Source organism: Stegodyphus dumicola, chromosome 6, assembly GCF_044657685.1.
Source record: "Stegodyphus dumicola isolate Sdum_Otavi_A_Nest chromosome 6, ASM4465768v1".
NCBI lineage: Eukaryota > Metazoa > Arthropoda > Arachnida > Araneae > Eresidae > Stegodyphus > Stegodyphus dumicola.
In genome coordinates, this window is record NC_140773.1 from 47,567,287 (window position 1) to 47,698,023 (window position 130,737).

Consider the following 130,737-nt stretch of genomic DNA (forward strand, 5'->3'; position numbering starts at 1 on the left):
TCCACAGGTGTTTCTTTTTTCCACTTTTTTCTTGGTGAAGTACGTGAGTAGAAGGAGTTGAAAAGACAAAATCCAAAATAAATTGCAAATTATGGCAAATTGCAAAATTGCAAATTATTTCGTATATTTGAATATGAAAGTGGTACGCAGTAAAACTCATGTTTCGAAATATAGTGGAATGATGTTTTGTGAATGATAATATATGGCAGCCATGAAGCCATGAAAGTCTCACTGATTTCATTTAATTTGATTTCATAAATATATTAATATGAAAAAGTGACAACACAGAAGGCTTCCCTACCATACAAAAACTGAATCGTTGCCACAAAATATTAGAGCCCTGTATTATATTTAAAGAAATTAAATAATGAGGAATCTGTATAAATACACTGCTAGCCATTAAAATTGTAACACTGAAGGAAAGCAAATACAAAAAAGATATTTATTACACGTAAACAGTATGGCATGAAGACAAAATGATTACATTTTTAAGCATTTTGGAAGTTTACAGAGGTGAGGTACGAAATTAATAAAAAAAGCTGCCACCCCTGGCAGCTAAAACAGCCCTTTCCCCGTTAAGCATGGAGTAAAACTGGACTTGGATGACTGAAATGGGCAAATCTCCCATGCCGTTTCAAGTTTATGACACACTTTATCAACTGTATTAGCTAGAGAGGGATGGCGGGCCAGTCTCTCAGCAACCTATGATCAGATGGTTTCAACAGGTGATTGAGCTGGTGACCGTGCAGGTCAGGGAAGCAGTTGAATACCCTGTGTATCGAGGAAGGTCTGAACACGACTTGCAACATGTGGTCTTGTATTATCTTGTTGGAATATGGAGTTTGGGGGTCTCGAAGACAGAACGCAACCTCTGGACGTAAGATGTCAGAAATGTACCTATATGCGTTCAAATTACCGTTGATCCGAACTAGAGATGTGCGTGTCGTGTACACAATGGCTGCCTAAAATAAATTATGTTACGCGGAGAAAAAAAAAAAAAAAAATAAAAAAAAAAAAAAAAAAAAAAAAGAGATTACTACTCGTATAACGGTAATATTATTTCAGCTCATGGTGAACTATAAATAAGAAAGCATACAGAAGCATTCAAATGTTAATTTTTGTTGAAATGTTTCTTGTGGGCTATTAGAATGAAAGGATCTTCTTGCTTAGCTGAAACGATCAATAATAAATGAAATAAAAGATGATAATACACAAACATAGTAGGTCAACTGGGTTAGCAAGATAAAAAAATATTTACATATAGTAGTTGTACTTATTGTAGAAGCAGTAGTTGCAGTCTATTTTAACAACAGGTAAAACGTCCAGTATATAACAGCAAAAGTTGTAAATGCCAACGGGAACAATTTTCGGCATAAGTTGTCCAAAGTACGTTCTTTGACTTTCATTTTGTTATTCTGTAAGCGATGTTCGATTTCCTTGAGCGGTTTACGAAACAGGAGGCGACTGGATAATTCTGTACTCGAAGTTCTTATCCCATTCAGATTTTCTCCAACTTTCACCATAGGTATATCTGACCGCTGAGGGCATACAAATGTGTGCTGTAAGGAAACATTTTTTATTAATATATATTCGCAATTTAATTACTTTCGCTGAAAATATTTCTAATTATATTTTCCATTTATACAATATGTAAAATAAACATGACGTTACTCTAAAATTGTGCAATGTTATTTGGGAAAGCAATTTCTCAGCATGAAATTGCACTGAAAGAGTAATTATGCACATGACATACACTATAAGAAAAAATAACCACATAATAGATGTTAGAAATGTTCACCATCTGCCCATTTCCGATCTCAAAATGTTTCTTCATGCTTGTTTCAATTTTTCAAGCGATTGCTGAGAAGATATTGAAGTCAAATTCCTCTCCATATTCTGCCTCAGTATACTGCATGTTCAAAGATCGTTCTTGTGCACCTTTTTTTGAAGTAATCACAGAAATAAAAGTCCGGTGGTGGGGAAGATAATTCGCATTATATGGACTGCCACAATCCTCAAAAAACGGTACCAAAGATTTCATAGGACAGAAGCATAGTTCCATTTATTGTGTGCACTGTTGCACCATCATTCTGCCGCCCAACGTATAATAACAATGAGATATGCTGAATAATGTCTTGACAACAATTTGCTTCCAAAGATTTTTCACGTAATCGCGAGAAAGGTCTAAATGTTTATGATCATCATCACGACAAGAATTTCGAATAAAGAAGACGAAATAAAAACTGATAACTTATTTTGTATATTTAGGAACATGATCTTAAACTTCATTTTGCAATTAAAGAAATAATATTTTTTGAGGTTACGTTTTATGACAGTTGTTTGATCCCGATCCAAAGGTTACTAATGGTATGCGTGTACTGATATTGATGCAAACAGTCTTTCATTGCGGATTGCGTAACTCTAAAAACAGTTTATCACAAAAAAAAAAAAAAAAAAAGCTACGTCCCCCAATTTTTAAATCTGTAGACCTTTTCAATGTGTACAATACTTAGTACATTATTTTGATAAATCTCGTAGGGTTCAGCCTGCGTTTGCAATGTAAGCGGAAAAAATGTAATTATTTACGACATCACATTAGAAACCTAAAAAATAACAGTATTTCTCCACTATTTAATGGATGTTATTATACATATAAACCTTCTTCTTCAATCACTCTATCTATTAAAAAAACCACATCAAAATCCGTTGCGTAGTTTTAAAGATTTAACATACATAGGGATATAAGGACAGAGAAAGCGACTTTGTTTTATACTATGTAGTGATGATTAAATTACTAATTATTAAAAATTAAATTATTAAAAATTAAATTATTAAAAATTAAATTATTAAAAATTAAGCAAATCTTAAACACTTATTTCCTCGAAAAAATTCCAGAAAGGATTAAGCATGATTTAAATCGCAATAATAAATGTAGGCGTTTATCTTTGTTGTTGCGAAGTTTCGTTTATCTATATTGGCAACAAATTCACTACTCAGCTGTTTCAAATGTAAACAATCAATGGCCGCCATCAAAATAGGCTTAGCGGCACTTCAACAACTTTTAAATTGTTGATAATTCTAAAAATATTCCATACAGATTTACTAAAGGCATAAAACCCTTAACCGGAAGATAAAAACAACATAATTCAATCATTTTTAAAGAAAAAAATGTACAATTTACAAACATATAAGAGTAAAGAAACTGAGATCACTAAGCCGGGTAACAGAGTGGATATACTTATAAATATATTTATATTGTACGTTTGGCGCAGCCGATTGAAACCAAAATACGAGGTGCACATCTACATGTATTAGCAGTCCTATATACAAAATTTCAACGTTCTGAGGCTACTCGTTTTTGAGTTATGCGAGATACGTACGTACGTTCGTACGCACGTACATACATACGTTCGTACAGACGCCACAAAAAATTCTCTTCGGAATTCATTTTAAAGCAGTTTCTTTGGAGGAAAAGAGTCTTTTATTCCGTCCTTACGTACAGATATCACGCAAAAACATCGTTAAATTGCATTCGAAAGCGGTCAAAGAGGATATTTGTGTCCTGGTTTCAAACAGGCGAAATAAGCTCCCCTTTTCTTCAATGTTTCCCTTTTCGTCTCCAGTGATATCTCGGCAGCCTTAAAGCATTCTGAGGTATTATGAAACTACTTATTACAAAATAAACAATGTTTGCCATTTTTATCAGCTCTTTGCTTTTCATTAGATACAATACAAGCTGCATTGAAAATTTTTTCTTTCGTTTTAAATTTTTCATATTGATCATTCGCAAACCCTGATCTAGCAAGTTGTAACCGCTCTTCGCTTTCGACTTCCAAACGAAGAAATTCTAATAAATTTTCTAACATGTTCATCTTGTCTTTATTTTCTACACGGTTATGTGTGCGTTTCCACTCCTTGATAAGAACTTCTGGTAGAACTGATTCTACTAAAGGATATAACATTTCTTCCTATTTTTCAGACGTTACCCCTAAAGTGTCTAATGCTCGCATCTGAGTCTCCAATTTATCATACAGGACCCGCAAAGTAAAATTTTCACCGCTTTTCTCTTGTGTTAAAACTATATTTAAAAGTTTAAAAAACATAAATTTGAATAAATGAATCTTTAGCAAAACGAGATTTCAGTTGTTCAATAGCATTATAATAATTTTCGCCAAATGGTGGAAAACTTGCAACTAAATCTCTGGCCGATGAACCTTCTTCAGTTGCTTGTAAAAGATACTGAAATTTGTCATCTGCATCAATGCTATCATCATCAGGAATTTTTTTAAATTGTCCCCAGAATCCTAGCCAGTTTTTAATATTACCATCAAAACGTTTAAATTCTAACTTAGGAAGACGGAAATTTCGCTTAATTTCATTTACTACACTGGAAATATCGTCCTTTCTTTTCTTTCTTGATAACATTAAATCAACTTTCGTTTTGATAGCAAACCACTGATTTAGATAGCTTTCCGTTAAATTCACATCCTTAGAAAATTCATCTTCATTAAAATTTTCCATTTTTAGCCACGTTACTTTAACTCTTTCATCTAACTGAAATAATCTGTCAGCTTTATCATTAAAAATATTAAATACAAATATCAAATCAATCTTACTTACTGCTTCATCTTTTAGAACAGTTTCCACTTCTTTCAAAGAAGTTGTGAAATATCGCCGTAATTGTGTTCTTTCCCGTTTTAAATTATCTACAGTCCTGCTGCACGGACGCCAGTATTTTAAAGGATTCGAAAATAACTATGGATTTAATATGAAAAAACACTTTAATTGTAGATATTTGCAAAATTTAGAAGCAGTTATTCTTACAAACAACGATAAAGCTTAATTTTAAAACATAATACTTATACAGAGTTGAGTTGTAGCTGGCATTACTCAAACACATTATGATACCGTTCTGTAGAGCTAAAGTCATAAGGCATAAACGCAGAGGACGTTGTAAGAAAGCCAAGCTCGAACTTAAGTTACGTATTGAAGCATATTCATCTCGTTTTCAACTAGACCGGAAACCTAGTATTATTCGGCTAGATTCCTGAACCTCGAATGAGTCGCCTTCACTGGATCACAGTTGAGTTGTAGGCGAAACCATCGGGGAGAAAAGTGCAAAGTGAGAACATCTTACACAAAACATCATGGGAGAATAGAACACAGAGAGACAAGCAATCTGATATTTAAATGCAATCTTTTAAAGTCCGAAAAACATATTTCTGCGGTGTCATCGCCATGCGATGATTTGTAGATGCTTTATTTTTTACCACGACATTTTCTATGACTACGTTTTTAAAACTGAGATGATTTTGAATCGCTTTATTTTCGATGACGATGCTTTAGAACTGCTATTACTTTCTACTTGCTTTCTTTTCTCCCACGATGTTTTGTACGATAATATTTTCGCCTTGCCTTGTTTTCTTCGTGACGTTTCCATCTGCGATGTTTCGGCAAACAGCTTGCAATTGATCTACGGAAATTGTGAGACATTTAACCAACTGCGAAATTCTGAAATTTTACACAATTTTCTTTTATTAAAGAAAAAACTTTGTTTACCTGTTTATATGCGAAATATGTCTGGTAGGCAAAAGCATATTCCAGAAGAGATCCGAAGACTGTAATGAGACAAGCAAACAGCCATATATCCATGGCAGTCATGTAGCTAATAGGCGGCAGTCCGTTATGTGCTTGGACTACTTGCGTTGCAAGAGTAAGAAGTGACGTCACTCCTAGGGTTATTCTGGCTGGCACAGCTGCAACATCCAACCAGAAAGATATCCAAGACAGAAAAACCACCAGCATGCTAGGAACATAAACATTGAGCAAACTTCCTGAAATTCTCCTTACAAACGTAAAGTTAGCATACAGATATGTGAAGTTACCTGAAAAGAGAAATGAAATCGAAATTTTATATGGTATAGACTCTTACGAATTAGTCTACTGGATGTATACTTGCAAAAATGACGGAAGTAAAAATGGCGATCTTAGTAAAATTGTGAGTATAATTTAAGACGATCGCAGCTGGACACAGAAGAGCAAATGACGAGGCAAAGTGAAGATGAACAATTTAATAAGTGGAGGCTCTTGAATTCAAGTATCAGGTTTCACTAAAAATGACAGTACTAATACTCGTAATATGCATAGCTTTTTAAAGGACACTGTTAATTACTGATCAGCTTAAAAACTTAAAAATACTAATGTAAGGAAGGCTGACGACAGCCAAACAGCCGCACGGTTAAACCAATTTAGAATTCAAGAGACTCCACTTATTGTATTATTTACCTTCGATTATCTTTGTCTCTTCACTTCTCCTTCTGTGTCTCAGTATGTATGCACTCTCTAAATTTTAATAAATTCTCTTACTTAGAGACTTACAAAGGTAACATATATGTTTAAAAAAATCAGAAATTTTCCCTTTTACAAAGCTAAGAATTAACACTCTTCCCAGAATGTGTGTGATGAGAAAGTAAAACAAATGAAGCTGATCTGAAAGTAAAATGAAAAGAAAAAAAAAAAAAAAAGAAATGAACGGACAAAAGTTTCAAATGGACATAATAAGTTATTAGTATTTAACTCTAATCTGATAACTTAAATTGGATAATTTTAAGTTATCAGATTTTAGGGTTCTATTTAGTCTTACTAACAGTTATTTTGATTTGTAAACCTTTCCTGAATTCTCTTATTTTCCCTCGCATTTCCTCGCGAGGATGGAAATGAAGTTAGTATATCATTGGTCTAGGTTTCTGAGTCAGCCTGTTAGATTAGATTGAATTCTGTAGTCTAGTACTACATTTTTACCTTTTGAATGCATTGTTACAGTATCATTGAAGTTCTCACCGGCAAGTGGTCGGCGTTATTATGTATGCACGTAAATCCGTGAATTCGTTAAACAGTTTGTGATACATAACAGGTCTTTTACAACTTTTCCCTCTTACGTTCAACTTCACGCCGCGCATTCGCAAGGTACAAACCTTAAGTAGATCCAGTTGCCATTTTATGATTGTAAAACATAATAGATCTCACAATGTGAGATTGCTAGTAAGCCCAGAAGTAGTCTTTTGGGTTTAAGAACGAAGGCGAGAAAGCTCTTAATACTTTTGATTTTCCTCATATTTCGAAACTATCAAACGAAAGTTTAAAAACAGTATGGAAACCAAATCACAGAGTTAAGGCTTTTAATATTAACTCGTGTAATTTTTTTTGACTTATTAATTGATTGTTATAAATGAATGCAAACATTACTTTTACAAATCCAAAGGCTGAATTTGCTATTAGAGCTTAAGTAACAAAAACTAAAAAATGAGAGAAAAAAAAAAAGCTTAGAAGAATCCATCACTCATTCTAAGAACCTTCTTAGAATGATGTTCTGTTATACAAGCTATCATATGGCCTATCAGCATTTTGGCTGAAATGAATGATGATCTATGAGCTAGCTTAATTATGCCGATTCATAGGCTGATTTTGCTGTTAGAGCTTAAATAACAAAAATTACAAAACAAACAAACTGGGGGGGGGGGAAAGCTTAGAAGAATCCATCATTCTAAGAATATCGTTCTCAGAATCCTCTTAGAATGATGATCTGTTATACAAGCTATCATATGGCCTATCAGTATTTTGGCTGAAATGAATGAAGGTTTATGAGATATAGCTTAATTATAGCTATTAATATTTTAGCTGAAAGCTGTGAAAAATCTACATTCAAAAACTGACTTAAAAAAGGAAATTAGAAAAAAAAGGAAGTGCGATTATTTTGATTAAACAAACGTGTTTTAACCTGCAATCCATTCTTCCTTCGTTTTGTATGATGTTGGCGGCAACAGCTCGTATTTTAGAGGTTGAATATTATTCGTGAGCAGTATGCTTTGTCCACTTTTTCTGTGCAGTTCCTCTTTTTCTTCAGACCAATGTAGTTCCACTATATGATCAGGATTTGACACTGAAAGAAGGCATACAAAATTAGATACACGTTAGATGCAACAATAAATCTGTTTAACCATTCCGAGCAACATAATGTGCAGCATAGTTTCTTTTAATTATCAATAAAGTGCGCCATAAATCTGTTTAACCATTCCGAGCAACATAATGTTCAATACAGTTTCTTTTAATTATCAGTAAACTATCATGACCAATTCCGAACAGTATAATGTTCTTTACAGTTTCTTTTAATTATCAAGAAAGTGCCATGGTATCAATAAAATGCTCCCCCCCCATAAATCTATTTAACCATTCCGAGCTTCATAATGTTCAGTACAGTTTCTTTTAATTATCAATAAAATATTATGACCATTCCGAACATTATAATGTTCAGTACAGTTTCTTTTAATTATCAATAAAGTGCCATGGTACAAGGTATGGCTCTGAACTTCACCCCTCTTTTATTAATCTGGGTAATCTCTTACTGTTTCAGGCGAATTTACATTCGATGTTTATACGTCTAGCATTCTAGTAGTTCCACAAATTAAAGATGACTCAATAAATACAAAGCTAAAAAAATAACTGAAACAATTATAGATAACTACCAGTAGTACTATAGTAATTACTTGTTATACAACTGAAAATAGAGACAACAAAAATGTTTCTGAAACTTTCATGAGTACATATAACTGGGTCGAATATAGTAGTCACTCATCTCAAGGTAATAACAAATTTCTGATTCTTAATCTTTGAAAGTACAAAGTTTAACAAATACTTTTCCAAAGGGTGTATTTACCTACTCTAAATTTTATTTTCAAACCAAATAACCGGTTACAGAGCAATTAAAATGTTCCTCAAAAACGTCATCTTAGTCAAAAGCTAAATGCTACTGTAAATAAAATTTTAATCTCATTACGTTTTTCTTTTATTCTCATTTAATTAGTATATCTTTGGAGCGATAAATGTGATACCGAAAATTCTGAAGAAGAAAAACCGAATAAAATAAATTCATTAGTTCAGTGTAAAGCATTAAAAATGAAGGAATGTTATAATAAAATAGAATTAGAATTATTTCTATTAAATAACACTCATAGATTTGTCACATTTTTTTCCTCGTCTTATTGCCTGTGGTCTTCTTAGAAGATCACTGGGTGGTCAAGAAGAAGAAAGTGTCAAAATAATCGAAAGAGGGTTGAACGGTTTTCTAAAAAAACTATAAAATAGTGGAAGACGCTTACGGAAGTGACCAACTTATTAGTGTTACTCAGCTGAAATTTTATTTTTAATTTCTTCCAGCATTCTACTTAATAGTCTAATAAAATATTGAAATTTTATTTTTCTTAAACAATTGTAATTATGTGGAGATATCTAAAACTGGTTCATTTCTAAGGAAAGTATTCTACAGAAGATTTAAAAAAATTCTTTAGAAAATTCAATTTTTCTTGGCATTAGTCGTCATGTCTTAGTTTCTAATAAGTTTAAAGGAGTCTTATCGAAAGGGATTCAATTTTGTTTCTCATCTGTTTCATTCCTTATCTTTTTAAAATTGTGATTTATGTTAACGTCTTAATTACCTTTAAAAGCGTTACATTTGAGTTAGCTTAGTTGCAACCACCTAAAGTAAATTCAGTCATTAGAATGCAATTATACTAAGGAGCAGTAGCAGAGCATATCTATCTTATTTTGTATGTATCGAATTAAATTATACTTGATGTAAGTAATTAGGACATAAGTTTTGTTTGCTGTCAGTCAGATCTGAAACTACTTTGTGTAATATCAGGTTAAATAATTTATAAAATATAAAGACATACAAACTTGCGAAGTAATAAATCTCTACGACAGGCCAAATGTACTATTTACAAAAAATGTTAAGCATTTAAATAAAAAAGAATCGGAAATCTTCAACTGAAACATATCCACAAAAATGATCCGACTGAGTAAAGAATCAACGCTGATAATAAATTGAACATTGATATAAATGAATACCTACAAATCTCAAATGAGTATTTCCAAAATAAATAATATTCTTGTTTGCTATTCATAAAACTCCATTGTTCATGACACTTGAAAAAAATTATCTTTCTTCAATGAAAAATGCAATGTTGGTCATCTGCGCAACATCTGATTAATTTTCAAAAAATATCTGATGTGCAAACAACATAAGTTCCTTGTGAAATCATACACACTTTTTGCTGCAATTCACTTAAACTTATTTCCCCGTATTTCATTAGAGATATACTTCTCATTCAATCAATTCAGCTCTCATTTCGCGGTAAGACAAAAATGTATAAAAACTCAAAATATCTTCATTAAACAGTGTTGCGAAACGCCCAGATGGGGTGAGATAGCTTCCTCATAGAGCAGGGTTAGGGTTGCCACATTTGGCGCGAAATCGCCCATTTGGCCCTATTTGGCGACAAAATTAGCGATATGCCATAGACCGAGCAAGATCATTCTAAAACTCTCTCTCTCTCTCTCTATATATATATATATATATATATGTTTTGCCTGTACGCGAAGTAGGAGTATTTTGAATTCAGTTAGTGTCTTCAGTTCGGAGATCAGCTTGAAAGCGATCGCGTGAGTCGGGAGCAGTACTTTAGTGCTTTGCCGTGAAGTTGTCTTCACCGTTATAGCCTGAAGGCTGTGTAGCTGATTCTTTCAGCGTGTTTGTCGTAGTTTTTCGACGACCGCAAACGTGTCTTTGGAAGTTCTGTGTACTATTGGCGAATAAATTGTGCTTTGATTCTTCAAGTGTTATCATCAGTTACTCCGAATCTCGTAGACTCGTAGAACGTTCCAATATTATTCACAATGTATTTCACAATCAATATTGTGAAATACAGAGAAACCTAAACACCAAATACGGTTAAAAACAGTTAACAAAACATTTTTACAATTAAAATTAAAGTTTCGACCAGAAATTTTAAGATACAGCTCAAGTTTAGTTTCAGAATAGAAAAAAAAAACAAGAGTGTCGATCGTCATAAAACACTCTGAAAAAATTTATTATAGTTGCTTTATATATAATTTTCTGCAGATTTCAATACATAATGCTCGTTTTCTTATACCCTTTTGAAATATCAAGTAAACAAAAACTCCGTCTATTGCTCATAAAAAGCAGTGAACTCATAACAAGTTCGAAAGTACAAAATAAACGCTTACAAAAATTTAATTAAGGAGTTATTTTCTGACTTTTTTTCTTTATTTACGGTTAATTGTAGTTCAAACATGAATACTTACAAAACGCAATTTTGAGAAAACAATGCTGAGTATCCATTGGATAATGGTGAAAATTCATCTGACAACTGATTACAAGACTGAATCTGGAATGGAAAAGAATGCTTATATTGTTACAGTTGAAGCAAAAACCTGTTTCATGAAATAACAAGTTTTATGAATGTCAGCATGCTTAGCCTACTGTTATAAGGAACTGTGTACTAAACAGATATTGTGGATGTTAAAGTTTGCTGCACTCTACAGAAACACACTTAAAGTGTGTTTCTGTAGAGGATTCCCAATGAAATTTCTCTAGAATCTTAGAATATCAAGAAATCCTAGGCATCTTGAGAAAATGCTAGCGGTTCTGCAAGCTTGTGACTGAAAACTGAGGCAGCTCTGCAGTGAGGAACTAAGGGAAAATTAAACTAATTTTTAGTTTAAGTTATTTAGGGACAAAGAAAGTGCTACTTTATCCACATTATGTTTACTTACTTTGCATAGTTTATTTAACACTTCCTTGTTAAAACGGCTTGTGCATAGGTTTTTTTGTGACATTATAAATATCTACGTTATAGATATTGGGCAATTAAGTTTGCCAATTTCGACGCGACAGGAGCTCTAAAACTCTTTTAATTGTAATGTATTATATGAATGTGCTGCAACTCTCCTGGCCAATAATAATCGGCCTCATGGTTAACCCAACACACCCAAGACAGATTAAAACAAAAATGAAGTCAAAAACATGAAACCAAAATTCCCAGTATTATTCTGTTGCCATATATAAAGTTAATCAAATCCTTTGCAAGTCTAAGCTCTTTCCTTCGGAAATAGAATTCCTTTATGCTTCCATGTTTTTTCCTAACTTATCGCAATAATACGAATGACGAAATGTCGTACATTGCCTTCAGCACTACAAAAACTACAAAGACTATTATTTTGCAAATTAAATCTTATCAGGTACGTCGGGCAAAACTCTTTAAATATCCTATTGTCCAAAGTACTGATTTAGAAGTTTAATTTTAGACGTTATTTTTGTTGTTTTTCTTTTCTTGTCAATGTTTTTAATCTCTACGTTTAAATGTTGACTGATGTAGGAAATACCCTGCACATTAACTTCAGAGCACAATGAATAACATCTTCAAAGAAAAACTTTTAAATTTATGTAATTTTAGTGACTTTAAGTATAAATTAAGAAATAAATTTTAAAATTATCTTAGCCATATGTTTCTAAAATAAATTTGTGAGGAGCCTAAAATATTGTATGAGGATATTACCATAAATCTTTAAAGAAGAACAGAAGTGATAATACATAAAATGACGTATATAAGAACGTGCATTCAACTCATTTAAACTTTTCTGGTAATTTCGGTTTAAAACTGATCATTGTTAATAAGATTCTCAGCCCCACTATTTTAATTTTAGTTGCATATAACCAATCTGTAAAACATTTATTTAAACATTTCATTACATTTTACTATAACGGTGTGCATCATTAAAATTCGTTTGCATATATATTTTATTTCACAGATATGTTTGCATTTTTAGTTTTTAACCACCTCCATGCTATTCAATTATCAGCACATTCGACAGCACATCTTGATGTTGAGCAGAAAACAACAAAGATTTAAACTGTATTTACTAAGCCCTTTCTATAGGGACACATATTGGGGAGGGGGAGGCAAGCAATAATAAAATAAAAAATGAAGGGAACTGGGGGTTAAATTCAATTTGATTTCTGCTTATGTAAAAATTCATAGGTTTAGGATCCAGGAGAAAGAACCATTGAAATTTGTTGAAATGTTTCTTTATCATCAAAACAAGTATGTGTGCAAACTTTCAAGGCTGAAAAGAAGTGAGTCAAAAATTGTTTTCGGTATTTTACTCAGATAAATAAACAAACAAACAAAAAAAAAAAGAACTACTTAAACTTGTGAAAGCCTTTGTTATAAAAACCATGAATTTTCTTCTTAAAAATGGCTGTCTGCCAGATTGAATTTTTACAAGCTGTATAATACAGATGATTAGTTACTTAGAATCTAGGCGCACTTAATTTCGAAGCCAATTTGATATTTGGAACACATAAAATTGTTTCCGCAAAATTTCATATAACTTTCCGATACTTTTCTAGAATCTAAATTACCTGCTCATGCAGGTAATTCTTTCAAAATTCATTTTTTTATTTCCTCACATTTTTCTACTTTTCCACCTTGACAGAAATAAATATGTTAATACTACCAGAACGAGAAGGCACATACGATAAATTTCAATAAAACTACCAGAAATTTCAGTAAAACTTCTACATTAAGTTGATCAATAACATTTTTGCATTTGAATGCGTAATGTTCCATTATGTTAATCTAACCAGTTATTATGATTTAGATCTTCACTGTCACTTCTTCTTTTTGTTTCCCTACCAGAACGCAAAATTAGGTTAAGAGTGTTTAAGCTGAAGTTTTTGGATTTTAAGACAGAGCCAGTTTCGGCCTCTCGAGGCCACTTTGCTAAGTGTCTGCTAGCTCTGATAAGATTATATTATTCAGCTTGCATTATTGTTGCCGACATTTTCTATTGGTAATTTTATGTCGATTTATCTTGTTTAGTTAATGACTTTTAAGTCTAATCCAGTCCTTCCTAACTCCTTCCTAAAATTCTATTAGCTTAATTATTCAATTCCTTCACTATTTTTGCAGGTAGATGGCTTTTTCATTCCCTTTAGAGTATAAATATGACTCTTGCGCCCTCTGCTTTCCAATCTTGCAGATTTCTTTGTTCCTGATGAAGAGGGACATGTACTTGCTTGCCTTCGAAATCGATTGATTTCTTGAATAATCTACCCCAAACAAAGGTTGCTGCCTTTTAATTTTGTGTTTCACTTTGGCGTGTTTCTCTTCAGTTTTGAAAAAGAACAAGACCTATGTGACAAAGTATTGAAAATCCTGCAACCTAATCTGGCCATAATTTCTTCCAGGCCAAATTCATGGTTCTATACTTCACTTGCTCCCAAGCTGTATTAATGAGATTAAGCAACAAAAATATTAAAATGATATTTTCAGAAGAAGTATCAATTATGTGGCATAGATTATTTCAAAACACCTTTGAAAATATAATGCTGCCAATTTGAGTGTTCCTAACTCTAGACATTGTTCGTCATCCAAGGCGAGTTTTATTCAGATAACTGTTTTGTGAAATGGAGCATTCGTGATACCAAGTTCTACTGTATCGTGAACTCTCATTTTTTTTCACTTTGTAGGGTTTCCCTTAGTTTGCATAGCAAATTATTTTAAGTTTGGTATCTGTTCTGAACCTCTCATTTTCCCTTTGCATTTCCTCCCCAGGATGAAAGTTAAAGTTAAGTGAAGAGAGTATAAAAACAGACGAAATTTGAAGAGTATTCATAGCGTGATTTCGCTAGCCAGCGTACGTTATTATTTTGTTCTTGCTGAACAAAATAAGTGCTGAGTTGCTGATACTCCTTTTGGCCATTTTAATAAGTCTATCGCCGGGTAGGTTGTTGAGTCAGCCTAGTTAGCCTTAAACTAAATTGTTAGTCAAGCACTACAACTCATCTTTGAAGTTATTGTTATACTATTCTCAAGTTCGCACCGGAGATAGTTGGTGTTATTGTAAGCAAGAAGTACATGCATTTGTGTTGTTTGTGTTGTGTTTGTTTGACGAATAATGTTTGTTTCACCCTTCTTCTGTACTAGTATTATTTACGCCCGTGCGAGAAGTCGCCAGGTTTCCGTAAAATATAATTAACTGTATGACAGCTAAGAAGGTTAAATCTTACATAACTTCAGTCTGTGTTTTAAGGATATGTTTCATATATGTGGAATTATTTAAAGGCTTCAGGAGTATCATTTATTCTATAAGGCTTATCCGCATAGAATTCGCGGTTTTGCTGCCAGTCTTGGGTCCTCGGCAATTAGTTTAAAGATTAATCTGTAAGTACTCTGTGCTAGAGAACATATAAAGCGCTATCAAGGGATGGAGGGAGAAGTAAAAAATGATATTTCCATTAAAAGTTACCCATATAATCAATAATTTTACGCTTATTTCATATGACTTAATTATTCAAGATGTAATCCTGCAAAAAACGGCTAAATCGCAGAATAGGCTGCATCAGTCGATGCTGTGTTTACTTCTCTTATGCTTGGACACGCCTTTTTATGACGTAATATTGGTTACGCCTCTTCTTAAAAACAAGTTATAAGTATGCTATAGCTTCGTATTTAAAGAAAACTTAAATTATATTTTAACTGAGTTGAAATGGTAGGTTTATAATGTTCTGCGCGAGATTTTTTAAATTATAAATCTACTTTTGTGTGTTGTGTGGTAGTGTTAGCATTTAATGCAACGAATTATCTCTCACAAATGTATTATTAAGATACCAAACGATCCTTAGCAAACGATTAAAAATATTGAATGCATGAAATTAAAAATTATAACCGTAACTTCTGAAAATACAGAAAAGCATTCTTTTGCTTAAAGAATGTTTTGGTTATTGATGAGTGTGTCTAAATCGGTGCTTACTTCAGAATGGACGAGTATCTGAATCTGGATTTTTTTAATCAGTTGGAGCGAAGAGGCAAAAAGAGCGCGCGCTAGTGAGTGGTGTATGGAGAAAAGTTTGATTGCAATATCGTATAAGTGCCCAATTTGTGGAACAAATATGAAACTAGTAGAGAGACGGTTTTGAGACGTATAGACGATTTTGAGTGGTGCACAATGCCGAGTTTGTGCAATTCTGGGATGTTTTTTAAGTGAAAATAGATCGATGTGCACATGGGCAAAGCCAATGCGGTGCGCGATCCCGAGTTTGTGCAATTCTGGGATGATTTTTAAGTGAAAATAGATCGATGTGCACATGGGCAAAGCCAGTGTGGTGCGCAATGCCGAGGTTGTGCAATTCTGGGATGTTTTTTTAAGTGAAAATAGATCGATGTGCACATGGTCAAAGTCAATGTGTTGCGCAATGCTGAGTTTGAGCAATTTTCTGATTTTTCTTTAAGTGAAAATAGATGGATGAACACATGGACACCGAGTTTGTGGAATTCTTTGATGTTTTTCGAGCGAATACTGATCGTTGTGTAGAAGAGAAAACGAGGTTGTGTGTGATGCCGAGCAGTAATGTAACTTTATTTATGTGCAATGTTTAACATATCGTTAGTGTATTTTAAATTTGTATTGTTGTTTTAATTGTGAATTATATTTAAGACGTCATTTTTCATTTAAATTGTATTTTTAATTTTTTGGCTTTGATATGTTTATAACGCTTTCCGGCTTACGACATATATCGATAGCCCGACGATCTACTCAATAGTAGCAAAATTGTTAACTTTAACTCTTGAAGTAACGTTTACCTCATATTTTAATACGTAGTGTTTGGTATCGTAATTGCACTTGATAATATGAGTTCATTGATAATATGTGTGCGCGTGCGTATGTGAAACATTGCTTAGTGTTCCAAGTTTGTAGTATTTATTTTATTATATTATTTTCTTTCATTCTGAGAAATTAGATTTTTTTATTTATTAATGCGTAGAATTCTAGCATGCCTACACAGAATATGGCGTGATTTAGGAATTTTAGAAACTGATATGAAAGCTGTGTAATGATGTTCATATGCAATAAAAAATATTCTTCTTTTTTTATTAATGTAAAGTTTAAAATTTTTAGAAATAATGAAAATTGTCTAATTATTGGTATGTAAGGAATTATGTCGTTACGTAGCAAGAAGGTAATTTGTAAAAATGATAAAATTGAAACGCAATATAAATTTAAATTAAAAAAATATTTTATTTGTATAAATAAAAAAAATTAATTAAAAAAATAATAATAATTTAATAAAAATCTTTGAAAATAATGAAGCTCTACAAGTATTAGAGACTGCGACGTTGTTTATCGTTTTAATAATTGGTAGAATTCGCTCACTGTATCATGGTAATTTTAAATATAAACAATTTATTATACTTATTATCAGTAACGCCTAAGGTTAAATGTTATAAATGTAAATTAAAAGTAAAGAATTTGATATTAATTTACAATAATAAACAATTTATTATTGTTATTTTTAAGAGAATATAGAAAGTACACCTAGTGTAAATGCGAGACTGCATTGTGACGTCATAAGCTTAGTCCCATCCATTTATGGACGTCACGCAGCTCCTCCTACTGAACTTTGTTGATGCAGCCTATTCTGCGCTTTTACCAAAAACACATAAATCTAAAGGCATAAATCTAAACGCACGGAGAGAAGCATCGAATCGAAAGTTTAATTTTTGGCCAACGCACCAAATGAGCTATAATGGCGCGGCGCATCTTCGAAGTTCTACGATAATTCTTTTTACGACTAGCAGCATCTAAAATTTTACAAATAGTAGATTAGTGATAATTCTATTTTAAAAATACCCAATCTAGTTTAAAAACGAATTAATTCGAATATAACAAATTCTATAATCTAACCAAACATCTCACCAGCAGCATTCAAATTGCATCAAAGAAATTGAAAGTGTGTTCTATTGCACACTGTTGCCACTTTTTTTACATTAGCACGCTTCTGCTACCTTTCGCGTTGCCATTCAACAAGTAGAGAACCACTTATTGTTTTTTTACATTAGCACGCTTCTGCTACCTTTCGCGTTGCCATTCAACAAGTAGAGAAAAATGCCTATTCGTACCAGAACGATACTTGAAGGGAAAAAAGATCGTACTAATAAGAATTCATATGGGACACTGATGTAGTAATAGTTAAAACAAATTTCGTATACAAATTTTTTCTGATCTAAATTTAACTCAATATCCGAATTTTAAAGTATTATAATTATAAAAGATTTGAAATTGGTTCGACATGAAGTCCTGAAATTTTTTTCTTATGACTTACTATCAGTCTCAAAAAGTAGTGTTTACGAAGCTATTTGGATAACTACAGAATAGATCATAAAATAGGATGTGATATAATAATAAAAGGAAGAGTTCACCTGTGTGTATCTCAGAGCGTAGAAATGAAAATACCTAGATCTACGTTATTTATCTTAAGCATTGTCCAGGGCATTCCCATATTTAATGAGGTTTTTAAAATTAGATTTATATTTTTTTGTATATGTTTTTATATATCGAAAAAATATTTTACAGAATTTTCGTCCATAGCATTGCCTAACAACCCAAAATAAGTATCACAGAATTTCCCTCATTGCAACACTAGATAAACTAAAAACCGGTTTTTAGATAATTAAATTAAATAATTTTTGTGAAAGAATATTCTAAAAGAGGAAAGCATTACCTGGGTGATTTTCTAAAGTTTTCCTTTAATACATCATGTTACCATTTCTCAGCACCGACATTTCCGTTAGAAGTTTTCCTTCTTCGAATATCACGTGATCCCCTACCCTTTCCATTTTTCGATTATTTGTCTATCCAACGTCGGGGGTTTTAAAACTGTTTAACTTTTCAGATAATTTATTTTCCCCGCGAAAGCTTTGTAAAATTTTTAATATACATCCAAATTGCATTTTGTTTCTAGCCGAAAGGGGCTATTAGTTTCGAAATGGGATTTTGTGTCGAATCACTATAAATGTTTCATTTCACTTTTCATTCGAGTCTGTTGCCATTCGGCAAAATGCAAGATATTTGTCTTTCAAATTTAATCTATCTTTTGTTGACTAATAAATTGAGCTATTTTAGAGCAAATGATGCGGTTTTTATGAATATTTATTTCTTACTTTTGAATCAGATTTATTTAAATAATAAAAACGCATTTAATTCACAATCTATATTATTAAATATGTTCAGTATTTTTATAGAATGACGTTATGAAGTTTTAGTTGCCCAGAAGGACTATTAATTTCGTTTTGGCATTTTGCGTCGATTTACTACAAGCGTTGCAGACTTTACCTCTAGGCGCTGAAATGGCGAAGGAATAGAACCGCTATTTCTCAATTTGTTTCTTAATACTACATATTAAAAAAAATGAAGAAAAAATCATTCAGTTAATATCGTTTCATCATTCCTGTTTAAAAGATAACGAAGAGTTTGTTCTATAATCTGTGACAAGTTTCGTACTCGATGCGTTTTTAAATGTTGAAAATTTAAAATGAGAAACGTTAAACAGTTGAAAAAAATCGAGCGATTTTTGAAAATTCGTGGAAAAATTATAAATGTTGTTAAAATTTTGATACAAATTTCATTTAATTCCCCCCCTGTTTTATCCGAAGTTGAGAACATTAAATTCCTGAGGTTTTTAGGTTGCTCGTTAAACGAAAATATGTGAAAAATCAAAATCGAATTTTGAAAGAAACTACAAAGATGTCATCTGCAAACAGTGTATGTACAAACTCGACAGTAGGTTAAAAATACGAGTAAAAATAGGAGTAAAAATAGGTTAAAAATAATAGTAGGTATAGGAAATATGTTAAAAAACGGTGACAAACGTTTGACTTTGCGACAAGCATCTTAAGTAACTAAATAAAAGCTGATAACAAAGAGTTCGAGGAAAATTGAAGCTGAAAAAAACCATAACTTTTGACTAGTATAGCAGAATATTTTAGAGTGGATTTCCGTTTGCCAAAGCAAATAGTCACTCCTGTTAACAACGCCGTCAAATATTATTGATTACAGTATTTTCATTACGTAAAAGGATTAGTTTAGTATATAATATATTGGTACAGATATTACAGTTCCCTAATTATAAATCGATAACTTCAATGTATAAATTTCAGGTGTATTTAAATAGCTAAGAGACAAATTCTTTTGATAAGCCTATTACTGTAATAAAATGTTTCGTACAATAAGCCCTTTTATAAAACCCTCTGCTCAAACACTTTTTTTGATTTCCTTTCTGAAAAGCAAGTCATCTTTTTATATACAATAAAAAAGACACATAAGCTAAGCCTTTTTCTAAGACTTCTTCTCAAATACTTTTTCTATCTTTTCATATAAAATGAAAAAGACTCAGTTGAGCTCGGAATCTAAAAGGTAATTAGTATAAATTTGTTCCTATATGGTTATTTAGTGTCACATTTCTCAACTTGTTTACCTGGATGACCTCAGTAAGACGCTTTCTCTGAGAACTCGCAGATGCTTGTTGGGCAAAGAAAGATCGAACAGATGACCTGATTTTGCATTGTCGAATACCAAGTCTGGTGTCCAGATGTAGTTCGAAAGAACGACAGGAAACACAACGTTTCCCTCTTTGTTTCCAAGAAAAATACTCAGGTTCAGACGTTTGTCCTCCCATACTTCTGATAAATAGCTTTGAATGCTGAACTCCTGTAAATTTATTCAAGAACTGTAAAACTAATTTTATTAAGTCACGCCATTTTTAGATACTTTTAAATACACTGCTCCAAACAATTAGGGGATATTATGATTTTAGTTATAAACAACGGATGAGGAAATGTTTTGGTGACTGAAATATGATGTACAAGTCTTGTAAGATATGAGAAAAGAAAAGAAGTAATGAACAAGGAATAATTAAATTTTATTGATGATATTTGTCAGTAAATAAAAAATGTCAATTTGTGTATATTATACAAATAAACAACATAAGGGAAAACAAATATAAGGGATATGATTCCCCCTGACAGAAAGCAATGACGTACAACAAGGGATATTTCTACAAAAGACAGCTTTCGAACAGCTGAATTTTTTCTGGGAGAGGTGATAAGCGACTAGCAACCCTTCTCTCTAGAATGTCCCAAACATGTTCGCGAATTCATTTGAAGGATTCCTTCCTCGAAAAGGAAATTGTCCATTAGCTGAACATAATATGGCTTGACATCCATGAGTATGAATTCATCCCCGATTGCTGCAGCGTTAAAGGCTACAATAGGCCTGAGGATCCCATCTGTATATCGTTGAGCCATTAGTGTTCCATTTCTGATAATGTGTAAGTTGGTGCGGTCATTAACAGAAATACCGCCTCAGACTATTACTCCGCCTCCGCCAAATCGGAAACTTTCATGTAAAATTGCAAGACTGTTCCGCGTACAATGTTCTAACCAGATGAGAAACATCCTATTGTCAGGTTGTACACTTAAGCGGAACTCGTCTGTGAAGAGCACGGTGCTCCTGTCATCACTCCCCTATTTGAAAGGCTATTGTGCTCACCTTCTGCAAGAGTACGGTGGTCCTGTGTCTATGAAACATAACCCATAGGTCTGTGATCATACAAACTCACATGGTTAAGTCGGTTTCAAACAGTTTTTCCGTCAAAGCTCTGATACCAGTAGCTCTCTGAAGGTGCTGTTGAAAGAAAGTGGAGTTCGTAGTGTGGTCTCTTCTGGCAGTTAGTGTGAAATACCGAGCTTCTCTTTGTGTTGCTGCAGGGTGCAGGCATACCACCTTTTTTCAATGTTCGACGAGCATTTCCAATTTCTAAAAGCCAACTCCATAATCTAGAAATGAGAGTTTGAGATGCTCCTAATGTTCTGCTACGACGGATTGCGGTTGATCCGCCTTTAAGCGACCGATGGCTCCCAGGTTACCAATTCAGCTAAGTCATCTTGCTAAAACATCGTATTCACTGATAAAAAACATTCAATTTTACTCTCTTCCTATAGAAAGAATGCTGCAGGTCGCTTTGCACTCCTTATCTAGAACGCGTAGTTTTCAACGTCAGAGACAAAATTTTCATATTCCCAACTTTGTAAACATTATAATTTTTCTTTTTAGCCTCTTCTATTTCATTTTGTTAAAAAAGGTGTTAATTAAACTAGTTATTTCCTACAAAACTCCCAATATCCCCTAACTGTTTTGAGCAGTGTACTTTAGCATGTTAATTTAGATTCATAACTCAACGTTTTTTGTTAAGTAGTTAATAAATAGTAAAATAAAATAACTTATCCAAGATGCATATCATAAAATTATTGAAAAGACTCATTTCTGCTGGAGATAAAATTACTTTTTAGTTGTAAATTAATTATAATTTCTTAAATGTACTTGTACGATAATATTTCTTTCTTCCCACCCTGACATTCATATTATTGAGTTCTTAAGGGTTCGTAATAGATTGAATGCACACAGTTCCGATGATAGGTTAATAAAATTTATTTATCAAAAGAAACGCTTCAGAGCTGTGGAACTTTCCACAAAAATATTGGTACTGCTCTTCGTAGTATCACAGAGCAGAATCAGTAGTTACTCTTCAAACTACTAGGAATGTGAAACACAACAGAATGCAAAGCGCATCTGAAAGGAGAAGCTCCCCAAAAGTCGCTCTGAGCTAACAATTACAACAGTTACACAGAACTGATACTGTCTCCAATTTTATATAGTCTTAACCCGGTAGCCAAGATATATCTAGTACTTTCTGCTTCTCGAAATTGCTGGAAGGTATATGAGGCCCAGTTACAGTTAAAATTAATATAGTAATCAATTACAGTTATTCATTTACAATACTTAATTACAGTTATTCAGTTACAATAATTCTTTAACAAAATGTCTTTTGTGATGAGTTCAATGTAAGCATTTCTGTAACAAATTTTGCTGAGATAATTCCATAAATACATGTTTAATTATGTTCGCTGGCTTCTTTGAGCGTTCTTTGAACATAAACTATTCACTACCTCTTGGGGCTGACAGGGCAATGATTATGCATCAGTTGCTTTATATCTGAATGGCGGTGGAACATTTATGCATTGGCTCAGCAACAACAAATGACGTCTGTGTATTTTGCAGATTATTGACATTTGCTGTGAACTGCAATCTTATTGAAATTTTACAGCTTATCAATAATGGGGTTAGTTAATTGCCGCGATTTCTTTCAAGGCCCACAGTCGACATGCATCTCACAATGCGATCAATATATTAAAATTTGATTATTTACATTTCAAAATCATTATTTTTATTTCAAAACGTTACAGAAAATGTAGTTTCGTAATAATTTCTAACGCCTTTCTAGCTCTTTAAAAGGTAACTTTCTGGGATTTAAATGCTCACTTCCAGTTCTTCCCTTTTTTTTTAAATCTTTACCACCTTCTCTTCTAATCTTTTGTCTAGTTCTTAAGTACAGAAATAAATAAAAGTTTATTAAGCTACAAAATTTTCTTTATCAAACAAAGCATTAAAATAAAAAGTGATTTTTTACCCTAAAACTTGGCCATTTCTACATGTATGAAACTTCAGCATCGGATATTAAATATATAGCAAAGAAATCTAACGGATATTATATAAACTACTAACGGTTTCCTTTTACTGAAGAAAATATTTGGCAATGGAGAAGGAACTGACTTCTGGGTATCAGAGAAATATATTTGGCTGGGAAAGCTAAAAGAATACCAATTCCATTTGCAGCACCAATTTGTGCGAATCTGGGTTTGAGCAGTCATTGTGCTAAAAAAAGGAAATGGTAAACTAATATAAAATGGACCCTAAATGTAGTTGTGTACAGTCATAAAATTATTGAAATTGATTGAAAATAATATTGAAATATTGAAAATATTGAAATAAAACATTGAAATTTATTGAAATTAATTGAATTGATTTGAAAAAGATAGGCAAAATAATCAAATTCATTTATATAACTAACTCTGATTTATTTACACAATGATAAGATTTTTCAAATTTTATACTGATTGGATACTTTTACACGAGTCGTTTTGAATTTGAAATGATTGCTTCATTGATTTTTAACTTCATTAGTCTGACCGCACAATCTATGCACTACAACTGTTAAGAATGCATAGTTCTGGCTTTGGGCACCACTGAAATATTCTTATGTATGGAAGGCGTTCAGCTATTTTAGTCCCTAATTAAAAAAAATTGCTTGAGGAAAGAATTTCGTTTGCAAATAAGATATCAAATAAGATTCATATATACTGCATATTCATATCATTCAAATATCATTGCAAATAAGGTTCATAGACAGGTAAAAGTGTTTTTTGATCAGATTTCAAAATACGTACCATGAGACCTTCGTCTATCCTGTCAACATCCATAACGTGCATCTGAAAATAGACATGAGCTGCTTTTCCTGAAATGAAAGAAATTTCAAATTTCAATCATGAAATTAATTTCTTTGGAAAATAAATAGCACTTTAAATTTCCTACAAGCAGTAGTTTTAATAGTTGTTTACGTTCCTGTGTTAGAATGGCGCCGAACTAGATGATGTAGTTTCGATTTTAAATATCCTTAATAAATTCAACCACTCTCGGTCTATTTAAACCAAACTGAATACATTTAATAATAAAACATTATACGTAAACATTTAGTAATAATTCAGCAATACAGGTAAGCATTAAAATAAGATTTACAACCGTTACAGGTCAGCTACGCTTTTAGCGACCGAATTCTATGAACGATAAATCTCAAAAGCGTGTTGCCAACGCAGAGCAACGAAAAGGTGGAAATTAATTCGATAGGCGTGGAAGTAAACAGTAGTAATACTAAAGTTGTAGTTGTAATGTATAGTAATAGAAGTAGTTGCATTATTTCAGTCAAAGCATTTTTGGGTCAACGGTTGACTGAGAAGAAATGCTTTATTTCAATATAGAAGCAATGAAAATTAAGAACGGCACTCGTAAACATTCAATTGAAAATACTTGTGACTTTTGATGAATGTTTGCTTACTCTTAAGTACATCCCTTAGACAATATCAGACAAAATTCCCAAGATCTAGGCATTACTGCTAACGAGTTTTACGATAGCTAGAAATTTGCCTAATAGCTTATGCAGCAACTGAATTTAGTTATTGAAGATTTGGCAAAACCGCTATTATCAAAATAACTTTTAAAGCTATCCCTATTAAAATTGCAAGTTTTAAAATTAATTTAGTATTCTTAAATTAAGTTTTCACCTTATGTAAGGTATCAAATGAAAGAGTAAAATTATTACATTATCATTTAGCTTAAATTCTATGACAATACACAGCCATGGTATAGCATTATTTTGCTTGATATTCTTGCTAGTGCTGACCTGGTGATTATTTTCATTTTGCTTACGACTATTAATATAAAGATTATATGATTATCATTATTCTTAAAGGTATCAGGGATAACTTTACATTAATATTACAGTATTATAGCAGAGTTAATCACAAATTAAAACACATGGGATGGTAAGATAATTTACAGGCCTGATAAAATTTCTGGGACATGTTCGTGACAATGTACTTACTATCTTTTTACTTATTATTTCAACCTCTACAATATTAAAAAAATCTGATGTGTACACCACATGACTTCCTTGTACGGAATATTAAATTATACGTAATTTTCCTGCGTTTCATTTAAACATTTAAACATATTGAATTAATAATTAACGAATTTTGACTACTTCGTCGATAGCGCATAAACCGCAATAGAATAAATGCACTCTTTAATAATTCTTCTTTGGCGTATTTTTATATATGTATTTACTATAGCGACACTTCTGCGCTACTTAACAACATTACATCTCATTCATTTTATAACTCAGAGGGCACAAAAATTATATCATCCGAAGAATTACCAGATGTTCTATTCAAACACTATAATAAATCTAAAACGATGTATAAAAGAAATTAAACAAATAAAAAAGAAACAGTTTTTTTAGTGATCTGTTCAGTCAGATTCAATCAGATATTTATAGAATGTATTTTAAGTTACCTTACATAATCTAAAAACCTTAAAAATAGATATTTCTGTAATTACAAAGAAGGTTCTTCCATATTTAATAAGATGAGTAACGGAATCGTGTTTTGTAGCGCAGATATTTGCCTTTGGAAAAATGGAGGTCATGTACAGCATTATTTATATACATGCACAAGCAAGAGAAGATAAATATAAGTTTGAGATAAATTTATACAAGCAAAATTCGGAGCAAAATAAACAAAGATTAAAATATGTTTTAATAAATAATTCTTCTTTTGCGTATTTTTATTATGACACATTTATTTCTATTCTGTGTATTTTTTTATTTTTATTCTGTGTATTTTTCTACGTATCTTTATGAGTTTATTTAACATTTCCAGTTAAAAAGTAAACTGCGTGATATCAGAAATATTTAAACCAAACTCCTCTGATTTTTCTACATCACGCTTCATAGCAGTATAATGCGCTGCCATGAGCACCCGTTTCAGTCATGCTACAGCCTTAATCGGAATGCCATTTTTCATCTTTTTCACAAGGAGAAACGTGATTATGAATGACTGCAGCAAGAATTAGGGGCCCTGCCATCCAACCCCCGGTACTCAGACCCTTATTCCCGTTTCTGTCCGTTCCATCAATCATTGCATTAGTATGCAAACTTCTGGTTCTAGAAATGGAGGGGAAGGATGATGCAAAAGGTTCCTTCTACGTACTCAGTTCAGCGGAACTACATAAGCTCAGTCATGTCTAGGAATATCTTGCCATTCAAGGTAACACGACACTGTACTATTATTTTTCAAGAATTCTTTACATAGAGTAGAACGATTCTGTGAATTGATTTCAACTTTTTGACGTATATGAACTGTTACCAAAATAATCTATAATAATAAAAGCAAGTGTAATGTGTCTGTCTGTCTGTCTGTCTGACCGAGCTCTCCAGCCAAATCTATCGCACGCAGGGACCTGGAATTTTTTATACGGAAGCACAAAGGGGCTGGCCACCAGACCTCGAAGCCCGATTTTCGATTTTTGAATTAGAAAAATTTAAAAAAAATTATTTATAATTAATTAATCACGGTTTTTTTGACTCACTGATATTATTATTTGTTTTCAAATAACGTTCGATTGTAACAATTGATTTCTTTATTCTAGCGTTAGTTTGCTGTTTTGACGATACATTAAATCGATTAATTACAATTCATTTCTTTTTTGTAGCTTATTATTTATAATTAATTAATCACGGTTTTTTTGACTCACTGATATTATTATTTGTTTTCAAATAACGTTCGATTGTAACAATTGATTTCTTTATTCTAGCGTTAGTTTGCTGTTTTGATGATACATTAAATCGATTAATTACAATTCATTTCTTTTTTGTAGCTTGTGGGGGGGGGAAGAGAGAGAGACAGTCTACATGTCCTACACTACTATTCCTGCGCTATTCACTTATCTGCATTTTCTAAATGCATGGGCAACGCCGGGCGGGTACAGCTAGTGTATAAATATATTGAAGCATGAATAACTGATCTGTTTTATTTATTTAATGCCTTTTATTTATTTTCGAACCCAATACCAGATTATCCATACCTTTCACAGTTGGCGCTTCATACTTGTTGTAATCAGGTGGGAAAACTCCGGAATACATTTTCCTGCAAAAAAAGATGAAACTCCATTATTGTAAGTTACAAGCCTGTTAAATTTTGAGCAGCAGTATATAATGCGCAGAGGCTAATGAATTTTCACATAGATATTGAGAATTTTGTTAATTTTTCAAAGTACTGCTAAACTTAGTTTAATAGAATCAACAAATAAGCTTCGTTTTTTCATCATATGAAAGGCGACTACGGAGAAATACTCTTTATATAATCAAGCTATTTTATTTGCTTCCCATATCACAGATGGTAACTAATAATAATCAACTGATGTGAATGTAATTCATGTCAGTTTTAATTATACCTTTAATTAATATATTACGTTTAAAATGAATTGTCAAATTTTCTATAATGAAATTTTACTTGTGCTTGGGCTTTGTGTGTGTGTTACTTATGCTTTTATTATTCTTTATAAACATTTATTAATTGTAATATATGTAAACATGTCAAAAATTATATAAGAGCCTAAGCCTGCAAATCACTAAGAGGGAAAGATTTCTTCACTTACAAATTTAAATAAAAGTAGTTAAATGATTTTGAAAATTACTGAATCGTCCTCTTAATTGAATTTGAAGTCAGGACATTGCACTTGAACTGGCTCATTTACATTTCGAAAATATATGGAAGGGATTCGGCTAGTCTGCTATTATCGGGACCTGATTCAGAAATGTATGTATGTCTGCATGCACTTGTGTATGGATGCAAGTATTCATACATACATGTAAAACAATATGTATAAACAAAATCAGTGGCGCAACAGCCCTAGTGGGCTAAGGCCTGCAGTGCCCGATATCTGCTTTCTTGACCGTGGGCCCGGGATGCACGAGCATATGCCTTGGACAAGTGGTCAGTTTGTCGCAGAACTCCCGGTGTTTAGTACCAAAGCGAACATGGTACTAATTTTATCGACCCACTCAAGGGATGGAGGGCTAAGTCGACCTTGCCAGATTGCCAGCCCGGGGGTCAAACCCTGGACCTGTGGCGTTGCTGGGCAACGCACTAGCCACTGTGCCACCGGACTTCCAAAACAATATGTGTACGTATTACATATTGTTATTACACATTGTATTACATATTGTTATTACACACGTATGCACATACACTGGTGTGAAAAAATTAAGGACGAAGTCGAAAAGTTAGCATATCAGCTGAACGAAGAGGCAGAGCGGACAGAAAGACCAATCAGGAGATTAAGTAAGGTGATGTACGGTAGCACATGCGCAGATATGCAGGTAGACGTAATGGGGGAGTGTCTGGGTAGTATAAAGCATGTTGTCGGTGTAAGATCAGTATTTCTGGCAAAGAGATTGCACGCCGTATAGCAGTTAAAATCACACCGAGTTGCTGCCTCAGCGAGAAATGGCGAATAATCAAACACTCAAAAACATTTGGAAATCGATTGAATATTTTTCCTTTCATGAAAATTATGAATTAAATCTATTTTTCATAGAAAATTAAAAGAAAAGATTTAAAACAAAAGAGAGATAAAAAAAACCATCCTCATTATATAAAATGAAATAAGAAATAATAAAAAAAGAAATTTAGAAAAGAAATGAGTTTTTGTATTCCATGCTTAATACATACTATTTAGTGGGTTAGGAAAATTTTCTCATAATAAAAAGACACATATCAATTTTTAAATAACCTCTTCCGTCAATATCTATCTTCTGTTTGCACAATGGGTTCAAAAAGAAGGAAAGAGTCTTTTAGTTGAGCTTTGAAACATTTTAATAAAAGCTAAAGCAAACCAATATTACCAAAAACATATTCAACATTAAAAGAATAATACACTCTGCAACATTTTCTGATCGCACTTTTCGAAATTTGATTCGTAATCACAGGCTAATAATAAGGGAAAAATACGTTTTATACATACACATTTTACTTATTTACACCTCAGCTTCGATTATGTTGTGTTTTCCTAAATGATACATGGTCGTTCGAAACTCTGAACATATTCGATCCACAACATTAGCATATGGTAAATAGAGGTCTATAGGATGGAAACGTGTAGTTCAGAATTGAAATAAAGCGCTTTGAATATCGAAGCAGCTTAAATCAATGAATAACTGCATTAGATTTTTTTAGAAAAGTTAGAAACATTTCTGATTTGTTTACTGTTATTCAAGTTATGCGTGCCAGCTCCAGATTACCTTAAATTGCTGCATTATTGCATTTGCAGAGGTAAACTTATCAGTTTTCACAAGATATCAATAACTGCAGGGAGAAAGAAATATTAGGGAAATTCGTATTAAAGCTCTGTAAAACAAAATTTCACTGCATCTGTATATGCTTCATAAATTAAAATTCTATTTCAATATTTATTAAAAAGTACTGTTAAAAGAAGCTGAGATTTTAAAAGCTGTTCTGAAAATTCATCTTATTAAAAAATCTTGGTGCTTTGGAAACTAAACCCAAAGCTTGGTGTTAAGCAAATTATACACCTTTTTTTGGTGCCCTTCATTTAAACTTTTATTTGCTCGAATTTCGTTAGAGATATATTTCTCGTTTAATCAAATCAGTTCTCTCTTAGCGGCAAAGCAAAAACACATAAAACCTCAAAATATCTTCATAAAATCTGTAAAATACAGAAAAGCCTAAAATACCAAATACAGTTAAAAAACCAATTTTTCTCAACAAAAATGGAGGTGTACGACTAGATGTTATCGTTTTATTATGCAAGGTATACATACGACATAGGTACAGATGTCATGAAAAAAATCCCTTCTGAATCAATTTTAAATTTATATTACAATCTGTTTTGGAAAAAGGATTCCTTTATTCCGTTCATGCGAATATATGTCACGCAAAGAAAACATTCAAATGGATACGAGAACGGTCAAAATGCATATTTTGAAATTATTTTATTATTTGTCAAAATTCATATTTGAAATTTAATACCCGATATTTTTCGCGATTACAATATCCTTTCCTTCGTATAAAAATGTTCAAAAAACTACATCGATTTGATCGTGCAGCTCTGAAAATATGCAAAGTCATCTAATCTCACAGAATTTTTTTAAAAAAAAGTTCCTCTTCTTCCTACACACAGAGCAACAAACTAAGTTAATTTCAAATAGCTACTCTATTAGTACGAAGGAAATGAACGAGGCAATTTAATTTAACCTTGAAGAAGAAGAGGAATTATCAGGAACATCACGGAGTAAAAAAAAAAAAAAAAAAAAAAAAAAAAAATGGTTGTCAAAAAAAGTGGTTGCATATAATTACCGTGCTATTCATGCCTTTGGGACAACGTAGCAAAAAGTGTCTGAAGGATTTTTAAAAAGTGTTCGAGAAAAAATCGGGAAGAGAATAAAACGTAATTAAACAACTTTCGATTGACAGAGGGGAAAATAGGTCATCTCACTGTCACTGAACATAATGCGGGTATTTTCCTGGATTCCTTAGCTGCGTCGCAAGTGCATGCCTTGCTCCCTTTAAGAAGTACTGCACAAGGTACCCCTCTCGTTAAGAACTTAGTCTTCAAATACTTTGCAATAATCATTTACAAGTAAATGCTTAAAATTATCCACTTCTTAGAGTTAATGAAATATATGTATTTACAGCTTCATCAGTCTCATTTTCGGAATGAAAAGGACGGCGAAGTAAATTGTTTTAGATTAGAAAATACTCAAAAGTCACGTCAAACAAGAACGAGAGAATGGGGCGGATGATCTACCACTCTGATATGCTTTTGTTAAAGCAATTCGACTGTTAGTCTTGAGGAAGCATGACTGTTCTCTAGCCCTCTATGACTTTAATTTCTGTACTTCTGAAGAAAACGGAGTACATTACTTTTCTCATTGTTCCTTGTCTTTTCACCACCATTGTTTGTTAGGAAAGCCATCTTGAAAGACTCATACTTTAGTTTCTTGATGTGTTGGGCCTCGAAAAAACGGTAGAATGTTTCATAACCAGTAATGATTTTAGAAATAATGCGGTTCATCATTATGTAATTTTATTCTTTACTGATTCTGTCATGCTCCGCGTCTTGATGTCCTGTTAATTTACAGGGGACAAACTGATTTTTTTATATGAATAGTTTTAAATATGGCTTCATCCGATTCTAAGTTTCTTCTGTATTATTTAGTAGGTACAGCGATTGTCACTGATTAACATCTTTGAGTAACATTTTTCGTAAGGCCGACACATTTTCTGGGACTACAGAAGAGAATTTTCCTATATGATCTTCGTCCAGAACAGAATTTCGGCCTGTACGAAATTTTATAAATCATCCGAATACAATAGTACGAGATGGAGCTTCATTTTTATCTTCTAATGGTGGACGTTGAAGGCATTCATTTTGATTTAGTCCCACTTTAAAATCATAGAAATTCAAAGTGCGATAAAGCTGTCATGTTAGTTTCATTCTCTTTTCTTCCAAATTTTATTCTACGATAGACAAATTGCAATTATTGTCCCAAATTATTGTCTACGGATGTAAATGAATTCAAATTTACATATCTAAGGAATGATTGTTTTGATTGCGTATTGTCGGCCCGTCTCGAAAATTTCATCATAAGTTATGATTTTAGATGTTACTTACCTATCAAATTATTGCTCATGAAACAGTTTGTGGCAGTTTTGCATTAACATGTTTTCTATCTGATTGCCTATGAAGTAGACGTCCTGATTTACTTTGTTACAAAATAATCCTCCTATAGAAACTTCACGAAGAGAAGTTTTAAGGATTCGTAAAATGTCTTGCGAAAAGCCTCCTTGGCAAACATAAATCAGGGGACTGTTGTGTATTGATCAGAACATACTTTTTAATTAACATACCCTCCAATTTCATTAACTTTAGATGCGATACGAGCATAAAGGCTCATTACCTAGATTCACTTGGATCGCTTTTCATAAAACTTAATAATTTCATCAGGGCTTTAAAATTATTTAAGACAGCTATCAAGGAAATCCAGGTACCTATATGATGGCAGGTTCCTATCAATAAGTATAATATAAAGAAGTTATTATGCGACTAACATTTGATTACTTGAGACGAGAATGAATTGTGGGATAATGTTAGATTTTAGAATACATGAAAATTTTAATTTCAGCAATATGTGATTATTTAATGTTACTTATTGTTTACTGCGTAATCAGAGCATCGATATGAAATGTTCCTTATTTTCATCAAATGTATAAAAATTTTAAATTTTTAAAATTGTATTTATCTGCCAATTACAAAGTTGATATTTTAAAAATTAATACACATTTATATTAATATGCATGATAATATAAGCATCATATTATATAATATACATTTTAATGCATTATATTATTAATATCCATGACATCAATATTTATATTTCATAGCTATGTGATGAACTCAATCGGCGTATAAAGTGGCTATATTATGGTCCACCAGTGGCAGAGCTGTAAGATCGCTGAACACTGGTAAACGCTAAGCCGAGTTCAAGTCTTGACGACGGTCTAGCTGTATGAGAATTTGTGTGGATTTCTTCGTAAGTAACGTGAATACAAATCAATTTCCTCTTAAAAAGTCCTCCTGTAAGGTACACCTCTCCTTAGGCAGATAGCTGTAATGTGCTCAAAAATGATCTTACTATTTACTGTGGAGCAAAATGATCTAACCTATGACTATGTAGACTAATGGAGTAAAGTTGATGCCAGATTTGAAATGGGTCTGTTACAGGTGTTACGTAATTAGTCATTGGGTCCATTTCACGTGCTGCGGGTGACAACCACCTGTCGTAGTCTCTGTTAAAAGTGGTGTCGCGGGTGACGGGTTTGGATCGCAAGCGAATGGAACACTGACACATTCATCAATAAATCGAGATTCAATGTGAACAGTGATGACAACAGTGTAAGTGTGTGGAGATACCGTGGTGAACACCTCAATCTTGCCTTCGTTTTTTAGTGGCACACAAGCACTCAAAGCTAGCGTGATGTTATTAGGTACTGCCGCATATGACAACTGATCATCTCTAATATTAATTCTACGATACCATAAAAGCCCAGCGGTGCATTCGTGACTTCCGACTTCCTTCAGCAACATGAGTTGACAGGGTTCTTAGGAAGCATTTTTCAACAAGACAATGCTCGATTACTTCATGCTAATGATCGATACTAATGTTTTACGCCGGCCTTTGTTATAAATAGTAAATTGCAATTCATCGTATCATTTACAACGCTAAAAATCCATTAATCACATTATCTATATCCTCAATGTCTTAATCTATGCGCACATGCAACACATTAAAGTAATTTATGTTTATAGCGTAGAATTTATATGTGTAACAGGAAAATCAGTGTAAAATGTTTAAATAACAGTGTAAAATTTTAGTGTAATATATTTATATAAATGTGACAGTGCAGACATCTGTGTAAAATAGACGTTATTGTACTAATGTATCCTCAGTTTTTAAACATATGTGCTCATAAAATGCGCAGAGTTGTTTAATGTCTATAGAATAAACACTACAGTAGAATCTGTATGTGTATCAGAGTAGCATCGGAGTGTAAATGTTTAATTATTTGAGTATAATATTTACGTAAAAGTTGCAGTGTAAGCATTAGTGTAAAATTATTGTATCAGTGTATCCTCAGTGTCTAAAGTCATGTGCACAAAAATGCACCAGAGCAATTTTTATTTATATATGTGGATCAATATAGAATTTGTGTGCATTTCAGGGTAAAATAAGTTTAAAATGTTTAAATAGTGATGTAAAATATCAGCGTAAATGCTTATGCGTACAGAACAATGTACGCAACAGTGTTAGACTTTAACACATAAATCTCAAAACTAAAGTGTCGATAAAATGTTGGGAAATATATGTTTAAATATGCGCATCAGCGTAGAAATTTTCTGTGCATCATAGTAAGTTCAGTATAAAATGTTTAAATATGATTTTAAAATCTATGTAACATGATTATATATATGAAACGACATACGCATGAGTGTAAAATAGATGTTTTGTATTCATGTGTTCTCAATGTCTAAACCTATGTGCGCATAAAACGTACCAGGGCAATTTATGTTTATAAATGTACAACAATGAAGAATTTACATGTCCCAGAGTGGTGGGAGAAAGACTAGACCACCACAATTGAAATTTAAGTGTAATCGTATCAAATTTGGTGAAAATATGCAATATCTAGAAGTTATTATTGATAGCAAATTAAATAATTTTCCGGAACATTTTAAACATATACATTGAATCACAGATAACATTTAAAAGGTTATAAGTATAATTTTAGTGCTGATACTTTGAATAGAAAGAATTCCACCCTGAGAGAGATATTTAAAAATGTGGTCATCCCTAAAAATATCACATAGTGTTGGAGCTTGGGGCTGCCAGGCAGAGGAGGTTCTTAGGATTAGAATGAAATAGGAACACCCTGCAGAGAGGCTAGATGCTTGCCATTACAAGAGCCTTCAGAACCGTTTCGACGGAAGTTTCCTGCGTCCTTGCGGGTGTTCCGCCCCTCTCGATTTTATACAAATTATACTACAAAAAGTTTCTATTAGCTAATAAAATTATTATAAATACTGAAATTGGGCAAAAAGTGTTCACGAGTAAGATCTTTCAACAAGAGAATGAGGATACACCCAATGACACGATTTGGATTATTTTATGATCTCAATTTTCCTTATGGTGGCGAAATAGGCGTTTTTACAGATGGTTCTGGAATTGATGGGGAAGTGGGTAGCGATGTGGTAATTTATTTTCATGGAGTAGACATAGACAATGTGAGAATAAAACTTAAACCAAGGAATTCGGTTTAGCGAGCAGAATTATACGCATTGACAAAGGCTTTGAATTGGATTAATAAACAATTAACAGTTCGATGTTTTGTAAATATTTATACTGATGTCCTATCTGCGCTTCAGGCACCAACCAGATCATAAAAATCGACTGATTAATGAAATAAAAGACTTGTTTAAAATGGCTGAAAGAAAACATTGTTCAATTACACTTGGTAAAAGGACACAGTGGAATTGTCTGAAATAAAAAGGCATATACCCTTGCTAAAATAGCGGCACTTAGGGATGGGACCGATAATTTTAATATCCAAGATTCAAGAAAAAAGACCATTGCTGATATGGAAAACTGGTCTTATACAAAATGAAGTTTTTGCTGGGAGTCGTCTAATAAAACAAAAGAGTTAATGAAAAATATAAAGTTAAACAAGCAGATGAATATTATAAATAATATTGATATAAATCAGGTACTGACTAATCAGGGGCGTTTCCCGGCTTATTTTAATCGTTTCCATCTACGGAATAATGATAAATGCTTAATTTGTCGATGAATGTGCGTTTACTCGGAGTGCAAGAGAGAACTATAGAAAGAATTTTAAGGACAATTTTAAAAGGAACTATTCAAATTTGAAAGATTTTGCAGAGACAATAATGAAGATTATAATTATGAACAAAGATAGAATTGGAATTCGGCACTAAGACTCAGATTTTGGACTTTATATGTTTGTTTTTTTTCTGGCCAGTCCCACTTTTTGATGAGGTTCGGAGCTGTGCCCTTATAATGATAATGATAATGATAATGTCACAGAGTAAAATCAGTATGAAATATTAGTGTAAAATGTTTAAATATCAGTGCAAAATTTTCAAATAGCAGTGTACAGTATCAGTATAACAGCATTATCAGTGTAAAAACATCTTGTATCTTGCATGAAACTACTGTCTTATACCTTGCCCCTAGACAGTCGAAAGTTCCTGTTAAACTTCCGCCACACTCCTGGGTCGCCAGGGAGTTCTTGTGTTGTACAGTTGCGATTTCCGGATGATACCCGAATAGTTGTAGCAAATCGCTCGGGTGTCCGGACCCGCTCTCACTTGTCATTTTTCACCTCAAAATATGTCTCCGGAACAATGTATTCCGTCATGCGCAATGATCACGATTCCAGTGCAGTGCACCGCAGACATGTATCTGAAGCAGAGATACATTTATCTGTGTAGACGGACTGGATACTTGTTCGGCGATATGTCTTCTTGTGTAGACGGGGTTTAACACATTTGCATGACATACTGTGACTTCGAGAAAAGATTTTAATTGTCAGTCTAGGAATTTTTTAGGTTTTGTACAGTTTAGCAGAATAATCAAACAGACAGAAAACTTTTCGCCGTCTTTTGATGATTAATATTTGAAAAAAATTGCATTTTTAAGGGATACAACTTCACCTCTGCGCACCTCGCTGGCTACTCCCATGGCTAGCATACTTTATTGAATAATCATACAAATGCAAAATATGTGTCTAAATATGCTAGACTCTTAGATTATAATTTATGCAAGCTTCTTTCTAAAACTATCAAAGAAATTTAACAAAGTTAGATTAGTTCATGAATGTGTTAAATAAACAAATTGTTTCTTTAAAGAAATATCATTGTATTAGATATAATAGAAGCTTTCTAAATGCATATCCAATGTAGCTTTAGAATTAACTGAAATGCTAACGTAGTATAGGCGAAGAAATTTAAGTTCTTAACGTGATAGAGATTTTACTGCTTTTTCCCCGTCCACACAATTTATATAACATTTTAGCACTACGGGTATCAAAAACTAAGTCATCTTCAGAAGTACATGAAAAAGGTTAAGAGGCGAACACCATAGACGCATTGAAACGAAACAATAAATGTAATTCAGTTGTTTTAAAGGGTAAGAGAAAAAATAAATCAGAATATGAAACTAAAAAATATTGTGCATTTTGTCAAAAGAACAATCAATGTCCGAAGTAAATGTCAGTTGCTTAAAATGCAACGCTATTTCTTCGAAAGCAGATGCAAATAAAATCAAATTAGACAAACAATACACATAATCATAAAAAGTAAGGCATGTCATAAAATAAACACTTGAGCAATGTAAAACGTGAATTTTAAGTAAAGATAGTACATGACTTCAAGAATCCACCGGAATTGAAAATTCGCGTGCTCAATTTAATTAATGAGTTCTAAAAGTGAAGCATATGTACAAATCAAACACACAAGAATGGATTATCGACTCTGTAGCTTCAGTTCATATGACTGGCGACACAAAATTCTTTCCTCAAACAAATAAGGAAATAAACAGACAGTAACTGTCGCCGATGGAATAAAACAAATATCACTTAGTATTATTGGAAAAAGGCTATTTTGAGCTTATGTTAAAGAAAAGGAAGGGAAAAAATATTCTGTGTGTATCAGAACAAGACGGCAACATACTTTTATATCAATATTGCACGAACAAAGGTTGTATTGTTAAATCTGCTAGTACGTATATTATTAAAAAGAATAATGCATTTATAGCCCACGGAAATGCTAAAGAAGGCTTTTACAGACTAACTGGAAATCTAAAATGGTGTACAATAAAGTTGCCAGACTAACTCCTTTGATCAAAAATTACACTAATTATCTGAGTTTGAACATTACCTTTTTCGAAATAGTCACCATGCGCAGCGATTCATAGATTTTGGCGTTATTGCTATGCTGGAATGCGGCACGAGCTGCATTTTGCGTAAGCGAATCCACAACTTTTACGTAAGCGTTTGCATATCATTTTGCAAAAGCGAGTCCATAACCTTTCGCGATTCACGCTGGATCTCTTCATCATTAGTGATCCTGAACGTGAAAGAAGAATTATCCTTAGCACGATCACGGAGACCCTGGTACAATATTCCCTCCGTTTAGTATAGACAGGGGTTGGGGACAAACCTGGTAGTGTCACGCTGCATGGTCGATTTCAACGTTAATATTGTCTGCACTCACCGTTTCGAAACACCATTGTCCTCAATGTCGTTTATCGCCCTCCGATGATCGACGTGCTCAAGTTTTTGAATTCTGTGTACATTTTTACATTTTCGGAGAGACTGTACCGACCATTAAGCATTTTATTTTGGAGCAAGAGACATGAAAAATATGCACTGGTCTCATCAGATTTGGACTGCGGTCCTTCCGATTGCTAGCCAGCTGTGTTTCCAATGTTACCATATGAAAGTATACTATAAGAATTGACAAAATGTCTTGGAATGTGGTTCATTAACTTCATAGGACGTTCTTTCGCTTTTGAAGCCTGTGTCTCACTCGAAATGCTGCAAACAATTCTTTGCCTCATTCTCATAGGCTTACTGAAGCATGGGCAATGTCTATAGCCGATTTATCCAGTTTAACTAAAATTTGATGCTGTGTGGCTCATTGTTCCACGTTTTTGCCCAAGATGGAACAGGAGACTACCAAATACACGTCATTATGAAATCCCATCTTTAGCACCCTGTATTAACAATGATATCTCTTGTCACGTAGTGTTTTTCAAGATAGAAGGGCAGCTGCAAGCTCAGTCCTCTGTTATTATGTACTAGCCCGGTAAAGAGCTAATTCAGGAAGTTTTTGAATATAGCCATGTAAATAAAAAGTCCTTCTCTGCATATGCAGCATCGTGTTCTTATATAAACTGTTAAATGATGATGATCTAAAATGATTTCAAAAGTTGGACTACAGAGGCATAGCAACTACGAGTAAAACACTAAAAGAACATAATTGTGCTGATGGAGTAAAACTCAACAATTACACTCACAAATCAAAATGTTTGATATTTATAAGGCTTGATTAAATGAAAAATAAATAATAACACGAAAGCATCTTTTAGCTGTAAAAATTCCTTTATATTAAGCATACACAGACGCGCGTGAACGAATGAAATTTGACAGTTTAAGAGAGAAAAGATATTTTGTGCCATCTGTTACTGATAGTTATTCGCGTTATTATGAAAGACGTTTTACAGCTTAACAAAACTAAGTAATTAATATAGTCAAAGACTTTGCATTTAAGACAAATAAATTTAAAATGAAAATCAAATTTTAAAGTTTTCTGCTATTAGCACAAAATAATGCTGTGAATCCACTAAAATTTACTTAAGGACACATAGTATTTTTCATCAAGTATAAATCCCTTAATCATCATCATCAAACAGTGTAACAAAGAAGAAAAATCCTTTTTTCATTTGAAATGTTCTAACAAATTGAAAATTTCCAGAGTTTTGAGAAGCAGCAGCAGATAATGCTGCATATTTTAAAAAGAGGTTACCAAGCAAAACTGATGAGAAAATACTATATTAATTATAGAATGATATGAAATCTAGTCATTTACAGCTTTCATAGCTACTGACTAGATATCATCCGTCACGAATATTTACTGAAACCTAAGGATGAGATAACTTGTCCTCAGCAATATTTATTTTCATATTGTTGCGTGCGTACGGGTTCGTTACGAAATGAATACACAAGTCCGATGAAAAATGAACAAAAATTTATTATTATCACAACAAATATGCTTAAATTTCCTAAAATATTCGTGCAGTTTTACAATATCTCACAGTAGTTATCTTTTAACTACTCAAACGTTCAAGAGAACGTAATTCAAAACAGCTAAAGAAAGCTAATCCGCGAATTCGCTACAGTCAACAACAGCAGTTTTCTAAACAACAACAAATTAAGTAACTCACAACAAACTTTCAAGTTATAAGTTACACTTATGCCGAGATTATTAAGCATTCTGCTTGATGTGTTCCGGTTGTCATCAGATGTTTGCTCTTTGAGCGCTAAAAAGAGAATAAGTTCGAAGTGTGAGTCCAGAAGGGCAGGAGCTAATGGCGAAAGGGCGTGACCAGTTGTCACGTGGGCTGCAAGCTGACTTATCATTGGTTACGAGTCTTCTGAGAAATACCTCTCTAAAATTGCAATTAAATACAGTACAAAACATATATGAAAGTGGAAATAGTGAAATTAATTTCAAAAATCAGTCTTCTAAATTATTTACGTATGCGTATTAGTCCAAGCTCGTCAGGAGATAAACACAAATCACGGGAAGAAGATCCCGTAAGTCACATGGGTGGTCACCCACCCAAGCTGAGGCTCAGACGCTTGCTCAATATCGTGATCAATACAAAATTGTTGGAATTCACCAATTCAATTATGGAGGCCATTGGCGTTCCAGAAAACAAAACGGATAGTTGTCAGCTGTCTGGTGTAATTATCCATGAATTTGGAAGTCCGGATTTCGTTCCTGATGTTTAGTTGAGTTTTCATCAATTAATTTCTTGCACAGAAAAGGAATTCCAGATTCCTTAATGAAGGTGACCAACATTACAACAAACTGAGAGGTTTTCATTCTTTTATAAGATTTTAAAATCGCGCGCGAGAATTTTCTAGTACTTTCTCGAAATCAAAAAGAGATATTTATTACATGTTAAAATGCACGCGCTTTTGTGTTTTCAATTTTCCGGCTTAGCTTTCTTTTAATATTCGTCACGCGCTGCACTGCGCGGGAAATAAAACCATTTAATTTACAAGTCTATTAACATTAGCCGTTTAAATACCAAATTCGTAACAATATCATTGTGAGTTTTTTTCACTTTTCATATTATTAGATGAAATAAAATATCGCAGACTACAATATAGATATTGACACAGCAGAAGAAAATAATTCAATTTTTTCTAGTGCAGAGAGGGAAAATAAAACTGATGATATTCCAGTAGTTTCCGCATCCAAAAACAAAAGCCTTGACTTAAATTAAATACAGTGAAACGAATTTAAAATCTTCTTGATAGCCGTTCGTTAACTGAAACTATTTTTCGGATAGGAATTAATACAAAATAGGTTAATTCTTTTTCTGGATGATATATGAATTCTTACTTAAATTTTGCAACAGTACTTTGTGCACAAATTCATAAATCAGAACCAATGGAAATGATTAAATATAAATAAATGACAATGATCACAATATTAAACAAATAGAAGAGACTAAATTTTATTGCATTTGCAGGAAGGAAAAATGATGGCATAAGTAGAAAATTATGAGGAAGATGTTACAGTCTAAATAAGAAAAATTATCAAGTTCCATAAAAATATCAAGTAATTGTCTTTAAAGAGTATTTTTTATCCTTTCGTTTTCTTTAAGAGCTAGTTGATTCTGCATGAGACTCAGTGCGCTTCTTTCTAGTACTTAAAATTTATCCAATGACATGTGTTGCCTTCTTTTTAGAATGTTTGTTAAGGAAGATATGGCATACTCTCTGAAAATGTTTTTGCTTCAACTTGCTACTTCTTAATTAGGATGGTATCGTTATGCGAAAACTTTACATTTTACACAGATTTCGCCGATCAGAGAAAATAGGATGACTTTCTTCCTTCCTCTTCCTTTGAAAGCATGTCTTTCCCAACCGCCTTTTGTTCCTGCTTCTGAAACTGTGATATTCTTTCTTGTTGAATTCATTATTTCGTGTTGGAACATTCTTTCAGTTACTAGAAAATCCTTTTCATAGTCCTCTAGTAAATTCACCGTGTAAGGATTTTAAGTTTTACTAACGATTATTTTATTTTAAAACTTTGCTATCCTCTCTTATTTTTAATTTCCGGCCAGAATAAGCGAGAGTAGAAATCTTATGTTTTAATGAGTAAGAAACTGTAAACAAAAATGAAAGAAAAGATGCACTACTTTCGATGCTTATTTTCTTACATCATAAATCGTACGATAATTTACAAATGCATGGACATTTTCTGAAAACAGTATTTTCAAGTATTGCAGTAACTAACTACAACAACACAGAAATCTATCTACTATGATTCTGACCAAATTCAAGAGAAATTCTCTAGCTATCAAAATATGCACATCAAAATCTGCATCATATGCAATACCCTGCTTCAAATAAATCACAACTTGGATAAATCTAGCTATTAAAATTGTTACAATATAAAGGCTGTATGCAGCAAAGGAAATGTACTATATGTTGCGATATGCAAATGATTAACATTTCAGAGTATGCGGGCAAAGTAGGCATGAATAACGTTATTCGCATTAAATGGAAAGATTGCGCAACAGAAATTTTATTTGAAAATCGCATTTGAAGGTTGTTTGTTTAAGTAAAGATATCGTGTAAATAGGCGAAACTCTTGCCAGTACATGTTTGAATTCGACTGCAATAAGATCTTGGATTATCCAGACTGCTGTTAATCGTTCTGCGACACTGCTGTTTGTGTTGGTAGGGAGTCTATGACTGGCAGGGGAAAATACAGATTCGGTAGGTCCACTGGGTACTAGGGAGAGATACCTCGTTGTCTTTTTAAACGAATCCCGATTCTGCGTATGCCATCATGGTAGATGTTCAAGTGTATGAAGGTATCGAGGACAGCGAACGTTGCCAGCTTGCATTCGTTATCATCATACGGGCCCAGCCTTTGGCGTACTGGTATGGTGCGATTGGGTTCACAACCTGGTCACCTCTTGTTCTCATAGGCGGTAATGTGGAGAACCGCGGTTACATTTCTGACATGTTAAAGCCTGTGGCTGTGCCCTATTTTTGAGGATTGCGAGATGAAGATAATACATGACCGCGCATTGCCCATACTATCCTGACCTTCCTCGCTCCGTCAGGTGTTCATCTGTTAACCTATTCTGCACATCGTGCACACCGAACCACCAGAAAATTGAACTATGTCTTCCTTCCAGTACACTGTATATGTACAATAAATAGGATTCGGATATTTGTTTTCCTTCCTGGTGTAGCAATTTTCTATTGTAACTCTGCATTCTTACTTACTTCACGGTGAACATGTTGTTTGTTTCTGTTTACATTTCTCTTATATTTAAATCGAAATCAATGTGAAACAGAAGGTTAATCATTGGCCACTTGGTTTATTTTTAAGATTGAACCTTCTTAAGCTTACTCTTAAGAGGTGATATAACAATGCTCTTATATTCCGGATTACGGAAAGTTAAATTACAAACTGCTACGAAAAGGAAAGAACTCGCAAATACTCGTATTATGACATATTTTCCTGTCGTTAGTCTACGCATTTTCTCTTTCTTCGTTGTAATTCTATGTTGACGCCGCGCGGATGGTATAGTGATTAGCGGAGCCGGCTGCGATACCAAACGGCTCGGGTTCGAATTCCGGAGAAGGCATGTTGTAACTGTTTGTCCCTTCAGAGGAAGCGAAGGTCGCTCACCTGTTAGGTGCCCCCATAATAAAGTAAACATCGCTTCTGACCTTAAAAGGGACCAACGTATATGTAACTTGTGCCCGCTATTGGAAAAAAAAAAAAAAAAAAGTTTTCTGTTAGCAGTTTTGTTTGACGCTGTTGTTTTTCGATAATAATTTTTCCATCGCTTTACAATAAAGAAATTTTTTTTTTTTCGTCTGAAATAGTTGGGAGTTAATTTTAACTAACATGTGTTGCTGGAGAAGAAGGCAAATAAATTATTCTTGTAATGGAATGTCTAATGTTTAAAATTCAATCCGAAATGTCAGCGATTCAAAGATAACGTGCTACCACTTGCCAAAAGGTTATACATTTGTGATCAAATCGAAGTGAATAACGAATTCATACAGTTAAAAGAAATGTGTTATCATAGATCGAAATGAAATATTTTTAACTTCGACGCACCAATGTATTGTTCTTCTGCTGGGCTTAAGATATTTAATTTTTTCCCCAAATATAATACATCTGCTATTTATGAACAAATAAAACGATTGAAAAGGAATGAACCAGAATCTTCGTCTCTGTCAATCGGTATCTAGTCCCGTGAAATTAGACTAGCAGAATTCATTAAAATTATTATATACGTTTCCTTTTTTTTTTAACAGCTATTTTATACATGGCTAGGCGCGCAAGCATCTAGTGTAGGGATTTTCAACCAGAGTACAGTTTCTTAGCTTAAGGAGGAATGAGGTCAGTCTTTTATTTACCTGTCAAATAGTTAGTTTTAGTTAGTTAAATACTCAGGAACACGAAGAGCTACTTTTATTCAACTTTTGGTATTCATCGAAATTTTCTGTACTTTTTCGTTTAATTTGTAAAACACAGTTTCATGCAAAATCAGTTTGCCTCGTAAATGTGCGACAAGGACAAGGATGCGATTGAGAATTTGAAAATGATTTTGCATTAAGGAGACATGTTTTTATTACTAAAAATATATTTAAAAAAAACCTTTATACGCTTCATCATCTTTGTTAGGATCTCTGTTATTCATTAATCCATCGACCGCTATCAGGGTTCTGACAGTTTTATAAGCAGGCATCGTGAAGATTGTTGCCGTAGAGTATATTCCGCAACTCCCGTATAAATTTGGTGTGCATTTTCATTATGCAGAAAAGATTCTAAGTTCTGTTCTTAGATCGATGAACCATGGACTGCATGATTACAATCCATATCAGTGGTCGCCAAACTTATGAAGCTTCTGAGCTACTGTACAGTTTTTAAATCCTACTGTGAGCTACCAACAAAAAAAAAAAAAAAAAAAAAAAAAAAAAAAAAAAAAACTACCAACTTAAAGAAAAGTCTTAGATTTGTTTATTGCGTATAAACTTATATTTCTAGTAAATATGAAATTAATTTTAATTAAAATATATGGAACAAAAGGAAACTGAAATTAAATTGTACATAAGAAAGAAATTGAAGTGTAGTTAGTAATAAATAACAAATGTAATGACAGATTTTTTATCAGACTTATTAATTTTAATGAGAAGGATGGAACTCCTTTTTGTCATCAACAAGATTTTAGTGTTGTGACACTAGGTAGTGACTGCCATTCGAATAAAGTTGCCCAAGCATTTATCAGTGAGTCTGTTTCTGTACTTATTTTCAATAAATTTCATACTGGAAAAAGAAACCTCACACAGATATGTAGAGCTTAATATTGCCTTTACTTTGAGACAAATCTGGACCAAAATTGGGTATTTTTCTTTAGGAACAAGATGCCAAATGTCTTCAGAGCTGGAAGAAAGCTGTTTTACACATAAACCATCTCGAAAATCAATCGGTACCAACTCCACTGCTCTTATTGAAAATCAAAATGCTTCTTAACAAAAGTAGAGAACTCTTCAACATTAATCTCTATAAAAGACGATTTGACAAACAATTGAAATCCTTTTGAAATAAGCGTTTGTTGAATTTACTACTTTATTACGAATTGATACACTTGTATAGCACAGTAAATACACACATTTGTTCTTTACCTGTGTAAAGAAGTATTCGGTTTCCCATTCCCAATGAAAGTAATAAATTCTTTGCTCTTTTGCTTGAACACTCCATCGTTAGAACAGATCTATCTTGGTACCAATGCGTAAATCAAACTATCCAAGTTAGCAAATCTCTAATGTACACACGAAAAATATAACGTGCACAGCCTCACTCGTATACAATCAACTATGAGGCTAAGAAGGCAGTTGTTGTCGTCAGCGTCAGCTCAGTATAGGAATCTAGGTTAGCCAACCGGAGCGTTAACGCGATTTACCAAAAATGTCTCTGTGAGTTACTAGTAGCTCGCTATCGACAGTTTAGTGATCAGTGATTCATATACTGCTTTTAAAAATTTGCTCTTTTAAACAGTTTGATTGATTCGACAACGAAATAATGAGAGATGGCTTTACTGTTTGCTACGATTTCAACTATAATTAGACTCTCATGTTCTGTCGCATTATTTAGACCTGTTCTGTTGCATTATTTTACTGTAATCTAAGTGCCGTTCTTTAATAAACATTTGAGCTTAATTTTAAGACTTAAATAACGTCTATTTACGCAAGCAATATATTGTTAAAATTAGTGAAAATAAATAAAACATAGGCTTTATTTTTCTCTCAAATTTTTCGATTTGCTACCCTACTTTAATCCAACAGGTAAATTCCAATGCCTCCCAAGAACAATACGCAATTTGGGTTCACAATACTTGGGAGACAGTATTTCGGATACCGTATCCTTCTTCTTCTGCTATCAGCCACATAAGAAGGCTTTCTTTCAGACCATAAAATTTTAGGTACATTCGTATCATTGCCCCTCGTTCTGTGACACGTTAACATCCAGCTAGCAGCTGGAAGGAAGATTCGTTGTTGAACTTCCGACGAAAGCATAGACGATTGTTTTTTTAGTCCAAAGGGATTTCAGTCCCGAAGGACTATTGCTTTCGTTTTGGCATTTTGCGTCGGACTCATAAACGTCGGTTCACTTTTCAAACTGTTGCCACAAAATGTTAGAGTCCTGCATTATATTTGAAGAAATTAAATAATGAAAAATCTGCATAAATGATTGTCTATTTCTCGCATTGTGATAAAACAATGGTACATAGAGCCATCGAATTTTGAATGACGAAATCCTACTGCGAATATGGGCATCTGAAATCCCAAATTTGGAATTTGTTTTATTATAGATTTTATATTTTGTAAAACTTTAACGAATTTTTGATTTACAAACTCAATGCTTTAAAAGCGAGAAATGGCAACGTTATATAGAAAAAAAATACTTTTATCTCCAGCTCGCGAGACTGTGTATATCGGAAATTCTAAAGATATGCTTAATTTAACATTATTTTGCGATATTGCTCTTGAACTGAATTTTATGGTTTAAGTGCAAAGAACATGATATTTAATAAATAAAGGTAACACTCAAAACGTTAAAAAAACGCCCCTTTGGACGTAATTTAAAATCTGAAAAATTTCAGTTTTTTTTTTTTTTTTTTTTTTTTTTGGTTGTTGTTGTTGTTTCCTGGTTTAAAACATTCTAATGGTCTGTACAGTAGTGCTGAACAAAAATATAGTGGACAACAATTCCGGTTCCCGACGAAAATATAGTGGCAAAAACGTCACAAAGAAAAAAATGTTCGAAAGTAAAACATGGCCGTACAAAAAACATCGTGGGAAAAAAGAAAGCAAGGAGAAAACATGGCAGTTCTCAATTATAAATCAGGTATAAAATAAAGAAAAGTAAAAACTTCGCTAATGTAAAGCATAGTCGTATATAATATCGTGATAATAAATAACGCACAAATCATGACATGATTATAGCACCACATACGTATTTTTTCAGACTGCAAAAGATTTAAATGTATGTTCAGCACTGATTTGTAAGTGCAAGAAGAAAAAACGAATGTTTTTACCTCTATATTTTATATTTCTGAATTAACTCGTAAATTTTTACTGAGAACGTCAGAAGGCAAGTCAAGTATACTACATAGTTTAAAGTTCTATCAACAGTTGTATCTAACTTTAATTTCTACATACTTTCAGACTTTGATCGCTTAAGTCTTGGTTTTTCAGCAAAAATTTATTAGTGTATTCAAAATTAGAAAATGTTAGAAATAAAAATACTTGCAATAATATCATCCCACGATGATTCATAGATGCTTATTTTTGGCCACGTTATTTTGTACCACGATGATTTGAAGCTGCCAAGTTCTGAATAACTTTATTTTCTGAGATCGCGTTTTATACAATCATATTTTAGAACTAAAATGCTTTCTCCTTGCTTTCTTTTCCCTGACGATGTTGTGTACGGAGATGTTTCGCTTTGGGTTGCTTTGTCTCCGGCGTTTCCGTCCGCAATGTGTTCGGCGGAGATCATAAATTCGTTACCACTTGGATTTGGTCGGTTGAGTGTCGTGCCTGTCATTAGTTACCCTTTAAATGGAGCAGGATTGAGTGAGCATTAACTTCGTGTAGAAGAAGATGATCAGAAGTATCTAAATCCTATAAACTTCTAATCCCTATAGAGATCCGGCAGTCAACTACTATAGAGATCCGGCAGTTCAGAAATGTCACTCAAATGACTGTCAGAAATTTCAACGAACACCCTATTTACTATCTGGCTAGTGATTAATTCTTAAGCGATAATTTAGTTCAATAAAATTATTCGTCAAGCAATGTGTAGAACCGTATCTGTAAGTGTTAAGTGAATGCTTACAAATATGTAAAATACATATAACATAAACATATTAAGTACACTTACAAATACATATTAAGTGAAATTTCACTCTGAGTTAAATCAAAGGAATCTAAAATCAATAAATTTGCTATTTCAAGATATATTTTAAGGATATAGTGTTAAACGAGAATGGCTATAAAAGCATATAATTTCACAATTATTCATTGTTTTAAATTTTTAAGCGTAATATTAAAGCAAAATTAAAATTACATATTTGTCTAATTTGCTTTCAGAACCATTATTCGATGCACTCATATAAATTTATACACACGAAAAGTAATTTCCAGTTACTCGAATCTATCTAAAGTTATTACTTAAGGAATATTTAAAATATTATTTTATTATTAGAATAATTCTTTAAAACTATTTTAAATAAATTTTAATAGTAATAAAAGATAAAAAGAGAAAGAAAAATTCCCGAGTAGGTCATACTTTAAATCCATGTTCACTAATTGACTTCTGATTGTAGGGATCATAAGAAAAAGCGCAGTTGATATCTGAAACATGTATTCCATGGTTAATGGCTATTAACTGCCTTTTCTTCCCTTTGAGAGTGGATGCCATATTTAACCTGTAATTTTTTTTTTCTCCCCGTAATTTTAGGCTCTGTGCGGGTTGCAGACGCTTCACGTATCCTAGCAACTTTGAATAAATGTCGCCTCTTTTATAAAACTATTCGAAGCTCCTCCTTCTTCTATGCTAACTGCCAATAAATGTCAGTTTCGTTTCTAAAAAACAGCATTTTCGAACACACGTCAGGTTCTTCTCTATTTTTTTAATAATATCGGAAAACTCTTCACATATCGTGCTGATGAAGCATTATTTAATGAATAATCGATCAGTATTCTTGTTGTTTGTCAAAGAGTTAGGTCTAACTTTCGAAAAGCGAAATTCTGATCATTTCCAGGCATTTATCCCATCCCTCCTCTTTCAAGTATTAAGTTGATAATGACTACTTAGAAGAATAATTTACTTGACTCTGAAAAACATTGTTTTTACAGACTACGTGTAAGCGTATTTACAACAGGAGACTGTTTCAGATAAATTTTTGTGTTCAAATAAATGATATCTTTGTACAGTTGTAATCGCGGATTTCATAATTACGTTGATAATGATATACAACTATTCAAATATAACGTATAATTTCTAACTTACTTCAAATGAACTAATTTAAGTGATTATTATTATTATTTTGATGCGGTTTGTTGTGCCGTTGGAAAAATACTTCGCTTTTAGTATTTTTTTAAAAATTGTTTAACATAAAAATTATATGCAATATACACTGAAGTGACAAAAGTCATGGGATAACAATATGCAAATATACAGATGGCAGTAGTATCGCGTAGAAAATGTATAAATGCGAAGTGCTTTGGCAGGGCTTTCATTTGTGTTCAAGTTATTCTTGTGAAGAGAATTTGACATGATTATGGCCGCACGACGAGAATTAACAGACAGCACGCGGAATGGAAGTTGGAGCTAGACGCATGAGTCATTCCATTTCGAATATCGTAGGGGAATTCAACATTCCGAGATCCACAGTGTCAAGAGTGTGCCGAGAGTATCTAATTTCAGGCATAACATCCCACCATGGACAGCGCAGTGGCCGACCACCTGCACTTAACGACCGAGACCAGCGACGTCTGCGTAGAGTTGTCAATGTTCACAGACAAGCAACACTGCGTCGAATAACCGCAAAAATCAACGTAGGACGTACGAGGGACGTGTCCGATAGGACAGTGCGGCGAAATTTGTCTTCCTTGGGCTATGCCAGCAGAAGACCGACTCGAGCGCCTTTACTGACAGCACGACATCGCCTGCAGAGACTCTCGTGGGCTCGTGAGCATATCGGTTGGTCCCTAAACGAATGGAAAACCGTGTCTTGGTCAGATGAGTCACGATTTCAGTTGGTAAGAGCTGATGGTAGGGTTCGAGTGTGGCGCAGACCCTACGAAGCCATGGACCCAAGTTGTCAACAAGGCACTGTTCAAGCTGGTGGTGGTTCCATATTGGTCTGGGCTGTTTTTACATGGCCTGGACTCGATCCTCTGGTGCAAGTGAACCGATCATTGACTGGAAATGGATACCTTCAGCTACTTGGAGATCACTTACAGCCATTCATGGACTAAACAACGATGGGATTTTTATGGATGACAATGCGCCATGTCACCGGGCCACAATTGTTCGCGATTGGTTAGAAGAACATTCTGGACAATTCCAGCGAATGATCTGGCCACTAGATCACCCGACATGAATCCCATCGAACATTTATGGGACATCATCGAGAGGTCAGTTCGTGTCCAAAACCCTGCACCGTCAACACTTTCACAATTATGGACGTCTATAGAGGCAGCATGGCTCAATATGCCTGCAGGGGACTTCCAACGACTTGTTGAGTCCATGCCGCGTCGAGTTGCTGCAATTCGCCGGGCAAAAGGAGGACCGACAAAATATTAGGAGGTATCCCATGACTTTTGTCATTTCAGTGTATTCTATGTCCTAAAAGTCCCTGTTCGGCCTTTTGTTGTTTGAAACAGCTGATCGCAGGTTCATACTTTGTAGTACAAAAACCTGTTAATGTTAAATACCATGTTAAATGTTAAATACCATGTTAAATGTTAAATACCATGTTAAATGTTAAATACCATGTTCTGGTATCTCTAAATTTTAAAACAAATATTTATTCTGTAACAGTTACTTTTTTATACTGTTCCTCCATCCCTATAGTTAAGAGTTTATGCTTATTCTGAAAAATAAAACAGTAAAGCGTTGTATAATATAAATATAGTTTGTTGTTTGGCTTACATACAACAAACTATATTTATATTATACAACAAACTACATTATATCTACGATATTTAAAGTTTGAGATTGTGCTTTCTGAAAAGACAAAGGTTATATACAAACTGAAGGGGATTATGTTTAAATTTGTACGCAATTAAAAAAGAGATATACTCACTCCTTTTTATGAAAACTTCAACATCATGAAAAAATCATGCAAATAAACTGAAGTTTACAAAAAATGCAGAGCAGAGTATAATATGCAAATGATTATAATTTCAGAATAATAGCGCATGCATAGGCTGATTACCTAACTCTAAATTGTTATGTTAGCCGTATAAATTTAAATACTTACTTTTTTAACAAAAATTTATTAGTTCATTCAAAAATATGAAATGCAAAAGTAAAAATATCCGTCTTTCCTTCTTGCGCTCTCAAATTATTATGCGAATATGCATTTATACAGCTTATGCAGCTTTTAAAACTGAAAAACGCATGTGTGCGATGTAATCGTCATGCGATGATCTGTAGGTACGTTATTTTTTACCCCGATATTTTCAAACATGATGTTTTTAAACTGCGAAGTTTTTGAACCGCTTTATTTTCGACCACGATGTTTTAGAACTGCGATGATTTTTCTTTGCTTTCTTTTCTCCCACGATGTTTTGTACCATGACGTTTTAGCCTTTCGTTGTTTTCTCCGCGACGTTTTCGTCCGCGATGTTTTCGGCTGTAACCCAGAATATATTCAGTATTCCAGTTACTTCCGTATTACAACTAAATCCAGCGAAGATTTTCAGCCATCATTCTTCTGGGTTCCTATTTCATAATACTGTCGCGTACGTACGGGTTCGTAATAGATTGTATGCACACAGAACCGATGATAGCTTAATAAAATTTATTTTACCAAAAAATCTCTTCACAGTTCTAGAACTTTCCACAAAAATAGTTGTACAGCTCTTCATAATATCAACAAGTACAATCAGCAGTTACACTTCAAAGTAACACTTTCTTCAAAGTAAGAACTTTAAACACAATACAATGCAAAGCGCATCTAAAAGGCGAAGCTCTCACGGATATCTCAAGGTTCTGTAGTCGACTAAACAACTAATAACTGAGAAACTGTTGTTCTCTCCGGTCTAATATTGTTTTCCCCTGGCCGTCAAGAAATCTCTAGTACTTTCTGCTTCTCAAAATTACTGGAAGGCATATGAAAGTCGGATACGGTTACAGCTAGTATAGGAATTAATTACAGTTATTCGATTGCAATATCCATTACAGTTATACAGGGATCAGACAAAAATGTCGTCAAATGATGGCCAAGTTTGGCGACTTTTGGTGATTTCTCGTCAAATTAATGAGATAGCCCTTTACTCAATGTTAAATAGACTTGCCCCTGTATTCTTATTTTTCCGGAAAAGCTTCGTTTCTCCCAAGCGTTTCATCTATCATTAAACAAAAAAAAAAAAAAAAAAAAAAAAAAAAAAAAAAAAAATACAACAATTTCGCATACAATTTCACTAAAATTATCGATCTATGTACAAAATTCGTAAGAATACAAAATACTGCTTAGATATGCTCTTAAAATCAATAACATTTTCTAGGGATGTTGCGCACACAATACCGTTATGACAGGTATATCCCCTCTTTTATCATATGCCAAGAAATAGTGAGATTGTATCGCTTTTTCTATTTCCGCACATCAACAGCATCATTTTTTCCCTTTCATCATGGAATTTACGCTTACGTTATTCAAGGTATCATCAAATAAATTTGAAATAAAAAATAAAACTTCTTAACATATTTTTCACTTGTAACAATCTGTTTTATCGGAAGAAAAGATAAATTCATCATACATTTATGGAACCAATAGAATATCTTCTATTTTTTAAGATAACAGGAAACTTGTATTACTGATCTATCAAACATGTTTTTATGCTATATAGAGAAACTTTTCACAAGAATGTATATATAAATATCTGTAGCTTTAAGTCGTAAATACGTAATGCATATGTATATGTTACTGTCAAATCACAAATTTCGATAAATCTTACCAGTAAATCCTAACATCTACCTAGTGATGATGCAAAGCGCCGAAAGATATTTGTAAACACTCCTTTTAAAAAATGTTCAATAAAGGAACAGTCTTCCATTTCAGTTTGACAGTTAATACACAGCAAAAAATTATTCACCCAGGTCCCTTTACATAACACAATTTAAAATTCTTTAACTGTACTATCGTAGACAGATAATATAAAATCCTAAATACCATATTAACATATTAAATTCATAATAAAATCAAAATAATGACTTTATCCTAATCTTAGAACTAATCCTTAATACATATTGCCCTTCAAAAAATTCAGATTTACATAATCAACTGTACAGCTAAGAGGAGGTGAAGGATACTTCCATGAGCAGAATTCGGGAATCCGGATCTAAAACAAACTTACGCGATGTTGAAGGATATTCCGTTAATCAGCGTGCAAATGAATTTATGAAATCTGTCCTTAACACAGTTCACTTACAATTTCTAACATAGTTCGTTATTGTTCGTAGTGGGGAGTCGTTTTCTCTGTTCCGCTAAATATGGATTCGGAATAGTCTTTTTGTAATAATTTGTGAACGCGAAGAAATCGTCCAAACTCGATCAGGGACCTTTATTGCTCAGCCCTTTCTTGACTGTCTGTAAAACTGGAATAGTTCATTAGTTCATCACAGCAGGAACCTTTATTTCTCAATCTTTTCTTAAACATCAGTAAAACTGGAACACTTCATCAGTGTAGGGTAGGATCCTTCTCACAGTCAATTCTTAAGCGCCTGTAAAACTGGAGCATTTCATTCGTGTAGGGTAGAAACCTTATCGCTCAGACATTTCTTAAATGTCTGTAAATTGGAACATCCGTGTAGGACAGAAAGCTTTATCGCTCACAATTTATTGAACTGGAACTGTAAAACTGGAACAATATTTCCATGAAGATCACGAGTCTGTATTACTCAGTCGTCTCTGAAACGTGTGCTAAAACTGAAACATTACCTCCGTGTAGGTCAGAAGCCTTTATTACTCAGTCGTCTCTGAAATGTGTCTAAAACCGGAGCACTTCATCAGCATAAGGCAGAAAGTTATCAGTCTGTTTTTCCAAGTAATTTCCAATAATTTTTTTCCTCCTCAAAAAACTACACACAGTTTTACTACTTATCATCCACGAATTTCTTCCTTTTTTCTTCCTTCGTATATCTAATTCAAAGCAAAAAGAATAATCCCCCTAAAAAAGTAAGGAAGTCATTTTTTAGCGAAAATCTTTCTATTTAACTACAAACTTTTTTGTTAATTAAAGGCAATCTTCTGACGTAGTACCGTCTCACTTGAACTTAAATGGTGGAGTTGTGGAGGACTGTGGTCAATCACAGTCCTCCACAACCTCTTCCGAACGAGTTATAATTACGTAGTAATTAAGATTAGGCGCCGCACATATTTTTATACATAGCTCCAAGGAAAGACGAATAGAGTATTTTTCTCATTTCGTTCGTAAGGGATATCTCCGAACATTTTTGCACCTCGACTAAACGTCTCTCAAGAAAATAATAAGTTTGTCTACTGTTCTGTTCAATTTCTAGTCCAAGGACCATTTAAACAATAAATGGAGCCATACTTCAAATCAGGCCTCCCTTTTTTTTTCCTTCAAAGCGATTGCATCCGTTTACCTCTTGCAACGAAATAAAATATAACCTACCTTTCGAGAATTCAGACACTTCATCCGAACGGAGACATCTTTCAAGCGCCGTCCGTACCTCTAGGCAATCCCATGCTGCTCCTCTTGTCCATTAACGGAGCAGAAAGATTCTCACTATCTGCAGTAGACATAAAAGACGAAAAGGATCCCTCATTACCATTCAGATTAATAAAATATGCATAATTTAAACTAAACTAAGTATTGTTGTAATTAAAAAGAAAAAATAGTGATTGAAAATATATTTACAATTGCTTAACAAGTACGTGATACAATTAGTTTTTTAAGAAACTGATAATTTTTTCTGGGACAATGACTGATGCTATTCTCGCAGTAAAAGGCACAGTTTTCGATGCCTCTCATAAACTGCCCTTTTACATTGGGTTCTTCATTGCAAAATCAGGTCCTGTGCCTTTTCTAACAACTCGTTTAACTTCGTTATAGTTAAAGCCACTTTATCTTGGTCATTATAGATGCTTTCATTGTCTGCTGGTGTTGTAAGATCATCCATTCCTTCAAGGTCTATTCTCTATTTTCATTCGACGAAAATCATTTAAAGTTGCTGATAACTTCTGGCCATAGCTGATGCCAGAAAATATTCATGAATGAACGTTGAACAGCATATGAATGAAATTCTAGTGTTGGACAAATTAAATGGAAACCATATAAGGTATTTTTCCCACTTTCCTAGCGTGCCTTCGTGGTATATTGGTTCTGCATGTTGGGGCGGTATTCCAGAGGTTCGTGGTTCGATTCCCGGCGAAGGCGATTGCTAATTTTTCATCTCTCCGGCTTTTCCAATTAAGCTAGTGTCCTGCAGTGGAGCCCGAACTAAAAGTGTGATGGATGATGACTTTCCACACCCAGGATTTGGCGATTGAGTCCCCTAAAAACTCCAGTCGCCCTTTAAAAGTGGGAGTATATAAGGTATTTCTTCCACTTTCTTGGCGTGCCTTCGTGGTGTAGTGATTCTTCACGTTGGGCTGGTATTCCAGAGGTCCGTGGTTCGATTCCCGGCGAAGGCGATTGCTAATTTTTCATCTCTCTGGCTTTTCCAATTAACCTAATGTCTCTACAACCGTTAAGATAACACGTATATGTGAAATCGCTCTCCACAAGTCCGGCTCGGAATAGCTTTGAATAGCTTCGAATTAATACTTGAAGGCTACATTCTTAAGTAACCTGAGAACCCACACACTAAATCTTCCGATAATAATATGATATACTTAAATTCTAATATTGAAAAAGTTAGATTGAATGGTATTGAACTTATGCAATTTATCCATAACACAGATATTTTTGCAATGTCATTTTCAGACTTTTGATATTTATATAATTTCGTTATTTTTTCTTCGTTCTACTTTTCTGAATTGTTCTTTTAGGAACAACACTTTTTTATTTTTGAATTAAGTAAATTAAGTTCTATATGTAATAGAGACTAAAGGGACATCGTGTGGAGTTTACTGAGAGGTATTTTGAGCAAACTGAAGTTTATTCAGCTGTCCGGTATTCCTGACGAAATTATGCGTTTAGTTTGCGTATACATATTCCTGAGTTAACTAAACGTACCCTCTATTAGGGTCAGTGTGTTCAGATTTATTTATTTTGCTTAGTAAATTAGTTTAGAGCTGAAAGAAAGCAACTGAGGAAATGCACTTAACAAACTCAAATTAAGAGAAACCTGATATTCCAAGTAGAAATTGCGGTATGCATGTCGACTATGGAAAGCAATAGCAAAGTTCACTTCAGTGGCCTTTCAAAGTAAAGAGGCCCTGGGATAGAATCTTAGCCGCAGTTCCGTTTTTTTTTTACAAATATGTTACATAAATAATTAGCAGAATTACTTTTTTCATAATTTAGATTATATTTAGTGTCCGAAAAATTTTCTGAAAATCGGCCAAGAGTTGTTTTTCTCTTCATTAAAGAAGAGATATGAATTTCTTCTGCACACTGCGTTCACAGAAGTCTTTATATTGTCTTTGTTTTCGTAAACCTTTGATCGTGGTCGTAAAATACAAAAATGTTTTAAATAACGAAAAAATTCGTGTTTTAGCATTTTTTAATATTACATTTTAAAGACATCAGCTTTATTAAAATTTAGAAATCTAACTTTTTATAAAACCTTTCCTTTTTTGCATTCGTATAAAATGTAAACCGTGAAACGTTTGACTTCCGTATGACAAGAACTATCCGAGATGTTTAATTTTAAAATTTACGATTTTTGAGAGCATTTCAATTTGCCTTGTTGATTTTCTTTCCCTTACGGCATTCCATGATATTCTTTAGTTATTTAATAGTGTTTGTAATTTAGAAATTTGTTACATTTGGTATTCCGAAACAATTTTCACACAATTATAAATTTCCAAAGTCTAAAAATATTTTTATTACTATCTTCATGAAATTTTATTCCTTTAAAATCATAATCCTGTAATCATACAAAAGAAATATTTTTTTAATTAATACAAATGCCATTACGAGTTGGCTGCGTGACAGTACCGAAGCCTACCAGTGTTTAGCTTTTTTTTTTTTCTCAGCTTGTTCTGAGAAGATGTCTTTTTGGAAAAAAATATATTGATCAATACTTTTCAAAATAAACTTCATAGATATAAATGTTCGTCATATAATCTCTGAACATCAGAAAAGTTTTTGCATACTCCTATTTTATTTTTTGTTTCGTACATATGCAAACTGACACTTTTTACTTTGTGTACGTGTATGTATAAGTAAATATAATTTCCGATTTTAGCACCAAATATCTTGGCTAATGTTTTCAAACTTTTTTTTCTTTTTACGTTTTATAAAAAGTTCAAAGTTTCTTAAAAATAAGTGTAAAGACCAGAGACACGTGTAAAAACTCATATTTTATAATTTTTAAGAAACTGATTTCTTTAAATTTAAAAATATCTGAATCTTTGTGCCATTTTAGACTCTTTTATAATTGGAAGTATACCTCTACGTTTACTTCCAATTATAAAACCTGTGAAAACCTGCGAGAATAAAGGACGGTTAAGGACACCATACAAAAAACATACTAATTTTAAATTCATCCTAAATAGTTTTTTAGCAGAATGTGCGTGTAAAATTCACATCACTTTCTTTCATCAGTTACATGGATGTAACATAAAAAAGATTTCAATAATTGTTTTATTTCGTGCCCATATAATATTTCCCCTGCTTTATGTTTCAAATATATTTCGCACTCAGTTCTAAATAATATTTCATATATATATCAGGCTATTTTATTTCCCTTACAATAACAAATGCTTAGCGTACATCATAAGCCAACAATTATTTAACATGGAATGTCACAGTATAAAATATTTCTCAAGCTAATGTTTAACAAGGAAATCTGTAAAGATTATAAATTTCCTTATTAGTATTTTATGCAAGGCCTTTTTTTTTAATTCCCACTTTTTTTTTAAACCTTTCTGACCAATCTGAGGAGGTTATTTTAAAACGCTGCCTTTCCTCATCATTCTTTGGAGGTGCTCGAACTTGTTTTTCCATTCTCTTCATCTTCGTGCTCCATCCTTTCTGAAGCACACGAACATTTGTGAAAAAAAGTCACTTAAGAAGTTGTAAACAGCGCAATGGAGCTTATCGAATATGTTATAAATGTGGCAGTTTTTGTTCAAGATTTAGCGTTCTCACTTCTCAAAGTCATGTATATAATTATATGTGACGCAATAGGCAATATGTTTCGAAAAAAGCGGCGCGACTTAAAAGGAGAAACGATGCTTATCACAGGTGGTGGTAGAGGCATAGGCAGATTATTGGGGATCAAAGCGGCAGAATGCGGAGCTAAAGTGGTTTTGTGGGACATTGATGAAGTAAGTAACATCTTAGATATTTATTTATTTATTTATTTTTCAACTTTTATTACCCTCTGTATCATTATCCTTATCTTTATCGTTTCGTTTTCGTATCCTTTTAACCTTTTGCCCATCGTCTTCGCCACCCACTTTTAAACCAAGATCATATTAATACCATTTCCTTTGTATTATTTCTCAATTCATGTTAAAATATCAAAAACACACCGTAAAAGCAGTGTTTATAAATTAACGCAATCTCAAGTAATTGAGTTCATGCTTCACATAACTTCTTAAATTTATATTTTAACAATGCGTAAGACTCTTGAATACTGGTATTTTGAACCTTGATGAACGGGCTAGCTCCATGGTGGCTTTCTGCTCCTTTCCACATGTTTAATGTCAGTATGACCCATTTTCCCTTAGAAAATCCTCAAGGAAAGGATTGAAATAGCTCAAGTAATTCAAACAGGCTAAAATAATCTAACAACTCGACGGAATGTTTGTATATTAACTTCTCAACTTATGGCTAGTTGTCATACATAATCAAGTAATAACGTAGAGAATTTTCTAAACGTGTTTTTATGATTTTAGTGGAAGAGAGTCAATGTAAAATATGTAAATTAGACCAAAAATGCTTACATCGGCAAAATGTTTTTTAATAAATTTCTATTGATTTCAAGAGCGAAATAAATACTTCTTCTGCAGGAAAGAAAAAATGTTCCTTTTCAGAAGGAAACATACTGCAGAATGCTTTGTTCCTTAAGGAAAGAGGCTTCTGTCTGTGAGCCTTCTAAACCAACAGACTTATATTTAAAAAAATCTGCGCTAGTCTAGTTGTCTTGTGAGACAATTTTCTTGATATATATCATTTCAACAGTCCTTCTGAAAAAATGAAATATATATTAGGTATTGACAGTAAAAAAACACAGCTTTACACGGTATTTTTATTTTGTTAATCAATTAACCTTTTACTTCCTTCCTTCCTTGATATCCTTTAGAGCTAAGACTACTTACTGCAGGAATATTTAAATTAATGACTAAATAAATGAATGAAAAAGAAAGTGCGATTATTAATGACAGATTAACCGTGTTCCTTGCATTTTAGTCATTTCCCATTCCTTTTTGTGATTTGACGAGAATCCTAATTCAGCCGCTGTTACAGGTTAGTGATTTTTCAAAGATAATGTTTCAGTGAGACGAGTTACTTTATTTATTATTAGTTAAAGGGATACCCAAATTAGTGTGTAATTTTGTTGTTATTTAGTTTGACAATACATATTTTCAAGTGTTTGGCCTGTGTTAGCGTAGGTGTATCGTCATCAAAAACTGCTAATTGAATAGCAGTTTGATTTCGGATGAGATAAGTATGCGTATTATATAATAAAGAACTGAGAATTGTGCCTTGGAGTGCATTTGCTTTAATAGCCCTCTGCAACGAGTATGCGCTTCCTATGCGAACGCTGCATGATCTCTCATGGAGAAAAGCAATAATTCGAATTAGATTGTCCGGAAAATAAAGTTTGACCAGTAGAGAGCACCAGTAAACAATGTGCATAGCATGTACCCTCTTTAAGTGCTTATGTTCTAGATGTGAAGATAATGCAATGTAAATGTAACATAAGGTAAATGCAATATAAATGTAAATAACACTACTTAATGAACTGAATAAATAAATGCCTATGAAAGCTGTGTATGTGTTATAAATGTCTTAATTATGAAAGTAACATAATTTCAATGTAATGCAAATGTAATATTAATGTAAACACCATGTAATGAATCTGTAAAGGTGGTGCACATAGACACATAGACAATCAGTAAACAATGTGCATAGCATGTGCCCTCAATAAGTGTTTTTTTTTTTTTTCAGACGTGAAGGTAATGCAATGTAAATGTATCATAATAAGGTAAATGCAATATAAATGTAAATAGCACCATTTAATGAACTTAGTAAGTAAATGCATACGAAAGCAGTGTATATGTTTTGTAAATGCCTGTTAAATGTCTTAATTATGAAAGCAACATAATTTCAATGTAATGCAAATGTAATATTAATGTAAACAACACAAGTAATGAATCTGTAAAGGTGGTGCACATAGGCAATCAGTAAACAATGTGCATAGCATGAGCCTTCTATAAGTGTTTATTTTTAGACGTGAAGGTAATGTAATGTAAATGTATCATAAGGTAAATGCAATATAAATGTAAATAGCACCATTTAATGAACCTAATAAGTAAATGCATACGAAAGCAGTGTATATGATATAATTATCTTAAATTTGTATATAATGTATGTAAAATGTAACCAAATGTACTTAAATTTTCAATGTAATCTGTGTTCACAAACTCTGTAAAATGTGCATCCAAATGTATCATTATGCCCTTGTTTGGCCCTGTATTGCAACTAATTATTCTGGCCAAACTCTAGATAAAAGTGGACGTGGCGCTATACCAATTAACCAACTGGCAGAGGGACGGTGCCCACGTCCTCCATCGCATGTCGCATGTATGTATGAGCGACACAGACTCTATAGTGGTTACTGTTGTACCAATGGGTATAGCTATACTGCTATACCAATGCTATATGCTGACTGCTATACTAATGTGCCCGAGCTCGAATCACGGTGAAGGCATGGATGTTTGTAAGCGTATAGTGAGTGAATGAGTGAGTGCACCGCTATGATGGCTTCCGACCACGGACATGAACCAAACGGAATTTGTAAGCGTATAGTGTCTAATAATCAAAATACACGGCAAGTCGAAAGTCCTGTCGAGAGGTTGTAGGTAGGGAAAGCGGGTTTGGAGATTCTTGAACCGCCGCTGGAGTGTTCTTCAGAATTGTGGCGGAAACTTAACATTTAGCTAGTTTAAGCAATACCTCAATCACCTGTAGTACATAGATACTGGCTATCCCCCACCTCTGCCTGTATGTATATATGCAGATATGCATACATGTTTGTATGCCTGTATGTGTGTTTCTCGCATTGTTGAAAACGACGGACCTAGGATCATCTGATTTTGAATACACAGTGCCCACCATCCAAACATGTACCCCTCGAAATCCGAATATTGAATTTCGAGTTTTATTTCTTAAATTAATTCATATTTTGTACGAAAAGAATGAGTTTCCGATTAACAAACTCGGTGACTTAAAAAGGGAGCAGTGGTAATGCTCCCTTTTTAAGTCATCAAATCTGTTCAAACATTTTTATGTCCAGTTCGCCAGATTATTGCCATTCGACAAAGTGTAAGGTATTTATTATTAAATTTTATTCAACAAAGTCAACTATTTAAAAGAAGTGTGTTGCTACAGCCCAAAATAATATATTTTTTATCTTCCATACGCCGCGTGTGGACATTCAGTAAAGCTTAAGATACAGCGTAAATTTCAAAATTAATCTATAAATTATTGAATAAAAAACTAAGCAATTTAAAAGCAAAAACGTAGTTTATAGGAATAGTTTTTCTCCTTTTTGATCTCATCGATTTAAATTGCATATTAATTTAATGATGAGGTATCTTATTCGGAATAAGCAATTTTTAATGGCACTAACTGGACCATTAAAATCATTACATATTTCCTCTTTTATATGATAGCTATTTTAGGTTGTTGACCGCGTAAACGGCTAGCAAAATAAGTAAAAAAATGAAATTTTCTTGAAAAATCTCAAAATATTTGTTTTCTTCCGAATAGTAAGAAATAAAAACTATGCAGTTTATTCATATTATAAAGATGATGGTATTTCTATCGGTACAATCTTTACATTAACTTTTACAGGCTTTATTTTTTAAAAGTATCCTTTTTTTTAGTCACACTTTTTCATCTCATTATACGTGTAATAATTCATGATATGTACTCTTACATATATAGTCATACTTTTTGTCTAAATTTGTTTAAATGAAATTTATTTATTTATTTACACCGACTTTATCTGAAATTTTAGAGCCATGAACTTTAATTTTAATTTTTATTTTGTGGTCCGCTTAAATGCTTTTAATAGAATCAGATTTCTTATTTCTTTACGTAATTGTAAAATCTACTAAAACGTGAACCTTCCCTCCTCAGAAAAAAAAAAAAAAATTAGCACAGTGACGTATCGGCTCACGAATTTAATTCGTTCCTAAAGGCCCCTTCGTCTTGTTCCTGGACGACGTATGTTTGTTTATTTAAACTTTACAACACAATTCTATAACTCAGAACCAATGGAAATCATTAAATATAAAAACAATGTGAAGATAAAAGCAACGTTAAGCAGATAAAACAGATGGAAGATTAATTTATTACACTTGCACGAAGAATTGTAGATGTCATAAGTATGAAATGATAAAGAAGGTGGTGGAATTCTTTTCCATAAAACTATCAAGTAGCTATCTTTAGAAGGCTTCTTTTATCTTATATTTATCTCTAAGTCCCACTGTTTTGGAGATTCACCAGCTTTCTTCTTCTCTCAAAATTTGTCCGATGGAATTTGTTATTAGCTATGTTTTAAGATCTTTCTAATGCGAAAAATGGTGTTGTAATTGAAATGCTGTAGCTGGCTCCTACTTTATCAGGGTGATATCGTATGGTTACGTAAAACAAATGTGCATCTGATATTCTGAAGATGTTGTAGATCTTTCTTATTAAGCTCATTTTTATGACACTCTAGTAACTTCTAGATATCTTCACTATTCGCTTCCTACCCCATGGTTTTATCTAGAAACATATTATCATAGATCAGTGGTATCAGACTCAAATCGCCTGTAGGTAGCATGCATGATCTAAAAACTGCTGATAGGACAGAATTTGTTTTTAACAAAAATAAAATGTTTTACGAACAAAAATAAATAATACTTTAAATAAATTTTTAATTTCGCTTACTAAGTATTTTTCAAAAAACGCATAGACAATAATAATAATATTGCAAATGAAAAAACCTCAAATTTAAATTTATTTTTCATCGGAAATCTAAAGTTTTGTACTTGAAAGACGTTTTTGTTAATTGCGCTTTGTAATTCAAATATATTGCCAGCTAAATAATAAATTTTCATACTGGCATTTATTTCAAATAGCTTGAATATTGTTTAATTAATCCTAAAATAACTTGCTTTAATCCAATTTCAAGAAATTATAAAATATTTCAAAGAAAATTTTCCAAGTGTTGCAAAACTTGAGAATAAGTAGCAAAATCTTAAATCTCTTTAATCTTGGTGTCCGCCATCGCGGAAGAAAACGTCGTGGAACAAAACATCGCCGGAGAAAATAAAGCAAAGAGAAAATATTGCAGTTCTAAAACATCGTGATACAAAATATCGTCGTCGAAAATAAAGCGCTTCAAAAACTTCGCAGTTTAAAAACATCGTCGTCGAAAATACCGTGGTAAAAAATAAAGTACCTACAAATCATTCCATGCCGAGAACATCTCTGACATGCGATTTTTAGGCTTTAATAATTGTAAAAGGATACTCGCACAATGATTTGTGAGCGAAGATGGATAGAAGGATAATTTTTACTTTCACATTTTTTGTTAACTAATAAATAAAATGGAAACTTAAGCATAGAAAATTAATGCAAGTTATAGCACTTAATAGAATTTTAAACTGACATAGTTAACTAACAAAGGTCATTAATAAATTATTTTTTATAAAGTTTTACTGGTAATTTTTCATGAAAAGTATAATCTAAAAAAGAACACAAAACGGAAGATAAGTCACTGCAGGATTTTATCTATAAGAATTACTCAGTTAATTATGAGATTATTTCTTCACTTTTGTTAATCTGATCCTCTTACAGTGAAAATTATTTCTTGTTTTGTTTAAATTTCTTATTCTGTTTTTTTTTTTTTTTTGTTTTGTTTTTTTAATTTATTAGTTAATAAAAATATGACCTTCACTACTACAGGCTAATCAATTACTCGCCTTAGCAAGTATAGCCAATGCGAGAAACATGAAAAGTGTTTAATTTATCCTCTACGATCATTGAATATTACCAGCTGTCAAAGAGGTTTTTTGCTTTCGGCAAAACGTGAAACCTTTAATTTATCCATTGAATTTAATTAATCCGTAATTACTTAGTAAACTTAGAAGTTTATAAGTAGTAAAACTATTTCTTAAAAGCTGAAATCTTCCGTTTCTTATACACCTTTTTTTACATAGTTCACTCATTGTGTTTGACGCTATGGTCTATACATTTCCCATCGATTAACTACTTCCTGATAAGCTATCAAACTCAAATTTTGTCCACACACTGTTTGTCGATGACAGTACAACGTGATGAAATAATTTCTTCAAAATTAAATTACATTTTTTTCAAAATTTAATGTTAAAACGATTTTTCGGGTTTATGTTTCTTTGGGGGAAAAAAACTAAAAATCATATACTTGTTTTGGCTACACCATGGGACGTTTAAAATGAACACATTTAAAATGGTAAATAGTTAAATTTATGACAGTACTTGCCGTTAATTCGTAGTCTGTTGCCATGTCCACTTCGTATATGAGATTAATAATATATTTTGCTGAACAAATAATAGTTCTCAAATGCAGACGATTATTCTTACGATATAACTTCATTTTATGACTTACTTTTTCTGATCATTAACTACTAAAGAGTTTTCGCCAGTAGATCGCATTAAAGTGCACTAGCCAAAGATATTCCCAAATAAATGGTACTAGGGAAGTACCAACACCCGTGGGCGAAGAAAATTCAGCTGCGCGATCAGGCATATCTTAATACTTACGAAAGTAGGCGTTCATCATAAAAATTGTGCAGTGATAAGCAATGGCGCTAATTTGAAGCATGCCGGCAGGTGCAGTGAGTTATATGGCAAATGCAGATGGTGAGTGCAATATGGCTAGTAAGAGTGCAGGATAAGCAGTAGTGAGACATCATGAAAATGGCGCGAAGACTGTTTGAAGCTGTGAAGACTTCATTTAAAACAACAAATTATAGTTTAGTTTAGTTTAGTTTAGTGACGGAGGACGTGGGCACCACCCCTTTACCATTATGGTTAATTGGTTTAGCGCTACGTCCACCTTTATCTAAAGCTGACTCATGTTAGAGCCACACGAGATCCACTTATAACGTTGCGCGCCTCTAACTAGCACGCAACCAAGAGGTGACTGTGAAAGCTTGTATAAACCACAGAGTCTTATAAAGGGTTTAAGTCCCTTTTTATTCAACGTACTAATTTACAATTGCGTTCTCTTGACGCTTACAAACGGTGCCAACTCGGCAGTCAAAATAAAAATAAAAACCTGAAAAGAAATTAAAGACAATATTCTAACTACGAGGCTCTCTCAAATAACTAACTCACCGCGTTTTACAATACGGCTGCTAATTCAGCAGACTTGAAGCTCACTGAAACAATTGCAACTACTTCCCGCCAAGCACATAGGCCGCAACGCGGGGTTTTTCAAATCTCTATAACTACCTCCGCGCTCGCTAAGTAAGAATAACTCTCTCTCACCGAACTTGTTTCCTTCTATTTAAATCATACTACTTCCGCTGATAATTTGAATGCTTGCGCGTTCTACTCAAATTTACATATTCTGGCATTGGCAGTTCCAGGGGAAAGTAAGGATTGACAGGAAAGATAGTTTAAACTTAAAATAAATGTTAGTTAAAATAAATATAAACCCTACACACTCATAGGGCACATTGATTAGTGTTACAAAACATAGATATTAAAAATGGTTACATCTGTGTGAACACAGTACTTATGAACAAAACTTTAGCAAGTGACACATAAGATTACAATTCAATACCCTAGCAAGTAATTTTAGCAAGTTACATATAAAGTTTACAATTCAATACATAAAGAAGATATATCATACATAATGATTATATTATACTGTTGTGATTGATAAGTGACGACATTGTCAACATGAATTTACTAATGCAAAATTCAACATTTAAACTCAGTATACAAAAACCCAAGAATATACAAATGCTTATATTTCATACATTGCCAGCTTAAAAAAATTTATAGTGGAGAAGTATAAAAATACTTAGATCTCACATAAGTCTCTAATATTCTGAATGTCATTGTTAACTTTTATATTACAGCTTACTACTAAAGACACATTTATTATATTAAAATTGGATATTAATACAGTTAAATGAATAATTGCACTTCCTTCCAGTACCTTCTGTATGTACGGGTTAAGGCCCCATTCGTGACCTTTCATAAACTTAAGTTGCTGAGCTATTCCCAGCGTCTTCTTCTTCAGTTCCATAATATGTGGTATCCAATTTAGTTTGAAATCAAATACTATTCCTAGGTATTTCAGTTCTTTAACAATTCGAAGTCGATGATTATTCAACGTTATTTTTGGTTGTCTTGCGAGCGTACCTCCCTTTTTGGGAACTAGAAGTATTTGTGACTTTGCTTCAGATATCTTGAGTTTAATTTCTGCACATCTCTGATGAAATAGCGAGCAGGATTCTTGGGCGTTGGTCTGAAGTTGTTCTCTTGTTCTACCCCGAACGATGAGTGCAGTATCATCGGCATAGGCAGCGATGCGCGTGTGCTCTGGCCACGCATTGGTTAATGTACCATTGAATGTTATATTCCAAAGAAACGGCCCAGCACACGAGCCTTGCGGGCATCCTTGATTTTGATTTTGCACTACCATACCACTATTATGGGGTACTATTAGCAATCGGTCAGAAAGGTAGTGTTCCAAAGTAAGATAGATATTTCTTGGGCATTTACTTAGGCGCAGGGCTTGAAGAACCGCTGGCCACCACAGGGTCAAAAGCGCTTTTTAAGTCGATGGAAATAAACGCTGTGTGATAGCCAGCAGACCTATTTTCTAGGATTTGATTCTTAACTTCTGTAAGCGCATGCAAAGTAGACTGTCCTCGACTAAACCCATATTGTATTGGGCTTAAGTATTTCGTAACATATAGATGATGCCGCAATCTTGTCATGATCAGCTTTTCATAAACCTTCCCCAAAGCTGAAAGTAGACATATTGGACGGTACGACTCTGGAGACGTTGGATCTTTATTCCTTTTCAAAAATAAGACCACTTGCCCAATTTTGAAGCTGTTAGGGAATGTCCCCGTTTGCAGGAGCTTATTGAAGAGTGATTGAAATAGAGTTACATTAGTGCTTATAATTGCTTTAATAATTCGGTAGTCAATACCATCCGGTCCTGGTGCTCTGCGCTGGGGAAGCTGGCGCAGCACTTGCTGAATCTCCCTGATTGTGAAGTAAGGATCATTTGATGTAGCAATTTCTGAGGGCTGGTTCCTGATTGTGGTCTGTTCTAATGTGTCTTCTTGCGGATTGTCTGTGGTGAAGACTGCTGACATGATTGCCTTTATTGTATCTTCTGTATATTGGCCAGTACTATTGGGTGTTGGCAATATATGTAAGGTGGCAGGTTTAAAAAGTTTTCCTGCCGCAATCCTGTGTTGGAGTCCATAGGTGGTGGTTGTTTCTGTACAAAACTTTCTCCAGCTGCTAATTTTTGCATCTAAGATCATGCGTTTGTAATACGCTCGCTCTTGTTGGTAGATCATTAGTGTTGTGGATTTTAGTTGCTGCCTACGTTCTTGTTTGAGGCGTCGGCGCAGAGCACGACATTTTTGCTGTTGAGTACGCAGTGTACCATTCCACCAATGGAGTGCGGTAATTTTTTTTTTTTTTGTAGTACGCTTTGGGAGATGTTCATCACACACTTGTTGTATTGTTAATAGAATGTCTTTCGTAATATTTTGGAGGGTCTCTCTACTTACAGCATGTCTTATTGGATTAACGAAAGGTGTTAGTCTGTTACTAACAATAGAAGTGAAAGTGCGGACCTTCCGCCCTGGTAGGTTGTATCTTTGGATGATGTTAGTTGCAGTGCTGCTTGCTATACTATAGCGTATATAGTTATGATCCGATAGACTCTGTCCCTCAACTACTGTCCAATCACGTATTAAATTTGCCATTTGATGACTAGTAACTGTGAGGTCTGGCCAACCATGAGAGTGGAACCTATCAAAGGTCGGCGGCGCATCTATTTGATTATGAATTACAAAGTTGTTGCTTGAGAAAAAGTCTTCGAAATGACGCCCTTTAGGTGTCGTATCAGCGTAGCCCCATGTGGTGCTATGGGCATTATAATCGCAGCAAAAAGCATTTTTGCTATACGATGAGATTGCATTAGCTGTTGGATGCGTATTATGGTATGATCCGCTTCTTCTGTAGGAGGGGAGTAGATGGATACTAACGCTATTGTCTGATTAAGTATTTCCAGTAAGACAGCCACAAAATCCCTCTCTAAAGCAAGCACAATCGGTGTCCATGCCTGGTTGCAGATTGTAATAAAAGCTCGAGGCGGTTGTGTTGAATCCTCTTTTTGAAATGTTGTCCATTGATGCGGAAAACCCACAATTTTGCCGTGTCTGTGGTATGGTTCTTGACCAATTATTATATCAATCATTTCTTCTGTAGCGTAGTGTGCCGTTTGGGACATTGCGGCACGCGCTCGCTGAAGATTTATTTGCAAACATTTTATGGGTGTGTGTTGAGCTGATGATTTTAAGTTAATGACGTTCAAGGAGGTAATGGGGTTTGTTGTTTGCGGACTTGCAGAAGTATTACAGAAAGATATCTCTCTTATTTTTCTAATATTCTGTTGTTCGTCGGATTGTATCGACTGCCCGTTGGTAGATAGCACATTCGGTTGCATAGGCTGGATGTTGGAAGTTGAGTCGTGTTCCGAATCTGCAGTTTGAATCTCCACAATTGATACAGGAGGGATGTTCTGCTGTACATTCTTTAGTTGCATGTGAGCCGGAAGTGAAGCCACAGAAGATCTTATCGGATTTGCACATGTCTTGGCTGTGCCCAAATTTTTGGCAGCGATAGCATCTCTTAACACCAAAGAATTCTGTGATTCCGTGAGATTGCCAGGCTGTAAAAATACGCCTGGTATTAATGGCTGCTGAGAAACCTTCGGTCGTGCATTCAATGACCCACTTAACTCTTTTAGGACGTCTTTCTCGTAATCGGAAGAGTGGCTTGTATTGGTGGGCCGATGTTCCTGATGTTGAACTAAGTTCTGAGATGAGCTCTTCTGGTTTTGTGCTGTCTGGGACATTATGTATAGCTATCCTAGGGCGTCGTCGTTGTCGTTTTTTGACCTCTACGTCTATGTCTGCTTTTACAGATGTTCTTGTAGTTGATTAATCTCGTCTGAAGTTTGGCAAAATACCTCCAATCCTCCTTGTGGAGTTGGCTGAATTTTTTGGACAGTAATTGGTATTTCTGCCAAGGGAACTTTATTTTGTAGTTCTCTTCTGAGTTCTTCAGTAGGTTTTTTAGACTTTGATTTGATCACTACGCTTGGTTTGCTGATATTTCGTAGAACCTCCGCAAAAGTCGGTTGTGAGACAGTTGGCAAGGATGGTGGTACCTGCAAATTGTGTGACTGTTGGGCAGGGGCAGAGAAAGACTGAGGATGAACCAATTCACAGCAAAGCACAGTTGAAGTATTTACTCCTATATCGATCTTAGCAGGCTTGACTGTATAATCCGCACCCTCTAAGGCCAGCGTCTTAAGTGCGGCCAGGGAGTCTAAGAGTCTAGCACGAAGATCTGTTGGCAGTAGGTATTTAGTGCGTTTATTTGTTGTTGCGACCTGCCTTATATCATCGCACAAAGTAGAAATCTTTTCTGCGTAGGGCAGATCAGAGGCCAGTAGCTTTGAAGCGTCTAATATATTTTGTGTGTAGGATCACCATCAGTTGGAAGCACTGATTGACGGGACATACTTTGAAAGATTTATCCTTAATATGCAATTGACACTATTGCAGTGAGACACTTAGTTAGAATGTTTGACAAAGGTTTCTTACTAAAGGTAAAGTATGTGAGCAGAAGGTATCCCTTTACACCCAGGACCAAGGAATTGCAGTAAATAAAACATACATATGAAATTAAAACAGAAACATTACAAGAAAAACCGTAAATAAAACTTAAAGTAAACTGTAAAACATTATGACTTAAAAAGTGCTATAACTAATAAACAAGTTAGTTAAAAAGCAGTAAAAACAGATAATTAAAACATTACAGTATGCAAAATGAAAGTATACAGTGTACAAAATACAATTTCTCACAAAAAATACACTGAACCCTCATATAAAGAGCTTTTAACAGTAATTAGTAGGACTGTTGAAATGTAGTAAGAAGTCGTCGAAATGTCCCTCGACGTCGAAACGTATCTCGATTGAAATACAATAGTCGTTCAAAAATAAGACTCTTAATTACTGCTTTTGTATAGGTACAATGAGGTCCTAACCTGAAGGACCGACACTTGGCGCTTCAAAATAATTTAGAGAAATCGTAAAGACATGAACTCAACTGGGATTTTGAAAGAGACGATATTATAAGTTGGCACAAAATGTTATTAGGCTGACTAATCTATTTTTGAAAATATTGCAATTAGAGGGTTGAGATTCAAATAAAAAGGTAAACATACCTTTGATATGAAGATCCTGTAATGCTAGGTGCAGTAGATCCTGAGATATTGAATTTTTAAAAACAATTCACCAATTTTGGACTTATAAAAACCTATCCCAATTTGCTATGCCTACGATGGGAACCACGTGGCAGGCAGGCGGAACCCTACCGTCGGAGCTGCGACATACACACACCGTACTTTGTGGCAGCCTAGATTTCTTTGTTATTCACACAAAAACACTTTTTTCTTGGGAAATACCAATCACACACACTTATTCAATACAGCAATCGATGCAGTAGATATTCACGCACAAATTGATATAAAACTGTCCCCTGGTACTTAGACTTCGGCTGAAAAATGAGAATAATCCAGGAGCGCGACGAAACGACGTCCTACCTTGGTGATGATTCTGCCGACTCTAGTAAAACAACAAATTATAGCAAGAAACATCTTCTGTCGAAACGTCTCAGCAAAACTGTTAAGTAACCGAAATTATGATAGTTCTTCACGGACTGGAGGAAACGGCGTTCGCCAAAGTCATCTCCTTTCTTCTTGCTTAAAAGCAAGATTGCTAAAGGCTAAAGTCTATTATGTAAGTTACTGATCAACATACTTTGAATAAATTATTTTACTACAAGTAATATTTTGATGATATTTATTTTGTAATAAGAAACGTTTAAAGTGGAAAAATGTATTAGAAAAAAAAAACTGTAATTTGTGATTTAATACTTAGCATAAAATCTACACAAATAAATTTCAAACATGCATATGTCCGAAAACAAATGTGGGCCACTGTATTTATTTATTTTTTTTTTATATTTCTTTCTTGTATCCTTTAAATTTCTATTTTACTTTTTATCTCAACTAACAACTAAGTTAGCAGCTGTAAGAAATTATAAGAAATTTTAATTTTAATTTTAATTCATTCCAGATAACTTTTTAATATGCTTTATAGTTTAATTTTAACATACTTTAAATATCTAAAATATATTAAGAACTGTAAGCTTTAGTAGACCTAAAGGTTTTACCAGAATTTTGTAACTCAAATTAAGTAGTCTTTTGAGAGAAGAATATTGAGTTAAAATTATTTACATTCATAAAGCTAATTCATTTTTAACACACGTTTTAACATCTAATTCACGTTTGCATAGACAACAGTTCAGAACCTGCTCTAAGAAAAAATAGAACTCTGTTTTTCTAGAAAGCTGTCTATTCCGGCAGATGTAAAAAATTTAGCCTAATCAACAAGTTTCCTTAACTGTTCGAAGTTAGATATAAAAATTCAAAGAAAGTAACACTTCAATCTGATAACTCTTGCAAGCAACAAATTATTTATTCAAATGAGTTATTTAACAAAATAAAGGCGTGTTTAATGATAAAAATTTTGCACGTAAATAATTACAATAGTCCTCTCTTTAGCACAGCTAAATGATCTTTCTAGTAGAATCCACTTAAACCAAAAAAAGATAATTTTGAGGAAGTTTCCCAAGTTTAATATTTTAATTAATGTATCAAATATAGAAATCTCAGATTATCCTCAAGAAAAAATTATGTAATGCATTCTGGCATTGAGATATAATCGGCAAAATTAGTAAATAAAATAAACAGTGACATATTTCGCAAGCAGTTGATCGACTTCGTGCATGGAATACATAATCATAACGGATCAATGTATTTCTGGTATTCTTTGAAGGTCATTCTTTCGTGTACAGAATTCTCATTTGCGCTTCTTTTATGTGATATTTTGATTTCTTACAAGGACAGGAAATATTCAACGGTATCATATCAACACCAGTTTTTTTTAACCTTTTCAAACATTTGTCATCCTTCAATTGCATACACTGCAATATTTTAAAAACAAGATTGCAGTTAATTAAAAGACATAGTGTACTTACAGTAAATTACGAACTCTGATTTACTTAAATAACTTTCTCTGTAATTTGTATTCTGCTTTCTACAATGAAAAAATATTCAAAATTATTTCTGGAAAACAGGTACAAGAATATTCCTTAAAATCTCATCTCAACTTTCTGAATGATAACTAGATCGCTAAATTAACATCTTTTAAAATGGTGCTTTTGATTCAGAGAAGCAGTGAATATTCACAAGGAGTCAAGTCTAATGAAGAGACCGAATGCGAGAGAATGCAAATATGTGTTGGGACATAAACTCCCCCCCCAAATAAAAACAACCTTGAAACCAAAAACAAAAACAAGCCACCCGGATTCTCCTTGATATTCTGGATCCATGCTTTGTATACTCTGACATAGATGTTTAGGAACCACAGAAGTTGTCATAAATTCAATTTGAAATTTTTCGAAAACATTATCTAAATACTTGATATTCGGTGGTAATTTAAAATCTAATTCGAAAGCAACTCAGAAAATTAACATATGCTTGTTTTTAATGATGCAGGTATGCATATAATTCCATAAATGAATGTGCATCGTTGATCAGTCTTAGGATCTAATTAAAACGGTGAAAGAATGTTGAGCATAATTATTTAAAAGCAAACAACAAGCATTTTCTTTCGGGGCATCCCCACACCCAGTTCGAATCGAAAGCTCTAAACTTCGCTGTAGTTAACAACTTACAGATCGAAACAAAACAAAAAAAGAATTGAGTGTCTCAGCCCCTTCTCGTGTGGACAAGAATCTTCACAGAAGCGAAATGCCGTAATAATACTTCATCCTTCAGGCACTAATTTCTTTATTATCCCAAAAACCAATATCATTGTTCCGATTTTTTTCGTCGCATGCAATGGGGTATGGAAAATATGAGCTTCTGCGGTTGGCAGCAATTGTATTATTCGATATGATGTCTTGGTACATGTTCAGTTTGACTCTCTGCACTTTTTAAAGTTGTAAAGACCTACTTGGAGAAACAGTTTCGGCAGCAGATCCTCAAGTAGAAACTCTCTTTTATTTTTTGTTTTTAATAAATAGATGGCAAAGACACCTTTCGCCTCACTTATTAAAGATTGTTTTCAAATTGCTGCTGCCTAAGATGTGCTTGAGTGGTCTTCTGCGATAGAAACATGAAGTTTTTATGATTATCATACTCAACGGTTTGTTCAAGAACACAATACCTTTATGATGTATCTTATAGATGGGTGTCTTTAAATTAGTATGTAATGCTGTTTAATGTTTTCAATTAGTATATTTCATACTTCACAAGGAGTCAAGTCTAACTAACTGATAGATAACCTACTACTTAGTGTGAGCTCTTACTGCTTGTAAGCGAAGCACCACCTTGGACTCACCGTTTTCTCAAACATTGCATAATTGAATAATAAAAGAGCAAACAGTTTTGCAATAGCTTTGGAAAAAACGGCAAACAACTTCCAAACAATAAACAGCTTTGGAAGCACCTATCATAGAATATTCGGAAACAACTTGTAAGGTCCCTCACTTTGAGGTTCTAAGTTAATGTTGGAAGTGAAGAACCTAGGAACTGATAAGAGAATAATCGCTAGAGTTCGAAGACAGGAAACAACAAGAGAGAAGGGTAAATAGTTATTATTTCGATAAGAATTAACAAACTTCGCCTGTGAGTGTACAAATAAAGTCCGCACTTTGGACTTGAACTTAAAAGACTAAGAATTAAACTAAAACTAAGATTAACTAACTGAGTATAGCCAAAGCTATCAAGGTTCAATGAGAGTTGGCCCCTTAACCTATTTTACTACGTAGCTTAGTAAGGGCCTGAGTGCGGCCGAGCGTAAAACAGCTTTGAGAGAGAGAGTGGCCAAAAAGGCAGACGCGCGTAGTTCAGAAACTCTGATTCTCTCTCTGTCTCAGTAAGTAACTTCGTGGTTTAAATACCGCTCCTTCTCATTAAGTATTCAGCAAATTCCAAAACTACGTTCTGGCCGGAAGTAGTAAGTTGAAGTTAAGAATTTGACAGGAAAGGAATTTTAACTTAAAATTTAACTGTTAATAAAATTAACATAATCCTTACAAACTTCCTAAATAACACCCGTACTGTTACTTAAGTTCCGCTTTTGCTGCAAGCAGCTATATAACCTGTTTGGCACCCGTAATGCTTCAGAAGAAAAAATTTACTGGTATTTTTAATTAGTTTAAAATTATTTTATTCTGAAAAAAATAATTATTCGTCACAAATTTTTTTAAGAGAAAGCTTGAAAAATGATGCAATATAAAATTTTATTAAACAGGTTTCCTTATGGATATACCAGTTTAATTTTTTCGAAAAAAGTGGTTTTTTTTTTTTTTTTTTTTTTTTTTTTTTTTTTTTTTTTTTCAAATTTTAAGGGAAAAAATACATAATCAGTATTCAGACAAGACTTTCCTATATATCATAGGAGCGATAGACGGGCCCGCAAATTTTTCCATTATATGTTTCTGTTTCCCGAATGCAATGATAAATAAAAATTTTAAATGTCATAAACTATTATTTAGTCAATATGCCTGATACCTTATTCCATATTTTCACCGATTTGTTTCACAAATAGCATGGCTAATTTACTAACAAATTTATGGGAAAATATAATAAATAATAACAAAAGAGATAAAAAAATATTACGAAGAGTTTGCATTATAACACGCTTTCGTGATATTTTACGACAAACATTTTCCAAGAATTTAGCATTAACACCTTTTCCCCCAATCATCTGCTTCTATTTTATCATTATCTGAATTTTAAGATAACGATTATTCTACAACTACTAAATGGATTGATCTTTCAAAACATGAGATGCTTACATGATTGCAGTATTAGGTAATAAAGTTGTTCCATCAATTTTATTTTCCTAATTTAATTCAGAAATTCCCTTTATCCATACCTTTACGCTCAGTATAAGCACCAATCGTATCTCGATTCGAAAACCCCCATGAAGGCTTCTAGTTTGACAGCAATAGATGAGACTGTTGAGTATCAATAGTTTGACTTGAGTTTAGATCTCGTTAAAAGAATATTTTCATACTTTTCGGCGTGTACAAACCAGACAAATTTCAAGAATGAAGTAACAAACCAACATAGATGCAATCATAAACTGGGGCAAGAATGTAATAAAAAAAAACAGTGAAACTAAAGGCCTAAGCTAGGTAATCACGATTCTGAAAGTATGGTAAAAAAATTGACCTTCAACATGTAGAAATGAATAAGAAATCGAAGTTGTCCGTGACAAGTAGATTTTAGAATTATTTTAGGTTAATAGAATCAAATTATCATCGCAAAGTTTTGAGAAAATCAAGACTCATTTAAGCTGATTTAAAATTAAATTGATAGATTACCTGAAGCTATCTTAGATATAAAGTTTAGATAATCAAATAGCAAAATCTCAATTTTAGGAGAAAATGTGATTTTTGAAATTATTAACTGGACAATTTCTGCCTTTTCTAATCAAATTCTCCAGAATTAAGCAGAGAATTTAGGTTAACTTATTTGAAAATGGCAAAGCACAAGCTATCTTCCTACGAAAGCGAGACCTTCGTAGAGAAACTTACCTGGAAAACAGGCTCGCATTGACGTTACACATTGAAAAAACCACTAAACCACCATAGACTGTCTACTGCCATGCGTTTTATTCCTAATTAGACTGTCAATTTACAGCGGTTTTAATCAACCGGCCATTTAGGGAACATTTTATAAACGTTCAGAGTCGGATCCAATTGGCTAGGACCAACAAATTCTCAAATAACGTTCAGAGTTGAAGGCCTTTATAGCAGCTTTTCCTGAGATAGTAAAACGCCATATTATTCTAAGTACATTATGATAACTAAAGTTGTTTAACTACTTAACTAACTAGCTGTGTTTAACTGATAATCTTTGGAAGTTACCTCAACGTTCTACGCTAGTTTCGTATCTCCCTAAAGCTTACTTCCGACACAAAGTACAACTCAAAAAGATAAAAGTCAACAAAAAATATTATTCCTTACAACTTGAAGCTCTTAAATTAAAATAATAAACAGCAAAGTTTACTTCTTATTAATCGCTGGTTGCTGGAACTTTATAGTATATTGGCTGAATTACAATTCCAGCAACTCTAAGCGAAGCTACAATCTAACTGGTTCTGACAGGAAAAGTGCAACTAACTTTCAACGCTTACCAACCTGAAAGTTTACTTCTACTCTATATGATGATTCTCTAGTCAAATAGCAGTATCAATGTCTAAGACTTCTCTTCAGAATCACGCTTCTTTCTCGATTTCTTTCTCATTTTAACGAATGCCACTTGCCATACGATTTGCATGAACATGAGGACTGAGTAAGTAAGTGACGAAGAGAGGAATAACATAATGAATTAACGTAAAGCTAAATGTTGCTAAAAAAAAAAATATATCCCAAACTGATTAAGGATCAAAACAGCACTATATTAAAGTTTTAAAATAGTACGACAAATTATGTTACTATCTTTAAGAGGATCTTATGGCATGAGAATAACCTTTTTCTTAATGTATTTTAAGCAAGCAGCAGCGAAAAATATCCAGTTCTAGAATTTTTCTTAAACTCTATCATCGGCCTTAAATAGCTTTCAACCGGCCGCCGAGAAATTCCTAAAACTTTCTGCTTCTCGAAATTACTGGAAAGCAATATAAGGGTGGAATTACGGTTACAGTTAACATAGTGGTCAATTACATTTATTCAATTTATATACATATTACGGTGATAGAGGGACCGGATCAAAATGTAGCCAAATGGTCACCAAATTTAGCGACTTTTGCCAATTTCTCGCCACATTTGGTGACAAAATAAGTCACCAAAATCGTTGTCAACTTGGCGATTTGTCATCAAATTACCGAGATACGCATTTACTCAATGTTAAATGCACTTGCTCCTGTATTTTTAGTTTTCCGGCATAGCTTCTCTTTAGATTTTTCATGATACAAAAGAAATACAATTTTCCTTATAATTCTGCTAAAATTACCTATGTAGGTACCAAATTCGTAGCAGTATTAATTTCATGAATTATATTTTGCAAACGATGATGATTATAGATTAGAGTTACTCTATTTCCTTGTCGGGATTAGGAAAGCATGTTAGACACGCAAAAAAGTATTAAGTCATAAAACATATTGTTTTGTACATGTGCTATCTTTATTTTGCTTTTTCCTAACGAGTAAAACCACGTCTTCGTAAAACAAAACAAAAATATTGACAATCTGCGTACAGTAAAATTTTTAATTTTTGTTCCAAATTATACGATAGGTTGCTTTCGAGTGTAATAGAATTAATTTAAAACAATAGGCTATTCGTAATAATTTTTTTATTCTACTTTTTGACTGAAACAAATTTTATCATTTATTACATGAATATATTTTAACAAAGATATTTAGAATGCTATACCTTAAGTTTCTTTCTTAAAAATTTCCTCTTCTGCAAAAATAGTACCTATACTCACTGAACAATAAAATCCTAATAATAAAGACTTCTCTTAATGGATACCTCATTATTTTATTTTAAAATTTTGGTATACACCGTTTCCTCAAACTTCCTTTTCCGGGCTTTACTTTCGTAACCATTGGTCATAGACATATACTTCGAAATATATAAGTGTTTTAAATTATAGCAATAATACTCCCTTTTTGTCATTTTTACATTTAAAGAAATCAATTTTGTAAATATTACAAAATCTAACGTATAAGTTGTCAGGGTCCTTATATTTAGAGAACTCCTGTACTAGTTACATGTGACAGGTGACGGAAAACGGGAACAACTGTTGTCTAACGAAGGTAAGCAGGTATATGTCCCATGCCCTCCACTATCTTAAACCGGCAGCTCCTGAGGGGGCCTGCCTTGGGAATGCATTACTGGGAAGTCGCATGAACGAACTGAAACCTGGATGATGTTATATGAATGCGTTAGCTGCATGAATGTAGTATAAGCTTTAGCTGTTAGAATTGCTTTTGGTGATGCCCTTGGACGCACGTTGCCATAATTCTTACATACATCAAATACTACTACTACTACTACTACTAATAATAATAATAATAATAATAATTCATAAATGCATTAAATATGATCCGTCAGATACATTAATACATTGGATACATGATTACGTTCTATGGATACATTAGTTATGTACTTGAGAACTTGATTACAGTAAGGCACTTGAATACAATAAAACTGTTTATATTCATTATTTGAGAATTTGCTACAGCTAACATAGTGGTCAATTATATTTATTCAGTTTCAATACTTATTACGGTGACACAGGGACCGGACCAAAATGTCGTCAAATGGTGACCAAATTTGGCGACGTTTCGCGATTTCTCGCCCAGTTACCGAGATACCCATTTACTCAACGTTAAATGCGCTTGACCCTGTATTCTTACTTTTGTGGCATAGCTTTCTCTTAAAATTTGTCTCGCGGTACATTATAGAGAAAAATGCAACAATATTACTTATAATTCTACTAAAATTACTTATCAAAGCGCAAAATTTGTAACAATATTAATGTTTCTACACAGTTTAATTTTGAAATCGCCTCACTGATCTTACGTTCAAATCACCTTTGTTTAAAGTTACCACACGTCCCGATTTTGGCGGGACAGTCCCGCTATTTGGAGGACTGTCCCACATCCCACCGATTTTGTAAAATGTCCCCCTTTTTAGAAACATCTGCATTTCTTATTTTAAATGTACTGTAAAAATATATTACCTGTTATTTATTAATTATTATAGCAAATATACAGAAAAAAAACATAAATAATAATAAAAAAAAAATAAGATGGATGCAAAGTAAACTAAATTAGGCAATGTAACGAGTTAGATTTATCCGGTGGTGTTCTATCATTTTCGTTACGTCTCGTCAAGGAATATGTATTGTTAACCGGAGAAATAGCTAGCATTAGCTGAAGGGCTATTTTCTTTCCACACCATAAACCACAATCAAAGTTTCAGATCAATTGATTGTACGTCGCAAGTGATCAAAGCATTGTACGACAAAAAATTTGAATGTGCAAGGACAAAAGTCGAAGCAATTATTTGTAATGTTTCACTATATTCATTTTCACAATTGCAGAAAGAATTAGATAAATGCACATTTATATCCATATATTATGATGGTTCCAAGCACAAAGATTTCAAATTATTTCCCACAATTGTTAGACGTTTTGATCCAGAAACAGGAATGAAAATTGAAATATTAGATTTTGTTTAATTGCCAGGTGAAACTTCATAAATAATTTTTGATTCAATAAGTTCTATTTAATAAAAGAGTAATGTGAACAATAAAATTATTGCCTATATGAGGATAACACTAACGCAAATTTTTGTGAAAAAGCTAGAAAGAGGCATTAATAACGTTTTTACGAAACTTAACGAACATTTGAACAAAAAAATTATTGGAGTAGGTTGTGAAGCTCATATTATAGTACTATTCACACAGCATCTGACTTACTTCCAGTGGATCTTGAAAATATTATTGCAAAAATGTATTCCCATTTTTATATATATACTGTGCGTGTTGAAAGTTTGAAGGATTTTTGTGAAAGCGCAGAAATCGAATATAAAAGAATTATTGTTTACAGCAAAACACGATGGCTAGCTCTTTTACCAGCTGTAGAAAATATTTTAAAAATATACGAACCATTAAAATCATACTTTTTATCACAAGATAAATGTCTAAGAATATTGCAGCTCTTTTTTGAAAATGACACATCACAAATTTGGCTTCAGTTCATTCATAACCAAGCTACATTATTTCACAATGCTGTGAAAATTATTGAAGGGGACAAAATTTCAATTACGGAAGTGTCAAATGAAATCAATAATTTAAAAACAAAGTTGCGAGAAAGAATTGATAACGATTACGTTCCTTTACTTATTCGAAAGGACATCACTAAGTTGGAAGAACAAGGTGCCATTAAACGACCTGATTTTCTGAAAGAAGTCAAAAATTTTTATAATAACTGCTTGGAATATCTTAAAGAACGGACAGTTCAATTCGAGGATATTAAAAATTTTCATTCGGTGACATTAAAAAAGGAGATTTTATGTAATATATTAGTAACCATTTTCCGAAAAATAATATTTGCGAAAATGATCTTTTGATGAGGTGTCATTGGTAAAAAGATACGTTACTGAGGAAAAAAAATTAAATGTTGGTTGTCTGCAAATGTGGAAGCACACAAAAAATGGACAGAGTTATACTACCTACATTTTAAACAGAATAATATTCCTTATGAAAATATTTTGAAAATTGTAGAACACGCGCTCTCCCTTCCAGAAACAAATGCAGCAACAGAACGTGTTTTTTCTAGTATCAATAAAATATGGACTATTGAAAAAAATGCAGTTGAACATTAAAACTTTAAAATCTGCATTAAGCGTAAAATATAATTTGACCAATTCATAAGAGAAATTTCACGAAATTTTAATAAATGATCCGAATTTATTGCAAAGTATTCACTCGGATAAAAAATATACCCGTGAAAGAAAATCATAATTTTTTTAATAAAATTTTTAATTAATTAAAAAACATAATATTCAAATGATAGTTTTTACAAATATTTTTATAGTTACCAATAGTTAAAAATAAAAAAAATTCTGTATGTTTATAGACAAATATATGAATGTATACAATAAAATATATTTTTTGAATTATTGGTTTGCTTTCATAACTAAATTACAGTTTTCATTTCATTCCATTTTTCCCGCTTTGTCTCAATGAAAATGTGGTCACTTTACCTTTGTTGCATTCCCGCTTTCAGTTCTTATTAAGCCGTAAAATGCCGTCGGGTTCGTTTGCTCTTTAGAACAGTAACAGTATAGAACTTTCTAGAAAATTGTAGAATCTATAACCAGAATTTAAGTTCGTTCTCTGTCAGTTTTTCGCCAATATTTCTAAAATGATGAGGAAATCGGTCAAAGTGGATGGCGATTTTCCGAAAGCTCGTTTCCGAATAAACACATAGCCGAGAATAAAGCAAGCACTAGTTCTTATTAAAACCCGCTCCGTGTCAGTTCTGCACTGTTGTACAGTTTTATTCTAGCTTTTGCACAATTCGTCTCGAACCATATTAACAGGAAAATCATTGTTCACCTAATATATCGGGAGAAATGAATCCTTTACACGAAACAAACCTCTTCACTCTGCATAAGCCCGAGTTATACGGATACTTCAGCTAGTAAAAGTAAACGCATAGAATTTCAATAAAGATCGGTAACCTTGCTTATTGTACAAAGAAGGTTGTGATTTACGTTTCAGAGTTGCCTGCTCGCTATGATGACATTTATGACGGTTGAAATTGACGAGAGGCGACATTTTGCTTACACAGTTACTTTTAATTTCTTGTTTATTTTTTGTTTTATTTCTCTGTGTTACCTGCTGGCAACAAAAACGATAAATAGCAATAAGAAAATAAAAACTATTACTTCGATTTTATAAGAGAAGATAAATACTTCTTTACAAGAGTTAAAGGAAAAAAGCACATTCAAGCTGTCATGGAACAGTGATTGTAAAGAAGAAAACATAACGTTGATTGGCATTAAATAATAATACACTTCAATAATCAGTAATAATGGAGTTGAAATGCGACTGTAAATAAAAAGAAAGGGAAAATCACCATTGAAACCATTGAAAACCATTGAACCATTTAAACCATTGAAAAATCAGTTAAATTACTTCCACTGTGGCTTGGGTTTCACGGAGCATAAATAAACGGAAAAAAAAGCATATGAAAAACTTTTAAAGATTATATAATGGCGAAACGCTGCCGAAAGTTTTGCCGCTAGAGTTAACGGGGCGATCTAAAGTTAGGTTTTTTGTGGCGTTTATTCCCATATGAAGATTATATGAACATATATATTTTAAAGCTCCAGTAAGTAGCACCTCTATTCCGTTGCAAGTATCAAGTACCAGGTTTAATAATGAGTAGAGAGATGTTCGCCAAAGGTATTCAAATTTTTCTTTGAGAAAGAAGGTAAAACCCCTCCTTAAAATTATGCTAGTTAATATATAAAAAAATAGGGTTAGTCGGATACGTTTGCTTTGCTTGGGGTCGTGGTTCATGATTTTGGATTGAAATTGTGGTGCTTTGATGCTCTTAATGTTGTAAAAAAAAACTTTTTGAGCAGTTGAACAGTGATAGTTTGACTCCGGCTCAAATCCCGAGGAACAAACTAGCTATATCGGCGTGTTCGGAGTTTCCTGTACATTTAAACGTAGATATGAACCAGTTTCTTCTAGAAAATCCTCCACGGAGGTATCTCTTGCCTTAGACACATCGCTTTTGCGTGCTTTGCCATAATCGAAACAAAAGAAAGTCGTTTTTCTCGTATGCCATTTACTTGCTTTTCTACAAAGTCTCAGTATCTGAAGAAGGTATATAAGACAATAAAAGTACTGTTTGATGTGCAAAATCACAATTTTTAATTTGCGAACTTATATTTACACTTTTGGTTCCTCTTCCCTCGACTTTATATGTTTTAACTTTTGAGATATTAACTTCATGTTGCTGTCATTATACTAACTTTACGTAGCTTTACGTAGTAAGTAATAATTAAGGTCCTTTGCAAGTCCAAGCCTGTAATAAGATTTGACGTTTCGAATCCTTCGGTTACTTATGGTCTAATTTCTTCATTAATTAATTGCCTTTTTATTTGTTAGTTTTACCCTTCTTGTTATATATATGTGAGTTTCACGTCTAATTCAGCGTATACAATGAAAATAAAACTTTTCTTTAATAAATATAAAATCAAAATTAGAACAAAAACTTGACTTACACAAAAATGCAAACACAACTGGCAACTACATCTTTAAAATTCTGAACTTTCGTCGTTAACAGTTTTAAAAAAATCAGTCTTTTAAAAATACATAGTATCTGCCGATAAAGGCAGGCGATTAGCTAAAGGTTATTTTTTCCACATGTCTTTCCACATGGATACGTAGTTTATAAAAATTTTAATTTATACACAGCTATTATCCATCATTCTTTTAACCGTCAATTTCTATTTCCCGTCAGGTGTTCAGACGTTCTGATGGACAGAATGAATCCACCAAGGAGGAGGGGGATACATTAATCGTAATTTAAAACAACTGTACAATAAAATGCAAATGTTTTATTACCGCTTTAGGAGAAAACGCTAAAATACTGCTTTACATAGTAATTTAGCGTTGTAAAATGCTGTAATGCCGAACAAAATTACCCAGAAGAAAATTTCCATTTAAAATAAGCTCCGAAATTACAGAATATCGTGTTCTTCACGAACAACATATCATGAATTTTTTAAAACTTCATATACCAGTACATGAAACTTTGGAATGAAATTCTCTCCTTTAAGAAGAAATAAAATTCATATAAAGCGACGCACGTGAGTAATGTGCATGTCATAAATCTATTTGATACTTATAGTGTAATAAGTAACTATACTACTGATTTGAATTTATTCGAAACTAGCTGAAGTACCCGACATTGCCCGTATTTACGCAAAGTGAAGAGGCTTCATTTTGGGGATTGGGGGGTAGATTTTTCGGAATCTCAAGTAGACAGTAAGTTTTCTATTATTTTGGTTCCAGGTGAATTGCAAAATGTTACCAAACTCGAATAAAACTTTAGTTGTTATTCAAACAAACGTTATTTTTGTCGCATCTGTTATCGTAAAACTTGAAGGTACACGATAGTTTTTGGTTTGTCCTTCTGGAACGTAAACACGCAAGTTATCCTGCGTGCCACCTTTTGAGCAAACCATGTACAGTTTACCACGTGATAACATACAAGAAAAATCTGAAAGGTTTCAGATTTTAAATTACGTCCAAAGGGGCGTTTTTTTTTTTTTTTTTTTTTTTTTTTTTTTTTTTTTTTAAAGTTTTGTGTATTACCTTTATTTATTAAATATCATGTTTTTCGCACTTAAACCATAAATTTCAGTTCAATAGCAATGTCGCAAAATAATTTTAAAATGAGCCTATATTTAGAATTTCCGATACACAGTTCCGCGGCCCTGGAGATAAAAAGTTTTTTCTTTTCCCCCGTAGATTGTTGCCACTGCTCGCTTTCAAATCGTTGAGTTGTTACTCAAAAATTCGTTAAAGTTTTACAAAATATGAAATCGGTAATAAAACAAATTCGAAATTTCAAATTTCGGCTTCCACATGCCCATATTCACAGTAAGATTACGTCATTCAAAATTCGATGGCTCTATGTACCGTTGTTTTACTACAATGAGAAATATACATACATTTATGCAGATTTTTCATTTTTTAATTTCTTCAAATATAATGCAGGACTCTAACATTTGGTGGCAACAGTTTGAAAAGTGGAACGGACATTTATAGTGATTCAACGTAAAATCGCAAAACGAAAACAATAGTCCTTCAGGGACAAAGTTCCCCCCCCCCTTTTTTTTTTTTTTTTTTTCTTTAAGCTTTACATGCATTTAAACTTCAATCGCACTTTTTTTATATATATTAAAGAAAGAAACACAATAAGTTCCCCATGTACCACATAGTATTACATGGGGCTTACAGAAGTAAAACTGAAATAAAATTAAGGATGATTACAAAGTTTCACAATAAATTGACAAAAAGGGTTAAAAGCACTTCTCTCGGAAATAAATTGATAAAATTCTGGAGGCCAGTTAATATTAAAGCTTTTCAGTTCAAGTTTCAAGACCTTTCTTTCGTTCTTATATTTAGGACATAAAAGAAGCACATGTTCAACATTCTCCTCTCCACCGAGACTACAATCACAGACAGACTCGGAGCTCAACTTAAATCTGTTCAAATAACTTTTGAAATTTCCATGGCCAGTAAGAAATTGGGTTAATTTATAGTTTGTGAAGAAGTGATGACATGGCAATCGCATCTTGATAGAAGGAAAAGATCTCTTTCTTAAGCTCCCTTTATTTGAATTAATGAATTCGTGGTTCCACGACTCCACAATACTTTCATATATGACCTTCTTATAGACAAAGCCCCTTTGGACTAAAAATAAGTTCCTGGTTGATAATCATAACAAATTCAAGCCGGATGGGAAACTGCAATCGCTTGAAATCGAAGGACATTTTTGAATTTGTAGCTGTCATCGGAATGCGAGGAATGAATACATCTTCACCTGTCGCGTATCTCGTACTGGTGGCTTCTGTAATGTTCGTCAATAGATTCTTCACTAAAAAATTTGCTCTGCTAGACAGGTCTATGTTACGTAAGAATATCATAGCGAATTCTTTATTTAAAGTGAGCTCGTGTGGCGGTATTCCTAGGTCTCAAAGAGCATTTAAAAATTCTGTTGGGAATGCACAGCTTGCTCTGTATTGATTTCTAATTCTAAGGATAAAAAGGCTGCAAAATTATCAGGAAGTATTCTTGGATAAGCTTATTATGTAATTATGAATTATTATCTACCAGTTGATCGTTTACCTGAAGAGTTCTGCTTTTTTATCTTTTATGTCTTGTTTCTGAAATCAACCTTCGGAAAATGACCATTTTGCTAATTTCTTCGTGGTTTTATATCGGCGAAAAAATGGTACACCATGCACTTAAATTCTGCTTTAAAGGTTCTACATCGTTTTAAAGAGTACTTAATAATTTTAGTAAGAATTGATAGAAGGAACGCAAATGACGTGAAAGTGTCCTTCTAATATAAACGTCGGGAATGAGAATTCCGTGAGCGGTTTATCGAAATCTTATGTAGACAGTGACTACGGATTTGTGTGAATAAAACTGTAGGTTTCTATGAAAGAAAAACACACCGAACACACTTCTTTATTTATATAGATATTTAATTTTCAGCCCAAAGGAGCATTAGCTCAGAACGGCTATTAATTAATTTTGGCATTTTGCATCGATTCACTATAAACGGCGAATCACTTTTGAAATTTTCGTTCAAATATGATACCCGAAATTTTTCGCGATTACAATACTTCCTTTTTACTTCTTACAAGGAAGTAAAAACGCATATTGCCAGTTTGCTATGAAATGTGCCAAAATTGCAAACTCAAAAGCAATTTTTCCTCGAGGTTTTAGTTTGATTTTGGTTTAGTTTATTATGGCAAAATACACAAGGGCTATCTGCCCAAGGGGAGGGATGTTTTCTTGGAGGATTTTCTAAAGGAAACTGGCTCGTAATAACTTTACACATGAGGAGAACCACGGAAATGCCCATCCAGCCTTCCCCTTCGCCTGGATTCGAACCCAACTTGGACTACCAGCTTTCACGATGGGCAAATTTTTCCTCGACAAATGCTTTCTTCTGACATAAATTCAGACTGTAACACATTTTTAAAAATAATGTACAGAATCCTTCAATTAATATTTTTTATCATTCTTGTTTTAAACGAGGGCAAATAGCTTGTTTTATAATCGGTAAAATTTTCAAAACTTTATATTTGAAATTCTAAAATTATAAATGTCAAATAGTCTAAAAAATTGAGCGATTTTCAAATATTTGCCAAAAAATTCAGAAAGCCATAGTTTTCATTTCAGTTTCATCGAAAAGATTTTATTTCACTGTGTTTAATAGTGCAAACATTCGAATTCTGATATGTTTAGTTTGTTCATTAAACGAAAATATGTGCGAAAAATCGTTTAAACATTAAATTTAAGAAATATAAATACAATTTTTAAAAAATCGCTTCACTCTATTGCTTTATCTTCGACTAACCAAGTGTAAATGCGGTAGCTTGTCAAGAATTAGGGTTAAAAATCGATGACAAAATTAAACTCACAATAAATTAAATGAGCGAACAAAGTAAAAGTTTGTGAAAACATTAAGTAATTAAAAAATATGACGCGAATAATTTTCGATTCTAACTTTTATTCTTATTTGCATCCACCAAAGAAATTACCCGGAGGAAAATTTTGCACTCGTTATAAAAAAATAAAACACAAAACTTTCGTATGACAAAAAATGACCGAAATGTTTAATTTCAAAATCAGAGATTTTTTATATCATATTCAGTTTGTACAGAGGTGTCAATTAGTAAATAAATTAGCAAATGCAGACTGATTCCCCTTAAAATGCCGTTCTATAATGCTGTTTCGTGGTTTACTAGTGTCTTATAATTTTTTGTTATTACATTTGTTATGTCAAAAAAACGTTTTCAGGCAAATAATTTAAAAGTTAAAAATGCCTTATTAATATTCTCAAGAAATTTTATTTCTTTATAATCTGGTAACCGTGCAAAACATTCATTAAAATACAAATATTTTTCATTTTTAATGAATAGAAATAATATTATGAGTTGGCTATGAGCCCATATTAAGGTATGCCAATGTTTTTAAGAACATGAATTCTATAAGATTATATGGATAAGATCTCCACTTTGAAAAAAATATATTAATCACTATTTTTCACAATTATCTGCATAGAAATGATTGTCATGCAATCTCTGAACATTAGAAACCTTTTTCCTACACCACATTTTATTGTTAGCTGCGTAGAAAAGAAAACATTTTGCTCTTCAGTCTGGGTATGGCCCCTAAATACGATTCTCGATTTTAATATCAAATATCTCGGTCATTTTTCTCGTATGTGAGTTAAGCATTTTATGTTTGATTTCTTGTAACGAGTGGGGCTCCAGGGAATTGATGTTTCTATACAGGGAAAGGCGTGGGATATATGCCTGTTTACCACTCTTAAACGTCTTCCATCACCTGTCACCTGTAACGATTACAACATTTTTTCTAAATAAAAGTATAGAGACCGGAGAAACGTGTAAAAAGATAGATTTCGTATTTTACTCAATTTATTTTCTGTTTAAAAATAGAAAATTAATTTAATTCTATTATTAAATATTGTAGATTTGTGTTATCCAAAACATTTTTGTTACTTAAACACATATTTCTAGTTGAAGTATACGTACAACCAACGATTTTCAAAATAAAAACCGGGTGAGAAATTTTGTGGACACGGTGTACAATGGACTGTATGAAAAGGTCTATCAAACGGTCCTGTCTAATGATGGTGGTGGTAGTGAAAGGAGTTTCTGTTATCCATCTAAATTATCTTTTCTGTCATATAGATAGTCTGAAGTCTTAAGGATACTGAAGTCCTACTGCATATATGTGCAAGCACATTTGTATTGAATTTTTGAGTTTCGTGCGATACAAATTGCAATGGACTTCTCAAGCCTTTCAGGCTGACTTTCATTCTGGTGGGTCTATATTCGGGTTTCTAAATTTCTAGAAAGTTTAGGAAGTCGACATTTGTCAAAAAGTCTAAACCAGTGGTTCTCAAACTTTTTTGCTCCATGAAATCCTTTTATCATTGCCAGATGAAATCCTTTTATCTTTTGACATTCTCGATCCTTCCAATCCAGAACTGGAAAAATACATATGCATTTATTCTAATTTATGTTATTTTTTCATGTTTTTTTATAAATTAAAGAAGAAAAATTGATTACCATAAAAAATCTCTGAAGGGTCGTCTATGTAGTGAATCCAGACAAAAAGATATTTTCTCAAATAATTTGACCTCAAAATAGAGCATGTGAATGTCAGCAAATAAGGACTGTAGTGATTACCCATAGCTAATCCTTCAGTTTGGTGATAATATTCATTTTGGGAAACAAAGTCGGTTTGACTTAAAGAGAATTTAGTAAGAGAAATTAACTCTTCAATTTCAATACGTGCAGAATGGAATTCTCGAAGCCTTCTTTCAAGACATATTTCTTCTTTCAAGACATATTCTTTCGAAGATTGCTGGAATGAACTGGAATTTTTGATGTTAAATCACTGTTTCATAACTTAACTTTTCAAATGTCATTACTATTTCTGGCGAACAGATGGCGGTAACTTCTCGTCCGCTTTACTCCTTTTGGCTATAAATACAACCATTCCTTTCATTTCTTTGCTTCTGATTAGGAGGGACCTGTACTTGTTTGGCCTTGAAATCGAGTTTTCACTAAAATCTACGCCAAACACACGCCACATGTATTTGTTGCTTTGCCTAATATTATAATAGGAATTATTTTGCCTTAAGCACTTTCTTTCAAAACCTCAACGACAGAGTCGTAGCTAGGTTTTTCAGCGCCCAGGGACAACTAAAGTTTTCGCGCCCCCTACTGCTTGTTAAGGATGGAAAACATTTAATTCTAAAATGTCGTAACATCAGTTTGGCGCCCCATGGATTCTGCGCCCGGGGATAGGTGCCCCCGCTTTCCCCCCTCTAGCTACGCCCCTGCTCAACGAGTTACACTTTTAAAGATTTTAGATTTTTATTTTCCATTGGTTATTTAAATTTAAAAACGATGTTTCTTTGAACTACGACGCAACTGTGAACGATGGAAGAATTATTTAGTGACTAAATAACAAAGTAAGCCAACGTGACATGAAGACGTTTTTCATTAGTTCATCATTCATAATTCATTCAATTCATTATTCATTTCAGTCCACATGAGAGATGATAATGTTATTATTAACAAAAGAATTGCTTAGTGTTTCTGCGCAAACTATTCGACACGATATCCAGCCAAACGAGTAAACATGTGTTGATTATTGAGTTAGGATTATCATTTCGAAGGAAATAAAAATCCCCCCCTTTTTTTTCCTTGCCAAAATAATCAAAACGACGATTTCATTATCATTCGTTCAACACTCATTGTCCTTGAATCACGAAAGCGGCTATTGATTCCTGTTATTTTCCACAAAATTACCTGTTGATTATTTCATTAACCCTATATAGAATAGAAGGACAGAATCTCGAATAGAGCTAGTGAGTTATGCATCCGTATAAATAGACCTTGAAAGAATTGGAATGAGCAAGAGGTTTGCACGCCAACGGCACGCACAATTCGTAAAGAAGAAGTTGAGGCGACAAATTGATTACAATGCGAAAGTTTATTTCGGTTTCCCAAGATAATAGTTTCTCATTAGAAAAATATGACATTTTATGTGAATGCGATTATGTAATTCTTAGTTTCCGATCTACTTTGAATAAACACCTTTCTCGACCTCTGAATGGGAAGATGAAAAATAATAGAACCTCATGATATAGAAAACGTTAAGTGGCTGGCAACAGTGTGAAATATGATGCAGCTTGATGTTGCTGATGAAAGATTAGATTGCAGAATTTGTGATATTTAAATAAAATCCTATTTAAATTAGATTGGATATTTTTGAAGACAGAATTACTACTGAACTACTAGATTTAGAGTTTAATAGAGTTATGGTAAGATTTCGAAGATACTTACTTGAAGTTTCATATAGATGTTTCATATAGAAATTCTATCTAAATTTTTACACTTTTCATTTCTTCTACCATGAACTAAATGGCATAAAATTATCCCAAAAGTAGACTAAAAAATTCATAAAATTAAATGCAAGAAGTATCTTACAATACCTCACTTTTCAGTGGATTTCATGTACAGCTTAATAAACCATGTGAAAATCTACAGTTCTGAAACCATTAGCAGACTTCAGTTTTAATATTTAATCGTACTATTTGTTGTGTAAGCACTTACTCTCTGTGTACAGCTGACAATAAGAAAATCCATGTTATGTCACTTGCATGCCTTCTTTTATGATACTTGAAAACTAATTAAATTCCTTGCTTGAAAAGCACCGTTATAACTTCGTACATAAAACGTCATTAAACACCACTAAGAAACATCATTAAATACTTATCAAACGTCCTGCAATTCTAGGCCATGTAGACAACCCATCTAACTTCAAAGAAACAATAAATGGTCTTCAAAACTTTAAGCGGGGTGGCTTCATTATTGTTATTATCTGCCATCATTGGCAATTATTTATTAATTGAAACTATCATCAATGATAAATTTATAATAAATTTTCATACCTACCATATTCGTCAATGAGCTTATTTGTCAGCCATCCTCTTTCTACAGTTCATACAGATTACTGTAGAGAAATTTTCAAATTCAGAAGGCCCTGCTTATTCATTTAAAGCAGTTCTCTTAAGAAATACCTTCTACTTCATACATTTTGAAAAGAAAACTAAGTACAATGTAATCGGGAAGTCCCAACGACCCTGTCATAAATTCTTGTGATTTCATGCCATGTATTAAGCTTACATGATTTATTTGGCCAAAATTAAAGGTAATTTATCTTTGATATTGCTTCTATAGCAAGTCCATTAAAATGTCAAATTTAAACATATGGTGTATTGGATCATCACTTTCAATGGAGTTGGTATTCTCAATTTTTTCAGCGAATCTTTTAACTTTTATTTCAATATTTCCCTGCTCACGTAAATGCACACACACAGGAAGAAGAGCCCGTTTTGAATACATATACTAATTATGCGGCAATGCGGCACATACTAATCTGAAAATACAACTTTCGATCATAATATTAAACTCAGAAATACTTTCTGAAGAGGCCGAATGCTTCATTACTCTGATTCATTTCTGTACGCAACAACTCCTTAAAGATAGTCGGTCTATTCTTATAAATCTAGGAAATGGATAGCATTTGCTTGTGCAAGCCGAATCTCTTTTAACTGGCAGCAACCAAACGCCGCAGATTCCAGATAAGATATTTTTCCGGATAATTAAATATATATTTCTAGAGAATTTACTGGCTCATGTTTAGAGATGCCATTATGTAGAAATTGCAACATACGAATGTAGTCGGCAATGTTTTTGATCTAGCTGCCCCAATTTTAAAAAAAAAAATCGAAAATTACACAGTTTACTCAAACATATAACATGATCTTGTATTTCAGAAAAATAAAATTGAACATTTTAAAATTACCCCATTTAATATCAAATGAAAGCTATGAATTGTTTCGTATCATGCCATATAACTTCAAATGTCTGCCTGCTTATAAGGTTGTATCGGTAGTTTTAAAAATTCACTGCGCAAATAATTAAGTTCCATAGATAAATTTCTAATAAATATTTCTTTATATTCCATTTCTGGAATCTTACGAAAGTCTCTAATGCTTTGTCAGCTTCCTTCCACTCATCTGTATTGTTCTGTGTGTCGTCCTCATCTTCATTCTCTCCCTACTCCTCATCATCTTTCTCCTTCTCCAGCACGCGTCTGATTATTTTGCTGTCATCTTGAGAGAGTGCGACGGGAACAAAATTGTCCACATTCATCCAAGCCTGCATCTCTGCTTCACTAACACTAATCTTCTTCGAATATGTAATTAAATAAGTGATGTACGACACGGGTGCCGGACATGCTTTAAAACAAAGAGAAACTTTCACCCGGCTATCATCTACAAATATACTCATAAGCCACAATTTACACTAACAACGATGTCTGAAATAATGTTCTTTATTGTTTTCAAGGGAAGAGACAACGTAAATATGGCGTCCTTCAATGTGAATTGTATCTGAAAATCATAAATACTACTTTTAGAATTTACGCATGTACGTATAAAAAGGATCATTAATTTATCTTTACATACTGTATAATGAGTTGATTTCTCAACTCGAAAAGACTTGTTGAGCGACAGAAAGGTAACACATATATTGTCATCATTGAAATCTTCAGTTTGTTAGCCCATTACATACTTTTATAATCTCCTCGCATTTTATTTTAGACATTCAAAAGTGCTGTTATATTGATACTGACGGTCAATTGGGTACCAATTATGAGGAATTTTCTGTATTTGTTGATGCCAATCTACAATTATAAGAATATACAATTAGAAGAATACGTTCGATACATTATGGATTATTTAAAAACATTTTCTATTCTTGATATAATATTCTGAATCGACTACTCGGCACTGCGTGTAAACAACATGTATTTAATGTATGGCATTATATCTTTCATTGGCAGCAATACTATCATTTCTCAAAAAAAAAAAAAAAAAAAAAAAAAAAATATTCCTAGATTATTATAAATTTTTAAACGTGTTTAAAGTTTTCGTTCGTTTTGAAATGTAGGAATCGCGCGCTTAATTGATGAACAAATAGTCAGCAGTACTAAAAGGTTTTACAAGAGTTCTATTAATAAGAATCATTATAAAATGCCATAAACTTGACATTCTTTAATAAAAAAACTTTATCAAAATTGTCTTCCTTTTTTTTTTTTTTTTTTTGTCAAATTATGTTATTGTTGTCTATTTTAGCCAGGATTACAATATTCAGTACCTAAATTTCGAGCGTTCAAGACAAGAAAAAAAAAGGGGGTATCTATTTGCATTGAAGAAAAATTTACAGTATCAATGTAATAGAAGCATTACTTATGTACACAGTTATTTTTTGAAACTGAATGGTCATTCAATACTTTTTTTAATAAATTTTGCTTTTTTGCTTCATAGTTTTTAAGAAATTTTAGTATGACATCAAAGAATATTTTTAACTGTGGCGCCATCTATAGTTCTGCAATATAGTTAGAAACATATGCGAATTGAAGGACCCAAATGTAAGATATACTACTACTTGATACAAGTGTTATGATACGAGTGTTAACATCAAAAAACAAATAAATGAGATTAAAATTAATTAATTTTCAAGTTTAAAATACTCTAAGCTGAGATAAGTGAATTATGGTAAAGTATTATTTATTTTTCTCGTTCACTATTAAGAAGATGATTATGATATATAAGACAATCAAGAAATAACAGTTCTAACAGGAAGTGAATACAGCAAAACTGAAGCAAAAAAGAAACAACACACTATAAAATAATATGACAGAAATAATATAACAAATTATTCAAAACTCTTTGGTCTTAGAATTTTCAACAGAGCCATGTTTCTGAATTATACGTGGATGATTATAAATTCTTGAAATAATTCAGAAGGTGCCAAATAAACATAAAAAGATTAATTTAATTTAATACTATTAAAATTAAAGTGCTATAAAGTACGAAATAATGGAAGGCTTGGAGCTTAATATGGGAAATATCATAAAAATAAATATGCCTGAAAGTGGGGAAAAATTATTTAAATGTTAAACTGAATGTGTTTATTCGATTAAAAAATAATTTGAATGGAATAGGAAAAATTAAAAAAATAAAACCTGAATAAAGTTATTCAGAACTTTACAGAAATACATGAAGAAATTATTAAGCTCAGATTACATATTAAAAAGAAAGTGTACTTACGTACCTCCTCGGCATAATCTGGCGAATTTCAAAAGAAAACAATGCAGGATGACTTATATTTTGGCGATTTTTAACGGAAGATAAAGAATGACTTATATTTGAAAAAATATATGTCTTACATATATACACACAAATTTTGCGTTTTTAATTAGGTAATTATCTGAAAATCAAAACAATAAAGCTTTTTATAAGTTTTTGTTTTTTCGCTCTAATGGAAATTTTGTGGAGAGAGCTTTTAAAAAGAGATTCATGTACTTACTTACTATCACAAGTACCTTAGTAGAAACTATCAAATATTGAGAACATTACAAGCTCTGCCAACCATGCATATAAACATTCCTTAGGCAACCATGATCGTAACAATCTTTCAGTCAAGCAACGTCGCCTTTTTGTTGTATTCCAAGTTCCAACGGTTTTTATAGACAAATCTTGATATTTTTTTTTCCTTTAAGTCGCTCTTAAAATATCACTTTTGAAATCTGTCAGTGAAGGGAAAACTGCGGTAAATGTTCTGCAGGATTACAATGTCGTTCCGCGTGTGTGTGATTATGGCAAAGCACACTAGGGCTATCTGCCTAAGGGGAGGGATGCCTTCGTGGAGAACTTTCTAAGGGAAACTGGCTCGTATACACTATACACACGGGGAAAACCACGAAAACACCCATGCAGCCAGCCCGTTCGCGGGATTCGAACCTCGGACCGAACTACCAGTGTTCAGCAACTTTACCGCTCGGCCGCTGGTGGGCCCCAATGTCGTTCCGCAAATACGCTCAAGGGAACAATGATGAGACGAATGTGTTAGGTAGCCTGTGCGCAATGCCGAGTTTGTGGAATTATCTGATTTTTTTAAAGCTGAAACAAATCACTGTGTACATGGAAGATAAACACCGTTAGGAAATTAAGAAGGATTTAGCGAAAAATGTGTTTTTCTGTTCTAATGTATCATACAATCCTTATTCAATATTTAAAATTTGCATTTAAAAAAGATTTTTCTTTTGATATGTTGGTAATGTTTGCGAAAACTATTAATAGTTGGGCAATATTTTTGTAAAAATTCGCGTAAATCGAAAGCTTTCACCTGAGAAGTAATTTTTAGTCTTTCCTCTATAAAAGGAAGCCCACTAGCAGCCGAGCATTAGTGTAGCTGAATCCTGATTGTTCCTTCGAGATTCAGATTTTGACGAGAGAGTACATGGGCGTTTTCTAGGTTTTTCCCATGTGTAACGTGTATATGAGTCAGTTTCCTTTAGAAAGTCTTCCAAGGCATCCCACGCTTTAGGCAGTTAACCCTGAATCCTATGCCATACTCAAATAAATCAGGAATCAGGTTCTGTAAAGCACCGCCATATTGTCCCAAGGTGGTTGCTTTAATTCGTAAGTATAGAGGTCCAAGGCGATTTTTCCGTTTGTCGATTTGTGGCAAAATATTGTGTTTCTTTAATTATTTTACGGCAACTTCTTCCATTGCCGGAAAATGCTATAAACGTATATTTTAAAATTCACTTAAAACGAAAAATGCTAAATTTTTATTCTAGAAACCGTTGGAACTTGTAATGCAACAAAAAGAACCCATACGAAAATGCGGATGTCGTTTATTTAACCAAATTGTTATGCTCTAGTTACCAATGTTTGGCGCATTCTTAAAATTTGGTGATTTCTGCTAAGGTGATTATGCTATTACATACGTACCAAAGAAAGTGGGGTTTTTTATTTGATTGCGCGCAAAAAAGAGTACTTTTAAGTTTATTCCATTAATATGTTGCAACACATGTAACAAAGAAATACAAAATTTTATTTCAGATTTAGGGACAACAAGAAATTATAACAAAAAATATTGTTTTTAATTTTCCAAGTAGTTTTTAATTTTTTTATTATTATTTTATTTATTTTCTTATTTTATGAAAATGAGCGATAAATGGATACATTTTAAAACTGCAACAACTGACTACTTTGTGATACTAAGTCTACTTTGATAGTACTACTCAGGGTCGTATATCTAAGCCTATTACTGCTTTTTTTAAAGCGTAATCGTGAATTTAATTTTACTTTGATTTTCCTTTTTCACATTTTATGGGTATTCAAAATTTCAATATTTTATTGAAATTAAGTTTTTATAGTCTGATTAAAAAATCTACACTTGTTTCTTTTCTCCCACTATGTTTCCTACGATAATGTTTTCCCCTTAGGTTGTTTCCTCTGACGTTTTCGGCTGCAGTATAACCTGTTAAGTCAGCAAGTACTACATATAAATTATTCTTTTTGAGATTAATACGAAATACATAAGAGTTAAATATCCATGTAGTAAAACAAAAACACAGATAAATGGAATTTATGAAAAAATACACTGAAATCCAGTACTATATGGCATTGAAAATGCAGTGAAATGCAGCATTATATAAAATTTCATTTATTCTTTCTAAATTTTAAAATTTTGTTTAACAGAATGGATTCTTGAGTTCCGAAAATTGCTGTAATTTTTAACAGCATTTTTCTTCTCTTTTTTCCCCCCAGAAAACAGTGAGACAGACAGCAGATGAAATTAAACAGATAGGTGGGGACGCCTCATGGTACGTCTGTGACATCACATCAGAGGATGATGTAAATAGAACGGCGAAGAAAGTTCAAGCAGAAATAGGCGACGTTTCCATCCTGGTAAATAATGCTGGAGTAATGCAGAACGTGCCATTTCTTCAACTTTCTAGTGAGAAAATTGTTCAGACTTTTAAAGTGAATGCACTTGCTCATTTCTGGGTAAGTTAAAAGCGAAACAATCTTTATTCAAATGCTGATGACCGTCGACAAACCAAGAACTCAGTGGGCTTAGGAACTTACGTGTTGAATACCTATTATAATCATTTAAATAATTGCAGTATTATAATATTCTAATGATAAGGATAATGGTTAAATAATCAAAGTTCATAGATAGAAATCAGTTTCTCTGAAAGATACTCTCAATGGTTCAAATACTTACCTGTTCTAGGCCCTATTCCTTATTCCTATTACAATCGTTTTAATGACGCGACTCAATGGTTCTGGTACTTATGTGTTCTAGATTGATCCTATTAGAAGCGTTTTAATTATAATATTAATAATAATTTGATGAAGACAAGGATAAGAGATAAATACTCAAAGTTCATTGAAGGAAATGAATGAAATTCTCTTAACTGGTATCTTATTTTAACTTTATAATAACTTTAACTCTTAAAATTTATAATTTTGTAATTTGTGAATGGCAACCGCTGAAGATATGTAAAAACGGAAGTAAAGCAGTTTAACTCTTCTGTATCATATTTTAGAATTGTATTTCTATTTCGAGAACTTTTTTTCACTAATTCGCCAAACGTTAAGAGAAAATTTTTGTCAACTAACAAATGGCTCAAAATTTGGAAAAACAGAAATCCAGCAATCTTCAACAAAAACTACCTGGTTAGAAGGAAGAAGCAGATAACCATGCAGCTGATAACAGGCATTTTACTTGAGCTACTAAATGAATACAAGCTAGACCAAATTTATAATTTAGACTTAAGCTGAGCAGCGGGACAGAACATTACCAGAACATACGTTAATTAATATTTAAAAGGAAACATAGCGGTTGGTTTAAAACTTTGAAAGAATAAGTTACCATGTTATTAGCGTGCAATATGGATCTAATAATTAAGAAGACAGCACAGATAACTGACAAAAGCAGAAAACCTAGATGTTTAAAAGGAGTCAAAATTTACTTCTGACTTACCATAGCAACAAGAGCTCATAGATGAACAGAACCATTGTTACTGTTTTTCTTTTTAAATGGGACAGGGAACTGAAAAGGGAAATAAAAATAGCTTTATTAGTTAGATAACCGCGTAGCACACGTACCTCTGATATCTTTCTGAAAAACATTAATATTTCTTCTTTTATAACTTCTAACATTCCTTTAATTTTAAGGTATTATAAAAGCTTTCAAACGTCATTACAGAAAAGATGTTCAGTAAATGATGAACAAAACTGAATGTTGTCTAAAAGCAGCGCTTCGAAGGAGATAAGTAAGTCAATATTTCTGTTAGAAGCCATGCCTATTATAGTCCGTGCAATGGGTTAATCTCTTAAAATCAGTTCAAAACCGTTTTCAAAAACGGGGCTTTTATGTAGAAGGAACTTCAAAGAAATCGCAAACTATAACTAATGTTTCAGGCATCAGTGAGGGAAGTTATGTGGGTTCATTTTTAAAATGCGTATCAATTCACAACAATATTGAGACAATGTGTATAAAAACTGCATTGTGTTGAAAGAACTACAGAAACTGACATCGAACGTGATACAGAAAATGACATGAAATCATTAGTCGAATCTAGAAAAGCACTACAATTTCTAATAAAATCTCTTGAAGTCAAAGTTACTAATAAAAAAAAATTACTGACTAATTTGTGAAATTAAAAATTTTTTGAGAAACTCTTGTTGAATTGCATGAAATAAACAAAGTTAGACTTCTTTTTAACATAAAATGTCATCAAAAATATAGTATTTTCCTCCTCCTTCCATAAAATGTCATCAAGAATATAGTATTTTCCCCCTCCTTCCAGCATGCCTTTCCTGTGTAATTGTAGCACGGTCTGCTTGTATTCGAGATACAGGTTCGAGTCCCAGCGAGGATATTGCTTTTTTTAAATTCTCTTGTATCAAAATAACCTATTGACTCCACGAGAAAAATATTTTATATAAAATGAAAAAAAAAATTAATTCAAAATTGTGTTAATTGTTTAATTTTAGGAATAATGTTAATTATTATTTTATGATTCATTATTGAATTAGTTTTTAATTAATAATATACTTGAAAAGTTTAAAATTAATATCATGATTTGCAATGCACAAATCGCCATCTATTCAGCTGATTAATAAATTCAGATACGTTTGAGGTGGAAGTGAATTTTAATAAGCGGCAGTTACTGTATTGACGTCGAGTGAATTGTGAATAGAAAATTAGGAAGTATACTGAAGTCATACGTTCGATCAAGAGTTCCCATACTCATGTGTCTTACAAACAATATTATTAGTTTCGAGAGTACCATAGAATACGCTAATGTTTGTGAAAAATGCAACACCATAAACGAATTCTCGAAAATGAGTGAAATTTATTCCACATATTACAAATAAACAGCCAAATTAATCAGACAAGACAAAAAAAAAAAAAAAAAAAAAAAAAAAAAAAAAAAAAAAAAAACCAACGTCGGAAAGCAGTACTTTGTTTGTCCACCAGGCTGAACGATGAGAGCCTGTACATGTCGTGGCATTGAATCCTACGGGTTCTGAATGCAATCCTGGGAAATGGCATTCCATATGGCTTCGACTTGACGCAAGAGTTCACTTTTAGTGTGTGTCCCACCAGCTGTATAAGAGAGTCGCTGACCGATGAAATCCCAGACATGCTCAATGGGCGACATATCCGGGGAATAAGCAACACCTGTTGTGCTTTAAAGAAGGCTTGTGCACAGAAAGTGCTGAGAAACATGTGCACGGGCATTTTCCTGCTGAGATACAGCGCTCAGAATGCGTCGAAGAATGGGAAAGACCTCTGCTCCACAACTTCCCTTATGGAGCGATTACTGTTGAGGTTGCCCGCAATATGCACTAGCTGGGATCGATAATTATACCCAATAGCTCGCCTCACCATAATACCAGTCGTTTGCGTGGTATGACGTGGGGCAACACACTGTGAGAGCAGGCGTTCTCCTCTGTAACGTCTGACGCGTATTCTTCCATCTTTGTACTCCAGATTGTAGCGAGATTCATTGGAGAGAACAATTCTTTGCCACAGGGAATGCTACGCACTGTGTTGCCGTGCCCATTGAAGTCGAAGGCGTCTGTGATTCAGCGACAGGGGAACGCTGCGTAGAGGAACCCTTTCACGCAGTTCATACTGCAGCAGACGGTAACGAACCGTGGAGCTAAACAACGCAACACCTATAGCCGTGCTTCAACGTTGTGCTAACACACGACAGGACGCTGTACGATCCGACACGGCCACGCAGATAAGGTGTCTGCCGTCCGGTGCCGTTGTGGTATTGCGTCCCTACTGCCAAGATTTCACCTTTGTTTCTCCTCTGTCTATTTCTTCCAAACACGCATCACTGCTGTGGCATCACAGTGCGTGCGGGCTGCGAATGCTCGATAGAAAAGTCCACTCTCTCGATAGGAAAGTCCACTCACTGACGATGCGAACTCGTTCGAGCTTCTGCTATTTGTTGGCATGCCCCCCTCCGCTGTTGACGAGGCATATTGACCACTAATTAACCTTTCACCGCAGACAAGAAGACAATAAATAGATTTCAACGCAATTTTACTGTCTTTATGCATGGAACAAGAGGCCAGTTCTCACTCTATGCGATCGCTTAGTAATTCTAATCATTTTCATGTCTTATATCAGTTTACATTTCCTGTAAGTTTGATTCAATTTGCATAACTCCTTCATGGTGTTGCTCGACGCATATAACGTTTAAGACTTTGCGCCAGGAAACTTATTACCACCGCAACCTTCGTGGAGTTGCAATTTTCACAAACATTAGTGTAGCTCAATTTCACTGAACAGTACTTTAATAAAAGCTTTTTTTAAACTTCTATTTCTTTCAGACAATTCGAGCATTTTTACCACGAATGGAAGAAAAAAATCAAGGTCACATTGTCGCAATTTCTTCGTGTGCTGGATTGATGGGCCACGTGAATCAAAGTGACTACTCGTAAGAGTGTTTTGTTTATAATCCTTTTATTTCATTATATACATATATAATGTTGCGTGCGTACAGGTTGGTAATCGATTGAATGCACATAGGTCCGATTGTGGATTAATAAAATTTACTTTTATCAAAAGAAGTATTTCAGAGTTCTGGAATTTTCCGCAAAAATATCCGTACCAGTAGTCACAGGTGACAGGTGACAGGTGAATGCAGGGCCCGGACACACGGACAGCTTAATATGACAAATCGGGTGTCGTCCGGTACCCGCACCTGTTTAGAACAACACAACCCTGGCGACTTCCTGAGAGGGCTGCATCGGGAATATATTAATGGACAATATGTGGTATTGACGTGGCCAAACAAGGGCGTGTGCATATATATGCTTCAGTATACAATTAAAAGTTTCATACAAAGGTACATTGGTGGTATAGGTACATTTGATACATATGTATATTGGTCTAAGTGGTTAATGAGATAGGCAAACAATAAACACTTATACATTAAAAAGAAATGAAACACTGACGCAACTGGCGCAATAATGCAGAGGATGACAATGAATACACGTAATCGTGTGTCATCCTGTGTGACTATACATAAACTACTAGAAATGATATGCACATACGAATGATGGCGATAAATGAAAACACATAATCATACATTATTCTACTGGGCTATACATACATCAATAAAAATGATACATACACACCTATACGTTGACAGAAATGATACACTGAGAATGAAAATTGTGTATCAGTGTGAACGATGACAATTAATGTTTACACATATTCGTGTCACACAGTACAATCAGTATTTTCACTTCAAACTACTAAGAATATTAAACACAACGTAATGCAAAGCTCATCTAAAGAGAAAGCTAATTCGATCTCATGCTGAATTAAAAACTCGCAACAATAACAACAACTGCTAAACAAATAACTAAGAGTAGATACTCTCTTTCTGGCCTTATATGGTTTTCAACCGGCCGCCGGTACTTTCTACTTCTCAGAATTACTGGAAAGCAATAAGAGGGTGTAATTATGGTTACGGCTAACATAGCGGTCAATTACATTTATTCAATTACAGAACTTATTACGATGATACAGGGACCGGACGCAAATGTCGCCAAATAGTCGCCAAGTTTGAGAGCAGGAATTAATTTAGAATGTAGAGAGGCTGTTCGCACATTTTTAGACGACTTTGCTTTGCCATAAAAAAAATCGTCTGCTTGGGGAAAAAAAAATTTAACTGCAAGTATATTTTTGAAAGTGTAAATTATTGTCTGCTACTTGACAATTTTGTTTTCGTGCAAAATAGCACTTCTAAAGAAGGAATGGACTGAAGGCTATGTTTGTGCTCTTTCCTAAGAAAATTATTTTTATTTAGTTATTAAAAAATGCTGTCATGTTTTTCGGTATTTAGCGCAGATAATATTGTCAGCAAGAAAAGAAAAAACGTCAAATTTTGACTTCAAGAAGAAAAAATTTTCAAAATACGTATCCAAGGGGAAAAAACGGAATGTTTCGAATGTTGCAAAGGTAAGATCTTTAATGTTAAAAGAAAATATTCAATTGCGTGAGCATTAAAATGGTCAGTTTCAACTGTAAGCAAATTGATTAATGCTAATTTTAATCTTAAAAAGGCGAAGAAAAGTCACGTGTATCGTCTTTCTCCATGACATATCGCCGAAAGCAGAGCGCGCTGCAGAATTCTGTATCGGAAACAATTATTCGGAGAAAAATAGAAAAATATTGTCCCAATAGATGAATCTTGGGTGTATTTAAATGATCGCAATAAAAGTTGATCCATTTATTATCATCGAAGAAAAGCAAAAATCTTCAAAGAACCTAAAGAAAGTTTTTCAAAGGAATTTGTGATTGTTGCTGTTTTTTGATATAACGACAAATAAAAATTAAAGAGCGTGCAGAAAACTGTCAAGGTCAACTCAACATATTATCAGGATTATTTTCAAATATCAAGTAGCTTCTCTTTACCCGCAGTACCATCACTCAGTAGAACTGCATTAAGACAAAGCAAGCAGTCGCACGTCAAAGTCCACTATTAATTTGCATAAAAAATGGAAGAAGAAAAGTGTATCAAGGCGATACCCTTTATTCACATCCCTATTAAATCTCTTGATATCTTTATTCATATCCCTATTAAATTTCCAAAATCCAATCCAAAACCCAAAAGCGGATTGTCCAAACGTCGACATATGACTCTCCTTGGCATTTGAAAGAGAAACAAGATAAAATACCTCTTCCGCTACTAAAATTTGCTTTATTATCTTGAAAACTACGATGTAGAAAGATAAAGAAGAATAAGGGTTATCAAATGGAACATTTAAAATACAAAAAGTTTAGGTAAAATATTTCTCTAAATACGATGAAAATAGCATAAAAATGTGTGTACAACCTAGATTTATAAATGTTTTGGAAGGGCTAAGTCCTTATCATTTACTCATTTAACGGATTGGTTAAAAGATAATTGTACAAATACAGCAGTCACTGGGATACAATTCAAATTTTTACAATATAGATGTTAGCTCCCAGCGTACACTTCCATACTGCTCCAATTAAAATCTGACTTCAAGTGCTGATCTTGCATTTTTTTATCCAACAGATCTATATGAATTCAAGTCGCTTGACTCCTCGTTAGCTTTACAGCTACACTGAATTACTGAAGCGAATCGGATTCTCTGCAAATTGCCAACCTGGATTTGTATTAAAATCTCAGGTCATGGAAAAGTTTCACTTAATTCATGCTATTGCAAAGCATACTATGAGCTATTTGTGAAATATTACGAGATAGGACTGTCTCGTCCAACCACTCGACTAAAGAAAGAGATATTCAGTGGTAGTACAGATTTCATTGGCTTCACTCAACTATTGGGCATTAGACAGGGCTAAGAGATCGGTATATTGTACTAATTGACTATAATATGTAGTCAGCTTTAAAGCTTATTATATCTTCCAAGCCTATTAGTGAACTTTTTCTTTCTTACCACAGCAATTTTAACAAATACAGATGCAAGATTTTAAAATTTGAAATTGTTAATGACTGTTAGTTTGTTTAATCAATTTTGGCAAAGCACGCAAAGATTATCTGTCTAATGCTAGATATGGTTTAGTGGAAGGCCTCGTAAGGAAAGGTTCGTATTTGCGTTACCTAAGGAAAAAACTATGAAAATGACCTTACATATATTCTTCCCTTGAGTTCGCACTCGGATAAAATTTCAGAATAAAGGATGAAATATAATTCAAAACTATAATTTAACTAAGCTATGAAAGTTGCTTCGTTTATAATTTGCCAGTCGTAAACTCTTGATGAATTTGGGATTAGAGAATTTTTAGAATTTCTTCTAAAAATGATACGTAAAATATATTTGGCCGTCATTCTTTAAAATCAACGCATAATATTTATTTGAATGGAATTCTTCTAAAAACGGCGCATAAAACACATTTGGGTATAATATACTAAATTTTAGAAGTTTAAATAACTAACATAGTCCCTTTTGATCAACTTACACGCGGTGATACAGCTATAATTTATGTAAACTCGGCGTCTAGGGAATTTCTAGTCTGACGATACACATCTAGGTGGCTAAATTACTTTATTTAGGTGTTGGTGGAGATACATTAGTGACTATTTACAAATGAAAAAAGAGTTATGACTGAGAGGTTACATCTTCGTCGTCTAGTCATTACGTCCTGGTCGAAAACACGACTTCTCTCCCTGTCTTCCATCATCCATCTCACTGGGAGACAATCGTATTGAGTTGTCGCAATCCGGCTATTCACATTTATATACTAGTTTGTGCAGTAAAACATTGATATAGCGTTCCCAGAAACATAGTTATGGGAACTTAAAGACTCTCTTATGCGTCGTTAACCATTTTTATTTCCGTAATGAAATTTTATTTTTCAGGCCTTCAGAGCAAAAGACCAAAAACCTAGCTAAACCCAAACTTTAAGCGCTTTTTTGTCGTTCCTACTTACGGCATAACTTTGATGTGTTACAGTATTCTAATGCCAATGCATTTTTTGATGATTTCGCTCGCAGTGCCTTAGATGAAAAATAGTTTTAATTTCATCTCCAGAAAAATTAAATTATACAAATTTAAAAAAATTATCAAAAAAATATTGCTATTATTTACTTTAGTCTTTTTTTTTTTTTTTTTTTTCAACATATATTTTATTAGCAATATTTACCAAGCTATGATTTAGTAGGTTACGTAACATTTTATCCAAGTGAGAGTTCGATAAATTCTAATCCTAAGTAATATAATAGTTGTATGATGACAAAACATGGTAAAATAAAAATAAATAATATTTTCCTTTGGAAAATGTATAAGAATATATTGCAAGTATTATTATTTATATATAATATATTGCAAGTATTATTATTATTTATTATATAATATATTGCATGTATTATTATTTGATTTTTGAGTAGTTGCTAAATGTTGCGGTCACTAACATCTAATAAAACTAAACCATCACACATCCTTCTAGAACATCGACATTTCGTGATAAAAGAAAGGCATAGCATATACAAATATTCAAGAACGACCTACAGATTATGGTGATACAGTGTGCTCCTGTGTCAACATCCAAATCCAGGCTGCTATATTTACACAGTATCATTTGAAGATGATCCCAGGTCAGTCCCAATGTGGATGAGATCGTTGAAGAAATGTGTAATAAAGTCAAAGAATATGTGATGGAAAATAAACGAAGGACATTTTCGAAGACTCGTGCTTCGATACATCAGTGCTGGGTTTGCATGAAAAGCTGGGTATGTCGAAGGTCGGAGCCAGATGGATACTCAGACTACTGACGCCAGAAATGAACAAACTTCATGTCGAATATCTTTGGTAAATGTTCTCCATTATAAGAGCCCAAAACAATCCTATTCTCGACTATGTGTCAGGAGATGAAACAGGGTCTGATACTCTGACTCAAAACGAAACAATAGAGCATAGTGTGTGGTAAACATATTAGATATACCCGCCCCACATGTTCAGAAACTAGAAATTTACTAGGAAGATGCTGAATATTTCGAGAGGGTAAAGAAGAACCACTGCTTATTGATTGCATGCCACAAACGATCATGATGGCAGGTGTTTATTATGCTAACTTTATGCAAACTTGCTAACCCTACTTTGAAAAACCATAAAGGAAAAATTTCAAAGCAAACTTAGTAATAAGATGCTGCTTTTGAATGAGAAGTGTAAGGCTCAGATTTTCCAGATAGCTATCCAGCAATACGGAATTCTTCTCCATCCCCATAATTCATTAGATTTGGTTCGTCCACGTAGATCATTTTTGCTTCAAAAATTGAAGCAGTTCTTGCTCGGTTCACATTACAGCTATAATGATGATGATCTGTAGGGTATAGTTCAGAAATAATTTAAAGGTCTGTGACAAAACCATTTTTTTTTTTCCTCTGACGAATTCCTGCTGGAATCAATTGTTGTGCTTAAGTGTATTGAAGTCAAGCAGAAGTAGGTAGAAAATTGATAATGTTAGAAATTCATCCTGTATATGATAGGTCCTATATAATCATCCTGTATATCCTTAATATTTTTGAACGCTCTTCCCTTCCATATTTCTCTTTTTATAAATTTTGTGAAAAACGTCAACAAGGAGTGGATTAAGACAAGACGTTAAGAAAGTAAATACATATGACGATAGCAGATGGCAGTGATGTCACTCTTTTTCGTCTTTTCGTTTTAAGATAAGCAGTTTTTGCCTTAATCACGAACGTAAAACTTGAATGTTAATTATGTAAACGTGAATGTCAGTGAATTACTTGCGTGAGAATGTTCCTTTATTGTAAGGAATTCCAAATACGTTACGAAAATATGCTTTAAAATTGACAGCAACTAGCGTTATTATTTTCTTTCATTAATTTTCAGAGCTTCTAAATGGGCCGTTGTGGGAATGATGGAGAGCTTGTCCGAAGAAATGAGATTGAAAAAAAGCAATATAAAATTCACGACAATTTGCCCTCTAACGGTGAATACTGGAATGAATGAAAACCCCGTTACAAGGTAAGGCATTCTCATACTTCCGAAAAGGACTTATATATAAAAATATAGGTAAAGACATAAAGTAAGAAATTTAGAACTAATTTTTCACAAGCAGCTTAATGCTCGAAAATACTAAACATGCTTATATTTTATTTTTAAAAAACTTGTTTTGTAATTGGAAATATAGGTATGTATTCAAATGTGTCAGTTTTATATACGATTTATCAGTTATATATATATATATATGTATCAATCCTTACACAATATCCAACACAATATATATATATGTGTAATAAACGCAAGAAAAAGATCGAGCAGTGTCAATGCGTCCGTAATATGTTAACTTGGTAATATCTAAGAAACTTGGCAGTCGGGGCAGTTTTACCACTTTTATTTCCACTTGACATTTGTGCCCACAATCATTTGGCACTCTAGTCGTGCCCATTCACAGAATATTTACATTTTTGATACTATGACGATAGCAAGCAAGCACAGCGAAATTACGTCCAATCAGTGTAGAAGTTATAGTTAAACTATAGTTAACTAAAGTGCATAGTTATGCAAGATGGAATCACACGAAGACAAAGGTTTCGGTTTGAGTTAAAAGTTTCAGTTCCCAATTATTATGTCATCAGCGCTGCGCAGGCCATGTAAAATCGAATGATCTAGAAATGGCGCAATCAAGAGAAGTTATTACGATTTTTAAAACGGAGAGGGAGAATTAAAGGGAATTAGGGGTTAGTTTAAATTATAATTTTGATTTATATATTTTTTATCTTACATATATACTCATACATATATAAATAAATAAATATTCGAGTATGTATATATATATATATATATATATATGTGTGTGTGTGTGTGTAATGAAACTGTTTTGATGACACGATATGGATGATTTGATTAAGAATGCGGTATAAACTTGCATTAAAATTGTCGGTAAAATAGGACCTTTTTCCATGATTCCTGTGAACATAGATTAGCAAACCTGTGTAGATTTCTTCATAATTAGAACTAGCCGAAAAATGTAATGAAAATACCAATCTGAAGCATTGATGTAAGGACACTAAGACGTAAAAACATAGAAATACTGATGGCGTAGATACTTGATGATTAGAGCGTCCATTCATTTTGAAGAAGAAATAGTCGAGACGGATTAAATTCCATATTTATTTAAATTCACTTTTGTGGTCACAATTCATTTGGCACTCCAATCGTGCCTATTTTCAGAACATTTTTGATACTATGGCAATGGAAGTGAACATAGATGATAGCAGAATCGTCTTAACAGGATGAAAGTTTAAGCGAGAAGAGAGAAATAGTGTCGCAGTAGTAATGCAGAGGATGCAAATTTCAGGTTAATACCTGAAAACATTTTATTTTAAGCACTTATGCTAGGCCTACCTGTTTAATTTTAGTCATCCAAAAATTAAAAATATAGGCATAAAGTGTTATATTTAAGTTCAGCTACTCAGATGCTAAGAGGAAAAAAATTTCCTATAAGATTATCTCATCGCAAACTAAAGCCAAGCGAAAACTTCGCCATCTGTTTAATAAAGAAGACTTAATTATTTAAGACATAGCTTTGCATTTATTTTACTAGCTCACTTGCGCATCATACTTGCAACAGATATTTCTCTTAAGTAAAAAGTTCTATTTTGCCAAGACACAAATGTGCGAAACGAACACCTCGAACAAGTTTCGTCCAAGATATGTCATAAAATATTACAACAAAGAATGTGAATATATTAAGAGTAGAACATTACAAAATGTCTCTCATTTCTTTTGTTGCCATAAATAAAGATTCGCTTTACAGTATAAACACAAAATTTATTTTCTACAGGTTTCAATTCCTGTTACCAATACTGAGCCCAGAAAAAGCTACAAGTAACATCTTGACAGCCATAAAGAATGAAGAGTTCCTTGTGACAATTCCTCGAAGAATTAAATTCTTTTTATCGCTAGTCAGGTGAGTTTCGTTACAAAAGTTTAAAAATTTCATTTTATTTTAATTTTTTGAAATGAAAATCATGTTACTTTCACTTTTACTTAAAGTTTCAGATCTGGGTCAATCTTCATTCCCCCTTCCCTCTACAAAAGAACGGGACATATATGCATATACAGAATCTAATCCCTCTTTTAATTGTAATTGGCGTTCATAGCTCATAATAATTTGCAGTTTAATTAGTGAATTAGTGTGGCGAAAATGTTCCTCTTTTGAATTGCTAACAAATTGTTCCATCAGATGAAATATTTGCTTTCGAAGAAAGCGTATAAGGTTTATTTAAGCAAACAAGCTATTTTTATGTCAGTTATTTTCTGTGTCTTTTATTTCATCTCTTGACCTTAACCATGATTCAAATTAATTTGAGTTTAAATAGCAAGCGAAATAGTAATTTAGACACAACATTGTGGCAATCACCCAATAAAATGTTAATTTAAGAAAAGAAACCTCACACCTAACCGACCTGTGGATCCTGTGGATTGATGAATGAATTCTGTATATGTTAAAGCGTAAGACTGAAATCCTCAATAGCTGAATCTGAATGAATAGATGTACCTCATTTCTTCGTATATTTTTCCCTTAGCTTAGCTCTAATTTTTTTTTTTTTTTTTTAATATTCAAATAATTTGTCCTTTCCTCTGCTGTATATAGTTTTCTCGTCCGAGGGCCAATTTATTGGTAAATTATAATCCCTTGATTATTTTTATTTTTATTTAGTGTATTCAATCTATATTCGCATTTTGGTATTAGCATTCCATCCATTTTGTTTCGCATGCATTTATTACTTGAAACGTATTTTGCGCAGATTCTTCGTCAACCTACCCGGACGTGGCAGATGTTTTCAATACTTAAGACACTTTCCAAACATGTGATTTCATATTACTTCTATTATATACATTCCAGCTCATTATAACCTTAACTACTGCTGATATAATTTACGTTAAACACAACATTTAGGACCTCCAAACATGCTTATATTTTGCTTCTTTTTTTTTACGTGGTATGTTCACCATTTTGTAATTGAGTTTCAGTAAGTGTTTTCCAATTTTTTAAGTTTAATTTGTGGTTTACACATTTTAATTTTTATATTTGATTTTGTGCCTTGCTTATCTGATCACATGCTCGCTAGTTGCAAATATTTTGTTTTGTATTCATATTCATTGTGAAATTTGTCCAATCGTTTGAGCTTTATTATTCGTTAGTTAAGTTAGTTTAATTTTCTTCATTGTTTATCATGCCTTCATCCATTAATCATTTCACTAAATACGCCTAAAACGACAGAAATTTCTGAATGAATTAGCTATAAAATTGCACGTATTTTACAGAAATTTAACTTTAGGGTCGTTTATTCCTCTATCAGTAAATTCCCACTTCCATACTTAAAGGACCCCATTCCGGTATGAATTCCTGGGGTATTTACAGGATTCCTTGCCAGTGTGGTTTAATTTACATTGATCAAACTAAAAGAGCCGTAAAATTTCGCGTTAAAAAACATGAGGCATTAAGCAAAAGGAAACACAGAAGTCCTCTCTTTAATGCTTTAAGTACTTGAGATCTTGAGCTCCTCAATAGGAATAACTATTGTCCATTAATTTAAAATTGAAAAGTGCGATGAGTACTCCAATAAACATTTTAATTCAGTTTCTTTTCTTTTTAGTTATTGGAATTTAAACAGACTTCGGTTAAGTTGTGGGACGTTTTCTTTTACATTATCTTGATTTGGATAACCAGAAATGAGGGTTATACTCTTAAAGAAGGGCAAAAAAGCATTTTTTAAATTCCTACTATTAGCTCACACTCTCCCTATATCTTGTTCAAATTTTCAATCGTTAATAAAATACCTTTTTATTCATCCAGTCAAGTTCAAATACATTTTTTTAAACTAGAAGTATATCACACTTGATGTTAATACAGTTTTTTTTTCACATAATAAAGTCAATTCCTACTTATTTGTTCCTGTTTATCGGAACTAAACATATGCTGTTTTTATTAAATATATTATACTATAAAGCCCGGAGGTCATTTGAAATGACCGCTGTTCCAGATATTATAAATTGTAATTAAAATTATTTGTGCAAAGGTGTCTGCTAATTCAAACTGAATTTTCCAGGGCAGGCGGCGAGGACGCCCCTTTGCTTACTGCCCCACGGGCCTTCATCCATTCCTTCTACTTGCTTAAAGTAGAGTGCAATGAAGGAAACCACTGGCGGTACATTTTTGAAGAGCCCACCGCTAGCTCAATAAATAAAGGTGATTTAAATAATAAAATGTTAATTCACTTGTCAAAGATCTCTTTATACACAACATTTTCCATCATTTTTAAGCTCGCCTTGCAGAGGACCATCAATTATTTTTAATTTTACGTCCATTCTTCCACGAACTCTTGAACAGGCAACATAAAGTTGACCGTGTCCAAATGCAGGCTTAGGTAAAAAAACGCCAACACGCTTAAGAGTTTGGCCCTGAGACTTTGGATGGTCATAGCAAAGGCAAGTTTTACAGGAAATTGTCTACATCTGTATTGAAACGGCAACCCTGTGCCGTGGCAACTTCACCCCATTGGCTAGTACAGTTACGCAAGCAACCAATACATTATTGGGGACGAACAGACACTTAAGCTGCATATATATATGGAGTGAAGTAACATCATCTCCTCCGAAACGGCCGGCTCCCGGGCTTAGCGAAGCACACTGTTGGATTCCGCAGGTCCGTGGTACGTCATTTTGACCATTCGCGTCTTTGTGACTATTCGTCTTTGACCATTCGTCGACTTTAATCAGCCGAGATATTAATTAAAAACTTATTTTCCCCTACGTTTTCTCGACATTTTCCGCTTTCTTTCTTGGATTTTTCCTATTAGATGGATCTCGAATATCTACGGAACGGCGCCGAGGAAATTCGAGACGCGTATCCTCGGATTCCAAAAAAGTCTCCGAATCCATCGATATCTTTCTCATCTTCGTACGACTTTAATCGGCCGAGATATTAATTAAAAACTGCGGAAACATTGATTTCCGCATTCATTTTTCCGAGTGGCAACAATAAACTATCGGCGATAAACACTTAAGCCGCTTTTATATATAAAGAAGACTTAAAATAATGACCGTTTATTAGGAATTCTCACGTATTGTAAAAATTAATTTCCTGACAACTTATAAATAATAGTACATGAATGTGATAAATTGGATTGTATTATTTAACAAAAATAAATGGCAACAGTAAGACAAAGTTCTAAAGATTTTTAAAGTGTGTGGAATTAAAGAATTGTAGTTTTATAGAGTTGGATGAAGCGGATGGAATGTCCCATTATGTAGCGAAAATTCTCTCCATATTTCTATGTTATCATGATAATAATATATTATTGAAATGTCCCTTGCTTCACAAATGGAGAATACGAAAAGAAAGCGAAAGAAACAACAATACAACGCAAGCGACAATTAGAGAAAGTAAAATAGCAGCAGGTCAAACATTTGAAAAATGTTAATAATGTTAATAAAAAGTAACTAAAATAAAAATTTTCTTTGTTGACTTAAGTAGGAATTTACTTGAAAAAAATTATATTACTTGTTTTAACTGAGATCACAACCTTGGAAGCTCTCGGAAAGTTCTTTAAGGAGTTTCTATAAATGTTTTTATTAGCTATGGTAGTTTCCTAAAGTCGCTAAATGTGCGCGAAATGTGATATCCTACTTACACTGAGTAGTGAAAAGTTTTGTAATGATAACATATATGATGTTTAATATATGTCAATACCGAAATTGTGTGCGATGACGACCTTGTGCAAAATTCTCTTATGTTTTGCTTAAAAAACATCAGAAAATTGCAAATATTCTGCAATACACACGACCTTAATATTGCTTCCATTTTACATTAACATGGCATGTGTTATATTAATTATTCATAAAATGAGCATTCTTTTCATAAAACTTATGTATAGTTGCTTATTATGTATCGTTATTATGTATCGTTATTATGTATCGTTTATTATGTATCTTTATTATGTATCTTTATTATGTATCGTTATTATGTATCGTTTATTATGTATCGTTAGAGCGTATGTATCGTAAACTTATTATATACCGTAGAGCTGCCGCCATCTAGTTAGGTTTCGCGCCATCGTTTACGTTTGGCGCTACGTGGTGTCCCGTTAACAGAAAAGTGCTTTCATTATTTGTAATGGCAATTAATTCAGTTATTGACGATTAATGTTTTTATGGTGCTACTTTGGTAGACGGTTGCACGGATTTTGGCGATTTTTTTTTTTTTTTTTTTTTTTTTTGGCGAGCGATACGACTTATGGTAAACCCATTGGTAGACAAGTTTTTATGGTAACCAATACTTTGTTGTCATTTTATTTAAAAAATAATGCGTTTTATTATGCATAACTTCCGTGTTTTAAATATTATTTATGGCTTCTAAATATTAAAAATCAATTTAATTTTGCATTTTTATTTGAAATAAAAATTTTATTTTTTTATGATATTTTATGTTGTGGATGATGTAATGAATGACGTCACATTCATTATTTATATTTATTCATTCATTTAAAAGTAATTGGTTTTAATATCTATAAATTTGATCTAATGTTTTAAACATTATTTATGGCTGTTAAATATTAAAATACAATTTAATTTTGCATTTTTTTGAAAAATGATGTTATTATGTATTATTATTTAAATAATTTTAATTCTATGCGTGATGTAATCAGCTCCCTGATTGGTTATTGAATATTTGTGCATTACCGCGCCATTTTAAAATTGTATTATTCATCTCTTCGAATTCCTTATATTTCATAGGAAACGGATATGTCTCTTTCAAAGATTAATGTTCTTATTGTTAAGCACCAAGAATTTTTGGTATCGGAATCAAAAAATTGTCCTTTGAGACCTTATTTTGCCCAACCTGGCTTTCCTAATCAAAGATTTATTTATAAAGTGTTACAAGGTCAGAGGAAATTTATTTAAAATTTTTGAAGGAAATCTCGCTCCAGTGAAGGGCAAAAAATGTGGATCACAGATGAAGATCGTTAAAAGAGCCGATTCTGAGGACGGCGTATGTGGTATTGTGGTTCACGGTGGAAGAAATAACCGCTGTAACGGTAAAGAAAAGTATTAGACATTCCTCCTTTTTTACCGGCAGTAAACTATTGTGGTTCACGGTGGAAGAAATAACCGCTGTAACGGTAAAGAAAAGTATTAGACATTCCTCCTTTTTTACCGGCAGTAAACTATTGTGGTTCACGGTGGAAGAAATAACCGCTGTAACGGTAAAGAAAAGTATTAGACATTCCTCCTTTTTTACCGGCAGTAAACTTCTAATTGCTGTCATTTTAGCTCTAGTATACGAAGCGTTCTTATTTACTTATTTTAAAGTATTTGAATTTAAGGAATTTTGAAGGTTTTTTATTCGATATTCAGTTTAAGTAATATTTTAATCCAATTAAACGTTAGCTTAATGTTTTATAGTGGTGTTTTTATTCTATTTCATTGCTATATGAAAGTAATAATTTAACCTTACTTTTATACTCGTAGTAAATGTATTTATTTACATTTGCCTGCCATTTTAAAAAACAACGTTTTTAACAAAAAATTAATCAATTATTTTTAACAATACTTATTTTTTAAAATTTTCGAATACTTTACTATGGGCAAAATATACGTAAAAACAGCGTTTTTCAAGATGGCTGACGATTGTTAAAACCGCGCCAACAATTGCGCCAAAGTAAATCGCCAAAAATCCGTACAACCGTCTACCAAAGTAGCACCGTTTTTATTATTACTGTTATTATTTATTAAATACTAAGCAGACTTTAATTTTTTGTATACAGGCTCCTTCCTCACGTAATGCTGTCCGAAATTATGGATTTTTCTGAATATTGTCGTGTCCCCAATACTGCATCGAACACTAATGGAAACGTAGTTGAAGATACTTCAGATAGTTCTCGGATACTCTGATAGCACCGAAAAAAAAATAAATTTCAGTCTTAAGAAATAGCACAGACCTTGTCAAGACAACATTGGATTGTTAATACAACGCTGTGGAACATAAATAACTAGTTTTTGCCAAAAAGCGCAGTTGTAATTATGTATGATACAGAAGTTTATCATTAATTTTCTTAGCTGATATTGTGACAAATAAATGTATACGTAAATAATAGAGATAAATTTGTAAACTGATCCTTGGATTTAAAATTTTATGCCTCGAGGAATAATTGCACTTACCAAGATATTTAAAGCTGCAGTTATTTCTGACATTAATGATGGTGATAAGTAGTGGTTACTTAAATTAATAACAGTAGTATTTGGCTTAGTTTATCGAATAACAAAAGTTCCATGATATGTTGTGATGTATTTTTATTACAATTAAAGATATGTATTATGAAAAAATAGTACCTTTTCCTGTCCAGAGTTACACCATGTTGCATGTCGCACAGGTATTTAACACCAAAACAATGATACCAGAATTGAACATTCATTCTGAAAGCAATAATATCAGAGGTTTCATGCCAGTTGCAGCAATAATTAAATATTCATATATAATAAGATTATGAATCTTTTCCTTCAGATGGGTATTTTCATATGATTCCAAAAAGAAGAAATCCAATGCGGTTAAGTTTCAAGCTTCTTGAAACTAAGTTTGTTTGATCAGCTAATTAAGCGATAGCCCACGGCGAAAATTTGCCTAGGAGGAGGAATGTCTTCATGAAAGATTTCCCAAAAGTAATAGGTTCATGTTGACTTTCAGCACAAGTAGAAGACCACGGAAATATATAAATCTAGTTCGTTTATTGGTAACTGAAACCCACAGAGTCAATGAAGGAGTCCATTTCGCGCGCCGCAGTGCCCCAGAAAACGAACAGTTAACATGATCTGGACATTCTTCAAAGCATTACAGCTTTCGTTTCTGAAGAAGATCAACTAGATTCTGCTATATTTCTGATTTGGTGAAATAAAAAAAAAGAAGAGACAAAATTTCTGTATGTATAATATCGCTGGCAATAGCACAAGCAACATTAAATTTAGACACCCGGTATTTTCGTTAATACATTGATCAAGAATTGCGCAACATGTAGTGCGTGAAATGGGCGTTAGCATTTTGAATTTTAACCCGCTGTTAAAAGAACTGAGTTGGACATAATGCAGATGCATTCCAGATTCATGTAAATGTAATAGTTTCTTGAATATTAAAACTAAAACAAGTTACTTAACTACATCTGGTAAACTTTAGATTTGCTTTGATTTGGTTTAGTTGATAAACCAAAGAAAAAACTCTAGGACTATCTGCCTAGACTTACTAGTATTCCAAATGCAACAATTGATTGTAAAATTACAAGCAATGTATTACACATTAGAAAATAACTATTTTTATAATTTAAATAGCTGTTTTTATAAACTTCCAATATTTATTCTTATTTGCGACGTATCACATTCACAGGATCGATACTGCTCAGGAATGAAGTAGCGTAGAATCGACATCAACCTCGGTTACTAGCGTACAATCGACATGATAAAAAAACAGAAAATTTGGTAATGATATAATAAAAAGTAAGAGAATTAATGCACATTTGTCACAGGCGTACTACCAACACGGTGTAAAATCGAGACTATGAACACGGCTGCATTTTTAAATATCTTAACTATACAAAATTTTATTTTAATATATTTCTTACAACTAAAAAATTCTACTTGAATATTCATGTAATGTAGCGCCTTCCTACAGAATTTTAGATCCATTCAATAAATAGAATAAATATTAATTATTATGTAGTATTTCTGGTTTTTTTCCCTCCTATTAAATAAAGGCTTGTTAGAAATGAACAAAAATGTATAAACAATCTAATATATTCAAACAGTGATCTAAATCCACCTCACTTACTCTTATTTGCTCTTCTGATATCTATATGCGTATGTTTGAATAATGATTGAGTAATGAAATGTATTAAATTATTAGAATTCTCTCCCCCTTTCTGTATTAATCACTGTACAGATATGTAACGTCTAGGCTAGCATAAACTGATACTAAACTTACTTAAAAGTTTGTTAGTCTAGTCATTATTGCTAAGTCTACAAGATTAGTAGAAGAGGAGAAGGGTGCGAAAGACCCTTTTATTGAACTCAGTTATTTAGACGGCAAAATTTTGTGCTTAAAAAATCCATTATCCACTTGTGGCAACAAACTAAACATAATGGTAAATTAAACTAAATTTAGATAATCTAGTAGTTCAAGACTACACAAATTAATTTAATCTAGCAGTTGACTCAACCTACACTGGCGTGACAGTAACGTCTGCGGAAAGAATGCAAAACGGACATTGAGAATTAAAACAGCTGGTAGAAACAACACCGGGCACACTCAATAGTGAAATACGTTCTGACTAATCTGACACTCGCATTACCGTGTGATGCATGTGATAAAATGGTAAAACTTCCAAGTATCCTGTGGATTTCTTCAAGGAAAGGTTGCAGAGACATTAGAATATTTTTATGGAGGCAGGAGTGATGAAAAATGAGCAACGCCCTCGCCTGGAATCGAACCGCGGACCTCTGTAATACACGTCCAGCGTGCAGACCACCCCACCACGAAGGCATGCTAAAAAATCTGGAGAAATATCTTATATACTCCCTCTTTTAAAGGGCGACTGGGGCTTTTAGGGAACCCAGTCGCCAAATCCTGGGTGTGGAGAATCATCATCCACCACCCTTTTAGTTCGGGCGTCACTGCAGAGACATTAGGATATTTTTATGAAAGCAGGAGTGATGAAAAGTTAATAACGCCCTAGACGGGAATCGAACCGCGGACCTCTGGAATACGCGCCCAGCGTGCAGACCACCACACCACGGAAGCATGCTAAGAAGGCGGGAGAAATACCTTATAAGGTAAGCAGAAAGATATTTTATTAAATACTGTTAAATGTTGAATGTAAAAATAAAAAATACAAATTAGAAACAAGACAATAATTCAAAACCTGATCTAAGAAATGTTCTTCTGGGATTCAATCTCGCAGAAGGTAAGTCGGCCATTATTTGTTTCGAAAACTCAGAGCAAAATCTGGAACTTCTCTGCGTATTGCAGCTTTTGCTTCTATAATCCAAGATTTTTGTTTCATCGCTGAGTTAACTAATTATACTCTTCCATGCATATTACTAACATGATCAAATTTCACTAAAAATTTTGTAGCGGGATGACTCTTAGGCAGTATTATCTGATGTTTCACAGACTCTGGTAAGCTGGCATTTCTTAAACATTCTCCCACATGTAGTAAGCCACTATTGTCTAAGAACGGATTTAGAGAAATTAAAGAACTCTTCTTTAAAACTCTCGCATTCTTTAAACTATTTCCTTTTTATAGTCCGTTCTTTGGACTGGTTTGATTATAATATCATGCGCTTCTTTTAGTTCATTTTTTTCTAAGAAGGGAGTCAAAATCCTATTACCCCTTCACATTTCTGATAAACCTTAAACACCAAGCGACAGCTCTCTGCAATTTCCTCCAAACTGAAAATTTTGTCCAAAGTTGCTCAACTAATTCCGATCGAACTACAAAACTTTTAACCGAATTCTTATTTTTGCTTAGTATTTCAACACTGTCTACATTTGGTAACCCTCTAACCCATTATTCAGGGCAACTCTTTTCTTTTCCGAAGCTAAATTGAACCTGACCACCATTTTTCATTAAATACCTACGTCTCAGCTGAGATTTCTCTAGTAAGCAAATCTTCGGGATTATCCTCAGAAGGACAATCACTTGGACTCGATCGTTCCTTGAATTTCCATAACCCGTTTGGCTATGAATTGTTTCCATTTCTTCGCACTTCTCTTTCTTCACCCAATGCAATGCAATACAAAAATCTCTCCAAAACACTATTCTTCCAGTTTTATCCTTGAAACCACTTTTTAAGGCAATTTCCCACTCTAGCACCTATCACCACGGCCATTAGCTCCAACCGCACCAGCATTAGTTTCTTTAACGATGATACTTTATTCTTCTATAAAGGACATTCTGTAATTTTCATTATTCTCACAATATCTGAAATAAGTAACTGTTCCATAAGCACTCGGTGAAGCATCGCAAAACACATTTACCACCGTTTGCTCATTCTTATAATCCAGAATACAGTATCTAGGAATATTAACATCTATTAGTTTTCAGGTTTTCCTACACCACGTTAACCACTTTTGGCCCAAGTCTTCCGACAATCCCAAGCACACGCTCTCTCGCAAATTTCCTGTAACAATAACTTTACACGTATCATAAATGGCGCAATCAAATTAATAGGATCAAAGCTTCTTGTCGCTCTCTGTAAAACACATCTTTTACTGTTTCGCAATGTTTTTCAGGAATCCACTAAACCATTCGCCTCCAACGACAACTCATCAGGATTCCGGTTGAACCCGAAGACTTTCAACTGTTGAACCCCCACTGTCTCACCGTCTTTCAGTTCATTTTCTATCTACAGTTTTTCTAATTCTGAATTGTTCAATTTCAGTTTCCTCAAATTAAATACAACACTCCTTAACATTGATACAGCATCCGATGACAACTCAAATGACTCACTTACACTGTTTTCGCCATAATATAAATCGTCTACGTAAAGTGCTGAATTCAACATTTCAAATCACTTGGGTTTACTTCTCTCAAATTTTTTATATGATTATATATTTTTGTCGTAGTACTCGAAGTGAAAAATGTATGGTAGTCTTTTCATTTTCATAATTTCATATTCTTCACTAGGGTTATCTGAATACCAAAACATTTTTAAGAACTTTCTATCTCTTTTAGAAATTTTTATCATTAAAAAAGCCTTCCTTATATCACCATTGAAGATATCACCTTCATTATATCACAATCGTTCAGAGAACTTCTCTTTATCACCATTGAATGCTATTTCGTAATTATGAAATTTTATTAAGAATATTTGGATTTAAATTTGGACCAGCTTTCAAACAATCGTTCAGAGAAAGATTACCTTTAGATTTTGAACTACAATTAAAGACTATCCGAGCTTTGGTTGTTTCCTTATCTCCCCTAACAATTGCTCTAATGAGGCATAAAATATTCTTGTTCATCTCTCTCACATTCCTCAATAACTCCATTTTGTTTTTTGTCACTTATTATTTCCTTATACTCATTAACAACCCAATCATTTTTAAAAAAATCCTTTCTTAACTCATTAAACTGCGCTTTAATTGAAAAATGATTATTTCCTAATTCATTGTAGCTCATCTTCCATGATAAATCAGTTTCATATCTCTCATTCACGAATTTTAAATTTTTCTCAAATGCATCTATCAACGCTTTATTAACTACATTTAACTCTTCTTTTCCTTTCATTCCTAAAGCATCGAGCTGCCAAAATACTTGAACATTTGAAGCAGTTACACAAAAATTCTTTGAAACTGCAGCCTTAACATTTGGCTTGTGAACATCTTTACTTTTCGATAAAGCAAACCCGAAAATCGTTGGCACATAAGTAATTCCTTGGTCTATTTTTTCAAAAGAAGAGGCTTCAATAATCTGCTAAAACACATCTGCGGCAATTAATATCTCAGTATTTATATTATTTTCATAACAGTCAGCTAAAACTAATCCGCGGTACTGCATCATATTTCGTGCTTCTTCATTTGGAACAAACAGAAACAGATGCCGCTATAATAGTGTCGGCCACTAGCATCTCAATTTGAATACATTGATTGGGGTTTATATCTACTGGATAATTTGAGTTCTACTACTTCATGTAATTCCTCGGTAGGCTTTGCTGAACCAAAGGAGAAAACTACAACCTTTCCTTTCTAAGCAGTTGTAGAGACATTGGGTTATTTGGAAGCAGAAGACATGAAAAATTTGCAATACCCTCGTCGGGACTCGAACCTCGGACCTCTCGAATACGCGTCGAGTGTGCTGACTATTACACCACGAAGGCATGCTAAGAAGGCCGGAGAAATACCTTATATACTCCCTCTTTTAAATGGAGACTGGGGATTAGGATACTCAGTCGCCATAGCCTGGTGTTGGAGAATCATCACCCACCACCTTTTTTTAGTTCGGGCGCCACTGTAGAGACATTAGGTTATTTCGAAGCAGGAGTGATGAAAAATGAGCAATGCCCTCGCCGGGACTCGAACCATGGGCATCTCGAATACGCGTTGAGCAGAATGATCACTATACCACGAAGGCATGCTAAGAAGGCGGGAGAAATACCTTATAGAGTTTGCAAGGGACTTTGTACAACAACTTCTTTCGAAGCCATTATCGCATAAAATGCGCGTTATTGCATTGAATTTTGTTTTTTATCAACAGAGCTAACGTATATACTGCAAGTGAATAGCAGCACAGGTGACCAAAAGTTTGGGGATCAAATTGTATAAGGTATCTCCCCCACCTTCTTAGCATGCCTTCGTAGTGTAGTGGTCGGCACGCTGGGTGCGTATTTTAGAGGTCCTTGGTTCGATTCCCGGCGAAGGCGTCGCTCATTTTTCACTTCTGCTTCCAAAAAAATACCTAATGACTCTACAATGGCGCCCGAACTAAAAGGGTGGTGGATGATGATTCTTCACACCCAGGATCTGGCGTTTGAGTCCTCTAAACACCAGTCGCCCTTTAAAAGGGGGAGTATATAAGGTATTTCTCCCGCCTTCTTAGCCTGCCTTCGTAGTGTAGTAGTCAGCACGCTGGACTCGTATTCCAGAGGTCCGTGGTTCGATTCCAGGCGAAGGCGTTGCCCATTTTTCACACACTTTATGACTCTACAACCATATCTCTCCATTTTCGTAAAAAGTTCTCAGATGGCAATTTTTGTTTAGAACGAAAATAATTTAAGCACTCTTGAGGGGTTGGCAGAAGTTCCTTTAAAATCTTAGGCTTTAATTTATCGTAATTATTAATGTCTTCTTCTTTCACATATACCATAAATTTAGTGACCTTCTTTTCCAAAATATATAATAGATTTCTGCTTTTAATTCTTCGGGTACTTGTTTTGTCCTAGAAGCTCTTTCCAGTTGACTGGAAAAAGAGATTAAAGGACTCTTCTTTAATAGATATCGAAATTGTTAATTTTTAAACTTTTAATTATATTTTCCATATTTCGATTTGAGATGTCCATCTGACCATTTTGATTTTGTGGCAAGTCTTTCCTAGTGTTAATTAAAGCTAACTCCGCCTCTAACTGACAGAGTTTTATTTTCTCTAACTCTAATCTAATTTTCGTTCTCTGATTTTTATTTCTCAGTCTGCATTTTCTTTTCCTTTAGAATATTATCAATAACATTTTGCCCGAATTCAGCATCACTTGCATAATTTTCTAAACTTTCTATTAAAGTTTTAAAAGTAATTATTTTCGCACCACTCGGAATTATTAATCCTAATTCCTCCGCCAGGAGCGTCAACTCATTTTTATTGACTTAGCGAGTTCAAGCTCATCTTAATTTTCTAACAAAAAAAATATAACAACTCTAAATTTACAATTAGAAAACAATGCGCACAAAAAAAAAAAAATTAGACTCAACACAGACACTATCAACTCAAATTATCTAGTAAGAACACCTCAATACACTACACTAACAAATATTATTTAACAACTAAACATTATTTCAAAATCCGAAATTACTACTCACCACAATCTAAACAATGAAACCATCTGTCTTCACTTCCACCCAACATGCATCTCCACATCGCTACACAATTTTTTATACAAAATGTTGACAGTACGCATGATTACCTTAGCTTGTCTCACCTTATCCCACTTCTGACACTCGATGGTCACCTCTTTGTGCAAGGGTTTGCTTTGCTCTAACATACAAAAGTGAAAAAACAACATAGCATTATATCTTTAGAACACAGTTATCGTAAAATTAATCGCGTGTTGCAACATCTTTGAAATAAAAAATCAAAGTTCCAAAAAAACTTCGTTTATTTAAAAGTAGAAATGAGTTATTTTTAGTGTTTTATGAATAACAACACCGTCCTCTTTTGGCGCACAGTGACACAATGAAGGTCGTAACAAAGCTCATGCTGTTAAACATGGAATTTAAAAAATATCTATATTAATGAATTGGAATTAACATTAAGCATATTCATTACTTAGTTATTATGCATTTATATATATTAAAAAATAAATAAAATTATAAAATGTAAGTCATAAAAATTTAAAATTCACCAGTTTTAGAAGTTATGTTTATTACAGTCTTAGAAATATCGGAGGAAATGATCTCAAAATTTCGTCAGGACATGTATTTCCCTTTCATAACTCTTGAAATGTAAGTTTATAAATCTGTATATAATTTATAGATAGCTACAAGAAATGTTTATGTAATATACTATGGTTAATCTGATTAAATTCTCTACACGGCATTTTCTTCTGAATAGGCAATGCAGGGTGGCTGCGCGATTGTATCGCATTTACCGACTGATGCATGTGCAGACACCTATCTATACGTGTCTCCATATGCGAAAGAGTGTAGGAGAGCAAGGGTCAGTGTTATCACATTTGTACACATCAATGCAACATAATGTATGATCAGTGAGTGGAGTCATAAGAGTGTAACTGTAACCGTAATTCTATGCTTTTTGCTTTAAAGAAATTGCTAGAACTCGTGCGTCCGATTTAAAAAGCTGTAAAAGTCAGAGAGAGAACATCTCAGCTCAGTTGTTGTTTACTTATCTGCTGTAATTTTGAAATCGGATTAGCTTTCTCTGCGCTTTGGATTGCGTTCTAGTTAACGTTTTATTAGTTTAAAATATAATTACTGTGTGATATCGTGTAATATTGTGATACTGTACGAATATCTTTGAGAAAAATCTAGCGTTTTGTTCCATTTCTTGTGATAAGAATAAATTTTATTAACTTTTTATCGCACTTGTGCATTCAATCTATTACGAACCCGTACGCGCGCAATATCCACCTAGTAGTTATAATTATTTTCTTATAGGAAGATATATGGTTATAATAATTATCATTACTTTGATTCATGTGAGACACTATAGTTTTCTTCTTTTCTACATTTACCACATCTTCGTCAGGTGACAGATCATAAACCGGCCATTTATCTTTAGAATCTCTAAGCCAGGGAGGTCCTTCGTGCCATTCTTGCTTTAGTAAGTCTTTTATTAAGCAACATCTTGATGGTATATCTGCAGGATTTTGTGTTCCAGGAACAAGCTTTCATTCTTTGGATTCTGATAAAGTTATAATTTCATTTACACATTTAGATACAAACGTTTGCCAAGAGACTTCTCTTTGGATCCAATACAGTATGTCCATAGAATCGGACCAGTAGACTGACTGAATATTTTTTAACTGCAAATCTTTCTTCACTATATTAGTTAATCTAGCCCCAATAAGACATGCTGGCAATTGCATCCTCGGAATCGATAGTAGCTTCAAAGGAGTAATTCTCTTGATCTAGCTTGTATTGATTGACAAGTTACTTTTCTCTCCGTTTCAGCTCAAAGAAAAATACAAATCGCATATGCAAACATAGACGCGTCACAAAATTTATGCAGCGTTATGTCGGATTTACTAAGGTCTGTATCAGATAGTTTGCTAGGTATCTTGAGGTTTTTAATTTCTGGCAACCTATCTTTCCATTTTTTCAAATCTTTTAATTAAATCTTCCGGTAATTTATAATCTCATGAGATTCCCAACTTCCAGCAGTCTTGAAGAGGCAGTTTAGGAATTAACGTTATCGGGGAAGTGAAACCTATGGGATCAAATAATTGATGTGCTTTAAACAAAAATTTTCGTTTAGTAATCGATTCATTGTTCTTCCCAGTTTCTATCAGTTGGCATGACAGAGTGTTATTCTTGGTATCCCATGTGAGACCTAAAACCGATACATCTTTTTCATCTATATAAGCTGAGCTATCTATAAGGGAATCTTGTATTTTAAGAAGATAATTACTTCTTTATCCACGTAAGTCAAATTTAGCTGCTTTTAGAATTTTTTGAGACTCTTTTTTGAAATATTCTAAGTCAGCAACAGAGTCAATACTTGCAACACACCTATCCACATAAAATGAATCGTTCAGTTTTATTGCAAGTCTTTTCAAAGGCTTTTCTACTTCATCTAGAACATGATTCAAAACAGCTGCAAGTAAAAATTGGCTACTTGAAATACCGAATACGACTCTGCAATATCTGTAGGTGATTAACTGTTGGGGATCTCCACCTTTACAACACATAAACCGTAAAACATCTCTATCGTTTCCGCTTAGGCTTAATGGTAAGTAGCTTACTTGATGTCTGCAACAACTCCGATATTTTCCCACCTAAACTGATTTAAAATTGTCAGAATCATCTCAATTAGATTGGGACCATTTTCGATGTATTCATTCAATGATACGGAGCTAGCAGCTCTAGCAGAACCATCAAATACAGGACGAACTCTAGTGATAGATTTCTCATTAAATATCACTCTATGTGGCAAATAATGTATACCCAACTTTTCCTTCAATTTATCCTGATCAACTTTGTTAACGATACCATCTTTTTAACATTGATTGAAAACTTCTTTATATTCATTTAATCGATTCTCTGATTTAAGAGATTTCACTGTGCTTTTTTAGGCGAAGTATTTATTATCGGGTAAAGGAGGATGTCCTTGTAACCAGGGTAAATGAACCATGTATCTGCCGCTACGATCTCTGCTAAAAGTTTCCCTGAAATGTTTCAAAGCCAGGTCTTGAGTTTCTATTTTAGGGCGTTTTTCTCCGCTGTCTTTAATACCCATAGAATCTAAATTCCAGGGATCTTCAATCTTTGCGTTATTCAGGTGAAGTGAAAATACTAGCACTGCATTATTTGCGAAAGCATAGTCTCATATTTACTCATTACTGTCCACCTCAAAAGAGTATGAACGGCAAATAAACCTCCTGAAAGATGTTTTATATTCCCCGTTAATAACTCTCCCGCATAATCAGCTCTAATGTGCAAATGTATTTCATCCGAATTACTTTCATATTAACAAGATTTATCATTTATAGCCGTATCACTTATTAAAATACTAAGATCTTTTTATTGGTTTAAGCAATGCGAATCATTTAACTTAGTAATAGAAACACAAATTTTATTTTCATCTTTAACTTCTGGCCCACCAGCGGCCGAGCGGTAAAGTCGCTGAACACTGGTAGTTCGGTCCGAGGTTCGAATCCCGCGAACGAGCTGGCTGCATGGGCGTTTTCGTGGTTTTCCCCATGTGTAACGTGTATACGAGCCAGTTTCCCTTAGAAAGTCCTCCACGAAAGGCATCCCTCCCCTTAGGCAGATAGCCCTCGTGTGCTTTGCCATAATTAAATACACCATAAATACACCATCTTTAACTTCTAATTCGCAATTAAAGCTGTAGAGTCACTAGGTTAATTGGAAGCAGAAAAGATGAAAAATATGCAACCACCTTCGCCGGGAATCGAAACACCGTCCTCTGGAATACCGGCCCAACGTGCTACCGTTACACCACGAAGGCACACTAGGGAATTGGAAGAAATAACTTATATACTCCCCTTTTTTAAAGGGCGACTAAGGTTTTAGGGGACCTAGTCGCCAAATCCTGGGTGCGGCGAATCATCATCCACAACCCTTTTAGTTCGAGCGCCACTTGTAGAGACATTAGGTTAATTGGAAGCAGAAAAGATGAAAAATATGCAACCGCCTTCGCCGGGAATCGAACCACGGACCTCTGGAATACTGGCTCAGCGTGCTACCGTTACGCCACGAAGGCACTCTAGGAAAGTGGGAGAAATACCTTATAAAGCATCCATCTATATTTTCGAGTTTAACGCGATATTTTTTGTGCTTTTCTGTATGTATAATTCCTCCAAATAAACCATGGCTTACAGATATTTCTCCCAATTTCTTTAATTTCAACTTTTTAGCAACAAATATGGATACATAATTTGTTTGACTACCCATGTTTATGATTATCCTTTTAAGATATTTTAAATTGTTTTCCATAACATATACTATCAAGGTTTGAGGATAAACTTCATTTGTACAAATATTATTCGAAAGGACAGTGTTCTGAGTAACTTCGTTTGCTTCATTCATTATGGCATTATCGCTAAACTACTTTTTGTCCGAGTAACACATTATTTCCAAATGTCATTTGCTGCCATATATGCTTCACTTTGATAAACGTCGAAAAGAAAAATGACCAGATTTCAAGCACCGGAAACAAATTCCATTTTTAATTAGCAGCGATTTTTTTTTTGTCTTCAGTTGGCAAATTCTTTCCACATAAACAATCTTTGCTCAGATGCGATTCCTTTCCACAGAAGGTACGGTGTTTAGATTTGAAGGGCTCATTGCTTAATAATAAGTCAGAAGCTATCACGGGATGGAGTGTTCCTTTTCGCTTTTCTGAAGTGCACCTGCTTGTCTGGAATTAAATGCATTCGGATGCGAATATATTGGAGAGTTATGAAAGTGCAACTCTGTTTTGCTTTAGCCAATAACTGTTTGTGCAAAGAGCCGTTAGTAGAATAGTAGATTACATCATTAGTAGAATACTCATCTCCTAATTCTTATTAAATTCGAATATTAAATATTTCAGTAATGCCTTTAAAATTACGGGAGATAATAATGTACTACAGGTTGTTGACGATACACCTAATGACTCTTAAGTTTCTGATATTAATCTGAATCTTATCAAATAATTTCAGAAAATTCACTTAGTTTATCAAAATTACTTTATTTCCGAATCTTTGTTCAAGCAAAGAAACGGCCTTTTTATAACTGTCGCTTGAAATAGAAAAATCTTCTATAGTTTCCAAACCAGTTCCAGCTAATAAATGGGCTTTTAAGTGACTGAATTTGCTAACATCGTCAAGTGATTTGTTACTAAGTATCGATGTTTCGAATGAGTTCCAGTATGTAAGCCAATCACTTAACTTTCCATAAAATTTTGGATTTGTTAGTTTGCCATTTTGCAAACGAGTTTTTCTCATTTATGCTTCCAAAATGTATCATATACGAAACATTATGTCATACACTTTTTTAATCCTTTTTTTTTTTTTTTCATCCATAAAACCACTCTAATTTTGCTAACGTTACCAGCTTCGCTACAAGAGATACTGGTTGTATTTTTACACGTTATAAGCTATAAAAGTATACGTTTTTTCTTGGGGGGGGAACACGAAAAACTCCCATACAAACAACTCATTCGCCGGGATATGGACTGGAGTTGATCTAGCTGTTTTCAGCATTATTACTGTGGGCCGCTGATGGATCTTAACAATAGTTTTAATACTGGTAAAAATCTGAAGCTAATGCATGATTTGCAACAATGAAGCTAATGCATGATTTGCTATTTATATTCTTTGTAGTACATAATTTGATGTATATTGCATATCAATAGATAATTGGTCAGCAAGTTCCTTATCATAAGTATTACAGCACGCGGCTTAGCAACGTTTCTTATTTTGAAAAGAGTTGAGTTTTAATTTTTCTATTCAAGTAAAAATAGTAAGACCTACTTCCAAGTGCTAATAAAGAGCTGAAAAGTAGAAATGAGAGCTTAAATTTACAATGTATTCACATGTCTTATAATTTACAGACACGCGTTTTTATTCAGATAATTTGCTTCCATTTTGTTTGTATTTATCTTATAAAGTTAATTAAGGCTTTTAATTATACACGAAAGTTTCATCTTCATTTATTTAATTCATGTGATCTCAGACACAGTAGCATAGCTAGAGGGGGCTGTTCCGCTACGGACGACAATATCATGTGAAATAATATTTGATGGAGGTTAGTCCTGTGGATCTTCAGGCAAATAAAGAACAATATGATTGTGAATTACCGTATGGAATCAATTTGAGAAGAAACATAATATTTTCTATAGATGAGTATCCAAAGAAGTCACCTCGAGATTTCAACAGCTACGCATTCTTATACCATTTTTATTCATTCAAAACTTGAAAATTGCAATCTCGGTGCATTAAACTTACGGGGGTGTGGCGAGATTAAGCAATTCTTTCTTTCCAAATACGAGCGACATCTGTCAGACTCAAATTTGAAGACGAGCTGCGTTTGTTTGCGCCCACTACGGTGCTAAACTGTAATATAAGCTGAGCTCGTTGAGGACCATCAAAAGGTTAATATGGAAGAATTCCCCAGTTAAAGAAAAATGCTTCCTGTTGGAAGTTTTATTTCCGTTATGATTGCTAAAGAAAACGAAACAGGAATGTGGAAGATGGCTTCTGTTGACGTTTTGCTATTTGTTCTGAATACAGCTCTTCAGATAATTAAAAAATTTTTTCACAATTGATGTGTTTCTAGTTGTAATCATATTTTTTAAATAAAAATCATTTTAGAACTACAAATGTTTAATTTTGTATTTAAGAAATAGTTCTGTAGTATCAGCATAATACTCTGTAATAATAGGTGGCTTTGCAAACAAATATAATAATAATAATAATAAACACAATTTCAAAAGGATGGAATTAAAATTTTTTTCAGAAGTAAAGGTAGATTTTTAATTTATTTTCCTCTATGTCATTTTTGCATTCAGTCATTTGCTTATAAGGAGAGACAAATTCAAAGACTGCCTAGGCGGACACACTCAGAGTTCGTCCCGGGAGGCAAAAGTTCTAGCTATGCCGACATACATATCCATTTTTGTTTTACAAGCGTAAGAATTTTCTTTAATTTCCTTCAATTAATATGTAATCTTTTTCTTTGACTAAAAATATAAATAAATTTTCATTGAAATATTTAAATGTTTTTCTTTTGTTTTCAAAATTACATATTACGTACAAGATTTTAGCATTTTGAGCGATTACATGCTAGCCAAGGTTTTACAGTTTCTCCAATGAAGCCCAAATGGCAAACCTGTACTTCCCTTCCTGTTTCGCATCTCATAGATTAGATTGGTGCACGGAAATATATTTCAACAAGTATGTATAAATATCAGAATTCAGTTACGTACAAAATAAAAATACTCTTGTTGCATGCAATGTTTTTTACGTATTTGACGCAAATTTAATATTTAATGATTAAAATTTAATTTGAAAATTATAATGGCAAATTAAAATTTAATTGCAGCACGTAACCCTTGAATAGTTTTACACATTCAAATTTAAAATCCTTATGCATAATAGTTCTCACCCTCCGCTGTACGTAGATTTAAATTTTAATTTTAATAGCCATTCATTTATGCGATTAGGTGACATGATTTCATAATATTCATAACTTATTTAATATGTTGCATGCAATTTTTTTACGTAATTAATGCAAATTTAGTATTTAATGA

The 130,737-nt window shown here is 33.3% G+C and overlaps 2 protein-coding genes and 1 non-coding gene across 3 annotated transcripts; 2 read left to right on the plus strand and 1 right to left on the minus strand.

Moving 5' to 3' along the window:
- Nucleotides 1-440: 440 nt before the first annotated feature.
- LOC118188953 (glutamate-gated chloride channel alpha-like) lies at nt 441-54,692 on the minus strand. The gene is made up of 8 exons (XM_035359482.2): nt 54,573-54,692; nt 27,292-27,353; nt 24,042-24,109; nt 20,174-20,406; nt 11,161-11,243; nt 7,778-7,939; nt 5,560-5,885; nt 441-1,559 (listed from the first exon to the last, which is right to left on the minus strand). The coding sequence occupies exons 2-8, from the start codon at nt 27,347-27,349 to the stop codon at nt 1,299-1,301; spliced, it is 1,191 nt and encodes a 396-aa protein (XP_035215373.1). The 5' UTR covers nt 27,350-27,353; nt 54,573-54,692; the 3' UTR covers nt 441-1,298.
- A 3,361-nt stretch (nt 54,693-58,053) lies between these two features.
- On the plus strand, nt 58,054-116,598 carry LOC118188956 (estradiol 17-beta-dehydrogenase 11-like). The gene is made up of 6 exons (XM_035359486.2): nt 58,054-58,399; nt 97,259-97,498; nt 101,354-101,460; nt 107,375-107,509; nt 109,332-109,457; nt 115,321-116,598. The coding sequence occupies exons 1-6, from the start codon at nt 58,160-58,162 to the stop codon at nt 115,445-115,447; spliced, it is 975 nt and encodes a 324-aa protein (XP_035215377.1). The 5' UTR covers nt 58,054-58,159; the 3' UTR covers nt 115,448-116,598.
- Nucleotides 116,599-122,136: 5,538 nt separating this feature from the next.
- On the plus strand, nt 122,137-122,209 carry TRNAT-CGU (transfer RNA threonine (anticodon CGU)). Its single transcript has one exon. It is a non-coding gene; the product is annotated as a tRNA-Thr (tRNA).
- Nucleotides 122,210-130,737: the final 8,528 nt, after the last annotated feature.

Coding starts and splice junctions, on each gene's coding strand:
- LOC118188953 (XM_035359482.2), bottom strand. CDS start 27,349: ATGTATTCCGGAGTTTTCCCACCTGATTACAACAAGTATGAAGCGCCA. Junction 11,244..20,173: donor GTCTTACTGAGGTCATCCAG/GTAAACAAGTTG, acceptor TTTCCATTCCAG/ATTCAGTCTTGTAATCAGTT. Junction 1,560..5,559: donor CATATTTCGCATATAAACAG/GTAAACAAAGTT, acceptor GTTTCCTTACAG/CACACATTTGTATGCCCTCA.
- LOC118188956 (XM_035359486.2), top strand. CDS start 58,160: ATGGAGCTTATCGAATATGTTATAAATGTGGCAGTTTTTGTTCAAGAT. Junction 58,400..97,258: donor TTTTGTGGGACATTGATGAA/GTAAGTAACATC, acceptor TTTTCCCCCCAG/AAAACAGTGAGACAGACAGC. Junction 97,499..101,353: donor ATGCACTTGCTCATTTCTGG/GTAAGTTAAAAG, acceptor TATTTCTTTCAG/ACAATTCGAGCATTTTTACC.